General features: G+C 34.3%; 7 protein-coding genes, 1 long non-coding RNA gene and 1 pseudogene across 13 annotated transcripts; 3 read left to right on the top strand and 6 right to left on the bottom strand.

Moving 5' to 3' along the window:
• Positions 1–20,171: 20,171 nt before the first annotated feature.
• LOC133821906 (probable protein phosphatase 2C 15) lies at positions 20,172–23,782 on the bottom strand. The gene is made up of 9 exons (XM_062254080.1): positions 23,233–23,782; positions 22,505–22,898; positions 21,994–22,165; positions 21,712–21,865; positions 21,569–21,632; positions 21,354–21,461; positions 21,138–21,263; positions 20,817–21,046; positions 20,172–20,596 (listed from the first exon to the last, which is right to left on the bottom strand). Exons 2-9 carry the CDS (start codon positions 22,712–22,714, stop codon positions 20,377–20,379), a joined length of 1,284 nt encoding a protein of 427 aa, XP_062110064.1. The 5' UTR covers positions 22,715–22,898; positions 23,233–23,782; the 3' UTR covers positions 20,172–20,376.
• A 24,668-nt stretch (positions 23,783–48,450) lies between these two features.
• Positions 48,451–52,199, top strand: LOC133821907 (nicotinamide adenine dinucleotide transporter 1, chloroplastic-like; annotated as a pseudogene).
• A 1,881-nt stretch (positions 52,200–54,080) lies between these two features.
• LOC133821909 (uncharacterized) lies at positions 54,081–55,375 on the bottom strand. Its single transcript, XM_062254082.1, has one exon. It carries the CDS (start codon positions 55,132–55,134, stop codon positions 54,454–54,456), a length of 681 nt encoding a protein of 226 aa, XP_062110066.1. The 5' UTR covers positions 55,135–55,375; the 3' UTR covers positions 54,081–54,453.
• Positions 55,376–57,202: 1,827 nt separating this feature from the next.
• Positions 57,203–78,511, bottom strand: LOC133821904 (LEAF RUST 10 DISEASE-RESISTANCE LOCUS RECEPTOR-LIKE PROTEIN KINASE-like 1.1). Of its 6 annotated transcripts, XM_062254078.1 has the most exons (5): positions 60,442–60,873; positions 59,915–60,324; positions 59,592–59,627; positions 59,127–59,372; positions 57,203–58,445 (listed from the first exon to the last, which is right to left on the bottom strand). In XM_062254078.1, exons 1-5 carry the CDS (start codon positions 60,672–60,674, stop codon positions 57,472–57,474), a joined length of 1,899 nt encoding a protein of 632 aa, XP_062110062.1. In that variant the 5' UTR covers positions 60,675–60,873; the 3' UTR covers positions 57,203–57,471. The 6 variants fall into 6 exon arrangements, with proteins under 6 accessions (XP_062110062.1, XP_062110060.1, XP_062110057.1 ...); XM_062254076.1 differs by lacking the exons at positions 59,915–60,324; positions 60,442–60,873 and adding an exon at positions 77,641–78,511; XM_062254073.1 differs by lacking the exons at positions 59,915–60,324; positions 60,442–60,873 and adding an exon at positions 73,618–74,607.
• Positions 76,404–78,920, top strand: LOC133821910 (uncharacterized). The gene is made up of 2 exons (XR_009887779.1): positions 76,404–77,417; positions 77,552–78,920. It is a non-coding gene; the product is annotated as an uncharacterized LOC133821910 (long non-coding RNA).
• An 11,639-nt stretch (positions 78,921–90,559) lies between these two features.
• On the bottom strand, positions 90,560–93,711 carry LOC133821905 (LEAF RUST 10 DISEASE-RESISTANCE LOCUS RECEPTOR-LIKE PROTEIN KINASE-like 2.5). The gene is made up of 3 exons (XM_062254079.1): positions 92,814–93,711; positions 92,020–92,064; positions 90,560–91,747 (listed from the first exon to the last, which is right to left on the bottom strand). Exons 1-3 carry the CDS (start codon positions 93,589–93,591, stop codon positions 90,657–90,659), a joined length of 1,914 nt encoding a protein of 637 aa, XP_062110063.1. The 5' UTR covers positions 93,592–93,711; the 3' UTR covers positions 90,560–90,656.
• Positions 93,712–130,653: 36,942 nt separating this feature from the next.
• Positions 130,654–133,859, bottom strand: LOC133821903 (LEAF RUST 10 DISEASE-RESISTANCE LOCUS RECEPTOR-LIKE PROTEIN KINASE-like 2.8). Its single transcript, XM_062254072.1, has 3 exons — positions 132,872–133,859; positions 132,077–132,121; positions 130,654–131,804 (listed from the first exon to the last, which is right to left on the bottom strand). Exons 1-3 carry the CDS (start codon positions 133,617–133,619, stop codon positions 131,524–131,526), a joined length of 1,074 nt encoding a protein of 357 aa, XP_062110056.1. The 5' UTR covers positions 133,620–133,859; the 3' UTR covers positions 130,654–131,523.
• LOC133821745 (rust resistance kinase Lr10-like) lies at positions 130,714–131,418 on the bottom strand. The gene has a single exon (XM_062253890.1). The coding sequence runs from the start codon at positions 131,416–131,418 to the stop codon at positions 130,714–130,716; it is 705 nt and encodes a 234-aa protein (XP_062109874.1).
• Positions 133,860–139,190: 5,331 nt separating the features above from the next.
• Positions 139,191–142,133, top strand: LOC133821902 (F-box protein At1g49360-like). Its single transcript, XM_062254071.1, has 2 exons — positions 139,191–139,382; positions 140,491–142,133. Exon 2 carries the CDS (start codon positions 140,517–140,519, stop codon positions 141,789–141,791), a length of 1,275 nt encoding a protein of 424 aa, XP_062110055.1. The 5' UTR covers positions 139,191–139,382; positions 140,491–140,516; the 3' UTR covers positions 141,792–142,133.
• Positions 142,134–144,179: the final 2,046 nt, after the last annotated feature.

Raw genomic sequence — 144,179 nt, 5'->3', positions numbered from 1 at the left:
TTGCTCAAATATCTGTCTAACATGCCAACAATATACGCTATATCTGGACGCGTACATACTTGAGCATACATTAGACTCCCATCAGTTGATGCATAGGGAATCTTTTGCATTTCTTGAATTTCAGGGTTACTTTTAGGACACTGACTAAGACTGAATTTATCTCCTTTAGCAACAGGGGTATCTCCTGGTCTACAATCTTGCATGCCAAATCTTTTGAGTACTTTATCGATATAGCCCTTTTGTGATAATCCAAGAATACCTCGAGAACGGTCTCGATGTATCTGAATTCCTAATACAAAAGAAGCATCCCCAAGATCTTTCATCTCAAAATGCTTAGATAAAAATCTCTTGGTTTCGTGCAATAAGCCTATATGATTTGTGGCAAGCAATATGTCATCAACATATAGAACCAGGAATATATACTTACTCCCACTGAACTTGTGATATACACAATCATCAACAACATTCATCTCAAAACCGAACAAGATAATTACTTGATGAAACTTGTGATACCATTATGAGAAGCTTGCTTGAGTCCATATATGGATTTTGTCAATTTGCAAACCATATTCTTTGGGTCTCCTGACACAAAGTTTTCTGGTTGCACCATATAAATTGTCTCGTCAATGTCTCCAATGAGAAACGTTGTTTTAACATCCATCTGATGTAGCTCAAGATCAAGGTGAGCAACAAGTGCCATTATTGTCCTAAAAGAGTCTTTCGATGAAACTGGAGAGAACGTCTTTGTATAATCAATGCCTTCCTTATGAGTATAGCCTTTAGCTACAAGACGCGATTTATACCTCTCCACATTACCCATTGCATACCTCTTGGTTTTAAATATCCATTTACAACCAATTGGTTTTGCACATTCTGGTAATGGGACAAGTTCCCAAACTTTATTGTCTTGCATGGACTTGTACTCCTCATCTCATTCATGGCATCCATCCACTTTTGAGAGTTATAACTTTTCATGGCCTGATGAAAGTTGATTGGGTCATCTTCCATCATTCCATTGTCATCCTCATGTTCTTGGAGAAATACCATATAATCATCTGAAATAGCATTGGTTCTTGAGGTTGTTCTTTTGGAACAATTGCCTCATTTTGAATAGAGGGTTGTTCAACACTGTCTTGTTGAGGTTCTGGATTCACTTCTTGATGAATAATAGGTGTAGAAACCTGAATATTGTCAAAAATGATAGTAGAAATTGGGTTTGAATTCAATTCCTCCTCAAAAAGCAATGTCTCTTACCTTATTTCTCCCCCCAAACTCAACATCCTCAAAAAATGTTGCAGTTCCCGTCTCAAAAATATTTCTAATTGTGGATCATAAACTTATAGCCCCTAGATCGCTCAGAATAACCAATAAAGTAGATGCTCACTGTTTTGGAGTCCAATTTCTTTTCATGTGGCTTATAAGGCCTTGCCTCAGCTGGACATCCCCAAATGTGAAAGTGCTTTAGACTAGGCTTTCGACTGGTCCAAAGCTCATAAGGTGTTTTTGCAACTACTTTAGTTGGTATTCTATTCAGAATGTAAGCTGCTTTCTTTAATGCTTCTCCCCAGAGGGACTCAGATAAGGTAGAATGAGCAATCATGCTCCTTACCATATCCTTAAGAGTCCTATTTCGTCTTTCAGCAACACCATTCATGTTAGGTGAGCCTGACATGGTGTACTGTGGGACAATACCACATTCCTCTAGGAATTTAGCAAACGTTCCTGGACGTTGTTCGCCTGAGCCATCATATCTACCATAGTACTCACCACCATGATCGAATTTGACGTTTATAATCCTTTTGTTGAGTTGATTCTCAACTTCAGCTTTATAAGCTTTGAACACGTCCACAGGTTGAGATTTTTCATGAATGAGATATAGATACTCATAACGTGAGTAATCGTCTATGAGTGATATAAAATATTGTTGACCATTCCAAGATGCCGTAGGGAATGGTCCACAAATATCTGTATGAATCAATTCTAAGACATCTGAAGCTCTATTGGCACCTAATCTCGTGGTTTTGGTCTGTTTTCCCTTGATGCAATCTACACAAACATCAAAGTATGTGAAGTCAAGAGACTCTAAAATGTCATCAAACACAAGACGCTCAATTCTACCTTTTGAGATGTGACCTAAGAGTTTATGCCATAGTGACACTGAATTTTCTTTATTTAATTTGTGTTGAGTACCACGTGATTCCACATGCAAGGTTTCATTATAGGATACAATTGTTTCTAGCAAATAAAGATTGTCATAAGTATTTAAATAATCAGTTCCAACAACATTTGAACTTAAAAACAAACTAAACTAATTGTTTCCAAAAGAACAACAATATCCAAATTTTTCCAACAAAGAAACAGAAACTAAATTCTGTCTAAAAGACGGTACAACAAAAGTGTCTTTCAAATCAAAATAAAAACCAGTTCCTAACAACAATATGAAATGCCCAATTGCTTCCACTTCCACCGATTTTCCATCGCCCACGAAGATGTGTCTTTCACCATCACTTGGCTTTCGGTAGCTCAGGCAACCCTACATAGAAACACTTATGTGAGTAGTAGCACCAGAATCTATCCACCAAGAGTTTCTAGGTACATAAGCTAAATTAATCTCATAACAGACCAAAGTAAGAATCATACATTTCTTTACACGCCATGCATGATACTTGGTACAATATTTCTTCATATGTCCAGGCTTGTTGCAAAAGAAACAACCATATGAATCCTTTTGTTGTTTCTTTTGGGTTGGACCCTTAGCAGCTTCATTCTCAGATTTCCTTTTCTTGCCCTTATCTTTAGAAGCATTGGCCAAGTGAGCACTTTCAGTCTTATCTTGCTTCAACCTTTCTTCCTCTTGCACACAGTGAGAAATGAGTTCATTTAGAGTCCATTTCTCATTTTGATAGTTATAACTAATTTTGAATTGGTTAAACTGTGCAGGAAGTGATACCAAAATCATAAGAACAAGCAAATCCTCAGAAAGCTCGATCTTTAGTGCCTTAAGTTTTGAAGCAATTTGGTACATTTCCATAATGTACTCCCTAACATTTCGTCAACCCTTATACTTCATGGACATCAAGTAAGCCAGAAGTGAAGTCATTTCAGCCTTATCGTTTCTAGTGAAACGTTTCTAGATTGCATCGAGGAAATCCTTGGCCTTAGTGATCTCTTCAGATTCAGTGCCTCTAAAGGCTTCTGGAATGCATTGTTGCATGATCATTAGACTCATGCGATTAGAACGATCCCATCTCTCAAACTCCATCTTTTCATCAATAGTGCTTTCTGCAGTAAGAGGTGAAGGTTGTTCTTGCCTTAATGCATAGTCTAATTCCATGCAACCAAGGTTTACAAGTAATTTTCCTTTCCAATCCTTGAAATTTGTCTCATTAAGCATAGGAATAGAGTTAATGTTGACAGTTATTGTGGCTGGAGTAGATGAATTAACTGAATATAGAACAAAATATCAAAACAAGCTCACATAAAAGTTCATAAAAAACAATAGATTCAAATAATGGTTAATTCCATCTCAAGATACCAAACAAAACATAATATCAAATCTTTGGACAGTAATATTAACTGTAAACGGTACTCTTGTTGTAGCAATCAAATATTGACAATAAATCATGTCAAACAATATATCAATCTTTGGATAAACATATTACTCACATGGAATATCTTATAATTGTCACACATTTATCACCACAGGTATGCATGAAATTTGACCTGGAGTAATCTCAAGATGGGTGACCTCCTGGCAAGTTTTCCCAGGAAGCGTGCGAGTGAGGACAAAGCACGCTGGAAAGACTCGTGTTGGTTTGTAGGGCCAGTCGTCATTCCAGGAAGCAGCCATAGTGACGCGGGGCGTTACATTAGTGATCTCTTCAGATTCAGTGCCTCTAGAGGCTTCTGGAATGCATTGTTGCATGATCATTAGACTCATGCGATTAGAACGATCCCATCTCTCAAACTCCGTCTTTTCATCAGGAGTGCTTTCTGCAGTAAGAGGTGAAGGTTGTTCTTGCCTTAATGCATAGTCTAATTCCATGCAACCAAGGTTTACAAGTAATTTTCCTTTCCAATCCTTGAAATTTGTCTCATTAAGCATAGGAATAGAGTTAATGTTGACAGTTATTGTGGCTGGAGTAGATGAATTAACTGAATATAGAAAAAAATATCAAAACAAGCTCACATAAAAGTTCATAAAAAACAATAAATTCAAATAATGGTTAATTCCATCTCAAGATACCAAACAGAACATTAATATCAAGTCTTCGGACAGTAATATTAACGGTAAACGGTACTCTTGTTGTAGCAATCAAATATTGACAATAAATCATGTCAAACAATATATCAATCTTTGGATAAACATATTACTCACATGGAATATCTTATAATTGTCACACATTTATCACCACATGTATGCATGAAATTTGGCTAAATATTAACTTACCTTTGAGTCAATTAATAAATGCATGAATTACAAATACACAAGCATCTTGATATTTTAAATAAATTAATTTACACAAAAGAGGTCACTTTGGTGACATATTGTTTCAACTAACTTATTTAAAAAAAAAAAAGTTATATATTCTTAATAAAATCCAAAACCAAAATTTGAATTTAGTTGACCCTGTATTATGATTATTATTACTATTATTTTAACTGAAACTAATATATATTCAATAAAAAAATAAATAATAATAAAACAAAACTTAATATACTGATTATATATAATGGAATATAATCGGATATACATACATACGAAACAAAACTGATATATGCATAAAACAAAACAAAAAATTTCTAAAACCTGACTGAAGCCATAATCGCAAAACAAAACGAATTCTGTTATATATCATATGCATAGATTTAATAATATCCATACGTAAAACAAAAACAAAAAACTAAATGAATCATTTCCTTTATACGTATGATGATTTCGGCATAGAACAAAATATACTATGCGATCATAATAAAAAAATGTCATTAATGATATCACATGTTAAATTTCTTTGTGGTATATTAGTTCCTATAAGTCCCTTTTATGCATTAACAGTTAAGTTAGTTAACCATTAACTAACTTAACGGTATGTCTTTTCCTCTACTATTACCATGCATATATAAAGGGTCCTAATGTCTTATTAGAGGGATCAAGAAAAACAGAAACAAGTTGAAAGGCTTCCTAAGTCAGAGAACTTGAGAGAGTTGTTCAAAAGAGAGAGAGAGCTAAGGAAAGAGTAGGCTTAGAGGGGTTTTGGGTTGATGTAAGAGGCTGCATATGTAGATGAATATGCAGGCCTGGTTTGAGTGATTAGAAGAGAGAGTTCTTCTTTGTTGTTGCCTAAAGCTACTCGATTGTGTTGGCCTCTCATTTCCATTCAATCAATAAAGGATTGCAAGAGTGTTTCCAAGACTGGATTAGAGTCAATAAATCATCTTGATTTATTGGCTTGAACCAATATAACTATCTGTGTTCATTTTTGTTCTTGTTTCATTGTTTTGAATTTTGGTTTACTTGTTTCATATTTGTTGTTCTGTTGCAATCTGTAGTTTCTTGTTGTTTCAAGTTTTGGTGCAGGTACTGGATCAAGTTTTGGGGCGTGCAAAACTACTACATTCTTCATTATCAAAAAGCAAAAAACATACATAATGAAATATCAAAAACCCAAATTATTTTGAACAAAATCAAACAATCTTTAATAAATCTAGCAAAAGTGGCTCTAGTACTACTTGTTAAGATTATAAAAATACACTTGAGCAACACACATAAACATCAGTATTCAACATAATATCTCAGATGTTAATCATGTTACTAAAAGTGCATAAATGATAAACCCTAAAACATGTCTCTACATAACCTTTGCTAAATTAAAGAAGAATAACCTGATCTTCCAAGAAATCAATTTCTCTGTGTGTATTTCTCTATGATGGGGAAAGAGAGAATACGTAGGAATGTGTTTCTTAGGGACCATTACTTATTTATTAAAAAAAACTGATTATTAAATCAATTTTAGATATTTATAATTTGGCCCCTCATCAAATTATAAATACAACTTATGGTATCTACACATTATTTCTATGACATTTTAATACCATGTGATACTTATAACATAATTTGTCACTTTATTTTGTATCAAACTTTATAATAGCATCATACATTAATACATATGTGCCCATAATAAGATTTTAATCCAACATCAACATCTTGAAAGCCAATGTGGTAATAAGTATAGACTAGTTCAAAATTTTCAAATAAGAAATCTCAAGTTTAAGTTCCTCCTCCTCATAAAAAAATCTTGAAAATTAATTCAAATTGTAAAATGTAATCACTTTCACTTCATCATTGTAAAATAAATCTACCATATAATTAATAGTAAGTGATTGAATTATATGTATATATATTAATTACGGTCATGTTCTACTTAGTTTTTTTTTATGTTTTTTTTAGCTTTGAGAATTAAAAAAGTATTTTTTAGAAATATTTAGGTAAAAAAATAAATAAAAAGTTGTTTTCGGATTCTTTTAGCAGTTTTTTTTAGAAATAATTTTCAGAATTTTTAACTTATCCTCAAAAGATTTTTTTTATTAGTTATATATCCTAACACTTTTAAAAAAAAAATCATTAAAAAATGTAAATAAATTTTGGCTCGAGAAATACGTTGCCTAAATTAGTGCTTGAATAGTGGTACTTTCTGCATTGCACTACTTGAGTAATTTAGGGTTTGGAAATTGAAAAAGGAAAACAGCAAAGCTTTATCAAAAGACTATTCTCATCTCATTTCAAATGTCTGATGATTAAGACATTTTCAACACTACTAGAGTGACCAAAAATAGTACACCAATTCCTCCTAGTTTTTTTCCAACATTCACATGATTCAATCTCCTTAAGAGTACTTTTATTAGTTGTTCTACTCCATTTTTTAAAATATCTCTCCAAAGTACACATTTTTTTATTTTACTTTTAAATTTTACGTTTTACCATAAATCAGATTCTCTATTTTTTTTCTCTATATCATTTAAATATTATATTTTCAAACATTTTTTATTCATTTCAAATATTTTCTATAACTATTAATAATATACTTATATATTTTAATGTTACAATATTGGGTTGAATGATGAATAGTAAACATTAGATATAGCTTTTTACAGTAGCTTTATCTAAAAATATTTATAAAATACATCATCCGATGGATATTCATTTTTCTAAATTTGAGATATTTTTTACAGTTTTTGGTAATGACGAGAGTGCTCTAATACACAATATGAATTTGCACCACATTGGTATAAAATCCATTTTAATTTTAAATCAAAATGTTTCTTTGAAACCTTTTAGAGCATTTACATTAAATTGTGTAAAATAACTAATTAGCTATAATAGCTAATAAACGGTACAAAAAAGTCTAAAAAATCACATCCATCAAAATTGAGGTATTATTGTTTTTTATTTTACATGATGAATAGTGCATAGTTAACTCTAACTATAAATTTTGCTTTTTTAAATTATTTTTTAATAATTTCTTTCTCCTCTCTATTCTATCTTTTATTATGGATTTTTATTTTATTTTTGTGTTTTCATAAATAAAATATATTAAAAAATATAATATTTAAATAATTTATAAAAAATATAAAAAAGCTGAAAATATATGATATATTGTAAAAATTTGAGGTAAAATAAAAAAATATATATAATTTTTATGAAGTATTTCGAACAATAGATTAGCAAGCTAGTGTGAGTGCTCTTAGTAATGGGTGTGCGGCCATCAATGCATCAAGGGAAAGTAAATAAGAGATATATTTTAAAAGATTTCTGTCTCATGCTGTTGCTAAGAAGCTCTTCTACCTCTTCTTTTGTTTTTGTTTTTTTTTTAAATAGTGTCTATCTATGTGAATCTAACTTTGTTGGAAATTGTATTGGGTTGTCTACGTAGTTATTATGGGAAAGTCTACATTGATTAGGTTATTTAGATCTTAACTTAAGTTGGTGGCATATCGTTATTGGTACAATCTAATATCATATTTCACATATTTTAATTTAATAAGTATTATGAAGTAATGCTAACTAACCATAGATGACACCTCATGTAGTATTGAGCAGTGAGCACCTCATGTGATGGAGCGGGTCAGACCCAATCCGAAAAGATTTTTTTTTCTTTAATAAAAGAAATACTATTTTTTAAAATGTTACAATATAAAAATAAATGGCAAGAAAATCTCTCATACTAGACATAAATGAATTGCCTAAATTTTTTTATAAATGGTCTTGCATACTAAAATAAAATAAAATTTATATACTTCAAAGCAAAAGATCAATTTTCTTCTCTATCTCTTTTAAATATACTTTGTTTTATTTATATATATATTTTAATTGTGGATCACCCTGAATAGTTGTAGTAATTAGTTTTTTTTTTTTAAATTCTTTTTAACAAAAAAAAAAAACAACAATAATAATCGGATCGGGTCATGATCCGACCCGCTTCAATTGCTAGCGGGTCGAGTCGGATCTTGACCCGCTCCGATTATGCCCTGCTTATTTTCAGATCATAGGCCGCCCCATCAGGTCGGGGCTCCGACCCGCCCTGATCCACCAGGTTTTTTTGCCATCCCTACTTATTTGAAGATATTAAGAAGCAAATAACATCATATGATATCTACTTTTAATTAGGCAAAGTACTTGGTCTTTCAATGTTTCATTTTGTCCAAAGTTTTGAAGAAATGAAATGATTTTAATAACTCAAGAATATGATGTATACTTTTAATTTAGTCAAAGTACTTAGTTGTCCATTGTTTTATTTTGTTCAAAGTTTTGAAGAAATAGATTGATTTTAATCACTCAAGAAAAGGCTTGGCTAGGACAAGAATTATTTCGCCAATTCCAAAAGGGTCGAAGAAGATCACATGAACAAAAAACAATCAAATTAACGGCAGAGTTAAAGGACATTAGAAGTGATCTCTATTTTTTTTTCTATAATGTATTATTAAAAAAATTAATATGAACATATGTATAAATTTATATATATTTTTTAAAAAGTGAATCACATAAAAATTGGAAAAAAAATTATATTATATATGAATTCTTTTATCTAAATAAACTCATTCGAGAAAAATATTTTAAAATAATTATACATTAAAAGAACACAAATTTGTTCTAACATTATTCTCAAAACTAAAAATAATTAGAAATTTTTTGTAACTCTACTATTTTTATAGAGTAATGATTAGGACACACATAAATTACACACTATTTATACACAATAATGTATAATTAATCACAACTACACAGTTATAAATGAACTGATCCTCTAATCAAAATATTCGAGACTTAAATTGAATAAACATCATTTAGTAAAAATAATTGTAACTTTTTGTGTGCGTAGAGGATTGCTCATTCCTATATGTTAATCATTCTCTTCTCGAATCCAAATCCAGCGTAAGAGCACTCTCAATGGATGAGCTAAAATGTGTTATTCTTTATAATATCACTACAAGAAATAAGTTCTTTGCCGGCGCAATTCGTAATTGCGCTGGCAAAAATTACTTTCACCGGCAATTGCGCCGGCAAAAATCAACCCCTTTACCGGAGCAATTTTACGCCGGTAAAGGTGACTTTTGCCGGCGCAAACCCGAATTGCGCCGGCAAAAGTCACCAGATTTTAAAATAAACATACAAACTTTTGCCGGCGCATTTCACCTAACCCGCCGGCAAAAGTCAAACGTGTTTTTTAAATTTCCATACGTTTCAAAGAAGGTAGGTGGGTATACTTTTGCCGACGCGTTTAGTTGCGCCGGCAAAAGTTGAAATAATTAAAACGACGTCGTTTGAGTGTAGGGTTTAGTAAAATACTTTTGCCGGCGCATTTTTAGACTTTTGCCGGCGCAACGAAACGCGCCGGCAAAAGTTATAACGATATACTCAGCCGCCCGAGCCTCCTTCTTCCCCATTTCAGTTCTCTCTCTGAAACACAAAGCTTCTCTCTCTCTCTCCTCTGTGATATACTCTCCGACCACCGTGAGCCATTATCCCACCGTGGCTTCTCTCTCAAGTTCGTATTCGGGATTTTTTAACATTTTTAGATTTTTTTCTCTATATTTTGTTTTGTAATTGTATTTTTTTTGTTATTCTGTCCCTATATAAACAGGTGTGTAGCTACTCTCGGTAAAACAAGTCTAAAAAGGTTAGTTTATATATATATATATTTATATATGTTTAAAATATTTCAGTTTATATATATATATTTATTTCGTTTTATATATATATATTTATATATATTTTATAATATATATATTAATTTATATTTATTAGTTTATATATATTTATATATATCAGTATATGTTTATATTTATATATCCGAGTATATGTATATATTTATATATCCGAATATATATATATGCATTTCAGTATATGTGTATATATATGTTTATGTATATGTGTAAATGTGTGTGTATATATGTTTATGTATATGTGTAAATGTGTGTGTATATATGTTTATTTAATGTTAAATTTTTTTAGAAAATTGATTAATATAAATATATGTGTGTGATATTTGGTATTATAGTTATATTTTTCTGTTAAAAAAAATAAATAAATATGTGTAGTTTTATAAAAATGAGATTAATAATGAAAAAGAAAATATGATTTTAGTATTTATTAAAAAAAATTTGATTTGAGTATGTATATTTTTTAATTTTAATGCTTAATATGTATATTAAAAAATAGATTAGATTATGTATATTAAAAATATATATATTATATTTTTTATATTAAACATTACTTGTTTATAAATATTTATTAAATAAATTGTTTTGATGTTCTGATATAAAATGATATAAAAAGATTTGATATATGTTATTAATCTTGGTTTATGTTGTGCATGTTATGAGAATGTTCTATATATTGCTCTGGGAATATTCTGATTATATGTGTGTTTAATTTGTGGGTTTTTCAATTTTTGGGATAGTTTGAAATATAGTCGTTACGTTGCCCAAATTTTGTTGGAGTTAGTAAAATTAATAAAAGTTTAATAATTAATTAAATAAAAATTTAAGTATAATTAAAAATTCATCAAAAAAATAATTATTAACTATAATTTAAATAAAATAAAATTACCAATCATAATAATTAATAATTAATTTTAATATTAATATTAGATGTTTTGTAATTGAAAAAGTTAAAAATATAAATGATTTAATAAAATATAAATATAATAAAATTATTATTGATTAAGTAAATAATCCAATACAAATTGAAGAATTTAATAAAAAATTATAAAATGGAGATTAATGTATAATTAAATTAATTTTAAATTAAAAGTAATAAATAAGTAAATGTTAAAGTAGACTAGTCAACGGACACGTGGCAGTACATGATTGATCTACATTGTTATTATTCTTAAAATATTTTTTAATTTAACAAAAAAATAAAATTTACATTTTTTAAAAAAAAATTCAAATTTTTTTTCAACTTAAGATTAAGTATGAAAAATACATTTTTTTTAAAATTTAATTTTATATTGTTAATATCCTTAAATTTTTTAATTTATTATTATTATTATTAAAATCTTCCTATTTATCATTTTGTCTACTTGTTTGCAATTAAAGATTAAGTAATGTTATTTAAAATCTAAGCAATAATTTAATATTAAATATTTTTTTTTACTTAATCCTAAATAATTGATTAAAAGCAGCAAATTTGATTTTTTTTTTTGTAAAAAATGAAAAAAAAAATTAATTTTTGTTACCTTTAAATTGGAAAACAATAAATTGGATTTTTTTTATGAAAAATTATTTAAAATAATAATGTGTACCAATCATGTGGTGCCACGTGTCATTTGAGTGTTAGTAAGTTGTAAGTTTGAGTAATTTAGCCGGAAATATGTCTATAAATAATTATTTTTGCCAGAGATATTATTATCAGTTAGTGATAATTAGGGAGACAAACAGTCATGAAATACTTTGACTATCATTTCCCTCATTTTAAGATAATTATTAATATTTTCTTAATTATTTCGCTTAAAGATGGCGAGCGACAGGAGCCGGATGAGTGCGAGGAATCGTTGGTCTCCTGGTTTTACTGTTGACTTACCAGACCAGGATTCGGACGAGGACAATGATGCTGACGGGGGCGGGAATGATGAGGCGGGCAGAATCATTTGTAGAACTTTTTTTCTATTTATTTAAAATTTAATTTATGAGACATTTATTTTACTAAATTACTTTTATATTTTCATGTTTGATGGAGACAATAAATATTAATAGTTGTAATTTATTTATTTATAAAATTTTAATTTTAATTTTATTTCTAATTAAATAATATTACTAAAAAATTATATAATTATTAATATATTAAAATTGAAAATTATTAATTAATATTAATATATTGAAAATAATATTAGTAATTTGATCAAAATTATTATTTTAAAAATACTTTTACCGGCGCAAAATTACGTCGGCAAACAGTTTCAATCTTAACTTCACATATACACCTTTACCGGCGCAAAAATGCGCCACTAAAAAAGTAAACTATTGTCGGCGCATTATTGCGCCGCTAAAAGTGTTTTCCACAATATCGTGACAGATTTTTTTACCAGCGTATTTTTTCGTCGCCAAAAAAGGCCATTGCCGGCGCATTTTATTTGCGTCGGAAAAAGTGAAATTAGCGACGGAGATACGACGCGATTCTTTGCCGGCGCAAAATTGCGTCGGCAAAAACTCCATGGGTTTTGCCGGCGCAAATTTGCACCGGCAAAAGTCCCATTTTTTGTAGTGTATAGAAAAAAAAAATTAAGTAGTCTTATAATGAGTGATGTATATTTTTTTATCTAAATAAATAGTATTTCTCTTCATCAAGCTATAAATATTTTATTATTTTTTTTATAAACGTTTGTATATATATGAGTGTGATATTATTATATTTAATTATTTTATTTCTTAAAATGAATAAAATATTTAAAAAATATAATATATAAATGATGTAAAGAGAAAATAGAGAAGCAGATGTATGGTATAATGTAAAAGTTTGAGGTAAATTATAAAAATATATGTTTTGGTGATATATTTTGTAATACACTTTCTCTATAATATTTAGCTAAAACTCATAAAAACATATTCCATCACCTTTTTTATACATATATTTATAATAGCTATGCACAAACTCCAATTAATCCATATCTACATTTACATAATATTTTACATATCATTTATATAATATTTTAATATTATTTTTTTTTTATAAGCTTTCTCTCTCTATTTAATATATATATATATATTTTTCAATTATTTTAAGTAATAAAATATACTTAAAGATATTATATTTAAATGATATAGAGAAATATATAAAGAAGCTAATGTATGGTATAATGTAAAACTTAAAAGTAAAATAAAAAAATATACATTTTGATGAGATATTTTGAAGTAGGGATATTTGCGGCTAAAATACATAAATTTATAACTTACTAACACTTAAATACCTAAACTGATTTTTTGGTGGCAAAAGTACCAAAACGTGAAATTTAATTGCAATTAGAGATACACAGTGTTAAATGTTAAAGTTGACTAGTCAAATGGCACGTGGCACTACATGATTGGTCCACATTGTTATTATTCTTAAAATAATTTTCAATTTATTTTTTAATTTAACAAAAAATAAAATTTACATTTTTAAAAAAAAATCAAACTTTTTTTCAATTTAAGATTAAGTATCAAAAATATATTTTTTTTAAATTTAATTTTTTATTGTTAATATCCTCAAATTTTTTAATTTATTATTATTATTATTAAAATCTTCCTATTTATCATTTTTTCTACTTTTTTTCAATTAAAAATTAAGTAATTTTGTTTAAAATCCAAGCAATAATTTAAGATTAAATATTTTTTTTTCTTAATCTTAAATTGATTAAAAGCAACAATTTGAATTTTAATTATTTTTTGTTACTTTTAAATTGAAAAACAATACATTTGATTTTTTTTTAAAAATGAAAAATATAAAATGATATTTTTTTTGAAAAATTATTTAAAATAATAATAATGTGGACCAATCATGTGGTGCCACGTGTCATTTGACCGATCAACTTTAACATTTAATACTGTGTATCTCTAATTGCAAGTAAATTTCACGTTTTGGTACTTTTGCTACCAAAAAATCAGTTTGAGTATTTAAGTGTTAATAAGTTGTAAGTTTTAGTATTTTAACCGCAAATATCCATTTAAATACAGAGAAGAATAATCATACCGAGTGCTCTAAATCTTTGTTTAAAGGCTTATATTATAGCACCCTAACACGTGGGAATAGATGAGAATTGATTAGAGATGTGGGTGGGTGGGTGATCTGTTCAAATCTCTTCTATTGTTCTCTATATTTAATCCTCTGCAAAAATCAGACTAGTTGTCTTCTCTCTCTCCCATCGGGTACAAGTTCCCAAAAATTGCAACTCCTTTGTTTCATCGTTTTCAAAAGCAGTAGTAAGTTAGTAACATCTTTGTTCTACCAAATAATAGACAAAACGTCTATGCACATTAAATATGCACGTAAAGAAAAATACATTTTTACATAAAATATTAATTTTCACACCAAAAAAAAAATTATGTTTTTAAGGTTGATTTTGTCGTTTTATATTTTTATGATTTTTTATTTTTTTTGTTATGATATATATTATTTTTTTAGTTATTTTTTCTGAAAATTATATTTTCTGTAATTATAAAATTTTGAAAATTATATTTTTTAAAACTTGAGAAAGGATTTTTTTTTTTTTTTTTTTTTAAATGTGTATTTAAGAAAAGGGTTGTCTCAATTAATAGAGTATCTACACACCACACCTCACCATGTACTTAAATCTATTTTTTTATCTTTTCAATCTTTTTAGCTACGTCCAAATGTACGTGCATTATCTAAAGTACTTAAAGGCCAGATAACAGAAAGTTGATAGGTCGCTTTTTATCTATAAAAAAGCTTAAAGGAATGTCTAGACAAAAAAAACAGCACATAAAATAATGACACACAAAATCCAGCTGTTGTGGATTACTTGTTGGACATAACCTGTTATGGTTTATAAATCTAAACATAGAAAATAATAATAATAACAAGTAACCGAGCAGGATCTTAATTATGCAAAAGGTAAACATTACACATAGTAACGTGTTACAATTTTTTAAAATAGTGTATTTCAGTTCTAATAAATGTGATTGATTATGTTAAACTGTTTATGTGAATATTTTGAATATTTTGGATACAAATATCATTACTCCGGAACAAATGCATGAGTTGATATTTGAGAACAAGGGGTTCTTTCTTTAACCAAATATTTCTCCATTGCTAACACTCTTTTTACATTATTTTGTCCACATTACATATACATTTTGATGCAAAATGAAAGTAAGATTTAAACAATGCCTGGACTTAGATAAGGAAATGGATTGAGGGAAAGGGAATTAAAAAAAATGAAATTAAAGGGTTAATTAAAGAATGGTGATGTAAAAACATTAAAGGCTCTATGCTACTTTAACTCCACTAGGGCATTTTCCTTCCATGGCATCCTTCTTATTTCGGCAGTCAGAGCAGAGGAAAGGCCCTTGCCAGGGCTTCGCGCTGGTGGAGAAGATGGAGCCTGCATGAACTGAGATGCCCTCACTTGGAGCAAGATCAACTTGTCATACAGCAAAAAACTGAATGAATCATTTCCTTTATACATATGATGATTTCGGCATAGAACAAAAGATCATAATAAAAAAATGCCATTAATGATATGACATATGTTAAATTTCTTCATTATCAGAAAGCAAAAAACATACATAATGAAATATCGAAACCCCAGAAAACCCAAATTATTTTGAACAAAATCAAACAATCTTTAATTAATCTAGCAAAGGTGTCTCTGGTTCTACTTGTTAGGATTATAAAAATGCACTTAAGCAACACACATAAACATCAGTATTCAACATAATATCTCAGATGCTAATCATGTTACTAAAAGTACATAAATGATAAACCCTAAAACATGTCTCTATATAACATTTGCTAAATTAAAGAAAAATAACACAAGAGCGGAAACACTAACTTGAGGCTATTGGTGAAGATAGTACAGAAGGTTTTGATCTTCCAAGAAATCAATTTCTCTCTGTGTATTTCTCTGAGATGGGGAATGAGAGAATACAAAGGAATGTGTTTCTTGGGAACCATTACCTATTTATTAAAAAAAAACTTATTATTAAATTAATTTTTGGTATTTATAATTTAGTCCCTTATCAAATTATAAATATAACTTATGGTATCTACACATTATTTCCATGACATTTTAATACCCTGTGATACTTATAATATAATTGGTCACTCTATTTTGTATCAAACTTTATAATAGCATCATACATTAATACATATGTGCCCATAATAAGATTTTAATCCAACATCAACATCTTGAAAGTCAATGTGGTAATAAGTATAGACTAGTTCAAAATTTTCAAATAAGAAATCTCAAGTTTAAGTTCCTCCTCCTTATAAAAAAATCTTGAAAATTAATTCAAATTGCAAAATGTAATCACTTTCACTTCATTATTGTAAAATAAATCTACCATATAATTAATAGTAAGTGATTAAATTATATGTATATATATATTAATTATGGTCATGTTCTACTTAGTTTTTTTTAGCTTTTAGAATTAAAAAAGTATTTTTTTTTTAGAAATATTTAGGTAAAAATAAATAAAAAGTTGTTTGCGGATTCTTTTTACAGTTTTTTTGAGAAATAATTTTCAGAATTTTTAACTTATCCTCAAAAGATTTTTTTTATTGGTTATATATCCTAACACTTTTTAAAAAAATCATTAAAAAATGTAAATAAATTTTGGCTCGAGAAATACGTTGCCTAAATTAGTGCTTGAACAGTGGTACTTTTTGCATTGCACTACTCAAGTAATTTAGGGTTTGGAAATTGAAAAAGGAAAATAGCAAAGCTCGTCTAGCAGAAACTAATCGAGCTCTGTTTGATCTCCCAGAAGCGAAAGCTGAATCAGTAGCAGGCTATAATGTAGAATATGCGCGGCCAGAAAGGGGAATCAGAAATGCACTCGTACAAAAGAGAAGCAAGCCCGGACTACAATGGTGGCAGCTGACACAGATGAGCAGTGCCATGCCATAAACAAAGGAATAAACCTTTTTTTTTCATTGTTCCCAGGGATTTATTGGGTAATCTGCTCCTATGCTGCAAACAGTCAAATCTGAACTAAACCTTGTCGCTCTTTCCTCGCGGGCAGGAAGCACACTAGCAGTTCCTCCAAAAACGGATATTCCAACAAGACCAAGAGCAGCAGATTCTATAACACCGGATTTGCGGCATCAGCGTATTCTCTTCCGGAGACACCTTCCTCCAGGATAAGTCAACCTTGCCTTAGGTCAATCCCTTTTTGAAGAACCTCTTCTGATTAACTTCCTCCAGGTTTAGAAAGACCCCCTTCTTTGCTTCTTTTTTTTGTTTGAAATAGGACCGAGACGAGTATAATGGGCCAGGCGTCTCTCTGACCTGATACCTAGTATCGTCTCCTCGCCCAGCTCTATCAGCCATATTCTTAGAAGTTTTTTCATGATGAGTCCCATACGAAGTTTCTTCCTAAGATGAAAGTAGCTTTGCTTCAAGTTGTGAGTTTATGTCTTCCCTTCCTTTTCAGTCATTTGCTCTTCTTTGTCATATATTTTCCTATGAGGCTTCTTCGTCTAGTTTCGGGCATCTGCTCGAGTTTCATTTTCTAATCCCTCTTTTCTGGCTTTTCCATCATCCAATCCACAACAAATCGAATGAAACCTGGTGAAAAAGAAGTGAACACTTTGCTGACAAGACGTGTTTGGAAATTGGTTACACAAGCGCAAGCGTCCCACCGCAAGAAAGAAGTTTATCAAAAGACTATTCTCATCTCATTTCAAATGTCTCATGATTAAGACATTTTCAACACTACTAGAGTGACCAAAAATAGTATACCAATTCTTCCTTGTTTTTTTCCAACATTCATTCTATCTCCTTAATACACAATATGAATTTGCACCATATTATTATTGGTCAATAATCAGTTGGAGTCTCATTACCCACATTGGTATAAAATCCATTTTAATTTTAAATCAAAATGTTTCTTTGAAACCTTTTAGAGCATTTACATTAAATTGTGTAAAATAACTAATTAGCTATAATAGCTGATAAACGGTACAAAAAAGTCTAAAAAATCACATCCATCAAAATTGAGGTATTATTATTTTTTATTTTACATAATGAATAGTGTATAGTTAACTCTAACTATAAATTTTGCTTTTTTAAATTATTTTTTAATAATTTCTTTCTCCTCTCTACTCTATCTTTTATTATAGATTTTTTTTAAATATAATATTTAAATAATTTATAGAAAATATAGAGAAATTGTATATTATAAAAATTTGAGGTAAAATAAAAAATATATAATTTTTATGAGGTATTTTGAACAATAGATTAGCGAGTTGGTGTGAGTGCTCTTAATAATGAGTGTGCGGCCATCAATGCATTAAGGGAAAGTAAATAAGAGATATATTTTAAAGGATTTCTCAGTCTCATGCTGTTGCTAAGAAGCTCTTCTACCTCTTCTTTTGTTTTTTTTTTTTTTTAAATAGTGTCTATCTATGTGAATCTAACTTTGTTGGAAATTGTATTGGGTTGTCTACGTAGTTATTATAGGAAAGACTACATTGATTAGGATTTTTAGATCTTAACTTAAGCTGGTGGCATATCGTTATTGGTACAATCTAATATCATATTTTATGCATTTTAATTTAATAAATATTATAGGGTAATGTTAACTAACCATAAATGACACCTCATGTATTGAGCATCTTAAAGTATCAAATATCAGAGCGCATCTTTTTATATCACAAAAACAACTAAAGAAGTTGGAAAAAAAAAATAATAATATGAACATGCCTGTAAATAAAAAGATACACAGTTTTGTCTGGTACTTATATCAGTTGTTTTGATCCGGGTCGGGTTGGAGCTGGTTAGACCCGACCCAAAAAGGTTTTTTTTTCTTTAATAAAAGAAATACTATTTTTTTTAAATGTTACAATATAAAAATAAATGGCAAGAAAATCTCTCATACTAAACATAAATGAGTTGCCTAAATTTTTTTATAAATTGTCTTGCATGCTAAAATAAAATAAAACTTATATATATCAAAGCAAAACATCAATTTTCTTCTCTATTTCTCTTAAATATACTTTATTTTATTTATGTATATATATATATTTTTTTTATTGTGGATCACCCTAAATAGTTGTAGTAATTAGTTTTTTAAAAAAATTCTTTTTTACAAAAATAAAAAACAACAACTGGATCGAATTATGATCCGCTCTGCTTTAATTGCTAGTGAGTCGAGTCGGATCTCGATCCACCCCGATTTTGCCCCGCTTATTTTTGGATCATAGGCTGTCTGTCGGGTCGGAGCTCCAACCCGCCCCGATCCACCGGGTCACTTAAGCCTATGTTAGAGTTGCTCTCGTCCGCTATTATAGAACCTTAACACGTGGGAATAGATGAGAATTGATGAGAGATGTGGGTGGCTGATCTGTTCAAATCTCCTCTCTTCTCTTTATTTAATTCTCTGCAAAAATCAGACTAGTTGTCTTCGCTCTTCTCTCCCATCGGGTCCAAGTTCCCAAAAACTGCAACTCCTTTGTTTCATCGTTTTCAAAAGCAGTAGTAATGTCCTTCGGAAAAAAAAAAAAAAAAAAAGCAGTAGTAATGTCTTTCTTCTACCAAATAATAGACAAAACCTCTATACACATTAAATATGCCTATAAAGAAAAATTGGTTGTCTCAATTAATAGAGTACTTAAACACCACACCTCACCATGTACTTAAATCTATATTTTTTTTTTATCTTTTCTATCTTTTTTAGTTACGTCCAAATGTACGTGCATTATCTAAGTACTTAAAGACAAGTATAAAGGCCAGTTAACAGAAAGTTGATAGGTAGCTTTTTATCTATAAAAAAGCTTAAAGGAATGTCTAGACAAAAAAAAACAGCCCATAAAATAACGACACACAAAATCCAGCTGTTGTGGATTACTTGTTGGACATAACCTGTTATGGGTTATAAATCTAAACATAGAAAATAATAATAATAACAAGTAACCGAGCAAGATCTCAATTATGCACATGCATGAGTTGATCTTTCTTTAACCAAATACTTTTCCATTGCTAACACTCTTTTTACATTATTTTGTCCACATTACATATACATTTTGATGCAAAATGAAAGTAAGATTTAAACAATGCCTGGCCTAAGATAAGGAAATGGATTGAGGGAAAGGGAATTAAAAAAAATATGAAATTAAAGGGTTAATTAAAGAATGGTGATGTAAAAACATTAAAGGCTCTATGCTACTTTAACTCCACTAGGGCGCTTTCCTTCCATGGCATCCTTCTTATTTCGGCAGTCAGAGCAGAGAAAAGGCCCTTGCCAGGGCTTCGCGCTGGTGGAGAAGATGGAGCCTGCATGAACTGAGATGCCCTCACTTGGAGCAAGATCAACTTGGCACACAGCACACATGAATAGTCCGGTTGTTGATTGCCCCATTGGTTCCTCGGTTCCTAGTCTGCAAGGCGAAAATGATTTAATCTGTAAGGAACATGAGAAGTGGAAGTTCTGCTCGAAAAGCAGAACTGGCAAAACATCTATTCCTGATTGTTAACACGATAACTCGAATCAATATTAACATTAGGTGAAATACTTGTTCATGTAGCCAAATTCACATTATAAGCAAAAATTGAAACAAGATTAGGTACATAATCCATGTCACAAGAGGAGAAGCGAACCTTTCTGCAAGCATTGCTGAGCCTTCCTCGAAAAGCTCTTCAACGATTCCAACAGCTGATAGTTTCTTCGAAAGTTTACTGACAGAATCACGGGACTTCTTCCTAAACAGAGATCTAAGCTTGTTCTGTTTTTTTGGAGGAGTAGAAGGCTGTACCGGCGTATCTGGAGGAATTATGTCAACAACGACGCAGGTTGTATCATCCTTTAGGCCCCTTGTCCTTAAAGCCTCCTGAAGGATCATTCATCAAAAGCAATTAGAAGATCATGCCATCAAAGATTACTTTTTAGTTGAAATAGCATATTGGAATCATTGAAATCACCTTTACAACTTGTCTAGCAGCAAGTTCGGCTGGCAATCCACGGCAAGACTTTGCGGCCATATCTGAGGATAAAGCATCCCAGATGCCATCAGAAGCGATTATAAGCCTGCCACCTGCACGCGATAGCTATAACACCATAGAGGATGTCAGAGCTTATCTTAGACTCGTCGAGCTTCAACAATACAACAACGAGCTTAAGATGCTAAAGAAGATTACCTTCACTTGCTTGACATATGGTATTGGAACTATAAACTCTCCAACATCCATGTCTCCAATTGATCTAGAAAGGCATAAACCCCCAGGCCAACATCGAAGTGGACCAATCTGTAAATGTCAATCAACGGACAATAAAATCTCAATCCACCAACGATCAAACAATCATCTATACGTAACATGTAAAACCAAATAGTACGATATAAAAGCACCCGCACCTCTGCTCCACCAACAATACTAAGCCTCCCAACTTCACCGCCACTAGCAGTAACGCGTTCTCTCCTACAGAAACAGAACAAACAATAAGAATTTTTATCCAAAAGGCAAATATCAAGCGATTCATTATAAAATAAGCACGTACTCTTCTACGTTCTCTTCAAGTCTATGATCAACAGTTAAAGTCGAAACAGCACCTCCCTGAGTATCTAAAATACAACGGGAGTCTCCAACAGATGCCACCGTCACCGTCCACCCATCAACTATTACAAACGTGGCTGTAGTTCCAGAAGTTTCACCTGAAGATAACAACAACAATAATAATAAGACAAGAAGAATCAGTTACTTAAGTTTACAATAAAACTGGGTCAAATCAGAAAACTAAAAGAGAAGTAAAAGAAAGGGAAACTCCATAGTCCATCCATACCTCTGCTCTGGAATTCTTTGTCTGTCTTTACAAACCCGGCAACCAATGCCCGAGGTAAAGCCTGTAGCCACTCCTCCCGCCCTAGGCCGCGGGGAAGGGCACCAAGCACATGATTCAACAGGTTCTCTCTTGTATATATTGCTGCCGCATTTCCATTGTGCCCATCAAATATCTAAAATTTACCACCAGATAAGAAAAAGAAGCAAATGGCTTATAAACTATTGAGAAATAAACTCAGTGCACAGTGTATAACAATCAAACAGTGAAAGCAATAACACAACAGAAGTGTTTTGAGCTAACAAAAAATATTCATTTACACAGATGACAAGTTATCTCCAGATTTAGCATAGAAAAAAAAAAAAAGCACCAGTATTTTACATACAAAATCCAACCCAAGCAATCAAAGAAAACCTAGTGACTCAGAATATAAGAATCATAGATACACTCCCAGATTCAAGTCTTGAAAGTCATAGTATCTAAACTAGTAGAAGATAAGAGAAAGGGAAAGTACCGCAAATGCAGAGAATGTAGATGAAGGACTTCCAGGGACTCGTTGACAATCAGTCTTTATGAGAAAATAGTCTTCTCCTTTCCTGGATTGAGCAGCCTGTCCACATCTCACAGTAGGCTTCTCCATCTTCTCAGTTTTCATTTCTCTGCTGATCAGTGCAGCAAGAGGTACAAGATTATGATGGTGTAGCCTCCCTTCACCAGATGCCATCTCAGTCTTCTTTTTTTCCAGGCTTAAACCTTCAAACTACACTGCTTTGTCTCAAAAGCATACTAAACCCAACTAAACCCAGTACAAAGAATAACCAGCCAACTATTCTTCGTGTTGAAATCAGTACAAATTCCCAGCTTAAAACACAGAACTCAAACTTCTACCAGAGCAACCCAAATTTGATCTGCATTCACCATTGAAAACAACATCAAGCTTAGATCCCAAAATTCTCAGACAAAATAAGGTAGAATCAAACAATTGCATGTTCTATTCTTGCTTGGAAAATGGGAAAAAGAAATAGTCTTAAATACTAAATATTTCAAAGATTTTAAGCCCAAAACCCAAAACAAAATTAAACATAAGATCCAAATACCATAAATATTCCAACATTAGCCTCTATTCCCGAGTACCCAGAAACCAAGCATACCCTTTTATCATAGTTTTCAGAGCTTTTTTTTTTAAGGGAAAAAAGAAAGAAATAGTTCCAAAGGACAAGGAGAGTAATAATGAATGTTTACCCGGGAAGAATGTCTGAATGTACTGCAAGCAAAGCCAAATGGAGATCTGGTGTGAAAATGGAAGCAACCCAGCACAAAACGAAGAAAAATAATAATTATAATAATAAAGCCAAAAATCAACACGGAAAGTTAACGCGTGTTTATGACAAGGTATGAACTGTAAAACCCATTAATCTAAAAAAAAACCCGATCTTCAAAAACATAAATACATATATATTCTATATATGAAAAGCAAATTCATTGAATATAAGGAGTTAGTCAGCTTCAGAACATTTTCCTTTCCACCAAACACCCACAAAATGTTGATAATAATAACAATTAAAAAAGAAACGAAGCAAGAAAAGTTTGAATTTTTAAAAGAAGAACACAAAGGTCGGGAAATTCGGTGCTGAAAAGCTATAGCTTTTTCAATTCTCAACAAGAAAGCAAAGCAATCTCCCACAGAAGAAGAAATAACAATGGGTTTTGCCGACTATAAAGGAATGCCTCTACAAAACCCACATTTTGCTTCAGTTAAAAAGTCAGTTTCTCATAACAATTTCTTTTTAAAAAAACCAAAAAAAAAAAAAAAAAAAAAAACAAACCTTTGTCCTTTTCTTCCTTTTTGGCTGGGGAAAATTTGAAGGAAATAAAAGAACTAGCTGCCGTTGTTTTTTTTTTTTTTTTAATACAAAGGTTCTTTCGAGTGCGTGAATTTATTTTATTTTTATTTTTTTGTGTTTAATTTAATAGTGATTATCAAACAGATCTGGCAAAAGTGTTTCCCGGGAAATTAAAAAAATAAACAATAATAATAATAATAATAATGAAACACACACTAGATTCCCTTGTTTGGATTTGCTTTTCCTCTTTGTCGTTTCTTCTTTCAAGTGCCAGCTGGATTATGCGCTGACGTGGCAAGCTTTGAGTAGCTGAGATTGCATGCAATTGACGCTTCAAACTGTAGATATTGTAAAAGTTAAAACAACAACTATTCAAATTCAACAGACTTCTTTTAGAACACTCTCGTCCGGTGCTCTTCTTCAACTTTTAAAATACCTCTCAAAAACACACATTTTTCTATTTTACCTCTAAGTTTTACATTTTACCATACATCAGATTCTCTATTTTTTTCTTTATATCATTTAAATATTATATTTTCAAACATTTTTTATTCATTTCAAATATTTTTTATAACTATCAATAATATCCTAATATATTTTAATATTATAATATTGGGTTAAATGATGAATAGTATTCATTAAATATAGCTTGGTACTGTAGCTTTATGTAAAAATATTTGTAAAATACATCATCCAATGTATACCCATTTTTGTTAGTTTTAGCTATTTTTTACATATTTTGGTAATATAACTCACCCAATGTGAGTGCTCTTACTCTTCAAAAATGTTAATTTATAGGTAAAAATAATTGAATATTTTGTAACTGTGAATAATTTTCTCCGCAATTTTTTTATAATTGTATATATTATAGTTATTTAGAACATCTTATAAATTTTTAAAAAAATTTAATTAATTTACAATGTCGAAAATTAGGTTCAAACATATTATTTTCTATGCGTATAAAAAAATTTGTCACGCGTGCAATAACTTGTTTTTAAATTAATTTTTGGCATTGTAAATTATTTATAATTTTCTAAAAATTTTGCAGAATACTCTAAATAACTACAATATACACAATTATAAAAGAAAGACAAAATAATCTCAACCGTATAGATCTTTTTAAATACCCTACCATGTCAATTTCCAAAAATAATATTAAGATTTAATTAATTAAATTTGTTTTTATAAGGGAAAAATTGTCAAAAGAGTTTGACACATCTAATAATTATTTTTGTTTAGATTTCTCTCTCTCATCAACTACTTCGAACTCCCAACTACACTGTACTACATTGATTGTCACAAAAGTACAATATTAAGTTTTTTTTTTTTCTGAAAAAGAGAATTAGTATTTCTCACTTATAATAAATTAGTTCTTTTTGTATCAACTTTAATTTAATGTGTGAGCTTATTCCATTTATAAAAGAGTTCGTGTAGTTTTCGAAGTTTGAAATGCATATTCATAATTTTGATATAATAATTAATAGGTTGGAGTGAAAGTAAATCTTAAACAAAATAGCTAGATACATTGAGAAACAGTTCTAAATTTCAGCAAAGTAAGATTAGTTTTTTAAAAAATAAAGATAGGAAACCTTCACAATTCAAAATGTTCTTTAGTAAAATAATTATTTGAAGAAAAATATAAATATAAATCTAAAATCATTTTTGTGAAAATTTCGCCAACACTTACTTTTATTTTTATTTTATAAGGAACTAACACTTAATTTGATGGTGGAAAGGAACCCACTATTAAAGACTTTGTAATTAAAAATAATGTCCTCAATTTTAAAAATAGTTGTTTACAACTTAAAATGAAAAACCAATTGATTTTTTATGCATGCATTTTAGTAATGTTTTCAATTTATTGTCCATATATTTTTTATGACATGTTTTAGTGTGATCATTAATTTATTTTTATGACAAAATGCATAATGTTTAAAATTTGTTGGATTTATATGATCATTAGTATATTTTTTTCCCCTCTCAAAATATTTAAGATAGTTAAATTTAATGAATTTTACAAATTCTAATTTAAAATATTAAAATTAATGCTAGATCAAGTGAGTATTTTAACAAGGAATTACACATTTTCTTTAAAATAAAATATGTTGGAGTTGAAATTTAATTGTACATAACTAGGGGTGGGCATGATCCAATCTAATTACATTGAATCCATCAAATCCAATCTAATTACAAATTATTAGATATTCAATTATAATTGGATTGGATTGGATCGGTTATTTGATAACGGGATAAAAATTCAATTAAAAATTGATCTAATCTAATTACAGAAAATATATATTAAAAAATATTTATATTGCACTATTATTAGTTGTTTACTTGTTTCCTGCACCCTCCTACTTGATTAGAAAATTAAATTCTAAAAAAAAACACATAACCTAATTGAACTTTAACTTTTATATTTTTTTATGATTATAAGTTAACCATAAAAATCAGATTCTAAATCGGAATCCAATAAAAAAAAATCGATTTGGATTGGATATTGATTTTTAAAATCAAATTACTATTTAGATTGGATTTAATTAGACCACTCACAATAAATAAGCTATAATAGCTATTTAGCTAAAATATAGCTCAAAATTTTAAAATGTCTCCGATAGATGAACTATAATATATCAATATTTTACCTCATGGATAGTACATCTCCACATGCATCTAATCTTTAGAGCTCTTTCAAAAATATTTTAACATTTTTGAATCTCTTTCACCACATATATATATATATATTCTATGTTTTTTTTCCACATATACAAATATATTATCTCTTTCTTTATATATAGGGCACATTAAAAATTAATTTTTTATATATTATTTTTTTAATTTGATTTGATACTAATTATATATACTTTATATAATATATAAATAATTTATATTATAATAATATTACAATATTAATGATTTTTAATATATTATTATTTTTTAATTTGATTTAATTACCAGTTATATGTACTTTATGTAATATATAAATAACGTATATTATAATAATATTACAATATTAATTGTTTAAAAAAATATATAGGTAAATATTATAAATATTAAAAAATATAACGGTATTATTAATAGTTAAGGAAAATATTTAAAATTAATAAAACATATTAAATATATAATATTTAAATAAAGGGGGCTTCTTTAGTCCTTCACTTAGATTTGAAGGATTTAATCCTTCATGTATTTTTGAGCCATTGGATATAGGGTGGACGGTTGGATTATGGCTTTTGGGTCAAACTATGCTAAAATACATATATACCCTTTGATACCCTTTTAGTTGAGAAATAAACCAACTACCGTTTTCTAAAAAAATATATTGTTTATTTTTTACTAATTCCAAACACTCAAATATAGGCTCCAAAAATATATAACCTGATTTTAAAGTGATCTTATTAGAATAACTAGTTCAAGAAAAGTCATGGAGTTTTCAACTAAAACACCATGGTGGGACTAAGACTGGGATTGGGAACCCCAAAAATAAAAAGGTATTTTGTTCTCATTCTACTCAGAGCTACTACTTCTTTCAACAATAGCAACAATGTCAGCAAAGTGATACTGAATCATTGCACTACTCTCAAACAACTCCATCAACTTCACGCTCACTCCATCGTCACTGGCCTCCTCTCTTCCTCTCATGCCCACTTATTGCTCACCACTTTCCTCTTCTCTGCAACTTCACTTTCTCACAACAATAACAATGGCGGATTGAGCTATGCCCTCTCTCTCTTCAACCTCATTCAAAACCCATCTACATATTCCTTCAACAACATCATGAGAGCCCACTCTTTTTTCTCCTCACTGCTACAGTTTCTCCTCCTCTGCTCACGCATGCGCCGCCTCTCCCTCCCTCCTGACTTTCACACCTTCCCCTTTGTCCTCAATGTCTGCGCTCAGCTAGGCCCTGGAAATACCGACGCCATTTCCATCGCTTGAGCTCTTCACTCCCAATTCCTCAAGTTTGGCTTCAACGTAGATTATTTTGTCTCCAACACCCTCATCCGCGTTTACCCCGTCAGTTGCTGCCTCTCTGATGCGTTTCAGGTATTCAATGAGGACCCTCAACACAGGCATAAAAAAATTATAACAACTTCAGTTTTTGTTACGTTATTTTATTATACATTTGTCTAAGTCAATTATAATAGTTACTTAGTAGCAGTCAAATAGTTACGTGTCCACAATCGTAAATAAGTCTCAATTCTTACCTATATTTACTATAAAACCCTCAACTATATTATTTATTGGACCTAAAATTACCTTTCTACCCCCCACTTACTAAAACAGTGCCAACTAAAAAATCACAACCGGTTATACAACCGGTTATACCAAGTCATAATACTCAAAAGTCAACATTTTTATACCAATGTAACTTTGACACTTGACAAATTTCTGAGCCCCACATAAAGAACTTAGTCCTGTGAGGGACGCCAGAATCATCCTTAAATAAAATAGAGAAAAAATAAATAAAAAAGTTGATGTTTATTGTAATGTAAAAGTTTAAGTTAAAATAGATAAAGTGATATTTTGGTAAAGTATTTTTATTTATCAAAATAAAAATATATAGAAAAGCTAAAAACCAGGAAATAGATTGGTGATCACATCGTGAATCACCTCCCAAAAGTTTAAGGAAAAATTATACAACTCAGAGTAATCTTTCAAAAAATTTGATATATACAATTTATATGAAAAATATAATTTTTAATATTACATTTACGGATATTTATAGCTTTTATACGGTGACCCGTACTTTCCCCCTCTATTTTCCCACATTTTTTAAGATTTCCACTCTCTCTATTCTCACTACTCATTTCTATCATTGTCAATCACCATTCTCACCATTTTCACTACCATATTAAAAAGTGAAAATTACATTCTATATGGGTTTTTCAATAAATTTTTCAAAAATATGGTTTTTGTTTTACAAGTATTATTTTATGGCTTTATAAAACTTGTATTCCTTTTTATGGGATTTTTTTCTCATATTTTTGTAAAAAAATCATTTTTATGCCATATTTTTGTAAAAAATAATTATTATGCTATATTTTTTTTCCCATAATCTGATTTTTTTTAATTAAATTTGTCCATACAAACTAAGAAAAGTTTAATTACCATATTTTTGCATATTAATGGCTAAAAAGCCATATTTATGAAAAAATCTCTATAGTAAACCAATTTTCTCTACCCATTCCCGCCACCCATTCTCACTGTTCCTCTCTTTAGTTTTTGTAGTGGACTCACTATCTCTTTCTCTATTTCTCCTCCTTTATATTTGTGGCTTGAAGAGTAAACCCATTAATTTCTATTGCATTGCTTTTTGTTGGGTTTTGATGTCAACGTGTTCTAGAGTTTGCCCATAATTATTTGGGTCTGGTTCCTCTTTTGTGAATAATGTGGTCATTAGAGCTTCTTCTAACTCTGATATATATTAAGTTGAAGAGAAAACTTCTCCTCTTCAATTGAAAATGCTTAATTTTTGTTTTTTGTTTTAGTTTTTATTCATGTGAGATTTAGATATTTACACTATTTACCTTTTTTTATTAGACAAATAAAACATATGTTGTTGTACATATAAATTAAAAGAGACTCCTATTTTTATGTTTTAAAAATATAATTAGGTTTCACAATTTTGTAATAATTGTTACAAAATTAGTAATTATGAGTTACAAACATGTAACATATCTTCATAAATTTGTAAATATTTTTTTTCATAAAATAAACTTCATATATACATATATATATTTAAATATTGTTTACAAACATGTAACATATGTTCACGAGTTTGTAAATATTTTTACAAAAAATGATTTTCTGTAATTGGTTTTTATAAATATTATTTACGAACATATAACAGGTGTTTACAAATCTGTAACATATATTTACAAATGTTAGCAAAAAAGCTGTATTTTACTAATTTGTATTTACAGTTATGCCATTACAAATTTACATTGGGAAATTTGACTTTTAATGCATATAAGGGGATTGTATTAAAAAAAAAATACCCTATCACCTATATGAGTATCATTTTGGTCCTACTATTTACCTTAGTACCCAAAATACCACTGCCATTTGTTCTGACTCTCTCTTTCTCTCTCAGTCTCTCTATATTCCCTCTCACTCTCGGTCCCAAACCAAAAAAACTCTCAAAACCCACATTTGAATTTGTCGCAACCCAACGAAATCGGAGAAGAGAAGCATTGTTAGAGAAGGGCTTCAGAACCAGCACTTGAACATCGGACCGGAAGCACCCAGAGGCAACCAAACAATTTCGAAGTAGGCGAAACAACTCCCAAGTACGCGAAGATGAGGGTTTTCTTTTTAATATGCAATATCTGGTTTTTTGTTGATGTAGTTCATAAGATAGATCGAGACTGAGTAACTGAGAAATTTGAGTTTTTTTCAAAAAACTTGACCCACCTCGATAGAATATGCAATGCGGGTGCTCTTAGTAAAATAAAATGTTTGGACTTGAATAATGGCACACCCCTAACATAGTCACATCTTAAGTGCCTCATAGCCCTATTGATGTAATAGGGTGTGAAAAAGGAGAACACGTGCAGGAGAGGTGGTGCATGTGAGGGCAATGATGTGGACACGGTGCTCAGTGCGCACGTTGCGTTTTGTGGAGTATTGCGCTGCATTGCATTGCATTGCAGCTGTCCAAATGGGTGGTCCGTACGGCAGCCTTTTCCTTTTGTGGTCCCTTACCCTAGTCAATGCTCCATCTCTCACTTCTCACTTCCCATATTTAAATTATTAATTTTTATTTTATTTTATTTTATTTCTCTCATCTTGGATTATTGCCCCAAAATTAGTTCTCTCTCATTCTTAACCATTCATGAATTCTTCATCAGAAAGAAAAAAAACCAGTCATTAATCATATATTTTTCACCAAAATAACTTATAATATCCATTGAAGTGAAAAAATATAAATATATATACAAAAAAAAAAGCAAAAAATGTAAAAGATAATTTCTTTAGCAATTTTTAAAAGGGTTTATAATTTTTTAAACTTTGTGTTTTGTCTCATTATCTGTTTGGCTCCTGTATTTTAATAAATTATTTTTTGGACCCTGTATTTTCTAAAATAGTTCAAATAGATCCCTAAACCTGATTTTGATCAAAGTATTTTTTAGCTAAAATCATAAATAATTCATTAAACTAACAACTCAGAAAAAAAATACAGTCATTCTGCCTAAAAACTGTGTTGTTATACTCAATTTTTTTCATCAAAATTAGGTTTAGGGGCCTATTTGAACCATTTTACAAAACACAGGGTCAAAAAAAATTTGTCAAAATACAGGGTCCAAACAGGTAATGAGACAAAATATAGAGTTTAAAAATGTATAAACAATGCTCTAAATGATAAGATTAAAAAAAAATATATATAGAATCAGACACTTATTATATCTTTAAGTGTATAAATTATATTTTTGTTGAGACATATTTTTTGTTCATATATATTATTTGTGCAAATAATGATATGTGAATATTATTAGTCACACATAATAAGTTATACGGTTCCACTCCTTATAAATTATGTGGTTAAAAAAATTGTAAAAAAAAAGTGCCTAATATTAATATTAAAATGTGATTAATGATTTCATTCAAATTTCAAAGTTATATGATTTAGTTTTTACATTTTTTTTCCTGAAAATTGGTTAGGCTGGATTGCTTTGTGCTTAAGTGAAATTTAGAAAACATAAATAAACCTTAAAAAACTATAAATATAATATTTTTTTTATCAAATGGATTAGAAAATGTCAACAATAATAAGACAAATAGATTTAACAAACTCACCTTATCCTCCGACCTAGAACTACTATACAAAATACTTGAATAAAGTGCATATTAGCTAGCTACAAATTAAATTATAATTAAGTTACACCTTCATTGAAATTTATAAATATAATATTTTTTTAACTTATTTTAAAAATTATAAGTAAAATAACATTGTAATAATAAAAAAAAATCAGTCGAACTTATTCAATTGTGGCTTGTGAACGGTGAACCAATGAAAGATATGCTTTACTTAAGTTTTGGATTATATTATAAGGTAAATTAATTGGTCATTTTCACTAGCTTTTACATCAATTAAAAATGTTTAATACAATATACTTATCATTGCTTTTAAAGTAAAAAAAAAAAGAATATGATGATGATGATGATAATGCAATCATGCAAGTGAAGTTCTACTTTTACACATAAATCAACAAAATGTATATAAAAATAAAATATATAAATTACTTAAATTGAATAATAATTAAAAAATCAAAAACTCGTTCAATACAAGATTTTTTTATTATTATTAATATTATACTGTCCTCAAGACATAGTTGGTGGGAAACCTTAAGTTTATTGTAAGAAGATTTGTATATATGTCTCTGTCTCAAGCAATATTATTATTTATTTTTTGGAAGTATTATTATTATTATTATTTATTATTACTATTATAGGAAAAATAAGAAGTTTTACGTAGAAATATTTACGTGTCAGAAAAGGAAAATAAAGTAGCAGAATATTTAAATACGTAACAATCCAAAACATCCCTATGAAGGAAGAATCTAAAAATTTCCTTAAATATTAATTCTTTCTGAATAATTATTTTTGGACCATTTCTTTGCCGTATATATAAATTTATTTCCATCTTTATAAGCACATTAAAATATTCAATGATTTTCAGGTGTGATCTAGTAACATGTATATATATATATGCATAATTCAATGTCATATTTTTGAAGAACTTTAAATAGAATACATGATAGGTATCCAATGTTGTATGAAATTAATTAATTAATATAATCATCATGAATTAACTTCAAAACCCTGCCACCATATAATTTTCACAATATTTTTTATTTTTATCTTGTGTAGCTTGAAAAACTTTCACAAACCAATTTTTTTACTTGTAAATTTGACACAATATATAATAAATATTTTATTTTTATATCTCATTGATTAATTAGGATTATAATAATTAGAGAATTATGATTATTTTTATTTATTTAAAAGTCAAAATTAAATATTTGTTAAAAAAAGTCAAAATTATATCATTTTTTTTATGTTTTTTTATCATATATTAAATGATATGAATTATAGTTTTATCTTCTTATATGTTAGTTTATATTTATATGCATTAAAGCATAATTATAAATAATATGTCAAATATAAATTTTTTTTGTTGCCAAATTTGGTATTATATTTACATTAATATTCGTGATTGGAGATAATCCACGACTAATATTTTTATATATTTTGAGAAATGTAGCAATTATTTAATACCCTAAATAGTAGGTCTTGGCAGCTTATAATTGAATAAATTAAATTTTATTGCATGACAAAAATTTATTAGCTGCTAATATAGCTTGTTAATTTATTAAATAATTGTAACCCATGTGAGTATCGAGATCGAGCTGAAACAATATGTTTTTTAATTTATTAAACCAAAATCCATATATAATTAGATGTAAATATTTAATTATTTATTATCCTGTATATTCGATCGGTACAGAGCCATTAATGTATGAGGCACCAAATTAAAGGTCCAAAATTTCAACAATGCATATGTTTTTACATTCGAATTTTGAAAATATTTATAATATATCACATCACATCTATATAATTAGATGTAGTAGTATATACGCATATATCCATATAAACCGACACATTTAAAAAAAATGAATATCAATGGAAATAATGTCTGTCACATAAAATCAATGCATGCCCTACTTTTTTTAATATTGTCATTACTAATCAATTATATATCAACATTGCAAGAAAATATATTTTGGGACCAAATAAATAATAATAATATATATATATGCAAATATTATTATGAGGTAATTAGTGTTTTTTTTATTTCAAGCTTTAATAATACCCTTTTTTTTTTTTTTTCATTTCTATGTCCTCTTTCTTCTATTTTACTTTTAATAGTCTAGTTTTTCCTTATATATTTATTTTATGGATGATTTTCCAATGTTTTCTAATTAATTTTGTTATAACTTATTTTTGTTTATTTTGTCATAATTAATGTATCATGGAATTGCTCTTTAGTTTCACTAGTGAAGAATTCATTTATAGTATGCTCCATTCGAATAATTGTTTTGTTATAAATATTTTATTGTTTATGTAATTTGACCATGGTATTATGATGTGAATGATATTATGTTTTTCGAAATACTTACTAATATTTATTTATATATATATAAGGAATCACTACTACAGTATTGACAAAAGTTGGTTTCGGTATGTGAATAGTTATAAATTTTAATTTTTCATTATGACAATATATATTATAGTCATCTAGAATATCCCACAGAGTTTCAAGACATTTCGAATAATTTACGATGCGGAAAACAAGTTTTAAACAACTTGTTGCATAGGTGCACTAAAACCAGGCACGCGTGGAAAATTCGACTGTTTGAATCTTATTTTTGGCACATTAAATTACTCGAAATTTCTTAAATTTTGTGGGATGTTCTAAAAGACTACAATATATACTGTGATAGTAAAAAAATTAAAATTTATAACTATCAACATACTGAAATTAATTTTTGTCAGCTCACTATCATCGCCGTAGTCTTTCCCTATATAATTGTCATATTGGTGTCACTATAGCACATGTTATGAAAGCAGGTAGAGTTTTGTGGCTACATGCATATTATATATACTTATAATAATACTATAATATTATTAATCAAGTGGGAAGTGTTCATTCATTCATTTAATATATGCAAGAGTGGGTGTGTATATTGAATTAATGAAAATAGAAAAATTATAGTTGGGAAGAAAATTGGCACAGTTGGAAGATATAGACAACTTTGAAATGGACTTAAATCTATATATACACACACACAAAGTTATTATTTTCTAATTCCATTTTTATATATAATAAAATCGCATCATATATATCAAAAGCTACGATCGAGTAATTTAGTGAGTGATTTCTGTCCCTGAAAAAACTGTGGTCATGTATAAGGAGTTATTGAATAATGATATTGGGCAATTTTTTTATAGAGGTTTACTTTAAATCTACTGGTAGAGATCTCATAGTTTTTTGACCCCGAATAGTTTTTGGTGCGGTTTTTTTTATGACCATGTATATTGTAGCTATTTAGAGCATCCTGCAAATTTTTAGAAAATTCCAAATAGTTTACAGTACTGAAAATTAGGTTCAAACATGTTGCTTTCCACGCGCATAAAAAATATTAGTCACACGTGCAACAATATGTTTGAACCTAGTTTTCGGTACTGTAAACTATTTAGAATTTTCTGAAAATTTGCAGGATACCCTAAATAGCTACAATATACACAGTCATAAAAAAAAATCGCGCCAAAAACTATTTACGGGTCGAGAATAACCGGTAGAGCTAAAAGTGAAGCCCCTATATGAGAATTCTCTTCATCATATATAGGTAAAATATCCCATAATATATATCTATCTTACCAATAATAACTACCCTAGCTTATATAGTAATTAATTTTCTCTATTCTATACCTAGATAGGTATGAAAAGTAGGTACCATGTTCGATCTGAAGTATTCAACCACAAATCGGGTCGACCAATAAATTAATTAATCTACAAGTATATTAACCTAAAAGTTTGAATCTAATTATTATTTGAAATGAAAGCAAAAGTAATAGTATACTAATAATTCTTAAAGAGGCAGCAAATAACAAATGAGTGAATGAATACAAAGTGTTTGAGAAAATCGTCACCTAGTCTAGTGTGACAAAGATAGAACCATAGCCATCACATGCCAAAGTGTTATATAAATATAAATATAAAGGTAATCCTTGAAAATCTCACTGCAACTCAAATTATTGCAACCTAAAAATAAAATTAAAAAAAACACTTAACGTTTTATCTTTCAACAACCTTATTATATACACTATTAATTACTATATTTTCGAGAACTCCCATAGCTTGTAATTTGGTTGGTCTATTAATTCATAGATAGCTAGAACCACTAGACTTTCGTTTTATATACTTTTAAATATAGTATCGAGAACAATTCTCAATGACAAAGTATTATATTGTACAAGTTACTTAAATAAGACAATAATAATTTGACAAGTTTTTTCAGCTAATACATCTTTATATTTATTTTTGAAGTTTCTTAGCTCCTAATCTAATGTCACCAATTATGTAATAACGACACATAAGGGCCGGCTGTGAGTCGTGGGAGGTCCTATACAAAATATATTATTTTTAAAAATATTATATAAAAAATGATATTTTTTAAAATTTTGAAGAATTTTATGTATGCAAAAAATAATATTTTTCAAAAAAATTGGGCCCATTGTATGGGGGCCCTAGGCACACGCCTGACCCGCTTGTGCCCAGGACTAGGTCTGGATACTATTCAACTTTTTTTTATTATTAAATAAAGTGATGTTAAGAGATTTTTTTAACTCAAATTATATACATATAATATATTTCTAATTTTACTCCAAAAAAAAAATATTTCTGATTTATGCGAATTTTTTCAGTTACATATTTCTTTTAAAGTATAAGACATGAGATAATTATTTATTAGTGGTTGATAAAACTGATTCATGAAACATGAGTATGTGATTATTTATTGAGTAATTAGTGAAAGTAGAATATTTTTTAATGTCAACTGGCAAAATAATATTCTTTTGATGACCTTTGTAAAAATTATCAGAACAAAACTATTATGTAAATTTAAAAAAATTGTAAATTCCATTTATTCATTTTGGTAAGGGGAAGAGAACGTAGGAAGTACAGAGAGTTTAAGAATAATAGAAATTATGATAAATGGATATGATAATAACTATCATTTATGTTATTTGGTATTAAAAATGATGATGAGAAAGTTAATTATTAAAATTACTATATGATCATTTTTAAATATATATTTTTATTTTTTTTAAAAAAATAATTAAAACATTTAATCTACTTTAATTTGTCTTATTCTTTCATCCTTCCAAAAATATGTTTGGAAGGAATGAATTATATAAATTTGGAGAAAGAAGGACTCCCTCCAATTTTCATCTCCCTCCTTCTAGGTATACCAAATAATATATTGATACGATCTCCTTCGAATTCTTTCCTTCCAACCCTTTTAATCCATGCACCAAAAAACCCTTCTTGCCAAATATAGTATTAAAGTAAATATACATACAAACATTACACACAGTAACATATCACTATTTTTTAAAACAGAGAGTGTCAGTTTCAATAAATGTGATTGCTAGGCTCAACTGCCACATCACTATATGTAATGTTGGTGTATATATTTTAGGTGTACATATCATTACTCAGAGTTTAAATCCATCGAAGAAAAGGGTGAGTGTGATCGTATTAGAACCCTAATTAATAGAAAAGAGAAAGAGTGGGTGTGGGGCCTAGACAATGTTGTGGAAATTAGAGACAAGCAACCACTCAAGAAGAGACCTATACCAACTATAGCTCTACCATTCAAGATTGCATATCCTTGTCACTCATCAGCTTTGCCCCAATATGCCAACCAGCTGTGCCTGTGAGACCCTTCTCTTCTTCTCTGCATCTTCACATTCATGCCTTTACAGAATCTTCTATTCATTTTTCATGCCCTAACCCTACCAAAGATTCATTGTGCTCCCTTGCTTCTTCTTCTTCTTCTTTTTTTAATTTTATTTTAAGGTTATAAATTCAGGATAATGTACAAGTGTTCTTTTCTGGATCAACAATTTATAATACCAAGAAGATAAAACTGAATTTATGTAAAGATATTATGTGGCTGACATGACATGTACGTAATTGAATTAATGTGTCCAACAATTTAATATCGAGTCTCACATATTTGAATTTATTAAGTATTATAAAGGTATTGCTAACCAACCATAAAATTTCATATTATGTGCTGTTGGACACCTTAAAATATCAAATAACAACACTGGTATATTATTAGCCACTCCATTTCTCCAACATAGAAAATTGGTTCTTTATTATTATGGAGATAAAAGTAACAGGCGTGTATAGTATTTTTTCTTTTTGGAAAGAAAAATTGATGCATTTTTTATAAAATATTTGAGTTATAGTTTTATTTCTGAAAAAACAAAAAATGTTGTACTATATAAAGTAATTGGAGGAAAATAATTACAAAATCATATATATGTATTTGAACTATGCTTTATTTTAAAATATTTGAGTTAATTTTATTTCTGAAAAAACAAATAGTATGATATGCTATTACATGTATTATATAATAGGAAAATAATTACGAGATGACACTTCTTTGATTTGTTTTTAATTAAAAATAAATAAAAGAAACTTTAGTTAAGACTTTTTCCCTTTTCATGGTTCAGAGTTGTAGACATTTTGATTTTGATTTTGGTTTTGGTCATTGATTGTTTGGATATAGATTACTTGATTGCTATATCATTAAAAAGTTGCTCACCCATATAATATTTGTTTGAGAGTTTAAATTAACTCATTGTTTCATATTTTTTCATCATCATATCATCATTATTTTGGATTATCTTTTGTGAGATTTATAATAACTTTATGAGCTTTACAGGTATGGATTGTTTGTTTCTAGGTTAACAAATTAATGAAATTTTATTTGTTTCAAAAATAAAAAAAAGTTATGGTGTTGTTTGGTAACACTTAACAAAATAATTTTTTATTTAATTAAGGAAAAAATTGACAATTAAACATAAAATATGTTTGGTAATTCTATTTTTATTTCTTATATTTTTAAATTTTAACTAAAATTTATTAAATTTGAAAATAAAATTTTTTCAATTTCAAATTTTTTTTAAACCGTTTTCGATTTTTTTTCCATATTTTCTTCAAATTAACATATCATATTGCTAAACAAAAAATAAAAATAAAAGTTATCAAACACGTTTATTATTTTTTGTTTTTAAAAACAAAAAACAAAAATAGTTACTAAACATATGTTTATTTTTTAAAAATAACGAAACAAAAATAAAATAATATTTTCATTTTTTAGTTTAAAAAATTTTTAAATAAAATTTTTACCAAACACAACTTATATTATTTTGGATCTTGTGTTTTGTATCATTACCTGTTTGATAACAAATTACTTTTTGAACCTTATGTTTTGTAAAATTGTTCAAATAGACTCATAAACCAAATTTTGATGAACACAAAATTGAATATAATAACACAGTTGTCAGGCAATATGATTATATTTTTGTTATGAGTTATTAGTTTGATAAATTATTTATGATTTTAATTCAAAAATGTTTGATGAAAATTGAATTCAGGTGTTTATTTAAATTATTTTATAGGGTTTATATCTTTTTGGACCTTGTGTTTTGTCTCATTACATGTTTGGACCCTGTGTTTTGACAAATTACTTTTTGGACCCTATGTTTTGTAAAATTGTTAAAATAGAACCCTAAACCCGATTTTGGTCAATGATTTTTCAACTAAAATCACAAATAATTTACCAAACTAACAATTCAGAACAAAAATAAAATCATTCTGCTTAAAAACTGTATTGTTATATTCAATTTTTTTTCTTTATCAAAATTGAGTTTAGGGTTCTATTTTTACCATTTTACAAAATATAGGGTTCAAAAAATAATTTGTCAAAATACAGAGTCCAAACAAATAATGAGACAAAACACATAGTCTAAAAATATATAAACCTTATTTTATAAAATACACTTTTGCAAAGGTGGAGGTGAGAACAAGAAGATGGTGAGAATGGGTCGTGTACGACACGAAGGGGTTAATGGGCCACAGTGAGACCGGACTCGGTCATCAAAGCTGTGGTTCTTTTGGACTAAATTTCAGCCCACATTGAGCTTGGACTGGGTCTACTTACTTTAAAAAGCCCAATCTTTAAAAACTGGTCAAATGCCATAGTTCTTGTCGTTTTACTTTTATCAGCATATTCCAACACATCATAATTTCGATCTTCTATTAGCTTTTTCTTTTTTCTTCTTCACCAAAAGGAGGGAAAAGAAAGTTTAGTTGTCTGTGACTAATTGTTATAAGTTGTAACACGCCATTGAAGTTGCTAATCTTCCACTAACAAGTACTTTTCATCCCTAATAATAATGATTTTTCTTATTATCAGTCTGATATCAAATATTTCATACGTTAAGAACTTTTCTAAGTATTTTCTTTTCAGCCAAAAAGACTTAGAAAAAAATAATTGTTCCATATTTTGGTATGTAGACTTTGCAAGAATTTCATTTTGAGTCATTTTTCGAAAGAGAATATGATTCATATATTCTTTACTTTGTTGATATCTTTAGACACGAATTGATATAAACTCTAGAGGGCTCAAGCTATGTTGGTTATTGTTTTCTGTTTTTTATTTTTAAAATTGTGTTATCAGAAATGGGAACAGAAAAATATTTTTGTAGTTTTCAAAAAACAATATGTGTTTGGTTAAATCTTAAATCTCAAAAAACAATATTTTTTTAGTTTTATTTTTTTTAAATCTTAAATAAAAATTTAACAAATATATTTACAAAGAGAAAAATATTTTTAAAGTTTGTAATAGATAATGAGATAAAATAATTTGAAAGAAAAAATGATGAAAAATAAGAAGTGAGAAAGTAAGAAAATAAAATTTGAGAACAACATAAAATAACTTTTTGTTGTTCTCAAAATTATGCTTTTTTGTAACTTTGTTTTGAAAAATTGTTTTCTGAAAACAATGACAAACAACCTAACTTGTTTTCAAAAAATAGTTTTTAGCTTTTAAAAACAAAAAATAATTTTTTAGTTAAAGTGTCAAACACTCTCAAAGTCTCTTATTTTAAAAAAAAAATTATATTACCATTTTTATTAGAAAAAATGAATTAAATTAAAAAAAAATTACATTTCAACCTCCTTAAATTTTTTAAAAATGAAATATTTCTTTTTTTTTTGTTTTCTTTTTTAACTTAATCTCCAATTTTAGAATACTTTTTTTTTTTTCAATTGATGTATTTGACTTAAGAAAATAATCAACCATTAGTAATCTACTTTTTACCACTAATCCCAATAGTAAAAAGAGAACAAGAGGGTGTAAAGTTGAGCTCCATTTTCAATCTTTAGGCCAATTCTATTAATGTAGGTACACAATACATATTATAATTGAATATTAATATACGTATAAATATATATTTATAAATAGGGATAAGATTTTTTAACCATCCCAATTAAAGTTAATTGGCTTTATTTCTCATCACTAACTATTATTATTTATTATAGATTTTCACAATTATTTTTTTTTTAAAATTAAGAAAATATTAGCCAAACACTTTTTTTTTTTTCTTGAAATCAAAAACTGTTTTCAATTTTTATTTATGGAAATATGAAGAAATCGTGAATGGCTTCCTCTTATTGATATATTTTAGTCGTATATATATACAAAAGAATAGAAAACAGGAAACTAGAAAAAAGAAACTAAAGCTGTAATTCTAATATAATTCATAAACTCACGGTTATCCATATATACAAGACATTAAGAGAATATCTCAATAATATCTCAATACCCCCCCTCAAGTTGAAGCATGAGGATCATAAATGCCCAACTTGGAAAGCAAAAACTGAAATTGACGGGTCCCCAAGGGCTTGGTAAAGATGTCCGCAAGTTGAACAGTTGTAGGAACATAAGAAGGAAGAATAGTGCCGTCTTGGATAGCATCACGAACAAAGTGACAGTCTGCTTCAATGTGCTTTGTTCGTTCATAGAAGACTGGATTTCGAGCAATATGTAGAGCCGACTGGCTATCACAATATAGCCCAATAACATCAGTATGTTGAATCCCCAAGCTAAGGAGAAGACCCTCCAACCATTTCAATTCACAAGTAAGAGAAGCCATAGAGCGATATTCAGCCTCTGCCAAAGAACGTGCCACAGTAGGTTGTTTCTTGGTTTTCCAGGAAATCGGGGAATGACCAAGAAACACAAGCCAACCCGTGAGAGAGTGACGAGTAAGAGGACAAGCTGCCCAATTAGAATCACACCAACCAGTCAAGGAAAGAGAGCTATCAGCACGAAGTAAGATTCCTTGTCCAGGAGAGCCTTTCAAATAGCGAACAACACGCAAGGCGGCTTCCCAATGTTCCTGTCTTGGTTCTTGTAGGAACTGTGATAAAACGTGAACAGAGTATGCCAAATCAGGACGAGTGACCGTTAAGTAAATCAAACGACCAACCAAGCGACGATAAGGTTCCAGATTGGACAAAGAATCTCCTGAAGCATGAGCAAGCCGATGGTTTTGCTCAATGGGAAAAGATGCGGGCTTAGCACCCAGAACACCAGTCTCAGAAATGATGTCAAGAGAATACTTTCGTTGACAAAGAAATATACCATCAGGACTTCGAGCTACCTCAATCCCGAGGAAATATTTAAGAACCCCGAAATCCTTCATATGAAAACACGTGCTTAAATAGTTCTTAAAGATCTTCAAAGCAGCGGAATTATTCCCAGATATAATTAAATCATCAACATACACCAAAACATTGATTTGAGTATCACCCTTAGTATAAGTAAAGAGAGAATAATCAGCATAGGATTGTAGAAAGCCATACTCTCTTAAAGCAGTGACAAGTTTGGAAAACCAACACCTCGGTGCCTGTTTCAAGCCATATAAGGACTTTCGAAGACGACACACCATATCAGGTTGAGAAGACCCAAAACCAGAAGGAAGCTTCATATAGACTTCTTCATTGAGATCCCCGTGCAAAAAAGCATTATGCACATCCATCTGATGCAGCTCCCAATTTTTAGATGCTGCAATGGCTAAGAAAGCACGAACGGTGACCATTTTTGCAACAGGTGCAAAAGTCTCGTTATAATCGATCCCGACAATTTGATGATTACCAAAAACAACCAAACGAGCTTTAAGCCGTTCAACACTGCCATCAGAGTTGTACTTTATTTTATAGACCCATTGACTACCAAGAGCATGTTTACCAGGAGGTAATTTTTCCATAGTCCAAGTACCATTATCCTCTAAAGCACGAATTTCTGTGTGCATAGCATGACGCCATCCTTCATCTGTCATAGCTTCTTTAAATGATTTTGGTTCACAACCTGCAGTAACAGCAGCAAGAAATTGCCGATGGCTAGCAAAAAATTTTGCACAGTTAATATAATGTGTTATAGGAAAGGGCGTACCAGAGGGAGCTGACAGCGCGGGTGAACTTAGAGAGATAACAGATGGACTTTGTGTGATAACAGTATTAGTAACATAGTCACGAAGTCGAGTGGATTGAACCTTTTCACGGAGTCCACGTCCCATGTGAGTGTCATTGATAGAATTCGGAGCAGCCCTTGCTACCCCCCTTGTAGATGGATGTTGGAGTGGAGATGTGGACTGAACAGGACTCTGTGCAGCAGTCGGGCTAGACTGTGCTACAGGAAAAGGGAGAGTAGGCTCTAAAGTGATAGTTGTTGGAATGTGGGTGGTGACATGTAGTGGGGAGGATTCATTTGTGGGGTCATGTTCATTAGACAATGGTTCAGAATCACCAAAAAGATTAAAATCAAAGTCATCATCACCTAAACTCATGCTGCCAGAATTATATGTAGAGCTAATAGTAGAAGGATCATTTTCAGCAAAAGGAAATTGATTTTCAAAGAACTTAACATCCCTATAAACAAAAAAACTTTTATTTTCTAGATCAAAAAGTCTCCACCCTTTCTTACCAAAAGGATACCCAACAAAGATACATTTTCGACTGCGACTTGCAAATTTATCATTCTTAGCACGTTGATTATGGGCATAACACAAGGAACCAAACACTCGCAATTCATCAAAAATTGGCAAAGTATGAAATACAATTTCATAAGGTGTTTTATTCTGAAGAACACTTGAGGGTGTTCGATTGATCAAATGAGAAGCTGCTAAGACACATTCACCCCAAAAATAAAGAGGAAGATGACTTTGAAAACGTAAGGCCCTTGCCACTGTTAAAATATGACGATGCTTATGTTCAACTCTACCATTTTGTTGTGGAGTCCCCACACAAGAGGTTTGAAAGAAAATCCCATTTGAAAGAAAATAATCTTGCAAACAATTAAATTCTGTCCCATTATCACTCCGAACAATCTTAATCTTTTGACCAAATTGTCGATCAACCATAGCAAAAAATGACATAAACATTTTAAACACCTCCAATTTATCAATCAACAAATAAACCCATATAGCTCGGGAAAAATCATCTACAATAGTAAAAAAATAACGAGCCCCACATGAAGAAACAGTATTGTAAGGACCCCATAAGTCACAATGTACTAATTCAAAAATTCGGGAGGCCTTATGGTCACTAAGAGAAAAAGAATCACGGGTTTGTTTGGCACGAGGACACACATCACATACCTTATTTAATTTATCACTAGAATTACGTAGGAAAGGTAATGACTTTACTACTTTCTCTGAAGGATGTCCAAGACGTTGATGTCAAAGTTTCAACGAAGATGAAGAACCATCCACTGAGATAGCTTGCATTGTAGACGGTGGCCGGAAGTAGTAAAGTCCATCTCTCCGTTCACCCGTTCCAATCAGCTTCCTTGAATGACGGTCCTGTATAACACACATATTAGAAGCAAATTGTACAAAACAGTGCATGTCATCAATGAGTTGTGTAACCGAAATTAAGTTGCAGTGCAATTTAGGGACATAAAGAACATTTTTAAGAAATAATCCTTCCAAGAGTCTCACACTTCCCTCTTTAGTAGCAATTAATTTTTGGCCATCAGGGGAGTCCGACGGGACATGCGGCAATATCATGAACATTAAACAAACAAGATTCATCCCCCGTCACATGATTAGAAGCACCAGTATCAATAATCCAAGAAATCCTGGAAAACTCACCATGTAAACGGTCGGTAGAGGAATGAGTATTACCAAACATAGTAGCGATAGTTTGCCATTGTGTTGCACTTAGGTGAGGAAGAGAGGCAGCAGTGTTTGACGTGGTGGCTGCATCATTGGAAGAGTTTCTTTGCCCATTGACCGAAGATCCAACCATAGTGGTATTGTTACCGTCAGCCATTGCCGATCGTGTATCTTAGCTGTGTGACTTTGGTACCATGAAGAAATCGTGAATGGCTTTCTCTTATTGATATATTTTAGTCGTATATATATATACAAAAGAATAGAAAACAGGAAACTAGAAAAAAGGAAACTAGAGCTGTAATTCTAATCTAATTCTTAAACTCACGGTTATCAATATATACAAAACATTAAGAGAATATCTCAATAAAATACAATTTCAAAAACAAAAAATAATACCAAACAAACTCGTTAGAAAAGTACCATTTTAGGGGTGTTTGTTTTGAGTAGTTGAGTTGCATTAGAAAGTGTAGAGGGACTTAGAATTGAGATAATATTAAATTCTTGTGTAAAAAAAGGTTCACTTTACCCTTAAAATACACGTGAGACTCACACAAATTATTAACTTTACTCTCTTAAAACTTGAACCAAACATAGAAATAAATTTAGATTCTTATTCTCACATTTATTTTATCCCATACTAAACAACCTCTATTTTTTGCTATTCATATCTTTGTATGCTGGGATGATAAGAATGAATGATACTAAGCATAGTTTGATGCTCACATGCAATTTGAATTGATTCCTAATCAATTAGGATTCCATTTTTAGGTTTCTATTATAAATTATAACATATTTCTCTTATTTATTTATAAAGGGTATTTTGACAATTAACTTTGCTTTTATTTAAAGTTACTCCAATTGACATATTTGTCTAAACATGTAATTACACAATAATTATATAATTAGAGGTAATTGAGAAATCTCAATTACACTCTTTGATTCTCACAATCCCTATAAGAATTAGGTGTAGTTACATTGTATAATTACTTAAATACTATCAATTTTAAATAATATTTATTACATAATATTTTTTTACTACGTAATTACTAACTATTTTGTTAAACATAACATTGAAAATTCATAAATAATTAACTCTTGACATACAAACACATTTTATATTTTAAATAATAGTATAATTACTAGGACATATAATTACTACCCTGATAATTATACCTAATAACTATACGGTTATTTCCAAACAACCCCAAGGAAGAAGATGATTTTGGTATGAAATTTTGACCTGATTTTTGTTTTTTGTTTTAATTAATCACATCTTTATTTAACGTTAATTAAAAACTAACACAATAATCTAATAACGGAAAAAAAAATTAATCGTCCAAAAGCAAAGTACAAATACATGAAAATGCCTCATTATTTGATATGAATTGCACTATCGCCTATTAAATGATGAACTATATTTATTCCAGTCAAAACAAAATGATTTGTTTTTGTTTTTTCATTCAATGAACATATAATATCAATGTTCCTTTTAGGCGATTATGTATGACACATGGCTAATTATGGTGATATAAAGAGCTCTTATCCTATGTTAGTGATTATTCATAATTTAGATTAAAAAAATAATTAGTAATATCAAACGGTTTATATTTTTTTGGCCATGTATTTTATCCAATTACATGTTTAGATTTTGTATTTTGACAAATAATTTTTTGAACCCTGTATTTTCTAAAATGATTCAAATAGAATCCTAAACTCGATTTTGGGCAAAGTTTTCTGAGCTAAAATTACAAATAATTCATCATACTAACAATTTAAAACAAAAACAAAATCATTTTGCCTAACAACTGTGTTGTTATATTTAATTTTGTTTTTATCAAAAACTGAGTTTAAGAGTCTATTTGAACAATTTTATAAAATACAAGATTCAAAAATAAATTTATTAAAATATAAGATCCAAACAAATAATGAGACAATATACAAAGTACAAAAAAATATAATACCAATATCAAATGATAGGTATACTATCTATATTGAAATTCATTCTTTCTTAACTAACAAAGTAAATGTTCAATTGGTAAGTCTGAGAATTGACCTATAATGGTAACTATCAATTTTTATTTTATCTTTATTTTGTTTCATTATAAATGGGTTTAATTTAATGATACAAACCGGAGGCTAATCATACATATAAGAGAAAAGAGAGGGAATCAATGCTATATGTTTTTCATTTATAAAATAATTTTTTTTATAAGCATCGACCTTTGTAGCGATCAAGGTTGGTAAGCCCGTCAGTTCATACAGTTGTCCATGTACCAGTAGAAGATTCAGCAGCTACCGCAGCTAAATAAAAAATTGATTTGCAAAATAACATTGATGGTTGTTGAAGGGAGCATAAAATTACAATGTAATTATAAACTTTCTCATGATTGCACAACACAAGAATCAAATTAATATGGTTATATTATTAATTTTAAATTTCAATGTTGTTATTTTAGTAAATTACACATATAATTATAAAGGCTGTTGGTAAATTATTAAAAAAATAATACATTCAACCCAACTAAATCCTACAACTTAGTTAGCTATTGCGAGACTAACAATTGAAATCTGATCACATTTTATGATGAAGTTTGGGCTTGATGGTACTATTTTTGACAAATTGACAAAACAGAAGATCATATTTATAGGTTGTGTTTGGTAAAAATTTTATTTTTGAATATTTTAAACATAAAAATAAAAATATAATTTTATTTTTATTTTTTTATTTTTAAAAAATAAAAATATGTTTGGTAACTATTTTTGTTTTTTGTTTTTAAAAACAAAAAATAATAAATACGTTTGATAACTTTTATTTTTATTTTTTGTTTAACAATATGAAGTGTTAATTTGAAGAAGAGAAGAAAAAAAATAAAAGAAAAGTCGAAAACAGTTTAAAAAATTTTTGAAAGTGAAAAAATTATGGTTGTGTTTGGTAAAATTTTTGTTTTTGAATTTTTTAAATACAAAAATGAAAATATTATTTCTATTTTTAAAAAATAAAAATATGTTTGATGACTATTATTGTTTTTTGTTTTTAAAAACAAAAAATAATAAATGTTTTTGATAACTTTTATTTTTATTTTTTATTTAACAATATAAAATGAGATGCTGATTTGAAGAAAAGAAGAAAAAAAACTAAAAGTCGAAAATGATTTAAAAAAATTTTGAAGGTGAAAATTTTTTATTTTCAAAATTTAATAAATTTTGTTTAAAATTTAAAAATATAATAAATAAAAATAGAGTTACAAAACACTACATGTTTAATTTCCAAATTTTTAATTAATTAAATAAAAACCTATTTTTTTAATTGTTACCAAACAATACCTATATTTTCAAATTTTAATAAATTTTAATTAAAATTTTAAAAAATAATAAATAAAAATAGAGTTACTAAACAAATTTTATGTTTAATTATCAAATTTTTAATTAATTAAATAAAAAATTATTATTTTTAATTGTTACTAAATAACACCATAATTAGTAGTTGAGACCGAGTAAAATAATATTAATCCAAACAAATTGACTCAAACTTGTATAAATCTTAAATTTAATGTTGTTTTGTAAAATATAAATAAAGATCAAAGTTAGCACTCAACCCACACTAAAATGTTAGGAAATTTTGTTGTTGAAATTTTGTGTGATACACAACCTATAGATGTTCACTCTCATGCTATTAATATTTTTGAAAGTACATGGATAGATACAGAAGAGAAATTATATTAAATATTACAGTGAAAAATTGAATACAAATTGACCAATTCAAACAAACTAAACTGTCTAAAATGGACAAAGTAAGATTAGAAAGATAATAACTAAAAAGAAAAGAAAGTAGTGGTAAGAGGGATGAGGTGAAGAAGTAGTGGAATCCGAACACTTTTCTATATTTGGAATTCGAGACTGAGACCTACGAATTCCGAAGAACAAATTCAAACCCTGTTTCGTTTCGATTCATACTCAGATATAACTCTCAACTCCGCATGAGAGTACCAAACACGTCTTGATCTTCTTCTGACCCGACTCGTCCAAACTCACCGCCTTAAACCCCTTCTACGAAGAAACCGAACTTCCCCCCAAACAACACTCACTTTCTCTTTCTCTTACTTTTACTTTTTCAAAATCCAGTCTTTGGGTCAATGTAACAGACCCAGATGCAGTTTCTTACATATATATACACGACGACTAACGATGATATTTCACTTGGGTTTTTTGATTAAAACATTGTGAGGAGCTTCAGAGATGGGCGGACATGGCGGATCATCAGACGGGCAAACGGTCAGAGATTTCATCGTTCATGCTGGCTCCGGGGCAGCCGCTGGTTAGTCCCTCTTTTTTGTTTTTTTTGGCTTCAATTTCTCAATCCCATAACTCGAGGGCTACTGTTTATAATCTCGTTGATTCCATGCATTTCGTAGTTGTTGAAAACTGCAACGGTTGTACGGATTTTCATTTTTGTAAAGCTTCTGTTTTTAATTTTTGAAATGGAGTTTGAGATTGATCTTTGGGGATTATTTTTGTTTAGCTTTCATTCTTGTATTGAGAGATTTGTGTGTGTTTGTAGGTTCTATTGCGGCTACATTTGTGTGCCCTTTAGATGTGATTAAGACAAGGTTGCAGGTCCATGGCGTTCCCTCTGGTCACAAAGGTACACTAGTGTCCTTTACAACAAATTATGCTATATTGCTGGTAATGTAGAGCATCGTGTGCTTAATGAGTATTTCTAATTTTGAATAATCTGTTCATTCAATGGATGGTTATTCGAAAACCGAAATTGAATAGTTGTGATTTCTATCTTTTGTAAGCAAATTAGTTGTGCTAGCTACCTACAACTTCAAAAGGAATGAGCCTATCAGAACTATGTGTAGCAAATTGCTTAAGAGAATTCCTAGTCACAAGGATTATCAAGAATCAAATGGCATCTTATAAGCTCAGATTTTAGTTGCTGGTCATATGTGCTAGATACTAGCCTATCGAATTCGAAGTAGAGTTACTAATGTTTGTTGCTTATTGTTAAATCCATAGTAAATTACCAATGTTTCTGCTTTTGTTTTGGTCTGCACACAGGTAGTGTTATTGTCTCCAGTTTAGAGAACATAATAAAAACTGAAGGTTTGAGGGGGATGTATCGCGGTCTTTCACCAACCATACTAGCGTTACTTCCAAATTGGGCGGTGAGTTTTGTTTTCCTCCTTGATTTTCCTGTAAAACCTTTTATTATGTGGTGAGGAATGTGATGCTACTTTAACATATTATCTAGTTAAGAAAATATTGAAAATTCACTCTCAGTAGAATGTTTGCCTGCCACAATATTTTTTCTGGAACTTTTACTTTCTGATATCATTTCTTTTTATTGTTTCATGATTTCATCCCTCCATATTATGTATTGTATATCTCTCAGTGACAATTTTTTTTTAACTTCATATGCAGGTGTACTTCACTGTTTACGAGCGACTAAAGCACCTTCTTCATTCACATGGTTGGTTTTTAAATGGTGTTATTTACTTAACTCATTTGTCTTCTTCTGAGCTTTTGTCTTGATTATGAGCCGTTTGGGACTTTCTTTTTCTGGGTATATTGGCTTTATTTCTTTTAACACACCATTGTGTTACTGTAGTGGACGATAGTAATCACCTCACAATAGGTGCAAACATGGTAGCTGCTGCTGGTGCGGGGGCCGCCACAGCTATTTCAACAAATCCATTATGGGTTGTAAAAACCAGACTCCAAGTAAGTTTGGCAGCTTTATATTTGTTCAACTTTGAAATAGGCATATGTGATTCACTTTTATACTTTGGCTGGCTTCATGTTCATAAGAAATATCTATATTTAACCTGATTCATGGGCATACAGGATACAGAGAATGCCAAATTTTTTTTTCTTCAATTGATTGTATTATGCTTGGTGTGCCTTTACCAGATATGGGCTTGTTTTTTTCAGTATGTTCTTATAGGAAATAGCACATGATGTTAGGAGAAGCATAATCTTTATGTGTGGTGTGTGTGTTTATGAAAAAAGAGACAGGGATTACTTTTTCATACTTCTCTTGGCCCAAAATCGCCTCTTTTGGTATAATTAATGTTGGCTCGATTTCATAGCTATTAATACAGTGTATGTGGAGTCTTGATTTTGTGCTGTACTTATATTTGGAACTTTAGATGCTTCTCATTTTTGATTTTTTATACTAATGCACATGTATATAAAATTTTATGTTACTTCTGTATATTCATTTCTTTTTCATTCTCTTATAGACACAGGGAATGAGGCCAGATGTAATTCCTTACAAAAGCATATTTTCTGCTTTAACCAGAATTGCACATGAGGAGGGCTTCCGGGGATTATATAGGTTAGTTCTTGTCTGGCTTTTGATGGAAACTTTTATGTGTTTTTTTTTATAAGACTCAAATACTTTATTTTGTTTATGCTGTTTATTTGTCAAATCCTCTTTCCACTTGTATAGCTACAAAGAACTAATGATTGTAACAGTTGATGGTTCTTTCCATTTTTTCTTTTAAGAAACCATAACACTATTTCTTATTGGTTTGAAACAGTGGAGTCCTGCCCTCATTGGTTGGAGTAAGCCACGTTGCGATTCAATTTCCAGCATACGAGCAGATCAAGTATTACATAGCAAAAAAAAGTAATTATGTTTATGATTCTACTGGGTTTGTGGACGATAAACGTTTGTTTTCTAAAGCTTGCTGATTTTAAAGATTAAAATTCTCAGATAATACAACCGTCGATAAGCTAAACAGTGGCAACTTTGCCCTTGCCTCATCAATATCCAAAGTAGTTGCGTCCTTATTGACATACCCTCACGAGGTATGTTCGGTTTAGCATCTACAGCCCATTGAGGACTCTCTCTAGCTTTCTTGTGCTCTGTTTGAAATAGTGACCGAGCGAGAGATTTCTTTACAATTTGCTTTCGTTTTGTTTTTCTATTGTACCCAGGTTGTGCGCTCGAGGTTGCAAGAACAAGGGCATTCACGAAATACCGAGGTTCGATATGCAGGGGTTATAGATTGTGTTAAGAAGGTGTTTCAAAAAGAAGGTATACCTGGCTTCTACCGAGGCTGCGCTACCAATCTTTTGAGAACAACTCCATCGGCCATCATAACGTTCACGAGTTATGAGATGATACATAGATTTTTGCAGGGGCTTGTTCCTCCAGACAGAAATAATTCACAAGACTACCCCAAAAAAACATCTGATGGCCATGTCAAACCTACTCGAGAGGGGAATGGAGACACGGCGAAAGAAAATAATAAATCTGTTTTAGGGCAACAATCTCAATCCCAATTAAATACAAGAACAACACCAATTTAATGAGATGCTAACAGCAAGACACCAATTGATATGCTCATTTCATGTTTAGTGAATCTCTAGTGAGAATTGAATCAGATTATTGGAAAGGTGAATAAGTAATATTGTAAGTGCATTTTTGTGAAGAAATATCTGTGTTGGATTGAATACAGTTTGAACAATTCTTTTGTTAAAGTAATATTCAAGCAAGCAAATAATATATGTTTTTTTTTGGGTAGGTAACCATTTGGTACCCTGTGTTTTTGCAAAGTATTATTTTGGTACTCTTTGTTTTTAATAATGCTCATATGGTATCCTGTATTTTAAAATCATACATATTTGGTACTCTAAATTCAAATTTAATTAATAAAGTTTTACCAATTTAATCAAACTGCTGTCAATTATGTAAGTTCCAAATTTAAATTTAATTACTTAATTACATATAACTGATGACAGATTGATCATATTGACAAAATTTTATCTATCAAATCTGAATCTAAGGTATCAAATATGTATAATTTTAAAATACAGGATACCATATGAGTATTATTGAAAACAAATAGTACTAAAATGATACTTACAAAAACATAGGGTACCAACTGAGTAAATTCTTTTTTTTTTCTTTTTTTCTTTTTTTTTTTGTTTTCAATGTACCAATGAAACAGCTAAAACATGGGAATGAAATGACACATGAAATTGATTTATGAGTAAGTGGAAAGACAAAATATGGACCACCCTCATCTTCATCTTCTTCTTCTTTCTTTGAATAATATCATTTTCCATCTTTTTAGCAAAATAAGATTCTTATCTTGTTTCAAAACTTATCTATCTTAGCCTACAAAGAAAAGTATCCCAATATAAATATAGTTTAGATCTGTTTGTTGGTCCAAGATTACAAGTTTCACAGCCAAATTATATACTTTATATTAGTGTGTAACATCTTAATTATTCAAACCTGGATATACAAAAGTAAGTTTTTTTTTCTAAAATTTAAATATTGGAAACTGGAGGCTTGTTTGGAAGGGAATGCTTTAATCGCAATATATGCTTTTTGGGCATAAAAATGAAAGCTTTATTTGCATGTTATATGGTCTCCCACGAGCCACGGCCCAGGCCGACTGCCTGGTCCAAACAGCACTTTAACTTTTGAGTAAAAAAAAAGAATGGCATTGGTCCTTATACTACTTTCATTTTCAAAGATTCTCTTTTGTTTTTTTTTTTTTTTACAAAATTGAACTTTAATTTGATTAAAGAAGTTGCAGTAGACAACGTTTTCCACTTGTACTTCAACATCTCAATTATTGAAAATCAAAATAATTTGTACACGTTTTACTATTCGAGTAAGGCTAGATACACACTTAAATTATACACATTTTTTTACACATAATAACGTGTATTAAATTTTAACAGTGATTTTAGCAAGGATCATTGATAATTTTAAGTAGAGACCATATTATTTTTAATTACATATCATTATATATAAATAGTAAGTGTAATTTAAGTATGTCTCAATCGTTCCTCTTCTAAAAGTGTAGTTTAAGCCAACTTTTTCTTTGTTTTGGTTTTTTGGGATATGGTCATCTCAATCCATTTGTTGGTTTTTAAAATATATTTACTAACTTTGTGGAATATTACTTAGTTTTGAACATCATATTACATCACTAGTCTCAAATTGAATACCATATCTTTTTATTTTATTTTTTATTTTAATTTTTAATAGAAGTGACCGACATGAAAAATAATGGAAAGAAACAGCACCAAATAACATAGTGTTAAGGGATTATCTTTTTGCCTTATTGTTTAAACTAAACAAATTATTTTTTTTATTTTAATGAAGAAAAAACGAATATATCAATATAGTTATTAGACATAATGCTAATATTTTCATTTTAATTTGTTAACGTGATAAATTATTTGTGATTTTAATTCAAAAACTTATGACCAAAATTGAGTTAAAATTTATTTGAAGTATTTTATAAAATAAAAACATAAAGTTAAAACAAAGATTCAAAAAATACAACTCTTTTTTATTAAATTACAACAATTACCTTATTTATAATCCCTTAAAATCATTGAGTTATTTAAATTGTTTTTCTTTTCACATTAGAATTGTTGTAACAGATGAGATCAAAAGCAAATTTGTACTATATTAACATGATATTATCTAACACTTAACAAGTAGCACAGAGCATGATTGGAAATTTAATACATAGGGAATTTAATGGCCTTTTTAATTGAAATAATACAAATAAAACTTACCATTCAAATTGTTTCAAAGTAAATTAAGCCCAATTCTTTTCCCATCGAAAAATAAATATAAATAACAAAAGCAAGAGATTATGATTTATTTTTTTTTTGGGTCAAATCGATATGATTTCATTCCGTAGCTAAAATTTAGAGTAAATTCTAGTAATTAGTCCTTAAAATAGGATCAAAAATGTAAAAATTAATAACATTTTTTTCTAATATAATAATAACAGTAGTAAATAACTTGGTTTTACTCAGGGATAGAAACCAGCATAGGGCGCCAAGCTCTTCTTAATAACGACCTATAACGGAAACCCGACCAACCGGGTCGGGGCGAACCCGATCCAGATTGCAAACCGGTCAAACCGCCACCTCCGCTAACCATAACCGACAATCTATTCTCCTTATAAACTCCTTCTCCTTCCACTTCCATCGGAGACGAAGACCCGAAAAGCTCCTTCAGACTGTTCCTCTTCACCGGAGGAGATTTCTCCGGCGGAGCCGCCTTCAACAATCGGAACCGCTCGATGACGGAGGAGGAGGGGGAGGAATTGGAGTTTCCATGGCGAGGCGGCGAGCGGTAGTTGACGGTTTTCGATCGGCCGAGAAGCATGCGGAGGGTGGTTTTCCGGCGACGGAGGTGGACGACAGGCGAAGTCCTCGGGCTCCGAGTCGGACTCTGTGTGACGCCGCACTGCGTGGCGAGGAGCTTGAATCTCTGAAGCGCAGCCATGGTTTTGAGGTCAGTGGTGGTTCGGTAAGGGTTTTCTTTTATAGTGGTGAAATTGAAAGCTTTGAATTTGAATTTGAATGGTGAGTTTGATAATGATTGTGGATGAGTTTGGGGAGAGAGAGTTATGGGTTTTGTTGTTGATTGCTTCTTTTTCTTTGGGGCAGAAAAGGATTTATTGTTTTTAGGACTCGATTGCATTTTTTTTTTAAAGATTAGGGCTTGGAGGTGGAGATCTATGGAGAAAAAAGATAAAGAAAGAAAGAGAGAGAAAATAAAAGAGAAAAAAGTGAGTTCATTTTCCGAGAAAAATTCTAAGTGTGGTGATCTAAAATATATGGGAAGTTGTGAAAAAGAGCTTAGAGCAGTCTTGACTAGACTGGTTTTAGGTGTTAAAATGGATCAGAATTGTCAATGATTCTTTGATTCTTCCAGAAGAAAATCTAGAAAATGACAAAATCTTTGATTAATTTTTCTAACTAAAAAGTGTTATCAGATTAAAAAACAAGTTTAAGAATAGAAAAAATAAACAAAATTACTTTTGGTATTTGGTAAATTTTTATTGGAAATGTTTGGTTTGGTGGTCATTTGATGATGAAATAAATAGTGAAAGAAATGTCACACAAATATAAGTCCAAGGCTACTATTCTAAAAAAAGAAATGTCATAATTAATATGTTTTATTTCAAAGCTACTATTCTAGGTGAGACTATTTGGCATTTGCATTCTATTTTTTTTCCTACCTTGTACTTGTTAATTATTTTTATTTTTTTTTGAAGAAAACAAAGACTTTATAACTAAGCCAAATAGGCTAATAAAAGAGGATTACAAAGAGCAGGAACTTGCTCTTGCGAGAGAATACAATCAGCATTTAAATCAGGCACAGTAGCTAAAAAATGAGCTACTTGATTCGCAAATCGTTTTACAAAGTAGACAAAGACATTCTTTAAACCAAAGAGTAATCTACAACAATCAGAAATAACTAGGCCAAGAGGCGAAAATATCTTAATGTTAAGTTAAATAGCATGAACAACAACAAGACAGTCAGACTCAATAATAATATTTGCCTAGTTTTTGCCTTTTGTCCAACTTAGAGTTTCCTTAATACTCAACGCTTCACCCAAAATTGTAGCAACTTTACCTCTCCTCCGACCACATAGAGCTTCAATGAACTGCTCGTTACTATCTCTAGACACGCAACTGAAATCGAATCTGTTAAAAAAAAATTAACAGAAGACACACTTAAATTGGACACTTTTTTTTTTATAGGTAATAATATGTAGTTCTAATATATTCTCTCCTTAAAAAATTATATAATATATTAATTATGTGTTAATTAAAAAATAATTTAATATTATAATTTTTACAAATACAAAGTTTTGTAATGATTTTGTTTCTAACAAGACAACTTTTTTAATTTTACATTATTTTTAATTTTATTTGTTTTCACTTTGAGTTAAAAAAAATTAAAAATTGTGCTTAGTTTCCTTAAAAAAAAAAGAGAGTATCAATTTTTTTTTTTTTATAATAAGAGGTAAAATTTATCTTTAATTTACTAATATGAGTAATTTTGTACTAAAACCTTTTAAGAAGTATCTTATTTTTTTTTAAAAAAATTATGAGAGAGGATTTAAAAAAGAAATGTATACAGAAACTATCTTATTGTTGTTTTGGTATTTAATATTTCTTCATCTATATTATAAAAAGTGAGTTATTCACTACTTCTCTTCAAATAAGTAGAAGAATTAAATAAAGGTAAAGTGTCTAACACCATATGAGTTGACACCATATATTTGGTTAGCGATACTTCATAATACTTATTAAATTCAAATATGTGAGACCCGATATTGGATATCACCAATAACAATATACCACTTCTTTGTGGTGTTAGACAGTCTAAACAAAGAATGATCTCATTAATTACACTTGTCACTTACTAGTGCTTAAATGAAGCATGCTTGGATTAATTCATCATTAAACCTCCAAATTTAATTTAATCCCATTAATTAAACACATCGATCGTTAGCTCTTCTAGAATTACAAATTCAAATAGAGCTGTTATACTTGTACGAACACACATGGCGTGAGCTTGTAATTATGAATAGCAAGGAGTTTTTTTCAACAATGGCTTCTTTTTTTTTCTTTCTCTTGTTCATTAATCATCGAACCCAAACCATGCCACTTCGGCACTCCTACAACTGTGGACACAAGTAATAATACCAAAACATATATCATTATTATATGCAATAAACTACTAGACAATTTTCAGATTTCAAAACAAAAGTAACGCGACATTACTATGTATGTAATTAATAAATCCCTTAATATATGTACAAACCTCATACTTTTCTACAACTATTGAATTATTTAATCATGAATCATAAATAGACAAAAACAACAAAACAAGCAGATGGGAAACACAAAAATAAATTTGGACCCATCACTTGCTTACATGTACGTACCACAAATATGATTAATTATACTGTTGTATTCAAATTTGAGCTGAAATGTGAGTGTAGAATAGAATAGAATAGAATTTTTAGCCACTGAAATTAGGTGTAGTAGATGTACTACTGAGCCAATTTTCAGTCACAGCATTGGGTGATGGCGGCTGCTCTTGTTTTATATTCTTTAACAACCCAATTTCATCACACTCAGGCGAAGGTGGTGGTGGTAGTACAGTACTCATACTCAACTCAGAACCACCAACAACCTTAGTCTCAATTTTTCCATCTTCGATTCTCATCAGTCTCTCCAAAACTTCATCCATTGTAGGTCTCATTTCCTTATCTTGTTGCAAACACTCAAAAGCCAACTCTGCTACTGCAATTGTCATTGTTCTAACTCTTGTATCCGAGTCAAACCCAAGATCCTGATCAATCAGCTCATTGTATGCTTGTTTTTGAATCTTGCTTATTGCTAAGTTAGAGAGATTAATCTCATGCCTATGTCTTGTTATGTCAACCGCAGGCATGGATGATAGGAGCTCGACTAAAACTACTCCAAAGCTATAAACATCACTTTTACTGGTCAGTTGATAACATTGGTGATATTCTGGATCAACGTAGCCAGGGGTCCCTTGTGGAGCAGTTGAGACGTGAGTGACATCGCTGGGGAACAGCCGCGATAGGCCAAAATCTGCAACTTTAACACAAAAGTTGTTGTCGAGGAGGATGTTGTTGGTCTTGACATCGCGGTGGACTATGTCTGAAGCATGGAGGTAGGCCAGAGCACGGGCCGTTTCAATGGCAACGCTTAGACGGATTGGCCAGGTTAAGGGGCTGGTTTTGGCACGATCTCCGTGGAGATGATCTGCAACTGTGCCATTGGGGATGTACTCGTAGACTAGGAGGAGTTCTCGAGAGCGGCGTGAAGTGCAGCCATAGAGTGATACCAAATTTTTGTGGCGCAAGCCGGCGAGAATTTGGATCTCATTTATGAATTGTTCTAGTCTTTTATAGTTGTGTTCGTATAAACGCTTGACTGCTACTTCCCTCCCATCTTTGAGTTTGCCTATATTTGAAAATAAACAAATATAAGTCCATGTAATATATCTTTTAGGTTTTTTCTTTTTTGGTATATGTCCGAGTACAGATATTTAGGATTTTTTTCAGCTGCCGTCCTTATTCTTTACACCTTGTAACACTTAGGTCCCAAAAATTGATTTTGTATCAGTTAGGTCCCCAATATTTTCAAACTGTATCATTTAGGCCCTTAAATGCTATTTTTATTTATTTTTTCTTTCAAAATACATAAAAAAATATAAAAAAAAATTGTGAATCAATCTTAACAAAAAATTAGACCATTTAATTTATGATAATACCAAACATAACATTGAAAAAAATATATTTTCATGACATTTTTAAAATTATTTAATAGTTTCATAGATTAAATTAACTTTTCATTAAAATTAATACAAAATGACATTTTGGGACCTAAGTATTACAAATATAAAGAATGGAGACTGCAACTCAAAAAAAAAAAATTTATTATATATCGGATATAGATGAGTTATATTTAAAATACCTTATTTTTGTAATAAAAATTGTTATGGATTTATTTTAAAATGGAGCCAAGTAATAAATGTATAAAAAAAACCTTTAAAAATAATAAAAAAGTTGTAAAAACATAAAAGAAAAAATAGTTATTTTTTAAAATCTCTTTATTTAAAAAAAAAATGAAAATGTTTCTTACCATGGTATACAGTTCCAAAACCTCCATCTCCAAGTTCTCTGTCAGCATCGAAGTTATTAGTGGCTTCAGTGAGTTCTTTGTAGGAAAAGACAAGAACCCCCAGATAGCCACTAGCCCCCTCTGGATCCTCCATATTCATATTCATATTCGGATCATCGATGTTCCTTGAAGCAGCACGTTTTTGTTTCCTGCACCACATAATGATTGCCAAGCCCATCATAGCAAAAAGAACTACAAAACCTATCCCTGAAAAAAGAACGTTGTCAAATGTTAATGTACAGATGATTTGAGCTATTTTAAGGTGATGCATTGAGCTAAGAGATACAACATATAGGGCATTAAAGAAATTAGTTTGTAGAATTAATCACTGTAAGATGTAGTATAATATAATTTCCAAGCTTTGAGCTTAGATGATATGTTTCTAAAGCTACAAGAATCAGAAATTCTATTCAATAGGACTCTTACCTAGTCCTAGTCCCAGCTTTTGTTGCTTGCTTAGTCCTGAAACAACATTCATGAAGAAAAAAAACGTGTCAGTTAAGTTAATAAAGAAATAAATAAACAAGGGAGAGGCGTAGATGAATATTGAATTGGAATTTATAAAAAATAAAAATGGCCGGACTCATAAATGCATTGACTGACAAAAGTTTAATGAACTGCATATGACAGGTTGTTGTATGAATTGAGAAGAATAAATCAGAATGTATGTGTTGAAAGAGAACAAAAACACTTGTATCAGAGTACTGCGAGGGACGCCAACATTTGTGATTGTGTTTTAATCCGAATACCTTTCCGGGGAACAATACATTGAACTTGATTTACGTTGATATTGTCGCATTTCCCTCCTCTGGAGAGACATCCCAAACAAACAGGATTTGTTTGCACTTGAAAAGTGATATTAATTGAAGGTGGAGGTGGAGGTGGAGGTGGAATTGAATATGGAGGTCGAGGTGGAAGTGGAATTGAATATGGAGGTGGAGGTGGAAGTGGAAGTGGAAGTGGAAATGGTAGCATGATATTTTGACATTGTTGCTCGTATGGAAAACTCGTGTTTGGAGGATTGCAGTAGAAATCATAGTCTCCGCACTTGGTTTGATTATAATCTATCAGCGGAGAAGGTGTGTGATGACTGTGGCTGCAATTGTAAAGCTTTGATGATGTCTCATTTATTAATAAGAAGATCGATGAATTAGAAGAGCTGGGAAAAGAGAAATCATTGATCAATTTACAATAATCGGGGGAATTCAAGTAAGGCAGCGGTACTGTCTCATTGACGAAAATATAATCTGCCTGATTGATACTATCAATTTCATACCAGTGTCCTCCATCTTTGAATTGAATCTTCGACATATCTTCTGAACAGTCTACTGTGACCACCCCACATTCAGGGTTGCTCATATTGTTAAAAGGGAAATGAATCGGGCCAAGTTTTCCACAAGAGAATGGTTCACAACCTGAATGGTTTCTATATTCTTGAGCAGAGCTTGGAAGCACAAGACGAGTGAGAAGGAAGAAAGCAAGCAGAGGAATAGGAGCCATCTTCAACATCCCAAGGATTTAGATTTCTCATGCAAAACAGGAGAGAGGTTGGATTTGGAGGTTTGTTACTGTACTCCTTCCTCTTTGGGTAAGCCACAACATATAATTAAGGAGAAGCTTTTTTGCTTGACCTGGTATAGTTGACTTAGAAATTTGGACAAGAGAACAATTTTAAGAAAAATACGTTGAAAAAAGAAGCAAAACGGGTTACTCACTACGAACCTTCTCATACTCTGGGTTCCACAATCCTGTTGAGTATTCTACTACTCTAAGGACTTGACTGTTTGGTTTTTCAAAGTCTCTTCACTATGTTCATATGAACCCCCGCAATACGGCTAAGCAGATATTCTTTTTCCCAAAAAAAAAAAAATATCGTGAAACATGAACTCAGCATGGTTGATGGCTGTTTATGAGTAGTCTTTGACTGAGTAAACAGATGTATAGCAGAAAAAAATATATGGCTATAAGATGATTACACTATAACGCGTTTTTCACAGAGACTTACAAAATAGCACAAGTGGCCCACAAGACTTTGAATATGGCTTTTGGTGATAGATTGAAAGTAATGAATAGACAATGATGCATGAGAAAAAAAAAAAAACACTAGGACTAGTACACATGATGAGGTTTGTGGGTCATCATTAGGACAAAGAAAGATTTGTTTGTCATCAGCTAAAATTGCAGTAAAAATGGTAGACATTACATGTAAGTTTTTTTCTACAATAAAGGTTCAACACAAGAGAATCCGAACTGAGTGGTTGTTGTGATAGACCTATATATCAGTCTGACGTCATGACTGTTTCCCTGTCTTCCAAGTAATCTTTTATGACTTATAATTTGTATTCTATTCTTATATTCTTACATTTTTCTTATTTCTGGTAAAGAAATCTAAAGTTGGTGGTGACGTTTATCTCCAAAAATCAAAAGAAATACTGTGGAGATAGGGTGGTAGTAATTATTAGACTATTGTGTTCCACATGGAATAAGTGTGAGAATATTGAACCATTAATAAGAACATGTGTAACTCCACTAATCACCAATTGGTTTTTAGATGGAGCCTCGTGATTCTTGTCAGTAATAACTCCACTTGAGTTTTCCAAATTATCTTTTTGCTTTATGGCTTGTTAGGTTCAGGATTTCCTCTGTTTACTACATGGATATTGGAACAAACCAAACTGAAAAAAAAAAAAAAAAAATTCAAAAGTATAAATTAAGAGTGTGTTTGGTAGGAAGGAGAAGTGGAAGAAAATCCTATTATTGATCAATTGAAAATCCCTCCCTTCTCTCAACTACTTCCTCCTACCAAGTTAGAGAAGAAGGTTCTGGTTTTCAACTCTTCTCTCGTTCCTTTCATTTCCTCTCCCTAGTAATATATATCATTCCTTCCTATTTTATCACTTCCTACCAAACATGGCCTAATAGAAGGTGACATGATAATGTGGATAATAATGATCAAAGGGCTTATATTTATGTAATGCAAGAAGAAGTGAAGATTGGCGTGGCTTGAGCTGTATTCGAATGGAGAATCATTATCATAGCAGAAGTAGTGTTTAGGAACAACACAACTTGCATTGACAATAATCATATGAAAGATTGTTTTATTTTCTCGACAGGTAATTCTAAAGCCTTCGAGACCACAAAAGTCTGCTCATACAAAGTGACCATCTCTACAATTTTAGGCTTACATGCTTCGTCGGGTCTGCTGATGCTAATCCAAACATGGAAGAGTAACTCATGAATAATCAGCTTCTGCAGCCTCATTTGGGTGGTGTTGGTTGAAAGGAAGACACTACTAGAAACTCTAAATATATAAGTCATCGAACAATAACTAAAGGTAGTGGCTTTGAAATTTACAACAGGTGTTCTATTGTGCACTGATTTGAAATAATTGTTAATTCTGTCCAAGTATCATGAAAGAGCATTATAGAATAGTCAAATCCTTATGTCTAGTAAAGTGGAGCTATTTCCATAAACATTAATTAAATGTCGAGACTCATAATATAAAATCTATTTAGAATACTATTATTTCTCGTAATTAAATGCATGGATTAACATTAACAAATAAAGCCACGTGCATGTATGAAAGGAATGAGACACCTATATGAGTATTGAAGGACACCAACATTTGTAGTTGTGTTTCAATATAAATACCTTTTGACGGCCAAATACACTGAAAATGATTTTCGAAATTACTGTGGCATTTCCCTCCTTCATTGAAGTGACATCCAAAACAACCAGGCCTTATTTGCACTTCGATAGTGGAATGAAGATGAGGAGGATCAGAATTATAAGGTAGAGATGGAGGTGGAGATGGAGATGGAGATGGAGATGGAGGTGGAGGTGGAAGTGAAAATGGAAGAATTGGACATTGTTGTTTGATAGAAGCATTCATGTTTACAGCATTGCAAGAAAAATGATAGTCTCCGCACTTAGTTTGATTCGTCGCAGTGCAACTGCAATTGGTTGATGTCTCAGCTGTAATGTTATACTCATACCAAGTAGGGCTGGGAAGAGAGAATTTATTGATATAATCACAATGTTTGGAGGTATCCAAGGGAAACGGTGGTGCTGCACCCTTGACGACAATAGAAATTATAGAATCTGACCGAGACATGTTCTCGATTCTATACCAGTGTCCATCTTCTTTCAATCGTATCATCGGTTCATCTTCTGAACATTTGGCTGTGAGCACCCCACATTTGGGGTTCATCATATTGATAAAAGAGAACTGAGTCTTGTTATCATATCCACAAAGAAATGATGGGCATTTTGGTAGGGATTCTTCAGCGGAGCTTGGAAGCACAGAATTAGTGATGAGAAAGAAGAAAGCAAACAGAGGAATAGGAGCCATCTTCCACACCCCCAAGAATTTAGATTTCTAATGCAAAAACTGGAGAGGTTGGAGTTGGAGGTTTGTACTCCTTTTTGGCTAAGCCACAACATAATAAGGAGAGGCTTTTCTGTTTGACATTTTTTGTTGACGTGGAAATTTGGATGAGAGAATAGCTGCTTTAAGAAAATTACGTTGAAAAAAGAAGCAAAACGGGTTGCTCCCGACGAACCGTCCCGTACTCTGGGGTTCAAGTTCAACTATCCCCTGTTGGTTGAGTATTCAAAGTCTCTTCAATATGTTCATTTGAACCTCGAAAAACGTCCAAATAATTTTATATATATATTTAAAAAAAAATTAAAAATATTTCGTGGTCTTTGAACTCAGCATGGTTATTTATGAGTAGTCTTTGACTGAGTAAACAGACGTATAGCAGCAAAAAAAAAAAAAACAAACTGGTTGTATGTTGATAACGCTATTACACGTTTTCTCTCAGAGACTTAGAAAGCGGCATAAATGGCACGCAAGACTTTTGTAAGGCAAAAATTTCAAAATTTAAATATTGAAATTAATACCAAACAAAATTCACTTATGCCGAATTTAAAGCATAACAGTTTATTAATTTTAGACACATGAATAATCTCTTAATTACCATCTTTTTTGTTTAAATTTTTTTTTCATTCTAATTATGATGATATTAACTATTTGTTAAATGACTTAGCAAGTTTGTTATGCAGATTTCCATTAGTGTCTCTAATCTATATTAGTCGGATGCCCAATGTGGCTTCTCATTGATTAGTTGTGTATGCTCTTACGAGGGATAAATAGCTTGTGTGGATAGATGACATCCCATCTTTTCTTAGGGATGATTAGTTTTTCTAGGTTGTACAACATTTTGATCATTATCAATGAAGTTATCATTACACGAAAAAAAAACAATTATTTGTGTAATTTTAGGAAAATTTTGAGGAATTTGGAATCGCGAGTGCGCTCACTAAATTTGGTTGACTGAGAGCTGCCTACACACTACTACAATTTGGACATCAGTCATCGGCCATGAGAGGTTGGTTCCACTAAAACCGAGTTAACACATGTTCATAAGTCGGTTTATACATAACCGACTTATCATGTATGTTAAAGGTAAACATGGGAAGTCGGTTGCGCAGGAACCAACCTACCATGTGGACATGGTAGGCCGGTTCTGTGTGAACCGACCTCCCATACTTGAAGGATCAAATCACTTGTAGTTCTTATAGTTATTTTGGAAAATAAGTGGAAAAATTCCGATAAATGACCATTCATAGGAATTCATGGTATTTTTAGACATTTATAAAATCCCGTTACATAATCATATCATGAAATTATTTGTTGTTTTGAAAGTTAGAAAAAATTCCGAGATGAATGACCTTTTAAGGAATTTTAAGAGTTGTGTTTGATATTTGAGAACTTTGAAAATTTGTGGTATTTGTGACTGCACTTAGCTTTAGCGACTAAGTTGCCTACGTATCTTTTAAAGGAATTAAATCAAACATAATTAATTGATTTTTGTATCCTTAAGAATTTTGTGAAGAATTAACTCACTTTGAAATTCTCAGCATTTGAGGTGAGGGTTTGAGGTGAATGATCTCGTTTGGAAAGTTTGAGGTTAATGAAAACATTGAGGAACTTGTGGAGTTTGTGCCTACACCTAACTTTAGCAATTAAGTTGCCTACGTATCATTTGGAGAAATCAAGTCAAACAAAGTTTAGAGTTTTTGAGAGAGTTTCTCCTTTCTCTTTTTTTTCTTCCCCTTGTCTGATTTTCTTTTGCCCTTTTATAGACTCTATTTTACAATAAATTGATGAGAGAATGAAGGAAGTGGAGTAGAGGGGAGTGGTGAGTGATGAGAGGTTATTGGTTAGTAGATAGGAAAGTTGAGATATTATTATTATTATTATTATTATTATTATTTTTTTTTTGAACTCTTCTTTTTCAATCTTCTTTTTATTTTATTTTTCAAATAAAGAAAAAAAAAAGCGGTTCAACAACTTTGAATATAGCTTTCGGTGTTAGATTGAGAGTTATGAATGGACAATGATGCATGAGAAAAAAAAAACAAAATGTACAAAGAATAGTAAACGTAATGAAGTTTGTGGGGTCATCAGGACAAGAATTTGTCATCAACTAGAAATGGTCGACAATATGAAAGGTTTTACTAAAGCAATCAAGGAAGAATTGGCTAGCGCCAATTACGATTGTCAAGCCTTAGGTTGGTATTCACTGGATTGTTCCTAATGGCCAATGCACCACAAGTGTTTTCCTTGTAATAAAATTTAACATCGGTGGTGGTGTTTTTCCTGGAAAAAGTCGAAATCTTTTTGCTTTATGGTTTGTTAGATCCATGGAGTTTAGAACATAAGAGTGTTTGTTAGGAGGGAGAGGTGGAAGTAAGAAGAGAGATAAGGTGATTATAGTCAATATTCCCCCTCAAGTTATTCCATGTTAATATGGTTCAATATTCTTACACTTATTCCATGTGGGACACTATAGTCTAATATTCCCCCTCAAGTTGGTGGCGATTTTTCGCTCACCAATCTTGAATATCTCTTTTTCCAGCTCGCTTATCTCGAGCGGCTTGGCTCACTTTTTGGATCGGTGTGGATCGAATGCTCACTAAGGAATTGGCTCTTGATAGCATGACAAGAATCATGAGCCTCCATCTAAAAACCATTGGTTTTTAGTGGAGTTACACATGTTTTTATTAATGGTTCAATGTTCTTACACTTATTCCATGTGGGACACCATAGTCTAATACCCTCCTACAAGCAAGAATTTTCTCTCCTTCCTTTCATAACAAAGGAAAAAGTATTCATCTTCCTCTCCCTAGTAATATATATCTTATTCCTTCCTACCAAACATAGCCTAAAAGAAGGTGACAAGAAAATGATCATGGATGATGATCAAATGGCTTATATCTATATAATGCATATGTATACGTATTGAAACTATTGAGAATGAATGATTTATAAAAGGACTTACCATTAACGACACCAACACTGCAATACGAGTGACGAGGTTCATCAGGAGAACAAAAGCATAGACTTTGATTATTTTGAAATCCACATCGACCATCTATTGCTTTGCAATTAACACAAGTATCTCCATACGAGTCATGCCATACTATACTAAAACCACTCATCAATAATTCAGTGTAGTTTACAGTGCGTATGGTTCGATTGAACTGCCAATTTCCCTCCAAATCAACTGGAACAGCAACTTGAGACTTACAGGACAAATCTGAGTATGAAATGTCACGGTTTCTTTTGAAGTTATGGTCTGGGAATAAAGCAACAAATGAGTGCCGAGAAGAATTGGAGACACAAGCAACCGAGGCTGTTTCAAAAGGAGGAGAAAACGATTGGTTGCACATGTAGAAGAATTGAAGATTGGCGAGGCTCGAGCTGTAATCGAATGGAGAATTATCGTCAAAGCTGAAGTAGTGTTTAGGAACAGCACAACTTGCATTGACAACATCCAAATCAACCAGCCGAACTGTTTGGTTTTCATATGAAATATTCTTGACGATGTAGGGGCCTCTAGAGGTCATGAAGATTGTTTTATTTTCTCGACAGGTGATTCTAAAGCCTTCGAGACCACAAAAGTCTGCTCCGGCGCCTTCAACATAAAAAGGGTAGCTTATATTGAGACCATCTCCACAGTTTTTAGGCTGACATGCTTCATATCTCGGGTCTGCTAGCAAGCTGTTGAAGTGGATACTCATCCAAACATGGAAGAGTAACTCGTGAATAATCAACTTCTGCAGCCTCATTTTGGGTGATGTTGGTTGAAGGGAAGACAGTACTAGAAAATCTAAATATATAGGTCATTGAACAACAACTAAAGGTGGTGGCTTTGTCTTCTTGAATCATTCAAATTCATACATAGTTATTCTATTGTGCACTGATTTGACTTGCTATTAGTTGTTTTGCATAAAAATATAAAGCCAAATAATTGTTAATTCTCTTCAAGTAACATCAAAGAGCATTATAGAATAGTCAAATCCTCAAGTCTTATAAAGTAGAGCCATTTAAATAATGATAATAATAAATAATTTCCTGATTCCTGTCCTCTCATATGAACAAACAGTAAGGACAAAACGATTTTTTATATTATCAGACTAAAACAGTTCAAATAACATGAAATTTTAATTGGTGGTGATATTTGAAGAACCTCTGTTCGTCAAAATCTATGAGTATATTCAAGGAAGTTTATTTCACAAATCCCAATGATTAACAATAAACTTTGTACATATTATTACCATTGGCATGGAACTATGGGGAGCTAATTTGGAATTAAAATAAGAAAAGAAAGAAAACTCTGTACTATTGTTGGCCACTTGTAATAAAGTATACTAATCATGATAAGTCTCTCTGGCTTTATCTAGTCTGAGGAGTTTTAGTGGGACTCTGAAGCTTCAAGTAAAAGCATCTTAAACTCAATGTATAAAACCAAATTCTACAACCTTAATATATCTGAGAGCTTTACATGAGTAAAAAAAGAATCTTTCTTTGAGCCAAAAATGAATTGGGACTAGATGATAAATTTCTTTTGTCCTTTTTTTTCAAGGCAGAAAAAGCTTGGTTTTTTAAGTGTCAGGACATTGTCAATGTTTGTAGACATGTATGTACACCATGTCTTTCGTCCATTTTTGACCTTTAATAACATCTAAATAAAAAACTTTAATTCTTTTAAGTCCATTTCTTAAAAAGAAACAAGTTATTTTTGTTTTCTCACTAACTAACTACTAAAAAAGTTTTCACGAGTAGAAAAGATAACAGTTAATAAATCTTTTTTACACAGCCGTCTAAAGGTTTTGTAGTACCCAGATACGTTCCTACCACTTCATTGCTTTATGTAAGTTGGTCTTATATAAAACATTGGAAAAGTCAAGTCAACAGATACAAGGAATGAGATGACTTAAGAATCTAGAAGTTGATAGTTCACCAAATAATTTTGCAGGCCTTAGAAACAGTCCAAAAATAATAAGGCTGCAGATGTTGTACTTTCAAGTATAGATGACCAAAGTGTTGTTACTGACAAGTACAAATTAGCAGAAACATTGACTATCTCTTCCTTTCTCTCTATAAACTCCAAGAGTTATAATAATAATTCATGGCCTCAGTAAGAAAAAAACTATGGTGACCCAAAAATCCTACCGAGCTAGGACTAAAATATAGAGGGGCCAGAAAAAAATTTATAACAAAGATTATACTAATATATATACAAAATATATAAATGTATACTTTTTTTTTTTGAATTTTAGAGCGGGCAATATATATTTAGTATAATTCTCATATAGAGGTTTCACTTTAAGCCCTACCGGTGGGGCTCTTAGTGTTCTCGACCTGTGAACAGTTTTCGGCACGATTTTTTTATGGCCGTGTATATTATAGTTGTTTAGAGCATCATGCAAATTTTTAGAAAATTCCAAATAGTTTACAGTACCGAAAACTAGTTTAAAAAATATTATTTTCCATGCGCATAAAAAAAATTAGTCACACACATGTAACAACATATTTGAACTTAGTTTTCGGTATTATAAACTATACGAAATTTTCTGAAAATTTGCAGAATGCTCTAAATAGATACAATATAGACGGTCATAAAAAAAATCGCACCGAAAAATGTTCACGGATCGAGAGCACTGAAAGTCCTACCAGTAGGACTTAAAATTAAGACCTTATAAGAAAATTATCTTATATATTTATAGATATATAAATTAATAAATTATTTCAAAAAAATATAGTAGAAAAATATAGATTGAAAAATTGAGGGTCTTGGCCACCCAGTCTCCCTAACACTGTCATTGACTATGGTATTCGTTGAACATTTGGTACTAAACTTCTGCCCTTCTTGTGAGACTTGTTTATTTATTTACACTAACTACTAATTAATTCATGGATCTAAGAAGAGAAGCATAAGTAATGCTTCAAATAATTGCGGACTAAACATTTTATTAAGCACTATTTATTGGACCATATTACTTTCTGGTGGGCTTATCTTCAGGCCCATCAAGTACATAGGCTGTCAGGGTAATGGGATAGTCCAATATCACAAGTAAAAGTTAACAAGTGTTAAATTGATTGATAGGTGTGTGAAAGTCTTGACGTGAAATACTTGAACAGTGTATGAAAAGCTCATGGATCTATTTTTCTTTTGCCCCTAAGATAAAACATTTGTTTGGATAATTTTTTGTTCTGTGATTAAGTCATATAAATATTTTATATATATATATATACGTCATTCAAGTAATTTTTCTCCGGTCAATTGGAATATTTCAAAGCTAATGCCATCTTAAAAAAATAAACAAGAAATTCATATGTAGTAGTACTCTCCCTACTTATCTTATTCTAATATATTTTCTATTATGTAATACTATTACTAAACATTGCTTTGTTGGACGTGTCACATATAATTATATTAAAAAAAATATTAAATACTCATCTGGTACATTGTGTTTTACTAAAATACACACTTGTGACATATATTTATAATAATGATCTTTGGTATCCTCCACGAAAATCCGATTAATTCAAATTTTAAATATAACTATGTTATCCATAATTTCAATAATTTATTTGATTTTTTTTTGTTTTTATTATTTTAAAATGATTTAAAAATATTTTCTGAATTAATAAGACAAAAAAATATTTTTATAAATTAATCAATTAAAAATAAAAAAAATTAAATCTAACCCCTAAACTTAAACTCAAAAATTAAAATCAACACCTAAACTTAAAAGTCAAAATTTAAACAGAATTCAATGAAAATAGTTTAATTGAAGCTTTAAAAATTTATTAGGTTTTTAGTTTACTTTAATTTATTTAAAATATTTGGAAAAAAATATTTATGTTTATTTAACCAATTAAAATAGTTTTATCAAATATTTTTATTTTTAATTACTTTTTCATTGATTAATTTATAAAACATTTTTTAGTTGTATTAATTCAAAAAATATTTTTTAATTTTTTTTAAAAGAACAAAAACAAAAGAAGACCAAATAAATCATTAAAATGAGGGGTAATATGGTCATATTTGAAATTTGAGTTGATTAGATTCTAAGGGAAGGTACCAAACTAGTACCAATTGCAAATACAAAATACTAAATGATCATTATTATAAACATAGGTACCAAGTGAGTATTTCGATAAAACACAAAATAACAAATGAGTGCTTACCTAATTATAAATAACAATAACATCACACCCCATGTTGTAATAAGTTTATAATTTTTTAAATATTATATTAAAAAATTAATTTTAGGAAGTACATTACAAAACATATACAACATTAAAATTTAAAATAATAATTTATTATTTTGAATTCTCAATAAATTTTTAAAATAAAATCCATTCCTAAAAATAAAATTAATTTGATACTACCAATACTATGTCTATAACAAAAAATTGTGGACCTAAAGGATATACATGCACGGAACTTTAAAAAATAAATCTTTTCTTTTTTCTTTTATTTCTTTTAGGTTGCAGCCACTTTTGACCAGAGACACATCACACATACTTCATTATTATTATTATTATTGAGAAAACACATGCTTCATTAATTGAACTAAGAAAAATAATTTTTCTAATTAAATTTTTAAATAGATCATATAGTTCACGGAATAATATTACGTGAATGTAATAAACAATCATTATTGTCCACAATCAATCATGATCCACCTTTATTTTTCTATTAACCCGACACATTATTTTGGTTTAACTTATTCATGTTAATTAACTTTTCTTTTTTGAATTAAATACTTCGTGACATCCTCTAAAAAAGTCACATCCGAAACATTTAACCCTTTTAATTTAAATTCCTCTGTCCCTACTTATCTCAATCTTATATATTTTCTATTATGTAATACTAATACTATTACTAAACATTGCCCCTTTGGACGTGTCACAATCCAACTTTCAACTAATTATAAAATTATATGTATAAATTAATATTGCATTATTATAGAAAGCCCTACTGCAAGACTATTACATTTTTTTAATAATAATAATAATAATAATAATCAAATTAATCATAATATACGTTGAATAAAATCAAGCCGCATATTTGTTCCTTACAATGTCATAATTTCATCACTAATGGCAGATAAAATCTGGAATTATCTAATAATATCCATATCGTGAAGAAAACGACATCTAATTAAATGATTAATATTTTTACCGTTTCACTGTTGTTTTAGGTTTAAGTCTAATTATTATCAACCTGCCCAGCTAATAACACATCACATCGATGAATGAAACACTGTTTTCTATCAATTAATACTGAATAATTATCCTTTTTGCCAGTCATAAATTCACATGTCAACTCAAGGACTCCCAAATATTTTAACAAGGGATTTCATTAAATTTAAGTAGTGACAACTACTGCACTTGTTGAAAAAACCAATAAATATCGTTATCCTTATCATTGGTGATAAATGATATTTTTATAGGAATTCAATATGGATTCCAACACTTCTGTAAGATGAGTTGTATTTTTAACTTACAATATTATACTTGTAGACAAGTATGTAGATGTCATGTAAATAAAAACGTAACAAAATTTCATTAGTTGTTATCTTTTAGTAAAATGAGAAAAGAAATAAAAATTAATATAAATAAAAAAATTATTAATTTTTTTTAATTTTATATAAAAATAATATATTTTTTTATTTTTTAAATAAAATAATTATTCTACTAAAATAGGAGATAAACTATTTCATTAGAATAACGTTACAATATTCTAAAATATAACCTAACAAAAAATAATTTTATTTTTTATTTTTTTTCGATTACCCGGAATAAGACGTAACCTTAATTTTATTAAGAGCTACGATATAAAAAGCTCATAATACGAGTTCCTATGTATGTGATTTTGTGATGGTTCCAAGGTGTTTTCGAGCTTGTTATGTCACATCATCACAATAGTGTTGGTTTATGACTCAAAGTATTGCGTAACCCATCACTTTTAGGCAATGTTGGGTTATGGAATTGATTAATCGTACATATATACGAACCAAGTGTCACATAAACGGCGCAATCAGGCAAGAATAGAAGAAATAATCCAACTTTGAATCATAATCTTCTCGTGCTAATCATCACAAGAGTACCCACTAGCACATGTCCAAACACGAACTGCCTAATAGCTCTGAGGTGGCCCTATTTGCTTGGCCCTATAGTGGTGCTCGAGATAAAATGTATCAATATCCCCTTATAGCTGTATAGAAGTATACACATACACGTGTACTGATAAGATAGGGAATACTGAGGATTTAGTCCAGATCAAGACTTTTCACTATAAGGATCCCCCCAACAAGTGGGAGTAGCTAGTTTGTGTGGTAGTAGTGAAACCAATGTCCATTTAATTTCTAGCAAGGATATATGTATATGATATATATACGTGGGGCATATTTCATTTTAGACTTTGGAGAATTGCCAAAGGGTATTAGTATTGACCAATACTACACCGAGGTGATATATTTATATTAGAATGATATTGATACAATCTAATATCGGGTTTCAAATTTTAATTTAATAAGTATTATCTAAGGGAGTGTTTGATATGAGGATTGGGTTTAGGGGTAGAATTAGAGGGGTTTAGATTAAGGGAATGTGAAATTCTAGTATTTAAAATGGTTAAAATTACTCTTAAATTAAGCAAAAAATAGGACCCACTTGAAAATACAAATCCCCAACCATTAAAAATAAATTTAATAAACATGAATTAATTTGACATTCTCATTCCCACCAAACTAAACCCACCTACCAAACACTCCTAATATCACTTATAGTTGTGTCACATATGGTGTTGTACTACCGCCAAATAATTGTGGGATGAAATGGTACTCAGGAGACAAAATAAGAAACTTACTAGGTAACAATTTTGACACATTAATTGGTGTGTGCATGAGTTAGTAGTTTGCAATATTGAGGAAACTATTCAACGTTATCTAATAATGGGACTTAACTCAAGTCACAAATATAATTTTTCGGTCAAATATGGCAGGCATGCAAAAGAAATTGTATAACTAAAAATAGATAATGAGCAAAAAGAGGACTAGCGAACGAGTGGTTCAGAAAACTAACCCGACGGCGGAAAACACTTCAAGGCGTGAGGCCTATCAGGGCAGAAGCACCAGAAATGATAGGACGGCACCATAAATCCACACTTGCCCCCACTGCTCTCGCATAAGCCACAGTCACTGGCCAACCATGTAAGCATGAACCCTCTCCTCAACACCTCTCTCATCAACATTCCTTCGTTCTCACCGCTACCTCCCATATACACATCCACCGCCGTCGTATTGGCCACCACCACATCTCCAATCGGACCGCACATTCTCGACGCCTGATCCAATTGATCTCTGTCGCTCTCATAAATAGCCAACACCGAATTCGTCTGGTTTTCCTCATAGCAACCGATCTTGTACTTCAGAAGAGGATTGGTCCTCCCAACCGAAGAAGAAACTCGGCAATTATACAGCAAAACTACACTATTTTGACCCTCGGCGATCTTGAAATCAGAGGAGAGAGTTAAATTCGGTACAGGAGTGATGCAACCGTTTTCTTCAGGATCCAGCAACGCAGCGTTCGAGACGATAACAGATCGGTTATGGTAGAAGATTTCTCGAACGACGTAGTTTTGGCCGGAGAGGTTGAGAATGGAGCGGCCATTTGGGTCACAGGAGAGGCTGAAGCCTGGGTAGCCGCAGTAAGACTCTTGCTGGCCCTGAATGAAGAAAGGGAAGCTTATTGTTTGGTTTCCACAATTTTGGGGGACTATGCAGGCCTCGTATTGGGGGTCGTCGGCGGCATCAGCTGAGTCAAAATTATCGGAAATGAAATTGAAAGCCAGAAGAACGAACAAGAAAAAGAACTTTTTCATTGGGAAAGATTGAAACTTGTGGTGGAAGAATCAGTGAAACGAAGATGATATACGGCATTAACAAGAGTCATATAGTGGGGTGAGTGTTGAATCGGGGTTTTGACTTTGGGCAGAGATATTGCTTGGTTTGGAGTCTTCGGTTTGATTGTGGTACCTTCGACTCTGAAGTTGGGTTATGTACTGTATCTGCCTTAGACTTAGACTTAGACTATTTAACCTATATATAGTGTGTGAAACCATATGCAATTTGCACTATCTGCAAAAATGGAAAATGGGTCCATTTTCTATTTTTTTTTTATATATAACTCTAAAATAAAAGTAAAATTAATTTAATTAGTCCTCCAACTTGACCGATAACCAATATTCAACTTTTTCCTTCTGGAAAAAAAATAATAAAAAAACAATCAAATGCAACCTTCTTCCTCTCTTCCTTGTTGTACTGATCTTGAGACAATGAATCTAAACATATTGATCACCTTAAAAAAAAAAAAACCCTTTAAACGTTATTTTGTTTAGTTTTAAATTTCATTTTTGTGATTAATTATGATATTCTTAACCGTGTTGGAACAGCGGTTTAAGTAGTTCTTGTTTTGGTAAGTAATTCAAGGCTGCGGTCAATGAAAAAGCTGTATGGAGATTAGGACTTGTGCAATATAATACGACCTTTATAGATACGTATATAGAAAAGTAGTATATAAAAAGGGAAACTTTTTCAGAGAAAAGATTCTTTTCTCTAAAGCTTTTTTACTTTCAAATCTATAACCATTAACCCTCAAATCTATAAGATTAATTATTAATTATTTGAGAGTACTTTCTTTTTGGTTGGAATAGAAAGGGGAAGAGGTGCTAATAGTCTGACTCCTCTGTCTAATAGCGGTGTTCGTTGTTCGTTCGTGGTGCGGTTTTTCTCACATTTTTTGAACCGTACCATATATGCGGTTTGAACAATTTTTTAAATTATAACCCGCATCGTTAAATTACACTACAAAAATGCGGTGTGGTGCGGTGCGATTTTGACAGTTTATACCTATCGCCAAATAATTTAACAATTAAATATTATAATTAAGAAATATTTATAATAAATCTCCTAGTCATAGAGTGTTTAACAAAATAATTAAATGTACAACAAACTAATAAACTTTAAGCAAAATAATACAAATATAATAAACTAATAACAAATAAAATAAATAATGTAATATAAATGTAAATATTATTTTAATTAAGGAGGAATATCTTTAAATTGAAGTATAATATGTATTAGCATCTTATGAAACATTATATTTATTTCTAGATATTGTGTATATTATATTATACTATATAAATATTTATGCATTAACTTTAAATGTAATAAAATTGAAAAAAAAATAATATAAAAAAGTTAATATATATAATGATGCGTTGCGGTGTGGTTTGAACCGTATTTATAAAATTTAAAACGCAAACCGCACCGCATCGCGCGGTTTGGCAAAAATACAAACTGCAACCACACCGCGAAGGGTTCTAAACCACAAATTGCGGTGCGGTGTGGGTGGTTTTATGAACACCCCTAGTTTCTACCGTAAGAGCTCCAATCTCGCTCAGCAATATTCACAAAGACCCCATTCGATGAGGTGCGGAACTACGATGGAGTGCGTTATTTGACCTCCACCAGTCAATTAGTGCTAAAATGAACTTGAGGTAGAGAGCAAGGGTGATTGGACTGGATCATAGAATGCTTACATTTAAAATTCTTTGGACTGTCGTTACACACTATCAGTGGGAGTCACCCGAAATTGAATCCCTAACCTCTACGACCTCGAACATACCACTTTACTACTAGGCCACTTGGTTGGTGGTATATTAATTAGAATAATGTGAAAAGCACTACTTCATTGGGTATTTCTACATTTGAAATAACAGGTTTTTGTTGCTTTGTAGTGCTTAACATCATGTGGTATTTGACTTTAGAATAGGAAAAAACTATGGAGTTATGGGTAATCTTACGTAGTTAAATATAAGTAACATGGAATGAAATTAACACTATATTTGACAAATTCATCACTCTTATAATAGGACAAAAAAAGTAGAGTTTCTAAAATTTGACATTGGATGAATGATTATGGGAAGAGAATAATGGTTCTATGGTTATAAAAGATTTATCATTCATTTTCTAAAAATACAAAAACAAACAATGTGTGATGGGGGAAAAGAGAAAATTCCATATGAAATTGTAATCATGATAAGGTTCACTTGATAAAAAGACAAAACAATTGACTCAATGGCTGAGTCATTCCATTAATTCCTTGAAACCAAACTTATTCATCTCTTTGTAATTTTACTGTATTAAATAGTACTTTTGAATCAGGTTAAAAGTGCAATCAATTCATTACCCAACTTGTCTCAATAAAGAAAAAGGGAGAAGAACCCACTTGCAGTTGGTCCATCCATCAACTAGGTTTGATGGAAATATATATTTAATGGCTAAGAAGAAATGGTCATCACTCATGACCCTTTTTTCTATATAAATATATATACACAAAATGTGTCAAAGTTCAAGATAATCAAACCCTTTAAAGGGTAGTGATTTCAAACCGACCACTACGACATTCTGGTCACTGCAAATTTCTACATCTTCCTCCTAATTATTGCAAGTCCTAAAAGTGAGGGTTTGAAGCTCTAATCCATATTTTCAAAGCCTGCCTTTCAAATTGAGAATCTTAGCCCTTTAAAAAGGCCAGAAATGAATTACCTAAGCCACACAGAAGATTTCATATAAAGGAGAGTTTGGCAAGTCTTTGCATGTCCATTCAGAAGGAAGTTTCTTCTTTGACCATGAACATGGACCATTTTAATTGGTTCTGTTCGTTAAGGTCAAAAAGGTTGAATTTTGCTACAGCAAGTTCTACTTATTGAAAAAAGTTAATATATATAATTTGTTTTATATGTAAATCTTAATGTATAATGATGCAGAGAGCTTAAGTTTCAACCCTGCCTGTTTTTATGAAGAAATCAGCTAACCCAGGTAAAGTTATTCCCATCTTGTTAATGTTTTCTTTATAAACTGGTTAGTAATTGCAAGAGTTTCAGCTCCATGGCTAAGATTAAAAGGATAAAGATTTATGTACTTATATGAATCTTAACTTTTCAAATTTGAAGGGGATTTTCTTGCAAACTATGTAGTTTCGTGACAAATGAAAATGTGGCTAAAGTAATATGCATCAGAAAAGAGACTCATGAATACATACCTGAGTTGCTTGATTTTGAGAAGCACACAAATTCTTCAGAAGTTGTGTTGAACCCACACTGCCCAGAATATTCAAGGCACTCCCAACAAGCTCCTTGGCCATATTCAGCTCTGTACTCCAAATCAAAACCTTTGCTCAAAGCATCTTTTGCCGTCAACCGATTAATTTGCAAATCTGTGTAGTATTTTTGCAGAAGTGGAATGCTGATCGTACCATTACATAACAGCTTTTCATAACCCGAAGGATCCATTAGGTAATAACCTGGTTCAGCTTTACTGGTGCATCTGAGCTCAGGTAACGTTGTATTTGGAATCCCAGTTGAGCAATTGTACACATAAGTCAACCTGGCATTATTTGAAGCACATTTAAAAGGACTGTTCTCAAGGGCCTTAGCTGAGATGTTAACAACTCTGTCAGGACAACCATCATCCACCATATCTGCATCAACAACTGTAATAGTTTCGTCCCGTTCACCCAATATGTAAAACTTTCTGGACAGAATCTCTATTTCAGGGTAGGTGTTATGATGGCACTCTAGCTTGAATCCTGGGCGGCCACAGTCTTGATTTCGTTCACCTCCCCAGTAAGGGTATCCAAAAGATGCATAACCACACTTGAACAGGCGGCTACAAGCTTCAAACTTTGCCTCATCTTCGACAGTTTTGTAAGGGGTTGGTACTCCCACGGATACAGTTACTATGGTGAAGAAGATTAAAGAAGAAGCATGGAGTAAAGGGTACATCGGAAAAGTTTGGTGTAAGAAAAACAAAATGGTACTCTCACACAAAAATAACTAAACCAAAAATTTAGAGAACAATGAAGAAGACAGTTGGGTTTGAAAAATAAAGTGCTGGTTTAATCAAGTAAGGGTAACTAGGCCATATTTTTCCTTACAAAGTCTAATATTTCATTATTCACTGTCTCTTTCCTAGACACATTCAAACTGTTGACTATAAGGAAATTTCTTATACCAGCATATCACGTTTTGGACTAAATTTGTTTGTATTAACTACAAGCATTATCTAAAGAATTTGGTAATAGAGAAATGCTAGGAGGCACTATTAGCCAACACTACACGGAGGTGATATTGGTGAAATTCAATATTGGGTTTCACACATTGGACTTTAATAAATATTATGGAATGGCACCTTAAAGTGTCAAATTGCAACCCTCTTGATTATATGGTAAGTTAAGTTTTCCAACATTTATGATGTGGCACGTGATTGATGATGGTGTTAATACAACTTAGTAAGTTAAAATATGTCAAATTATATTTTAAATTGAGTTTATATCATTTTGTACCTTATATTTTGGTTCATTGCCCATTTTGGACTCTACATATTTAAAAATTTCATTTTGGACCTCCCCAATAAGGGTATTAAAGAGATACATTACCACACTTGAACAGGTATTAAAGAGATACATTACCACACTTGAACAGGTGCCTGTAAGCTTCAAACTTTGCCTAATCTTCGACAGTTTTGAAAGGGGTAGATACTCCCATGGATACAATTACTATGGTGATGAAGATTAAAGAAGAATGATGGAGTAAAGGGTACATAGGAAAGTTTGGCTTTGGTATAAGAAATACAAAATGGTACTCACACAAATGTAACTATACCAAAAATTTGGAGAACAATATATTAGAAATGAAGTTTTCTTTAAAAAATATGAAAAATATATACTCTTAATTTCTGAGTTACTCCCTTTAGAGTTACATTTCTATAGGCTATAGCTGTCTTAATTTGTAATAGATAGATAAGATTGTTTAGTTTGAAAAAATGAAGTAATTTTCTTTACTTGGAATAATCTTTCATAATTCACTTATCATTTTTTTTGACACATTCAATTGTTGACTATAAAGAAATTTCATATACCCGCATAGCACGCTTTCCTTCAACTAATGGATGGAAGTGGAATTTTCGGATTTTTTTTTTTTAAATCTTACTTAAAAAAAAAGAAAAAAAAAAGGAAAATAGCACTTGGGAATGCCAAGTTTTACTAGTTGTATTACTTACGTAACGCCCTACTACTTTAGAGTCGTTACAATGTGGTTTTAAAATATGTATTTGAATAATCGAGGTGTTAGACCCAAAAGTGTGATTAAATTAAAGTGTAAGTCCCAAATTTCGTAATAAGGCCGAGGCTAGGATGACAAATCTTATAATTATATGATTATGTGATATTTATGTGTATTATTATGTGATTATGTGAGTTATATTATAATATGACTAGATATGCATGTTTAGATGTATTAAATATGCATGTGGGCTCATTTCTATTCAATTGAGCAATTTTCATATTTTGGCCATTTTTGGTATATTTGGCATATATGTGGTATGTGTGTGGTGCTTCATTATTATTTGGTTGTGCTAGGGTTACACATCACGAAACAATCCTAGGAGGCAAGCTAGTGGGAAAGTCACAACGGGATTCATACTAGACTCGGAGTGAGTCAAAAGGTATTTAGTACATTACAGGGGTATTGGGTAATGAGAATAAATATTTGTTGATAAATTGGGAGATAGTGAGATCAGGGGGAAATTCTGATAGTTTTGACTATTTTACCCCATGGGCATTTTTGGGAACCCGAGCATTGGGATTTGCTTGAGATTACTTATGCTTGAAGTAACCTGTTAGAAACATAAAAAGAACGTTCTCTCTCTTTCTTTCGCTCCATTTTTTACACCGTTAGCATTATCGACGGAAACTTGAGTTTTAGGACTCGGATTCAAGCGAGGATCGAGGCATAGTGATTCTAGGGAAGATTAGAAGCTTATTAACTGGAGGATTTAGCAAGAAACGACATAATCAGAGGTAATTTGAGCTTTGAATTCCTGAGTTCTTACTCTGTTCTTGAGATTTACGAACTCAGGACTTGGATTATGAGTTCCTATGGGGATTTCTGGTATTTGTTGTTGTTTTAATGTTGCTAAGCTATTGGGTGAACTGTTTGGGGGATTAAAATGTTGATTTGAGGGGCTAGGGACCCGTTGGGGTCGGATTTGGAGCTTTGAAGCTCGAAGAACACGAAGTTAGAAACCTAGAATTCTGGTTTGAGCGATGTAGCGCTAGGTTGGTAGCGCTACGGCGCTGGGTGCTCTGTTTGGGGGACAAAGTGCTGATTATAGAGCTGTAGCACCCAATAGGTAATGTTGTAGTGTTGGGTTTTATGCCCTTATAAAACCATATCGGACATGTAGCACGATTTCATATTATCAATAAAAGTAGTAGAAATCATTTAGTTTGACAACCGTGTTGCTTGCTTGTTTGTTTTATTACATAATTATTGAAATAATACAAACATTTATAAAATCCCGAACATATGGATAGTTACAATTATAGTGACTAGGTCACAATGGATTATAGCTGTAATTATATGTTCAAAAGAACGAGTCATATGATTAGATCAGTGTATTGGATTTTCACTGAATAGGCAATCTACGATATGACCTATTTACACATTTCGGGGTGTGATGTCTTGTCCAAGGCATCGACCAAGTAGATAAGATCGGATGCATTTAGTTACATCAGACTAGGACCGATATTGATTATTGATTGATAAATAAGTATCGTTGTTATCAAATCTAATCAATGTCACAACGTTGACTATATGTTAAGTCGATCTTAATTCTGAGTGATAATATTATGCTAATTATACTATTTAAATCTTTTGACTTGTTCGTTACCAGCTTACCCTATGGTCTAGCCCATACTTACATCTTGGAGATTTAGTAGTGTAATTGAGTGAGAGTATTATTCATAGATATGAAATCTATAACTTCTGTATGATAAGTGAAAAGATGATTTCCTTAATTGCTTTGTTCAAAAGGTTAAATGATTGAGAACTCATTTATGTGATTAAGTTCATAGAAATATCATTTAAAAGGAACTTGGTGGGTGTTAAGGATAAAATACTGATGAGGGGTAAACGGTAATTTTCACTCATCTCGTTAGTAAGTCATCAATAGAGGATTGATTGACTGTAATGGTTATAATAATGGATAACGTATTTATGGTTTTGAAAATACGTTCTATGAATTTAAGAGTTCAATTTCGAATCTATAGTGGAGTTACGAGGAATTAATAAGGTAGTGAAATTATTCGTAAATAAATTCACGATAACTTATTGGAGCTTGATTTCATGGATCCATGGTCCCCGCATCACCTTTGAGTAAATCATCTAGAATGTCTCAATTAATTGATTTAATTATCAATTATGATTTTTAAAGTTGACTATGTCAATTTCGAAAAATTTACAGAGAAATGAGATTTAAATAATAAAACAAAATCTTTAGGTAAATTTATTAAAATTGATAAATTAGTGTCAATATAAATAAATAATATTAAATCAAGTTTTAAATTATAATTAGTTACTTTGAATAAGGATTTAATTAATTAATTAAAAAATAAATAAATAAAAAGTTTTGAATTTAGGCCCAATTAAGATTTAAATTAAAAACAAAGAGTTTGGGCCCAAGTCCATTTATGGCAGTCCAAGACTTTTATTTTTGTTTATTATTTTTAATTAATTTAAATTTAAATTTAAATAAAGCCCATTAAGTTGCCTATATAAGGAATATGATATCTAGGGTTTTCATAAGGAAGTGAGCTTCACTTGATTGGTAAGTGAAAACCTAGACAATCTAACATTTCTTGGCCACTCTCTCTCTTCTTCTTCTCTTCAAGATCTCTATTTCATGTGTTGAGAACCAGCCCACACTAGTTCTTGGTTGATCAAAGGCTTGGTGACTGTGTTGCTGATCTTGTTCAATCTCTTGATAATACTTTGTTACAGAAAGGAATCAAGGATTAGAGAGATTGAAGGATGGAGTTGTTCCAATTCCGCTGCGTAATGTAAGTTTTTACTTTACTCTGTATTTGTATCAATTTTATAGGAGCATGTTCTAGGAATTTGCATGTGCGTTTGATAATATGTAAATTGCATGAAAATAAATAAAGATCCTGCAATAAGTATTTCCTACATGTAGCGCTACACAGTCTTCAGAACTTGGCTTTTTGGTACTTTTTGGGGTTTTAACCCAAGGGCTTGGGGGATGATTTCACCACCCTGTTTAGTGGGATTGGAGGTCCCGAGAGCACAAGATTGGTCCCGGGATTGGGTTTTGGAACTTGAACTCATTAAAACACCGTTTATGGTTGTGACTAGGCTATCGTTAGGGGCTTGGAAACAGGATCGTGCTCGAGGGTCGTTCATTGGTAACATGTGCTTGGACCAAAGGTAAGAAAACTGCACCTAGTATGTGATGCATGAGATGCATATGATACATGTGGTTATGGCATGGCATGAATGTTGAATATGGAATTGATCAGAGCTTGAGTCTCTATAATTGTGCATGATTATGATTATGCTTGTGGTTACCGATTAAGCATGTTGAATGTATTATATCTGGATGTTTGAAGGTGCATTGTTATAATTATGCTGGTAATTGTTGACGAGGCATGTTGAGTGGTCTATATATGGACATTGATTGCGTAGTAAATGCATAGCAGCTTTGCTTATCAGATATCTATATAGAGATGGACTTATCAGTCATCTACATAAAGATAGACTTATCAATCATCTACACAAAGATAGACTTATCAGTCATCTATATTGAGATGTACTTATAAGTCATCTACACAAGGATAGACTTATCAGTCATCTACACATGGATAGACTTATTAGTCATCTATATAGAGTATGACTTATTAGTCGTCTATTTAGAGAGAGACTTATTAGTCGTCTACCTCAGAGAGACTTATTAGTCATCTACCTCAAAGCGAGAGACTTATTAGTCATCTACTCAGAGCACAGGACTCCACAAACATTTATTTGTACCTGCTTGCATGCATGAGTAGAGTTATTACTGCTAGGCATGCCTATTGTGATTTGGTGACATGTTATTACTTGTTCATAAGCACATTGAGTTTTCTTGCTGAGCTTCGGCTCACGCGTGCTATGTGGTGCAGGTAAAGGCAAAAGAAAGCTGGACCATTCTTGAGTTGGAGAGCTTAGGTGACAATGTATACATATGCGGCTGCTCGACCACCACGGCCGAGGGTTTAAAGAAGAACTAGGGTTAAACCCTATTTTTTCGCTTAGGTCGGCTGGTTGTAAATATTTTATTGTAACTAACCTTTAAATTATATTTGTGGGATCCCAATGTATACGGTAAACGTTGATTAGTGGTGAAAAATACACATTTATTGATTTTAATAGTCAAAATAAATTAAGTTTTAATTAATATTTTCATAGAATTAATATGATTTATTTTATAAATGAAAATATTTGATTATGATTTAATTTATTGTTATTTTGTAGAAATTAAAGTTGCATTTTGGCATAAAGAAAAATAAAGAATCAAAACTGAAAAAAAGAGTTAAAAAAGTGACATTTTTTTTATGGGGATTAGGCCCAAAATGAGCTCAAACAAGCCCAAGACCAAGCTTGCCACCACTTGGACACATGGTGCGCCTCTATTGGCTACACTTTGTCAACACTTTCAGCCACATTTCAACCCAATTTTTGTTGGTTTTGGGTCTTGCACCTTTCCATTTTGAGCTCTTAAGCTCATATTTTGTGGTGTTTTAGAAAAATGGCAAAATGATCATTCACTAAAATCGCTAGGTTAATGTTAATAATAAGATTTAATTTTTCAAAATAATATTTTATTATTAATATTTCAAATTTATTTTGTAGACCCCATTTGTAATTTAATTTCTTTTTAGTCATTTTCTCCTTTTATAAATAGTGACTATTCTTTCACATTTGGTATGTAACTTTTAGAGTAAAGAAACTATAGCAAAATTTCTACTCATTTTCTTCTCATATTTTCTTCTTAGAATTTTGTGAGAATCATGAGCATAACTGTTGGGGTTTTATGCCCTAATTAAAACATAAATTTTTTGTAATCTCATTTTATTATCAATAAAAGAATAGAAATTATTTTTTGAATTGGTTAATCACTTTGCTCACATGTTTTATTTTCATGATTATTTGTTTAATATAAACCTCTATTAAATCCCGAGCATATAGCTAATTTTATTTATAGTGACGTAATCACAGTGGAATATAAATATGATTATATATTCAAAATATGTTAGTCCTAAGATTAGTCAGTGCACCAGATTTACACTGACTTACCAATCTACGATATGATCTATTTACACATTACAGTGTTATGTTCTTTCCAGAACATTAGCAAAGTAGATAAGATCGGGTGTATTTGTTACATCGGACAAGACCGATATTGACAGTTGATAAGATAAGTAAACATACCGTAACAACCACTAAGCAGTGGTTGTAGTATAATCGAGCGGTCGATCTACAAGGAGGTAACCTAAACTCAAAAGATTAGTAGAAAATAACACAAAAGCATGAGCTTTAAAGCTCAAAATAGCAATTTTGCCAAGCCTAATACCCACAAAACATGGGTTGAAAGTGGTTGGTGACACAAGAGGGTTTTGACCCATTGTTTAACGCTCAAACGTGACTTCCACTTAGCGGTGGTTGTAGTATAGATCGGGCGGTCGATTCCACAAGGAGGCAAAGAAATAAAGTTAATCAATAAATAAATGTTAGAGATAAATAATATGAAGAAAATAGAACAAGTGATATTTTTGTTGTTTTTTAAATTTAAAGATTATAAATAAAGATATAATAATATAAAGATATAATAAAGTGTGATGTAACAATAGGTAACAAATAAGAAGGATCAAGAGTCACTAATATGCATACTTATTTATTTGGATCTTTTATTCACAAAAATTACACAAATGGATAGTTCACATTCCAACTATTCATTTGGAAGATTTATCATTAAAGCACAAATATATTTCACAAAATGTATTCAAGTGATTATTATTCTTTACTATGAAAAGATGAGATAAATCTTATGAGAAATCTAAAAATGACATTATACCATTGGCAATAATGCAATAAAAGATTGGACATAAAACCTAACACAAATATTACTTTTACTATTTATAAAATATATAGAAAGAGCATGACTAATTCTATATAGATTTAGTAAAAGTAAATATATATGAATGAGATGGAGAAAATGATGAAGATATTATCTATATTGTTTTCACTAATTTGATAATACATAGAAAGTGCATGACAAAATCTATATACTATTAGTAAATATAAATATAGATAACAAGATGAAGTAGAGATGAAAGAAAATAAATCACTCAAATATATAAACTTTAAACACATGGTGAATCAAAAATACCAAACAAAGTCATAATGCATATATGATCATCCTAACCTTCCTAAGAAGGTTAGCCTATTATGCTAGACATTCTCATGAAATTCTAGAGAGAAAATATGAGAAATGAGACTAAAATTTGGTAGAGTTTTGCTACCTAAAATTACATACAAAATGTGAATTGAGAGTCCCTATTTATAGAGAGAGAAAGGGACTAAAAAGAAATTGAACAACAATTTGAGGTTTACAAAATAAATCTGAAATATTAATAATAAAATATGATTTTGAAAAATCAAATCTTATTATTAATATTACCCTAGTTATTTTGGTGTATGATCAAAATGCCATTTTTCAAAAACACCAAAAAAAGATGAGCTTTAAAGCTCAAAATGACAATTTTGCAAGGCCCAATGTGCACAAACACATGGGCTGAAGGGTGGCTGTGGCAGAGGAGACTTTGACCACTCCCAGCCAATGGGAGCGCGCCACGTAGGTGCTGGCTGGGAGACTGCTTGGGCCGTTGGGCTTGTTTAGTGGGCTTTCGTTTGCTTTGTTGGGCAGCTGGGAGGAGCTTGTGAAGAGGCTGGGTCGTGGGATCTTTGGGCCTCCATTGGGGTGAACCTATGTTGGAGGAGGTCTTGGACGTTGGAGGCTGCTGAAGGGAGTTGGCACATGTAGACAAAATGGCAGAGTTGAAGGAGCTGCCTGGGACACGTGGCGCAAGGGGAGGGCACCACATGGCGATGAAGGTGGAGAAAGAGGCTGGCGGGCCGGGGCCTATTTTGGGCTTCAACTTACAAAAATACCAACTTTGCATCATTTCTTGAGTTTTATTTATTTATTTCTTCTTTCTTTTTCTCTATGCCAAAATGCACTTTAATTCCTACAAAATAACAATAAATTAAATTCTAATAAAATATTTTTATTTATAAAATAAATCATATTAATTCCATGAAAATGTTAATTAAAACTTAATTTATTTTGACAATTAAAATCAACAAATGTGCATTTTTCACCACTAATCACCCATTCCCAGCCAATGTGGAGGTGCTTAATTGATTGGGAGAGGCTAACTTTGGGTGCTTTGGGGAGCTGCTACTGAAGGAGTTGGAGGACAGGTGTCGGCAGCTGGAGGGTCACGTTGCTGCTGGGGACGGCTGGAGCTGCTGGCCAGGTGCGAACGCGTGGCGCAATGCAGGTGCGCCACCTAGCGCTGGGAGAGGGGAAGATAGGGGATTGGGCCTTCGGGACTGAGCCAAGTTCCTCAAAAATGCCATTTCTTCATTTTCCTTTTCAAACTTAGCTATTTTTTTCTCTTTTTATTAATGTCCAAGTGCAAATTATTTCCTGAAAATTAAACATAAATTACATTAAAATTAATATTTTCAATTAAAAAAATATTACAATAAATTCATGAAAATATTAATTAAAACTTAATTTATTTTACACTTTAAAACCAATAAATTTGCATTTTTGAGCACTAATCACAACCCCCAACTAGCTTATTGCTAGTCCCTAACAATTCAAGCGAAAAAGAAAATTATCAAATTGAATAATCAAGTCAAACCAAGCAAAATCATCCAAGCATTTTCGAAGTATCAGCAAGTCAGAAATTACTATCTAAGCTACTTTAGTTGCGATTTCATAGTTGTGTGTGTGTGCACCAAACTATATTCATTTTATCGCAAGTCATAACACAAATAGTATCGAAAAATCTCAAAAGTATAAAGATCTCAACTCCAAATTCCTCACGGGCATTGAAAGTATTTGTATAGGAAGGATTACACTCTTGGAGTTGGAAATGTAACAGTTTACGCTCAAATGAGAAAATATAAATTTTTTAGGACAAGCAATTTGAACAAATATTGATCACAAGACAGGCAAATCAACTTATTATAATTCAAATGACAAACAACTTTTGGGATCAACTTATTATAATTCAAATGACAAACAACTTTTGGGATTTACATGAGAAAACTCCAAGAACAAAATGACAACTAACCAAAAATGGTAAATGAGAAAATGAACTATAATGATAATAATTTTTTTTAATACAATTACACAAAATAATAGTAATAGAAATATATATATTTTCAACAATTACAAAATAATGGAAGAAAGTGTTGCTCTTGTTCTCTCTTTTTTCATTTTTTTATTTATCTATTATTTTTATTTTCTTTTGTTTTCTTTTCTTTTTTTTTTTCATCATTCTTTTCCCTTTTTTAATTAATTTTTTTTTGATAAGAGACAACACAAAAATGAAAGGAAATTACAAACAAAATCTATTGAACATAAATTTAAAAATTATTACAAAGACTCATTCTTATATGAAAAACATCTCTCTAGTAAATGTCATGTTTTAAATTCCAAATATATGACTTACCAACTCAAATGATCAATAAAAGTTCAAAAAGTTGTTTTCTCAACTCTCACAACTCACCAAGAAATGAAAAACTTTAAACTTGAAATTTCTCTCAACTATTTGTGTTAACAACCAATTTATCACATGTTTGGAAAGTATACAAAAGAACTCTGAAAATCACTTCTTAATAGCTAAACATAGTAAGAACTGACTCAAACCAACAAATTATACTCATGCTTGGATAATTTTGATAAAATTTGACTTAAAAATTCAACAAGACAATAATGTTTTCCAAATAAATGCAAATGACACAACAATAAGATTTTTCGAATGAAAGTCAATGCATGCTCACCATCATATGGAAATAAAACCGACGCTGCAACACTTAGGCGATTTCAGAAACCGCCCAAGCCATTTCACGCACACGGGCAGCGGTGCATGAAGAAAAGCACCCCGGCTAGAACCCGAAACCTAGAAATTTCCCAGCGTCTTCAACCCAAAAAAAATCCTCAAAATTTCCTACCAAAACCCTCATTTTCCCAAAATCAATCCCCTAAACAAGCTCACAGCAGCATATATAACATTTATAACCTATAAACTTGCTCAAAACTACCTCAAATCTCAAAATTCACACTTAAGCTAAAAACTTCAAAAACCTTAACTTGATCACATAAATTCACCAAGAAAACAGGTTTTAAACCTTACCTTAATAACAATTTCGACCACAAATTGCCTCTTGATCCCAATCCCAACTTCAATCCTTCAGAAATCTCAGCCCTTCCCCTTCAATTTGTCAAGACTCCAACCAAAACTATGAGAGTGTGTGTGAGAGAGAGAGCGCTAACGAGAAAGAGAGAGAGAGAGAGAGAGACCAAGTGTTTTGTTTGTGTGTGTGTGTGTGTGTGTGTGTGTTTGTATTTCTAGTGGTTTCTCCAAAAATGGCCTAAGCCTATCCTTAACACCAAAAGACCTAAGTGCCCCTAACTCCATGCCTTACTCTTTAATGCCCCCAAGGGCGAAACCGTCATTTGCCACGTTTCCCGCTAATCCTCAAATTATCCTACAAATTTCCAATTAATCCCGGCATACCCAGTTAATTACCAAATAATTACTTGTTACCCGATAAACTCTGAATACGCACTATGTTCCCAAAATACCCCTAGGCTCACCCCGAAATGGGTATTTGACTTCGTTGTGACTTTTCCGCTAATCCGCTCACTAGAATCGCCTCTAGCCAAATATCGCAAATATATCCACATAATAATGTAGTCTCAATCATATAACACGTAATTACATTTATACCCTTAATAGCCAAAATTACAAATATTCTCTTATTAACAAGAACGGGCCCACAAGCATATTCAATACACATAAACATGCATATATATTCATATTACCATATAAATCAGGTATGCCACATAATCACACATATATCCAATTAATTCCACATACAAATCCAATTCTGTCATCCTGGCACACTAATCAAAGCACAAAACTTTATTAGCGAATCTGAGACGTTACAACTGTTGACTATAAGGAAATTTCTTATACCTGCATACCACGTTTTGGACTAAATTTGTTTGTATTAATTATAAGCATTATCTAAAGACTTTGGTTATATGGTAAGTAAGTTTTCCAACATTTATGATGTGGCATGTGATTGACGATGGTGCTAACACAACTTATTAAGTTAAAATAAGTAAAATTAGATTTTAAATTGAGTTTATATCATTTTGTACCCTATGTTTTGGTTCATTGCTTATTTTGGACTCTACATATTTAAATATTTCATTTTGGATTTTGTGTATTGTAAAATGTTACAATTAAGACCCTAAATATTAATAGGGATGTACTTTATACCAACAAAAGTGTATGACATTCAATTTTCTATTATTTTTTTTTTTAATTTTAAGCTTATAAATTTTGTGAATTTCACTTATTTTTGGTATATAATAAATCAAAATAATTTTTTGAAGGACAAATCAAAATACTATTTTATATTGCTAAAAAAAATTAAAATAGAATTGTATATAAATTAGGAAATTTAATTCAATAATTAGAAAATTCAGAATTTACAAAAGAACCCCTTTAACTTCAGTCTTAAAATCCTTTTAACTTCGATTTTTTGCTAAAAGCCGAAGTTAAAGTCTCTACCCCTAATAATGTGGGTAGGGTTACATATTTCTAAGTTGAAAATATCTTTTAAGAAATATTTTATAGAGTAAATAGTGACTAAAATACCTAATATTTTCAAAATATTACATTTTTATACACTATCTTTTTTTCCTCTCTTTTATGGTAAATATACCCAATATTTTCAAATGTTGCAATTAATCAGCTCTGTATTAAGACATTTAGTATATTTATTGCAAAAAAAGGGTACAAAAGTGCTTCCATTCATGCAATTTTTATATACTCGTTAAATATGTTTTGAGATTTTATACTTTAAAAGATATAAATGTGTTCGAAGAATCAGATAGTGGTGTTCTTGGTGGGGAGGACAAGAAAGGCTTAGGTGGTACTTCCAAAGAGTCAAGGCTACCTTCCAACATTTCTATGACTCTACTCATTGTTGGTCGGCTTGAGGGATCATTTTGTACGCACCAGAGGCTCGTCATAATCATCTTCCTCGCTTTTACATTGTCTTCTTCATTCATAATTCTCTTGAGTCCTAATTCTTCAATCTCAAGGCGCTTGTAGATCCATTGTGGAAAATATATTTCACTACTATTATCAACTCTAACGTTCACATTCTTTCTCCCTCCCACCATTTCTAAAACCATCATTCCATAACTATAGACATCAGACTTGTGAAAAACCCCTCCAAAACTTCTGCAGAAAACTTCTGGAGCAATATATCCAATAGTACCTCTTGGACCCAACATTGAAACTAGACTATCTTTCTTTGTGCAGATTTTGGCTAGGCCAAAATCTGATATTTTGGGCACAAAGTCTGCATCAAGAAGGATGTTATGAGGTTTAATGTCAAAATGTAAAATCCGCAAGTTGCAACCTCGATGCAAATACTCTAGTCCTCTAGCAGTGCCAAGTGAAATTTGATAGTATGTTTCCCAATCCAACTGATAACTTTCTTCAGTTTCATTTTCATCGTATACAAATTTTTCAAGAGAACCATTAGGCATAAACTCATAAATGAGAGCCTTTTTAGCACCCTCAAAACAAAATCCTAACAAAGTGACAACATTGACATGAGAAGTTCTACTAATTGCTGCCACCTCATTGATAAATTCTTCTCCATTGTTTTCTTTCGATTCGTTTAACATCTTCACCGCAACAAGATGTTCATCATGTAATTTTCCTTTGTAGACACAACCAAAGCCTCCTTGGCCTAATTTTTCTTTGAAGGAGTTAGTCATTTTCTTAACATCAGAATAACTATATCTTCTAACTTGAAGTGGCCCATAGTTTTCCAAGAAGGCCTCAACGTTTCCATAAGTTTGATGCTTCTTCCACAGTCGGCGGACTATGAGTACTACAATTACAATAATTCCAATCCCACTTGGTGAACCTGCAATCAAAGAAAGGATAAACTCACATGTTAAGTCAATAAAGATTCATACAAATCAATTTACTTATATAAGATATTGTGAATAAACTGATTAATTGCATGATCTTTTGTAATATTTCCATTTTATAGGTATCTTTTAAAATTGATAATGAATGATAAACAAAAGTATAAAAAAAATATCAAGAAACAAATTGAGATGATGCAGTTTACGTGTTGTTCTTTGTTGATGTATCTTTACAAGAATAAGAAATTTAATGGAAGAAGAATCTTACCTAGTCCTAGTTCTAGTACTAACTTCAGCATCTTCTTCTTTGGTCCTGAAACAACACTCATTATTAAAACATGGGTTAGTTGCAGAAATTAAGACAACGGATAGGATGAAATTGAAATTTACAAACATCAAAAAGTCTCATTAATAACGTTGAATATGATCAACAAATGATGCCATGTTCATATATATATGAAAGGAATGAGATGGTGGAATAGTATTAAAATATCACCAACATTTTAGATTGTGTTTCTATACAAATATATATCTTTTGGAAGCAAAGCATTTAAACTCTGAAATTGATTTTCTTCTTCTATTATTATTGACTTAGACTTGGTGCGGATTCTAAAAGTCATACTCAAAAAAGGGTCAGAAAGCATCGTCATCTTATCTTCCATAGAAATAAAGAAAGCATTTTGTAGGAAACTTCCAAATTTTTAAATAAATAAGTCGGAATATACAAAATGAATGAGAATTCTATTGAAATCTGAGGAGAACTAGTACTTTCTTTTTTCTTTTTTTAATAGGATTGGAAGTGAAAAAAACTAATAACAATAATAAATAAATCATAGGATCATCGCTCTGTCTCTGTTTGTTTTTTCATGTAAAAAAAAAGTGTACAAATTATAATTTGCCAAGATAAAAGAGATATAATAGTACTACCGACTGCACTCAAACGTGCTCATATATAGGCATGAAACTAAGCAAGAGTAAAATAAAGGATATGAACATTGCGAGACAATGGCTTCGTGTATTTATAAGCAATATGCATCAGAAAAAAGACTCATGAATACATACCTGAGTTACTTGATTTTGAGAAGCACACAAATTCTTCAGAAGTTGTGTTGAACCCACACTGCCCAGAATATTCAAGGCACTCCCAACAAGCTTCTTGGCCATATTCATACTCCAAATCAAAACCTTTGCTCAAAGCATCTTTTGCCGTCAACCGATGAGTCAGCAAATCTGTGTAGTATTTTTGCAGAAGTGGAATGTTGATCGGACCATTACATGGCAGCTTTTCATAACCCGAAGGATCCTTTAGGTAATAACCATGATAACCTGGTTCAGCTTTACTGGTGCATCTGAGCTCAGGGGATGTTGTATTTGGAATCCCAGTTGAGCAATTGTACACATAAGTCAACCTGGCATTATTTGAAGCACATTTAAAAGGACCGTTCTCAAAGGCCTCAACTGAGATGTTAACAACTCTGTCAGGACAACCATCATCCACCATATGTGCGTCAACAACTGTAATAGTTTCGTCCCGTTCTCTGATACCCAATATGTAAAACTTTCTGGACACAATCTCTATTTCAGGATTTCTGGACACAATCTCTATTTCAGGATAGGTGTTATGATGGCACTCTAGCTTGAAATCTGGGTGGCCACAGTCTTGATTTCGCTCACCTCCCCAGTAAGGGTATCCAAAAGATGCATTACCACACTTGAACCGGTGCCTGCAAGCTTCAAACTTTGCCTCATCTTCGACAGTTTTGAAAGGGGTTGGTACTCCCACGGATACAGTTACTATGGTGAAGAAGATTAAAGAAGAAGCATGGAGTAAAGGGTACATCGGAAAGGTTTGGTGTAAGAAAAACAAAATGGTACTCTCACACAAAAATAACTAAACCAAAAATTTAGAGAACAATGAAGAAGACAGTTGGGTTTGAAAAATAAAGTGCTGGCTTAATCAAGTAAGGGTAACTAGGCCATATTTTTCTTTACAAGTCTAATATTTCATAATTCACTGTCTCTTTCCTAGACACATTCAAACTGTTGACTATAAGGAAATTTCTTATACCAGCATATTACGTTTTGGACTAAATTTGTTTGTATTAACTACAAGCATTATCTAAAGAATTTGGTAATAGAGAAATGCTAGGAGGCACTATTAGCCAACACTACACGGAGGTGATATTGGTGAAATTCAATATTGGGTTTCACACATTGGACTTTTATAAATATTATGGAATGGCACCTTAAAGTGTCAAATTGCAACCCTCTTGATTATATGGTAAGTTAAGTTTTCCAACATTTATGATGTGGCATGTGATTGATGATGGTGTTAATACAACTTAGTAAGTTAAAATATGTCAAATTATATTTTAAATTGAGTTTATATCATTTTGTACCTTATATTTTGGTTCATTACCCATTTTGGACTCTACATATTTAAAAATTTCATTTTGGACCTCCCCAATAAGGGTATCCAAGAGATACATTACCACACTTGAACAGATGCCTGCAAGCTTCAAACTTTGCCTAATCTTCGACAGTTTTGAAAGGGGTAGATACTCCCATGGATACAATTACTACGGCGATGAAGATTAAAGAAGAATGATGGAGTAAAGGGTACATAGGAAAGTTTGGCTTTGGTATAAGAAATACAAAATGGTACTCACACAAATGTAACTATACAAAAAATTTGGAGAACAATATATTAGAAATGAAGTTTTCTTTAAAAAATATGAAAAATATATACGCTTAATTTCTGAGTTACTCCCTTTAGAGTTACATTTCTATAGGCTATAGCTGTCTTAATTTGTAATAGATAGATAAGATTGTTTAGTTTGAAAAAATGAAGTAATTTTCTTTACTTGGAATAATCTTTCATAATTCACTTATCATTTTTTTTGACACATTCAATTGTTGACTATAAAGAAATTTCATATACCCGCATAGCACGCTTTCCTTCAACTAATGGATGGAAGTGGAATTTTCAGATTTTTTTTTTAAATCATACTTAAAAAAAAAGGTAAATAGCACTTGGGAATGCCAAGTTTTACTAGTTGTATTACTTACGTAATGCCCTACTATCTTAGAGTCGTTACAATGTGGTTTTAAAATAAGCATTTGACTCACTAATCGAGGTGTTAGACCCAAAAGTGTGATTAAATTAAAGTGTAAGTCCCAAATTTCGTAATAAGGCCGAGGCTAGGATGGCAAATCTTATAATTATATGATTATGTGTATTATTATGTGATTATGTGAGTTATATTATAATATGACTAGATATACATGTTTAGATGTATTAAATATGCATGTGGCCTCATTTCTATTCAATTGAGCAATTTTCATATTTTGGCAATTTTTGGTATATTTGGCATATATGTGGTATGTGTATGGTGCTTCATTATTATTTGATTGTGCTAGGGTTACTCAGCACGAGACAATCCTAGGAGGCAAGCTAGTGGGAAAGTCACAACGGGATTCATACTAGACTCGGAGTGAGTCAAAAGGTATTTAGTACATTACTGGGGTATTGGGTAATGAGAATAAATATTTGTTGATAAATTGGGAGATAGTGAGATCAGGGGGGAAATTATGATAATTTTGACTATTTTACCCTAGGGGCATTTTTGGGAACCCGAGCATTAGGATTTGCTTGAAGTTACTTATGCTTGAAGTAACCTGTCAAAAACATAAAAAGAACGTTCAGAACGTTCTCTCTCTTTCTTTCGTTCCATTTTTTACACCGTTAGCATTTTTGACGGAAACTTGAGTTTTAGGACTCGGATTCAAGCGAGGATCGATGCATAGCGATTCTAGGGAAGATTAGAAGCTTATTAGCCAAAGGATTTAGCAAGAAACGACATAATCAGAGGTAATTTGAGCTTTGAATTCCTGAGTTCTTACTCTGTTCTTGGTGTTCTTGAGTTTTACGAACTCAAGACTTGGATTATGAGTTCTGTACGCCCTGGTTTTCCCACGGGCTGATTAGCGGGTTTTCCCAAGGTTAGTCCGTAAATTTCCCCAGGTCGGAGCTCCTATTTTCGAGGTCGTACCCTCTTGGCTCGAGGTATCCTCAAGGACTCGCCAAGGCTGCCCAAGACTGGGGGAAGGAGTCCTTGAGGCCAAAGGTCGGGTCAGGGAATCAGCTCGTGGTGCGAGCTTCTCATGGATCTCTGACCCTTTGTAAAGTCAACACACGCAAGATAAACGTGCCTATATCTGACATCACGTGTCCGATATCTCTCTGACTTCTCGGACACGCAGCAGGAACGTGCGCATTCAGACACCCATGGCTGGGTTGGGCCGTGCGGCCCAATATCTCCTTATCTATCGATTTGACCATACTTATGTGTCAGGTTTAGGAATTAATCATGAATGTCACAGAGTTGATATGACAAATAAGAAGGTCACGGGATGACCTCCTTACCAACTTCCAGGTGCCTTCTCCTATAAATATGGAGACCCTGGGAGTTGAAAAGGGTTGGAAAAAATAGTCTCAGAAGAGATATACACTTTGTAACCAAATATCCAGAATATATCAATAATATTGACTAGTGGAGTAGAAGGATTTTAACATTTGAACCACTTAAAAACGTGTCTTGAGTCACCTAGTTCATTCTCTAAGATTTCATATCTGTGACGGTTCTACTTTCAGCACTAATCCCTTTCTCTTCTTTTCTTAATTACCTGTTGGCGAAGAACCGCGTCAACAAGTTTGGTGCTTTCATTGAGAGCAAGTTCAATTAGTGCTGCCACAAACACCCGACTATGGTGACCACTTGATCCAGACATGGCAACGAAACAGAGCAGCAGGAGGGGCAGGAGGCCCACCATATTGCCATCCCTGATGAACAAATTCCTGAAGTCCAACAGAGGCCAGGAAAGCAGCCGGCGGGCCAAGATGACAATGGTAGCTCAGCACCCCGGCCACCTAATTTGAACCCGTGTTATTATACTGCGGTGGAGATGGAGAATGCTCAACTGAGGAGCCAGTTAGCAACAGCCAGTCGACAAATCCAGGATATTCTGGCCCGACTACCCCCTCTCACAACCAACGTTAACGTTGGAGAGAGGCAAGGTGAGGCTCCTAAGTCTCACCGGGGTAATCGGCCTAGGCATAGCCGGTCGGGTAGGCCTCATGCAGCCAACTCCACCCCTTCATCACACCATCAAGAGGCAAACTTCAGGGAAATGCCTGGGGTCGGACAACAGCAATACAGCCGTTCGGTCAGGACGTCGACTCCTAGTTCTCAACCTTCCTCGGGAATGCTCAGGAGAGCTCGAGGAAACTCCCGAAAGAGATCCGGGGCGGGCCAGCAGCGCCAGCCCGTCCCAGAGGACCGTCCTGCGCCTCGTCCAGCTCGCCCAGGGCGGGACCAGCAAGCTGGCAGGGCCGAAAGGCCCCCACCAAATTTGATCCGTCCAGACGGAACTAGGATCGCCTCCCCAGTCAGGCATCCTCCTTCTCCAATCAGATATCCGTCTCCTCGGCCCTTCCGAGACATCCCGGCTTACGGGAGTAGTAGGAGAGACCCATCATCGGCGGGACCTTCCCGGCGTAGTAGGGCGCCTGAAGAAAGCTCAGGTCCTCACCACCAAAGGCGGACTCCAAGCCTATCCGGCAGGAGTCATTGGACCGGCAGCCGCCGGAGTGATCTCTCCGGAGGAGACCTGCGTCAGCGACTGAGTTCGGCACAGAGCCACCAGACCACCCAGGGAGGCGACCTTCGAGATCGCCTCAACTCTCACAGAGAGGACAGGGCTAGAGATGGTAGTCAGGCCCGCTCGGCGGGAGTCCGATCCGAAGTACGTAACGGAGGGAATGTCCCAAATAACCTATCTCAAGATAGGAGAGGCAACAACCCACCTAATATGTACAATGGGTCCAGAGCTGTGGAACAGCCCCGGAATAACCCAGGATCTCTGGACCAAACCCTCGAGCGCCTAACTCAGATGGAGGAACTGATGAGGAAGCTCCTAACAGAAAAAGAAAAAGACGAATATGATTCGGGTGACGAAATGGAACTCTTCGCCCCCAATATAGCAACGACGGCATACCCATCTGGTTTCCGTATGCCCCACTTGTCAAAGTTCAACGGGGACGGGGACCCGTCGGACCATTTGGGGATGTTCAACACCCTAATGATGGCCCATAACATTGGCCCGAAGCTGTGTTGCTTAATCTTCCCTTCCACATTGATCGGACCTGCCAGGCAGTGGTTCAAGCAGAGTAAAAGACAGTCAATCAACTCCTGGAAGACTTTCTCAGCTGACTTCAAAAGGGCGTTCCGCGCCTCCCAGGCCGCCCAAGTCCAAGCCGATTCCCTAGCTAACGTAAGACAGCAACCCGGTGAAACGCTGAAAGCCTACTTGAGCAGATTCGCGAATGTCGCTGCTCGAGCCCGAGACGTTGACGATAGCTCTAAGCTCATAGCCATGAGAACCGGAATCCTGGTCGGGGGAGACCTGTGGAAAGATATTCAGAGGAAGGGAGTCAGCTCGGTTAACGAATTCCTTAACAGAGCCCAAGAGTGGATAAACTTAGAAGAAGCTGAAGCTTCAGCCACGGGGACCAGCCAGGTTCCTGAGAAGCCCGCTGGAACGGGGACGGAGATCGTGGTGGCGATCCCCGACGTCGCGCAGAACAACCAGCCCGGTGGTGGCAAAAGAAAGGGAAATGGTGAAAACAGCCAGCACGGTCAAAAGAAGAATAAGTCTGTGGATAAATTCAAGCTCGTGTTCACAGCATATACCGAGCTCACCCAGTCCAGGGAAAGCATCTTCCTAGCCAACGCTGCTCGGGTCCCTTGGAAGAGACCGGAGCCATTGAAACACCACAAAGGAAAGAGAGACACTTCAAAATTCTGCCGTTTTCACAACGACGTCGCCCACAATACCGACCATTGCAGGCATCTAAAAGATGAAATCGAGACTCTCATCCGAGCAGGCCCCTTGGCGCAATATTCGAGAAACAGGGTCCCAGCGGGTCGACCCGCTCCAGAAGTCCCAGCCAGTCAGCCCGGGCCTCGGGTAGATTAGGACGTCCCTCCTCCCGTGATCGAGGGAGAGATATCCACCATCTCTGGAGGACCGCACATGGATGGCACGAGCAGAGGCGCCCAGAAGAGGTATGTGAATGAGTTAAAGGCCCACAATGGAGCGGAGTTCATCCCGGAGCAGTGTCAGTCAAAACAGCAGCGGTTAGAGAAGCAACCGATTACTTTTACGGAGGAAGACGCAGGTCACGTCCAATTCCCCCATAATGATCCCTTGGTCGTAGGAGTCCAGCTTGCCAACCGGAAAGTGAGGAGAGTGTTGGTGGACAACGGAAGCTCGGTGAACCTCTTATTCCGATCCACATTAGAAAAGATGGGTCTAACCGTCGCCAAGCTAAAGGCGACCTCCATGATGCTGTATGGTTTTTCGGGAGAAGGATCGGCAGCGATAGGGACGATCGAGCTGGTGATCACCCTAGGAGAAGAGTCTCGGACAGTCTCCAAGCTGCTTAAGTTCGTGGTCATTGACTGCTCCGCTGGCTACAACGCCATTTTGGGCCGACCTACGCTCATAGCTTTCGAGGCCATCACTTCCATTCGACACCTCGCCATGAAATTCCCTACTTCAACAGGAATTTGCACCATCAAGGGCGATCAGCTCGCTGCCAGGGAATGCTACAGCATTTCCATGAAGGGAAAGTCTAAACCCGAGCAGCTGGCTATGCCCATTTCGAGTGAAAAGGAATCCCAAGAGCCCTTGGTGGCTCCTGAGATTGAAAAACCTCAAAACGCCCAAGGGGAAAGTGTCGCCCTTAGTGAGGACATTGACCCCCGAATAGGCGAAGATAGGTCCGAGCTCCAGGCTATTGAGGAGCTTGAGGAGGTGAACATTGATCCACAAAATCCGTCACGGACGGTTAAGCTCGGGAAGAACCTCTGCGACAAGAGAAAGGCGGAGCTGATTACGTTTCTGAAGAATAACTTGGACGTATTCGCGTGGTCCCATGAGGACATGGTGGGGATCAGTCCGAGTGTCATCATGCACACGCTCCATCTGGATAAAAGTGTTCCTGCCAAGCCTCAAAAGCAAAGGCGTTTAGGAACAACCCGAGCTGAAGCCCTAGAAGAAGAAGTGACCCGGCTCAAAAAGTGTGGCTTTATCCGCGAAGCCAAATTTCTAATTTGGGTCGCCAACCCCGTGCTAGTTCCAAAGCCCAACGGGAAATGGCGGACCTGCATTGATTTCTCCGACCTGAATAAAGCCTGCCCCAAGGATTGCTTTCCATTGCCTAGGATCGATCAGCTGGTGGATGCTACGGCGGGGCACGAGCTCATGACCTTCATGGACGCGTACTCAGGCTACAATCAGATCGCGATGAATCCGGCAGACCAGGAACATACCAACTTCATGACCCCAACGAATGTCTATTGCTATAAGGTCATGCCTTTTGGCCTGAAGAATGCAGGAGCTACCTACCAGAGGCTAGTAAATAGAATGTTCGCGGACCAGATCGGAAAGAACATGGAAGTGTATGTTGATGACATGCTCGTCAAGTCAAAGACTGCCGACAACCATGTTTCCAACCTGGAAGAATGTTTTAAAATTCTACGGGAATATGGCATGAGGCTTAATCCTCAGAAGTGCACGTTCGATGTCGCATCGGCGAAATTCCTGGGGTTCATAGTCAATACCCGAGGAATCGAGGCGAACCCCGACAAAATCAGGTCACTGCTCGAGCTTCCTTCCCCCAGGTCGCGGAAAGACGTCCAAGGCCTCACAGGAAGAGTGGCAGCACTCAACCGGTTCATTTCCAAGTCGACCGACAAGTGAGTGGACTGTAGAGTGCGAAAGTGCATTCCTCGATCTGAAGGCGCATCTGGCTGAACCGCCCGTGCTGTCCAAGCCCAGGGCAGGAGAGCCTCTTTTCCTCTACCTGGCAGTCACTGGGGATGCAGCTAGCGTCGTGCTGGTACGAGAAGAGGACCAAGTTCAAAAGCCAGTTTACTACATCAGCAAGAGACTCCTCGGAGCAGAATCACGGTACCCACTGATGGAAAAACTGGCGTTTTGCCTAATCACAGCCTCGCGAAAGCTCAGACCGTATTTCCAGTCCCACTCGGTACACGTCATGACCGATCAGCCTCTAAGGCAGGTTTTGCAAAAGCCTGAAGCATCAGGACGTTTGTTAAAGTGGGCGGTCAAGCTCAGTCAGTTCGAGATTTTCTATACTCCACGGACTGCCATAAAAAGTCAGGCGTTCGCTGACTTCGTGGCGAAGTGTGCGGGATTCCAGGAGGATCCATCAGAAGGCCTACTTCAAGTCGCCTTGCCGCATTCGTTGTGGAAGATCTTCGTTGATGGTTCATCTAACGAGGGCGACTCCGGGGCCGGAATCATTCTAATATCCCCCGAGGGACATAGATTCCACTCGGCGCTAAGGTTCGGGTTCGAGGCGTCTAACAACGAGGCAGAGTACGAAGCTTTGTTAGCTGGGCTGAGGGTAGCTAAGGAGTTAAAGGCGAGCTCCGTGCAGTGCTTCAGTGACTCCCAGCTCGTGGTAAACCAGGTTCTGGGCGAATATCAGGCGCGGGGATCCAAGATGGCCGCCTATTTGGCAAAGGTAAAATCCGAGCTGTCTGCATTCGAGCGAGGACCGATCGAGCAGATACCTCGGGAACAGAACGCCAACGCTGATGCTCTCGCCAAACTCGCCACCTCGGGAGAGACAGAAACCCTGGGGTTAGTGCCAATAGAATTCTTAAAAGAACCAAGTATAGAAGGAGATCGGGCAGAGGTCGAGATGATTGATGCCAAGCCGACCTGGATGACCCCCATTCTTGAGTATCTCATCGAGGACAAGCTGCCTGAAGAGCGTAGCGATGCACGACGAGTCTTGTATCAAGCTCCGAGGTACACGCTGGTCGATGGTGTGTTGTACCAACGTGGACATTCCCTACCTCTCCTCCGGTGCGTTCATCCAGGTGAGGCGCAGGCCATCCTGCAGGACATTCACGAAGGATTCTGCGGAGACCATGCTGGGGGGCAGAGCCTTGCCTTAAAGGTTCTCAGGCAAGGTTATTACTGGCCAACTCTGTCCAAAGACTCGATTGCATATGTGAAAAAGTGCGACAAGTGCCAGCGATTCGCTGTGGTTGCCCGAGCTCCTTCAGTCGAACTGAAAATGATCTCGGCCCCTTGGCCATTCGCCGTTTGGGGGATAGATTTAGTAGGCGCCTTGCCTATCGGAAAGGGCGGGGTCCGCTACGCCGTGGTAGCCATCGACTACTTTACTAAGTGGGCCGAAGCAGAGCCGTTGGCAACAATAACATCGAAGAAGGTACTCGACTTTGTGGTTAAAAGCATCATCTGTCGGTTCGGCCTGCCGAAGAAGATTGTCTCGGACAACGGCACTCAGTTCGACAGCGACCTGTTCACTGAGTTTTGTGAAAGGCACGAGATTGTGAAAAGCTTCTCCTCTGTGGCCTATCCTCAAGAAAACGGCCAGGTCGAGGCTGTCAACAAAACTCTAAAGGCGAGCCTCAAGAAGAGGCTAGATGAGGCAAAGGGGGTCTGGCCAGAACAGCTCCCTCAGGTCCTTTGGGCATACCGGACCTCGCATCGGACTCCTACGGGTCACACTCCTTTCTCCCTAACCTTTGGGAGTGAAGTAGTCCTCCCCGTGGAAATTAAAGTTCTGTCGCATAGAGTCCAATCCTACGACCAAGATAGGAACCACGAGCTCCTATGCCATTCCCTAGACCTTATCGATGAAAGGCGAGAGGATTCGCAACTCCAGCTCGCCCATTACCAGCAAAAGATCACTCGCTACTTCAACACTAAAGTCAAAAAACGTACCTTTAGCGTTGGCGACTTGGTCCTAAGGAGAGTTTTCCTGGCCGGAAAAGATCCCAAGGATGGAGTCTTAGGACCGAACTGGGAAGGACCATACCAGGTCATTGAAGTCATCAAGGAAGGAACTTGTAAGTTAGCTCGACTTGATGGAGGGGCAGTCCCGCGGACTTGGAACGCCATCCACTTGAAGAAATATTATCAATGATCCACTTGTAAGGCCTGGAAGGCCACTTTTTATGTATTAATAAAAATCAAGTTTTCTTTTTATTTGCAAGTGTAATCTTAAAGTAACCACGAAAGACCCTTTCCCAGTTACTTGGGGGGCATATGGTACCTGGATATAACCAGGTCTCCTTAACAACTTAGGTGTTGATTCTTATCTATGTATAAGGGTTAACGCGAACTAAGTCCTATCCTGGTTTTAACCGGGTCATAAAACTTAGAAGTTAACTTAAATTTATTGATCGTGGTTCTTCTTAAAGAGCACGAGATATGGATAAAAAGTTGACACGAACTAAGTTTTCAAAATAAGCTCCTAGTTTTAACCGGATCATAAAACTTAGTAGTTAACTTAAATTTATTGATCGTGGTTCTTCTTAAAGAGCACGAGATGTGGATAAAAATTTGACACGAACTAAGTTTTCAAAATAAGCTCCTGGTTTTAACCGGGTCATAAAACTTAGAAGTTAACTTAAATTTATTGATCGTGGTTCTTCTTAAAGAGCACGAGATATGGATAAAAAGTTGACACGAACTAAGTTTTCAAAATAAGCTCCTGGTTTTAACTGGGTCATAAAACTTAGAAGTTAAACTTAAATTTATTGATAGTGGTTCTTCTTAAAGAGCACGAGATATGGATAAAAAGTTGACACGAACTAAGTTTTCAAAATAAGCTCCTGGTTTTAACCGGGTCATAAAACTTAGAAGTTAACTTAAATTTATGGATCGTGGTCCTTCTTAAAAGGGCTCGGGATATAAATAACGGTTAACACGAACTAAGTTTATCAAAAAATAAAATATGTGTATTATAGCCAAAAGCATGAAATAAAATAAAATAAGTTAAAATTGCAAGGCAAATTGTCTCGAGGAAAAAATACCTCGTGCTAAAGATTACATAAAATACTTCAAAATAAAGAGAAGAAAAAACGCCCTAAGCCCCGTCGGTCGGCCCCTTGGAGGTCGCGGTCTCATCCTGCTCCGCCGCACCAGAGGCTTCCCCAGTCTCCGAAGGCGGCACCTCTTTGTCAAAGCGGGCTTGGAACTTCACCAACAAGCGCGCCCTGAGACTCGACGGCATGAAGGAGAAGTCAGCCTCCGGGTTGTGGGCCCAGCAACGATAGAACAGTTCCTGCATGGACTGTTCCGAGGTGGCTCGTTCAGCTTCAAGGGCGGCCTGGGCCTCGGTCTTCGCTGCCTCGAGGTCAGTTCGCGAGGTGGCAAGGGATGTCTCAAGCTCTTTGACCTTCGAGCGGGTCCTCTCTAACTCGGCCTTCGAGGTCGCCAGCGCATCTTTCGCCACTTGAGCCTCCTGAAGAGCGGCCTGGTGACCAGCCCTCATCTCCTCGAGCTGAGCTCTGGTCCTAGCGATGCCTCGGTGTACGACAGCGATGCCCTGCGAGAAATGGAAGATAAATTGGCTAAGTGGAAAAATAAGGCGGTGTGTGAGGGGTAAAGCCTTAAAAGAATGGGGCAACTTACCGTTAGGGTCTTGTCCATCGATGACTCTATTACGTGGACCGGGCTCAGTGTCTCAATAGCCCGGAGCTCCTTCTCTTTGAACTTGTAGAAATGTTTGACGGCGTAGCTCGCCGACTCATAACCGTCCCCCGGAAGGCTTCTAGGATCTTCTCCAGATCCTGGGCGTCGACCGTGATGCGTACGCCGGGGGCCACTGCAGCCGGGGTCACGACCTCAATTCCCACGTCCTGGGTGGCTGATGGAGATCGCTGGGTCGGCGGGGGCATGTGTCCTGCTCCGCCAACAAGAAGAATTGCCCCCCCCGACCTGGGATGGTGGGGTTTTTTCCTTCTCCTTTGCCGGAGATTTGGTGGAGCCCCCGGCCGTGCTCTTGGACCCTCGGAGCCTTTTCAATCTTGGCCCTGCTAGGGGATCCCCCCCGAAGTCTATGCCCCGCAGACTATCCTCGGGCTGAGACATCTCTTCTGCGAAAACAAAAAACATGGTTATTACAAGTTAGCAATCAGGCAGAAATAAAAGCAAAAGGTTAAAGGCAAAAAGTATACGAATACTAAAGGAGCCCTACCCCCCGAGCTGGAAGAACCTAAGACGATTATTTCCCGAACAGGCGCAAGTTTTGGGTCCGGTTCTGACTCGGGGCTAGACTCTTCTACATACTGCCTAAGCCCCAGAGTATATATGCCCCTCTGGAGTGATGGCCACGTGCGTAAGTTGGTCCCGTACTCCTAAAAAATAATCGACCTAAAAGCTAGGGTATTATCTACTACTATGGTACCCCTAGGCCGGCTATCTTGGTGATCCAGCACGAGCCGGTCAACACAATGGAGCAGGAGTGTGTTCAGGTCCGAGTTCCTTCGGTGACGATGGACGATCTGCCTAGGATTGAACCTAACTAGCCGGGGGTCCGTAGTGGCCCTATCTACATTCTTAAGCAAATGAGGGTTACCTTGACCGGAAGGACCCGCGGCTGCTCCGGATTGGATCCTCTCCTCGTCCATCCTCTGAGCGACCTCCAAGCCCCTCTTCCTATTCCTCACGAGCGGAACTTCAGCCGCCTCGTCCTCCTCGTCCTCCTCGTACGCGACCTCCTCCACGGTGATAGGTCTGTTTGCGCGAGCTGGGGGCGGCCCCCTGGGCCTCTTCAGGTTCAGAGTCTGATTTGGAAAAATCAGTTTGCAGAACACCATCCTCTCGTCCGTCACGAGCACGCGATAGTCCTTTTCACTGGGGGGCAAGCCCGCCAGTGTTTCATATTGACCCCCGAGGGTCGCAGACTTTTCGGTCCTCGCGTAGATGGCTGCAAGATTGGGCTGGAATCAGAATGGAATATGGGAGGAGCTAATATTAAACAACACTTAAAAGGCGAGCTAAGGTCAGGGTTCACTTACGAGGACGGTTGAAGGAATGGTGCTCACAGTTCCGGAACCCCGTTGACATGAAGAACTGGTCCTTGAAGTCATTTGTATGGCTTGGCAGCTCGATGACCGCCGCCGTATTAGGAAAACGGGTTAAATAGTAAAACCCGTCACCTCGCCCCCGCTGATCCGGGCTGGCTTTGAGGCAAAAGAAGTATAAAATATCAGCAGGGGTAGGGACCTCCCACTCCTGCTTCTTGAATAAGTACCTCAACCCTGCCCGCAGACGGTAGGAGTTGGGGGGGAGCTGAAATGGGGCCAACCCCACATAATTCAGGAAATCAGCGAAATACTGGTCCAGGGGGAGGAAGGCCCCTGCCTTTAAGTGTTCACCACTCCAGGCCGCAAACGATTCGTGAGCGCCGTGCAACTCCGCTCGCCCTCCGCAGCAGGTCGGGCTATAACTGAGGCTTTCCCCAGTGGGATCTTGTGGGTAAGGAAGAGTTTGTTGATCTTCACCTGATCGGTTATCTTTGAGACGATTCTCTCCGCCTCAAAGAATGCGTCGGGGGCCACCTCGACTTGTTTCTCCACGGCCAGCCCAAAGTGGGGGATCGGCGAGCTGGGCATCACCGCCTTTCCCTTCTCCTGCCGGGAGGCCGAGCTTCCAACGTTCTTCTGAGGGAGGTTCTTTTTTGGAGCCATATGGTCGCCTAGTGAACACAAGAAAACATTTTAGAAAAGGCGACCCAAGCAGGAGGAAGAATAATTATTATTTGCACGAGCTGAGGAAAGCCCAGCTCGTGGGAGGTGGAACCACGCGGTTCAGTGAACACGCGCGTATACTCCCAACAGATCCCAGATTACTCAGAATTCGCGTGTCAGGGGGTTCAGAGTAAAATTTTCCTTGGGAGGAAAGTTTCAGTAGGCAGGAATTGCAAAACCGCCCATGAGGCGTGTTCCCTAAGCTACCCGGTTTTGCACCCAAAATTCCCAAAACTCCTACCCAGAAATTGTCCCAGAAAAAGCATCCTGAAACCCATGCTTTAAGGCGATTTCCTACAACAAGTATGTCCTAGCCTAAAAAGGGCTGTCACCCTCCATATCCGCGCAACCCAGAAAACCCTTGCATGCGGCTACAGTAAATTTTTTTACCTAAGCTACAGTAGCATGTTTTCAAAATGAACAGGGTCAGGAAACTTACAGTGTATGGCTGGAAGGTTGAAGAGAATGCTGCGTTGATAGAAGCTTCGTCGGTGAAATAGCTTCCAAGGCTTCGGAGGAACTCGTGCGCCTAAGCTTCTTGAGCAATGAAAATGGCAGCAGCGGAGGCGAGGGTTTCGTTTTTCTGAAAGTTAGAGAGGGAAGAAGGAAAGAAATTTGGGAAATTTTGAATGAAGGGGTGGCCCGTGCGTAGGGTGGCCACCCCCTTTTTATATACGTGAAGGATCACGTGTAGAAGGCTCTTGGATGACCCTAGTGAGGGATCCGAGGCCTTCCACTCGAAATACAAAACAACGGCTGGGCTTAGACTAGGCCATTAAATGCGGTTCTCGTAAAACGTACCGTCACCACCCACGGCGTTCCACGTATCAGACGCCTGCACAAAAAGTGGAATGTGAAGGATTGTGGGGAAGTCTAAAAGCCCCTATTGTGGTCTTCTATATATGACGTCATATACCACGAGCAGGAGCTTGGGGGCAGATGTACGCCCTGGTTTTCCCACAGGCTGATTAGCGGGTTTTCCCAAGGTTAGTCCGTAAATTTCCCTAGGTCGAAGCTCCTGTTTTCGAGGTCGTACCCTCTTGGCTCGAGGTATCCTCAAGGACTCGCCAAGGCTGCCCAAGACTGGGTGAAGGAGTCCTTGAGGCCAAAGGTCGGGTCAGGGAATCAGCTCGTGGTGTGAGCTTCTCATGGATCTCTGACCCTTTGTAAAGTCAACACACGCAAGATAAACGTGCCTATATCTGACATCACGTGTCCGATATCTCCCTGACTTCTCGGACACGCAGCAGGAACGTGCGCATTCAGACACCCACGGCTGGGTTGGGCCGTGCGGCCCAATATCTCCTTATCTATCGATTTGACCATACTTATGTGTCAGGTTTAGGAATTAATCATGAATGTCACAGAGTTGATATGACAAATAAGAAGGTCACGGGATGACCTCCTTACCAACTTCCAGGTGCCTTCTCCTATAAATATGGAGACCCTGGGAGTTGACAAGGGTTAGAAAAAATAGTCTCAGAAGAGATATACACTTTGTAACCAAATATCCAGAATATATCAATAATATTGACTAGTGGAGTAGAAGGATTTTAACATTTGAACCACTTAAAAACGTGTCTTGAGTCACCTATTTCATTCTCTAAGATTTCATATCTGTGACGGTTCTACTTTCAGCACTAATCCCTTTCTCTTCTTTTCTTAATTACCTGTTGGCGAAGAACCGCGTCAACAAGTTCCTATGGGGATTTCTGGTATTTGTTGTTGTTTTAATGTTGCTAAGCTATTAGGTGAACTGTTTGGGGGATTAAAATGTTGATTTGAGGGGATAGGGACCCGTTGGGGTCGGATTTGGAGCTTTGAAGCTTGAAGAACACGAAGTTAGAAACCTAGAATTCTGGTTTGAGCGATGTAGCGCTACAGCGCTGGGTGCTCTGTTTGGGGGACGAAGTGCTGATTATAGCGCTGTAGCACCCAATAGGTAATGTCGTAGTGTTGGGTTTTATGCCCTTATAAAACCATGTCGGACATGTAGCACGATTTCATATTATCAATAAAAGTAGTATAAATCATTTAGTTTGACAACCGTGTTGCTTGCTTGCTTGTTTTATTACATAATTATTGAAATAATACAAACATTTATAAAATCCCGAACATATGTATAGTTACAATTATAGTGACTAGGTCACAGTGGATTATAGCTGTAATTATATGTTCAAAAGAACGAGTCATATGATTAGATCAGTGCATTGGATTTTCACTGATTAGGCAATCTACGATATGACCTATTTACACATTTCGGGGTGTGATGTCTTGTCCAAGGCATCGGCCAAGTAGATAAGATCGGATGTATTTAGTTACATCAGACTAGGACCGATATTGATTATTGATTGATAAATAAGTATCGTTGTTATCAAATCTAATCAATGTCACAACGTTGACCATATGTTAAGTCGATCTTAATTCTGAGTGATAATATTATGCTAATTATATTATTTAAATCTTTTGACTTGTTCGTTACCAGCTTACCCTACGGTCTAGCCCATACTTACATCTTGGAGATTTAGTAGTGTAATTGAGTGAGAGTATTATTCATAGATATGAAATCTATAACTTCTGTATGAGAAGTGAAAAGATGATTTTCTTAATTTCTTTGTTCAAAAGGTTAAATGATTGAGAACTCATTTATGTGATTAAGTTCACAGAAATATCATTTAAAAGGAACTTGGTGGGTGTTAAGGATAAAATACTGATGAGGGGTAAAACGGTAATTTTCACCCATCTCGTTAGTAAGTCATCAATAGAGGATTGATTGACTATAATGGTTATAATAATGGATAACGTATTTATGGTTTTGAAAATACGTTCTATGAATTTAAGAGTTCAATTCCGAATCTATAGTGGAGTTATGAGGAATTAATAAGGTAGTGAAATTATTCGTAAATAAATTCACGATAACTTATTGGAGCTTGATTTCATGGATCCATGGTCCCCGCATCACCTTTGAGTAAATCATCTAGAATGTCTCAATTAATTGATTGAATTATCAATTATGATTTTTAAAGTTGACTATGTCAATTTCGAAAAATTTACAGAGAAATGAGATTTAAATAATAAAACAAAATCTTTAGGTAAATTTATTAAAATTGATAAATTAGTGTCAATATAAATAAATAATATTAAATCAAGTTTTAAATTATAATTAGTTACTTTGAATAAGGATTTAATTAATTAATTAAAAAATAAATAAATAAAAAGTTTTGAATTTAGGCCCAATTGTGATTTAAATTAAAAACAAAGAGTTTGGGCCCAGGTCCATTTATGGCAGTCCAAGACTTTTATTTTTGTTTATTATTTTTAATTAATTTAAATTTAAATTTAAATAAAGCCCATTAAGTTGCCTATATAAGGAATACGATATCTAGGGTTTTCATAAGAAAGTGAGCTTCAGTTGATTGGTAAGTGAAAACCTAGACAATCTAACATTTCTTGGCCACTCTCTCTCTTCTTCTTCTCTTCAAGATCTCTATCTCATGTGTTGAGAACCAGCCCACACTAGTTCTAGGTTGATTAAAGGCTTGGTGAGGAAGACTGTGTTGTTGATCTTGTTCAATCTCTTGATAATACTCTGCTACAGAAAGGAATCAAGGGTTAGAGAGATTGAAGGATGGAGTTGTTCCAATTCCGCTGCGTAATGTAAGTTTTTACTTTACTCTGTATTTGTATCAATTTTATAGGAGCATGTTCTAGGAATTTGCATGTTCGTTTGATAATATGTAAATTGCATGAAAATAAATAAAGATCCTGCAATAAGTATTTCAGAACATGGCTTTTTGGTACTTTTCGGGGTTTTAACTCGAGGGCTTGGGGGATGATTTCACCACCCTGTTTAGTGGGATTGGAGGTCCCGAGAGCGCAGGATTGGTCCCGGGATTGGGTTTTGGAACTTGAACTCATTGAAACACCGTTTATGGTTGTGACTAGGCTATCGCTAGGGTCTTGGAAACAGGAGCGTGCTCGAGGGTCGTTCATTGGTAACATGTGCTTGGACCAAAGGTAAGAAAACTGCACCTAGTATGCGATGCATGAGATGCATATGATACATGTGGTTATGGCATGGCATGAATGTTGAATATGGAATTGATCAGAACTTGAGTCTCTATAATTGTGCATGATTATGATTATGCTTGTGGTTACCGATTAAGCATGCTGAATGTATTATATCTTGATGTTTGAAGGTGTATTGTTATAATTATGCTGGTAATTGTTGACGAGACATGTTGAGTGGTCTATATATGGACATTGATTGCGTAGTAAATGCATAGCAGCTTTGCTTATCAGTCATCTATATAGAGATGGACTTATCAGTCATCTACATAAAGATAGACTTATCAGTCATCTACACAAAGATAGACTTATCAGTCATCTACACAAGGATAGACTTATCAATCATCTACACATGGATAGACTTATTAGTCATCTATATAGAGTATGACTTATTAGTCGTCTATTTAGAGAGAGACTTATTAGTCGTCTACCTCAGAGAGACTTATTAGCCATCTACCTCAAAGCGAGAGACTTATTAGTCATCTACTTAGAGCACAAGACTCCACAAACATTTATTTGTACCTGCTTGCATGCATGAGTAGGGTTATTACTGCTAGGCATGCCTATTGTGATTTGGTGACATGTTATTACTTGTTCATGAGCACATTGAGTTTTCTTGCTGAGCTTCGGCTCACGCGTGCTATGTGGTGCAGGTAAAGGCAAAAGAAAGTTGGGCCATCCTTGAGTTGGAGAGCTTAGGTGACAATGTATACATATGCGGCTGCTTGACCACCACGGCCGAGGGTTTAAAGAGGAACTAGGGTTAAACCCTATTTTTTCTCTTAGGTCGGCTGGTTGTAAATCTTTTATTGTAACTAACCTTTAAAATATATTTGTGGGATCCCAATGTATACAGTAAACGTTGATTAGTGGTGAAAAATACACATTTATTGATTTTAATAGTCAAAATAAATTAAGTTTTAATTAATATTTTCTTGGAATTAATATGATTTATTATATAAATGAAAATATTTTATTATGATTTAATTTATTGTTATTTTGTAGAAATTAAAGTTGCATTTTGGCATAAAGAAAAAGAAAGAATCAAAACTTAAAAAAAGAGTTGAAAAAGTGACATTTTTTAAGGGAATTAGGCCCAAAATGAGCCCAAACAAGCCCAAGACCAAGCTTGCCACCACTTGGACACATGGCGCGCCTCTATTGGCTGCACTTTGTCAACACTTTCAGCCACCTTTCAACCCAATTTTTGCTGGTTTTGGGTCTTGCACCTTTCTATTTTGAGCTCTTAAGCTCATATTTTGTGGTGTTTTAGAAAAATGGCAAAATGATCATTCACTAAAATAGCTAGGTTAATGTTAATAATAAGATTTGATTTTTCAAAATCATATTTTATTATTAATATTTCAAATTTATTTTGTAGACCCCATTTGTAATTTAATTTCTTTTTAGTCATTTTCTCCTTTTATAAATAGTGACTCTTCTTTCACATTTGGTATGTAACTTTTAGAGTAAAGAAACTATAGCAAAATTTCTACTCATTTTCTTCTTAGAATTTTGTGAGAATCATGAGCATAACTGTTGGGGTTTTATGCCCTAATTAAAACCTAAATTCTTTGTAATCTTATTTTATTATCAATAAAAGAATAGAAATTATTTTTTGAATTGGTTAATCACTTTGCTCACATGTTTTATTTTCATGATTATTTGTTTAATATAAACTTCTATTAAATCCCGAGCATATAGCTAATCTTTTTTATAGTGACGTAATCACAGTGGAATATAAATATGAATATATATTCAAAATAAGTTAGTCCTAAGATTAGTCAGTGCACCAGATTTACACTGACTTACCAATCTACGATATGATCTATTTACACATTACAGTGTTATGTTCTTTCCAGAACATTAGCAAAGTAGATAAGATCGGGTGTATTTGTTATATCGGACAAGACCGATATTGACAGTTGATAAGGTAAGTAAACATACCGTGACAACCACTAAGCAGTGGTTGTAGTATAATCGGGCGGTCGATCCACAAGGAGGTAACCTAAACTCAAATATTAGTAGAAAATAACACAAAAGCATGAGCTTTAAAGCTCAAAATAGCAATTTTGCCAAGCCTAATACCCACAAAACATGGATTGAAAGTGGCTGGTGACACAAGAGGGTTTTGACCCATTCCCAGCCAATGTGGAGGTGCTGAATTGATTGGGAGAGGCTAACTTTGGGTGCCTTGGGGAGCTACTTGTTTAACGCCCAAACGTGACTTCCACTTAGCGGTAGTCGTAGTATAGATGGGCGGTCGATTCCACAAGGAGGTAAAGAAACAAGTTAATCAATAAATAAATGTTAGAGATAAATAATATGAAGAAAATAGAACAAGTGATATTTTTGTTATTTTTGAAATTTAAGGATTAGAAATAAAGATAGAATAAAGTGTGATGTAACAATAGGTAACAAGTAGGAAGCATCAAGAGTCACCAATATGCATACTTATTTATTTGGATCTTTGATTCATAAAAAGTTACACAAATGAGAAGTTCACATCCCAACTATTCATTTGGAAGATTTAACATTAAAGCACAAATATGTTTTACAAAAATGTATTCAAGTGATTATTATTCTTTACCATGAAATGATGAGATAAATCTTATGAGAAATCTAAAAATGACATTACACCATTGGCAATAATGCAATAAAAGATTGGACATAAAACCTAACACAAATATTACTTTTACCATTTATAAAATACATAGAAAGAGCATGACTAATTCTATATAGATTTTAGCAAAAGTGAATATATATGAATGAGATGGAGAAAATGATAAATATATTATCTATATTATTTTCACTAATTTGATAATACATAGAAAGTGCATGACAAAATCTGTATACTATTAGTAAACATAAATATAGATAACAAGATGAAGAAGTAGAGATGAAAGAAAATAAATCACTCAAATATATAAACTTTAAGTACATGGTGAATCAAAAATACCAAACAAAGTCATAGTGCATATAGGATCATCCTAACCTTCCCAAGAAGGTTAGCCTATTATGCTAGACATTCTCATTAAATTCTAGAGAGAAAATATGAGAGATGAGACTAAAATTTGGTAGAGTTTTGCTACCTAAAAATTACATACCAAATGTGAAGAAAGTGTCCCTATTTATAGATGGAGAGAAGGACTAAAAAGAAATTAAATAACAATTTGGGGTTTACAAAATAAATCTAAAATATTAATAATAAAATATGATTTTGAAAAATCAAATCTTATTATAAATATTAACCTAGTTATTTTGGTGTATGGTGAAATGCCCTTTTTCTAAAGCACCAAAAAATATGAGCTTTAAAGCTCAAAATGGCAATTTTGCAAAGCCCAAGGTGCATAAAAGGTTGGGCTGGAATGACTATTGCAGCTGGAAATTTGACCCATTTCGCAGCCAATGGGGCGGCGCCACGTGGGCGCTGGCTGGGAGGAAGAGAAGGCTGAACCGGGTAGAAGGTTGGGCCGTGGGTTTCAGCTGGAATTGAGGTTTGGGCGTGAGTGTTGGGCCAGCTAGGATGCTTGGATTGTATTGATGTTGGGATTCATTTCTTCAAGCAGGTTGGCTGGCTGGGACACGTTGGAATGTTTAAGTTGATGGAGTGAAGTTGCTGAAGGGAAGAGAAGGAAAAGTTGGCCATGTGGACAGGTGGCAATCGTTGAGTGCACCAGGTGGCGGCTTTGGGTGCAAAGAGGCTGGTGGGCCTGGGCCGAACTTTGGGCTTCCCTCTTTCAATAATGCCACATTTCCTTTTCCTTCTTCAATTTTGTTTATTTCTTTTTCTCTTTGTTTCCAAGTGCCAAAAATATCACTTAAATCCTACAAAATAAAACAAACTAAATTAGAATTAAATATTTTCATTTATAAATTTAATCATATTAATTCGATGAAAATATTAATTAAAACTTAATTTATTTTGACTATTAAAATCAATAAATGTGTATTTCTGGGCACTAATCACTGCTACTGAAGGAGTTGGAGGACAGGTGTCGACAGCTGGAGGGTCACGTTGCTGCTGGGGACGGCTGGAGCTGCTGGCCAGGTGCGAACGCGTGGCGCAATGCAGGTGTGCCACCTGGCGCTGGGAGAGGGGAAGATAGGGGATTGTGCCTTCAATTTGAGCCTTCGGGATTGAGCCAAGTTCCTCAAAAATGTCATTTCTTCATTTTCCTTTTCAAACTTAGCTATTTTTTTTTTCTCTTTTTATTAATGTCCAAGTGCAAATTATTTCCTGAAAATTAAACATAAATTACATTAAAATTAATACAATAAATTCATGAAAATATTAATTAAAACTTAATTTATTTTATACTTTAAAACCAATAAATTTGCATTTTTGAGCACTAATCACAACCCCCAACTAGCTTATTGCTAGTCCCTAGCAATTCAAGCGAAAAATAAAATTATCAAGTTGAATAATCAAGTCAAACCAAGCAAAATCATCCAAGCATTTTCGAAGTATCAGCAAGTCAGAAATTACTATCTAAGCTACTTTAGTTGCGATTTCAGGGTTGTGTGTGTGTGCACCAAACTATATTCATTTTATCGCAAGTCATAACACAAATAGTATCGAAAAATCTCAAAAGTATAAAGATCTCAACTCCAAATTCCTCACGGGCATTGAAAGTATTTGTATAGGAAGGATTACACTCTTGGAGTTGGCAATGTAACAGTTTACGCTCAAATGAGAAAATATAAACTTTTTAGGACAAGCAATTTGAACAAATATTGATCACAAGATAGGCAAATCAACTTATTGGAATTCAAATGACAAACAACCTTTGTGATTTACATGAGAAAACTCCAAGAACAAAGTGACAACTAACCAAAAATGGTAAATAAGAAAATGAACTATAATGATAATAATTTTTTTAATACAATTACACAAAATAATAGTAATAGAAATATATATATATTTTCAACAACTACAAAATAATGGAAGGAAGTGTTGATATTGTTCTCTCTGTTGACTCAGAATTTGGCCAACTGACACGGAGTCAGAATATGCTTGATATGAATGAATATGATGAGAAGAACGTAATGACAAAAGTAAATAAGACACAGTATTTTATAGTGGTTCGGCCCCAAGATCTGGTAATGACCTACGTCCACTTAGACTGATATTGATCTAAGGGTCAAAGGAGTGATCAAAGAACTAGGGTTCAATGAGTTTCACTTACCTCTGAAGAACAATACAATATTGCTAGGAGAATTGCTATAGTCTCCAATGATTCAAAAGCCAAAAGTCCCTTCCTTGAGCTATCTTTTTCTATTTATAGGCTCAAGGGGGGTTACAAAAGATTGTTACAGATATTCTCTCCTGAATAATCGGATATCCAGGAGATTGTGTGAGATAAATTCGGGATTCACAAAGATCCTCTCATAAATGTCGTTTTGTACGCGGAACTATCGACCAGACTGGTCGCAGGTAAGACTGGTCCGTATTGTTTCTAATGGTCTTCTGGTCGATACTCTAGCAGAACGTCTCCAGGTGTCAGCCACGTGTCCAGGGATCACTTGCCACGTCATCAATGCTAATTTTTTTATAACATTATTTCCCTAAGTTTATTTATCACAAGCAGTAAAATAAACTTTTGGACGAACGACTCTTCGGTAACCCCGTCTTACGTGTCAGAACCCTTCGTGTGTTCTTGGAAAAAGTAACCCACTTCTGTCTAATCACGTCCTTTCGGTTCCCCAGAAATGATTTCGACGACCATCCCGCTTCCCCATGCTTTGAAAAAGGGAAACTAATGATTACACTTTTTAATGCCAGAGACAAACTTATATAAGATCGTCGAGGTCTTCCTTTTTCTTTTCACGCACGCCACTATCTTTGCAAGAAACCCTAAAAACCAGAGTTTTAAGCTTCTCCGGAGACCGTTCTCCTGCACTTCCAAGACTCAGACCGAGAGTTCCTTGATCTCCGAAGACCTTTCTTCCATCTCCACGATCATTTCTTGGTAAGTTTCCGAATTCTCATGCTTCAGATTTTTGTGGTGCATGCCTCTAAATGTGGACTGTTTGAGTTTATCTGTTTCTGGTTTGAGACGCCTGTAGGCAGAATAGAGTTACGAGTTAGTTTAAAATTCAGAATCATGCTTTTCAGGACGTAAAATCGAAGTAAAATTTCGATCTTTAGGCTAGTTGGAAAATAGGTTTTTCCCGCCCTAAGGGGACTTGAAAAAGCTTTCTCAGAAAAACTTTTGTTTTCACCCTTTGATCCGTTTTTCAAACTGTTTGTGTAGAAAAATTTAGCTTTTTGTTAGAATGCTGTTGTATAAAAGCTTAACTTTTATACTCGACCAGCGTTATTCTAAAAAGCTTTTGAAAATTCTCTATCCTCACCTCCCCATTCTTCTGTTTGCAGACATTGATGCCAGATTTGTGGGGAGGTGAGCGGCCCATTGACGACGATCTTCTCGCCCAGCTGCTCGAGGGAGAAGAACAACCGGCCGACCGTGTCCACGAGATTCCTTTCTCGCGATCCTCTTCCAGACCCCACTTTTCTACTCCAATGGCCCGCTCTAAATCTTGAGGCAAGAAAAGGCCTGAGTCCGAAAACAGCCCAAATTCTCCTGCCCAGCCTGATTCGCAGGCTAGGGCTCCCTCGACCAGTGGTCGAGAAAATCTTGTTCCTGACCCTAATATCCAAACTAGGGCCCGCCCTCGCCATCAGAATCTGCCTGATGTCGAGTGGTACACTTCCCCGGCCAGCTCAGTGACCATGCGAATAGTTGCTAATTACTTCAGGAAATACCCTCTCACAGGGGTTTCCATTATACGTCCTGCCGCAGACCAGAGGACTAACCTCCCCGGAGGTGTAAACAGGGCCTGGTCTCGGTATCACATTGAGGCGGGAGCTTACCTCCCTCTTCATCCTTTTTATGAGGGGGTGGCCAACTATTTCGGTGTCGCCCCCTTCCAAATAACTCCAAACGGATATAGAATGCTGGCTGCACTCTATATCCTGTATAAACTTAAGAAATGGCCAGAACCTTCGCCTTATGAGGTCAACTATCTTTTCGACCTCAAATCCAACCCGCAACAGCATGGAACGGGTTTCTTCCACTTCTGTCACCAGGAGACCAACCGGACGTTCCTGAGTGATACCACGCACATCTCGAATGTGGGGCAGTATAGTAAGGAGTACTTCCTTACCCCCAGACATAACCAGCAACAACCTGGCCTTTGCCCGAGGAGGTAAGCGCTTGTACTTGACTGGTCGATACTTTTAATCAAGTTGTTCTCTTTCATTTTTCTCAAACTGAAATCTGTTTTTCAAGCCCATGGTTACGTCCGACCCCAACACCAGACATGGTGTTGAGGTCCAACACCTTGGCCAGGATGACTGACGCAACAAAAAGTGTCAAGATTCTGGTTACTGATGAAAAGTTGAGGCTGTCTGGCCTCCTGGCTCCTCGCCATGAAACAAGAGGGTACGTGGTGGACGAATCCACTGCCAAGGGGGTTCCCGAGCAGCAACCTCCTGCGTCCCCTCCTCGGAGGAGGCCAACGGGGGTTACTATTAGGGAGCCCACGGGCAATCCTTCCGCAGAAAGGCTTTCTACTCCCCAAGGCAAGGGGAAACAAAAGGCCAAAGAGCCAGTTGTGGACTTGGGGGAGTCTTCTGATGAGAACGGTAACACCATTTTACTTTTGAACAGTTTGCCAATTCCTTGTCACTTGTTTGACGGGGAAGGAAACTTTACATATACTCCTAAATTAGGGCCAGACTTCTTCATGCCAGATAGTGAGTGTATGACTAATAGAGTTAATAGTATAACGACCAGTAGTTGTAGCTCGGGTATTCACTTTGTTACCTCTTTTCTATTGTATAAGGAATTTTTATCTGCCCCTTGTCTTATCATTTGATTGTGTTTACTTGTATGCAGACATGGCCACTCCCAACATCTTTGACATGTACCAGGCCGAGGAGGAAGAGGAAGTTCCCCAACTCCGGCAGAGGCCATCAAGGAAACACACCGGCGAGTCTAGTTAGGGGCCCACCAAAAAGAGTCGAACCGAAGATCCTCCAAGGGACGCACCTGCTGGGCAAACTTCTGCTCATCCCTCGACTCCTACAGAGAAACAGACTCCTTCTGCCACGCCAAAACCTCCGGCTGCGCCTACCGGAGAGCAAATTACTCAGGAAGAAGCTCTCGGGGCCAAAATCTTGAGCCGCACTCTGCGATCAGCTAAGGATTGCCTTGTACACATCAGCAAGAACGACCGTGTCAAGGATGCAATGGTTGAGGCTGAAAGCATGTCGGTCGACATGATCCTGAACACCGCCCTGAATGAAATTTCCAGTGTAAGTACTCCCTTGTCTCTCAAGCCTTAGTCCTTTATTCTTCGCAATAGGCTTTAACTTTTTTCTTTGTTCACAGGCCTTGCTGTCTGCTACCACTGCTCGTACCCGTGCCCAGGATTCCATCGAGCAGGCTAAGGCAAAGGCCATTGAGGGGCATCAGGTGAAGGCAGCCGAGGAGCTTTCGGCTACAGAGGCTAGGCACGCCAAGGAGTTGGAGGCAATGGCTCGAGAGAGGGACGTTGCAGTGACTAAGCTGTCAGAAGTTGAAGCCGCAAATGAAGCTGCAATAAAGTCGAGGCAACAGTATCGAGATTCCAGCGTAACCCATCTTCGCGAAATCAAAAGGTTGGAAGGGGTGCTAAAGTCTAAGGACGAGGCCACTGCCACTCTTGAAGGCAAAGTGAAGCAGCTGGAGCTTGACAACTCCAAAAATCTGGAGAGGTACAAGAGGACGACGCTCCGATGTTTCTACAACTTCTGGAAACATAATCAGGGAGCCGACTTCAGTTATCTTTCAGAGGAGATCAGGGCTGCTGAGCTGGCACGCTGCACTGCCCAACTGGCTGAAGAGGAGGCCAGGGCGAGGATTCCTGCTTCCCCAAGCCTGGCTGGTGCTGAAGAAGAAAGCGATGCTAAGGATGCTGCCACCCAGAATGCTGCCAAGGACCCTCTGGCCCCAAATGCCTCTTAAACTTTTCCATTATTTTTTCTTTCTTTCTGGCTATACGACCCACGGGTCGTGATGTAAAGACAATATTTTCCTTTTTGAAATTACTGCACGGGCAGTAAATCTTTTCTTTTACTTGAACAGTTACATCCAAGCAGTGATGCTTGCGGTGTAAAAGATTGCACGATGCTATAATATTTTTATTTATTATAACATTTGTCCGTATGACCGAACTTAGCATAGTACTTTGGCATGATTTAACAAAACATAAATTTTGAAAAATACTCTAAGTACTCTAGCATGCTTTCACTCATTTTGTTCATGTGTTTACATACCTTGTGGGTATGCTTTGCTATCGATGTGCCTTATATGCCACCCAAGTGATCGAGGAGCATTAGGTCCTTGGTCACTTGCCTTAACCATGACCTGTTCGAACATTTCTGTTCGTGTGAAAAGATGATACTTGTAATACAGCAAAACAACACACGTAATGAACAAATACTTGTAAATATAAATTCACAAAGGTTGGCAAGAATGACTGGCTGCGCACAGTCCCTTATAATCTCGTATTAAAAATGGACTAAACATGTCTTTACGAGTGATTCTGAAATAGAATCTTACATATACGAGCGATTAGCCATACAGCGTGGCTAATCCTCTTTGCTAAACTTGTAAAAAAGAGGAAATTATTACAAGCCAGCCCTTTAAAAAGGATTGTTCACTGATAATACTTGCGCAGGTGTTCTCCATTCCAATAACGTGGAACGAGATCTCCGTTTAAGCGTGCAAGTTTGTAGGTGCCTGGATGAAGGACTTCTTCAATCTGGTAAGGTCCTTCCCAATTAGGTCCGAGCACTCCAGCAGTAGGGTCGCGGGTATTTAAGAAAACTCTTCGTAGCACCAAATCTCCGACGTTGAATTTTCTTTCTTTAACTTTGGAGTTAAAGTACCGGGCGAATTTTTGTTGGTATGTAGCGACTCGGAGTTGGGCCTTCTCCCGTATCTCGTCAATCGAGTCTAGGGATTCCATCATTAGTTGGCTGTTCTGATCCTGGTCGTATGTTAGACGTCGATGTGAGGGGGGATCTAACTCGACAGGTAACATTGCCTCATATCCATAGGCTAAGGAAAATGGGGTATGTCCTGTCGCAGTTCGGTGAGACGTTCTATATGACCAGAGGACTTCAGGCAATTATTCTGGCCACGCTCCCTTAGCTTCTTCGAGCCTTTTCTTCAAGGTGTCCTTAAGAGTTTTATTCACGGCTTCGACCTGCCCATTTGCCTGGGGGTGTGCGACTGAAGAAAAGCTTTTAATGACTCCATGTCTTTCGCAGAAATCGGTGAATAAGTCGCTGTCAAACTGAGTCCCATTGTCTGAAACTATCTTTCTAGGCAAACCATATCGGCAGATGATGTTCTTGATAACAAAGTCGAGAACTTTTTTGGTCGTGATGGTAGCGAGCGGTTCAGCTTCGGCCCATTTGGTAAAGTAATCGATCGCTACAACTGCGTATTTTACTCCACCTTTCCCTGTAGGCAGGGATCCAACCAAATCTATCCCCCATACTGCAAAAGGCCACGGACTTTGCATCTGCTTCAATTTGTTTGGAGCTGCCCGTGGAATCTTGGAGAACCTTTGACATTTGTCGCATCTTCGTACAAACTCCATGGAATCCTCGTTCATCGTTGGCCAGAAGTAGCCCTGTCTTAGGATCTTTTTTGCCAAACTCTGCCCCCCAGCGTGATCTCCGCAGAAGCCTTCATGCACCTCTTTCATGAGTTCCTTAGCTTTTTCTAGTGTGACGCACCTGAGTAGTGGCATTGAATATCCTCTTTGGTACATTACACCGTCGACCAGTATGTATCTAGTAGCTCGCCTTTGTAGAGTTCTAGCTTTGTTCCTATCTGTTGGTAGCGTGCCATTCATCAGATACTCCAAGAAAGGCGCCATCCATGTATCCTCCATCCGAATCTCCATACTGGATTCCGCGGCTTGTATGCTCGGCTTACTCAGTCTTTCTACTGGCACGATGTTCAAGGTGTCAGCATCCTTTGCGCTCGTGAGTTTGGCTAAGGCATCTGCGTTTGAATTCTGATCTTGCGGGATTTGCTGGAGGGTGTACTTCGTGAACTGGGCTAGTAAGTCTTTTGTCTTATTTAAGTACGCCGCCATTTTCAAGCCTCGCGCTTGGTATTCTCCCAGGACCTGATTCACAACCAGTTGTGAATCACTGTAGATATCAAGCGTCTTTATGCTCATATCCTTTGCCATTCTCAATCCAGCGAGGAGTGCTTCGTATTCTGCTTCATTATTTGATGTAGTAAAGTCGAACCTGATGGCGCAGTGAAATCGATGCCCTTCCGGCGTTATCAATATCACTCCCGCTCCAGCGTGGGATTCATTGGATGAATCATCCGTGAATAGCTTCCATGAAGGAGTTTCATCTTGAGGCTCGGGCGCTTCAGGTTGTTCGCACTGCTCGCTGTCTGGGAGTTCGGTGAACTCTGCGATAAGGTCGGCCAAGACTTGTCCCTTGACTGCTGCTCGCGGTGAATAAGTTATATCGAACTGTCCCAGTTCGACTGCCCATTTTAATAATCGCCCAGCCGCTTCCGGTTTTTGGAGGACTTGCCGAAGGGGCTGGTCAGTTAGAACTGTAATAGGATGGGCCTGAAAGTAGGGGCGTAGCTTTCTAGAGGCAAGGATCAAGCAATATGCCAACCTCTCAATTGGTGGATATCTTAATTCTGCCTCAATCAGTCTCTTGTTGACATAGTAGACTGCTTTTTGTACGCCTTCCTCCTCTCGTACTAACACCGCGCTGGCAGCAACTTCAGTAATCGCCACATAAATAAACAAAGTTTCTCCTTTGATCGGCTTTGATAAGATGGGAGGCTGTGCCATATGAGCCTTCAAGGCTTGGAATGCTTGCTTGCAGTCTCCCGTCCATTCAAACTTCTTATTTCCTCTAAGTAGATTGAAAAAAGGAACACACTTGTCTGTTGATTTCGAAATGAATCTACTTAGAGCTGCGATCCTCCTGGTTAAACTTTGTACATCTTTGATCCTTTCTGGCGATTTCATGTCGATCAGGGCTTTTATCTTGTCGGGGTTGGCCTCAATTCCTCTTGAATTTACGATAAACCCCAAAAACTTCCCTGATCCAACTCCAAAGGAACATTTGAGGGGATTTAATTTCATTTGGTACTTGTTTAGCACACTAAAGCATTCTTGTAAATCCCTTACATGCCCTTCGGCCTTTTTAGACTTTACCAACATGTCATCCACATCTACCTCCATGTTTACACCGATTTGCTCCTTAAACATGTGGTTGACTAGCCGTTGGTAAGTCGCACCTGCGTTTTTCAGTCCGAAGGGCATTACCTTGTAACAGTATAGGCCCGTATCAGTCCGAAAGCTAGTGTGATCCTCATCAGGGGGATGCATGCTAATCTGGTTGTAGCCTGAATATGCATCCATGAACGAGAGGATCTCATGTCCTGCAGTTGCATCGACCAGCTGATCAATCCTCGGGAGTGGGAAGCAGTCTTTTGGGCAGGCTTTATTGAGGTCTGTAAAATCCACACAGGTCCGCCACTTGCCGTTAGGCTTGGGAACTAGTACCGGATTGGAGACCCACGATGGATAAAATGCCACCCGGATGAACCCATTCTCCTTTAGTCTTTCAACTTCTTCTTTTAAGGCTCTTGACCTATCCTTATCGAGCAACCTTCTCTTTTGTTTCACGGGTGGAAAGGTCTTGTCTATATTCAGGACATGGCTGATTACCGCAGGATCTATCCCAACCATGTCTTTATGCGACCAGGCGAAAACCTCCTGGTTTTTTCGCAAGAATTCTACCAGTGCGTGCTTCGTGGTAGGCTCTAAGTTTTTCCTAACCTTTACGACTCTGGTCGGGTCTTCTTCGTTGAGTTGGACCTCCTCCAGTCCTCGACAGGTCCAACAATTTCTTCAAAATCCCCAAAGCGAGGATCTAAATCTCTATCCTCACTTTGGGCAACACCTTATTTGGTGACTTCATCACCGGATTGGGCTTGCGTATCAACTGCCACCTGTAACCTATCTGGGGTAGTGCTCTTCGACGTTCCAGTCTTTGCCTTGGTGATTGAGGCGTTGTAGCACTCCCTGGCTTCCCTTTGGTTCCCCAACACGCGTCCTACCCCCGCGTCTGTTGGGAACCTTATGGCTAGGTGCCACATAGAGATGACGGCCCGTAGATCAGTCAGTATGGGCCTTCCAATAACGGCGTTGTACGCCGAAGGACAATCGACCACTACAAAAGTGGCGAGTAATGTCCTTGTTGCATGCGCTGTACCCGTCGTTACTGGGAGTTTGATCAATCCAGCTGGGGCGAGTCCTTCTCCAGAGAAGCCGTATATCGTTTGATTGCAGGGCTCCAAGTCCATAACGGACAATTTCATGCGTTCCAGTGTTGATTTATACAGGATATTCACTGAACTTCCTGTATCGACCAGTACCTTCTTCACCATCATGTTTGCCATCTGGATGTCCACGACCAGCGGATCGGAATGTGGGAACCTGACGTGTTGGGCGTCGCCATCAGAGAAGGTTATCTCCTCTTCCTCTGACCGAGCCTTTTTTGGTGCACGGTCCTCCACAGTCATCATCTCGATGTCCTGGTCGTGGCGTAGAGTCCGAGTATATCGTTCTCTGGCCTTTCCGCTATTTCCCGCGAGGTGCGGGCCTCCACAGATGGTTAAGAGTGTTCCAGTCACGGGGGCAGGCTGTAAGGGTGGCGAGCGCTGGCGCGTGGCGCTTGCTCGATGCCTCCCGGAGCTTCTCGTTGGGAATTTCCCGAGGCCCGTACGTATCTTCTCAAGTGTCCTTGTCTAATAAGGAACTCGATTTCGTCTTTCAACTGGTTGCATTCATTGGTGTCATGTCCGTAGTCGTTATGATAACGACAGAACTTGGTAGTGTCTCTCTTCGAAATATCCTTTCGAATGGGGCCAGGTTTTTTGTAAGGCACACTCGAACTTGTGGCCTGATAAACCTCTCCCCGAGACTCAACGAGGGCAGTGTAGTTTGTGAACTGAGGTTCATAACGATTACCCTTGGCTCGTTTGTTGTCGGAGGTGGAAGGCTCGTTATACGGCCGTTTTCCACCATTCCTGCCATTGCCGTTACCGTTCCCGTTGCCCTTGCCGTTGCCATTAGGTTTGGACCCATTGGCGGCTTTGGCGGGTTCGGAAGCCTTCTTATCCTTGTTCGAGGGCTTTCCATCGTCGGCAATTGCTTCTTCGAGCTTGATGTAGCGATCAGCCCGGTCCAAAAATTCTTGGGTAGTTCTCACTCCTTCCTTTCAAAGACTTTTCCAGAGGGGAGAACGACGTTTAACTCCTGCAGTTATGGCCATCATTTTGCCTTCGTCCCCGACCGTTTTTGCTCCAGCTGCTACTCGCATAAAATGCTAGATGTAGTCCTTCACTGACTCCCCATCCTGTTGGCGAATTTCAACCAACTGGTTTGCCTCGGTCGGATGCACACGACCTGCGTAGAACTGTCCGTAAAACTCCCTTACGAACATTTCCCAGGAAACTATGCTTGCAGGAGGGAACTTAAAAAACTATTCCTGCGCTGCTTCAGAAAATGTTGCAGGGAAGATCCTGCACCTAGCGTCTTCGGACACTTTCTGAATGTCCATCTGAATTTCAAACTTGTTAACATGGGACACTGGGTCCCTATATCCGTCAAAGTTTAGGAGTGTAGGCATTTTGAACTTGCTGGGAGTTTCGGCATTAGCTATCCTTTGTACGAAAGGAGTGCCTTTCCTCGTATCATGGTCGATGTAAGAAGTTCTTCCCCCGACCAGCTGCTGCATTGCCTGGTTGAGGGAGTCTATCTGGGCCTGTACTGCGGCAGGAATCGTTGTGGCCTCTATCGCTGGGGGGACGTTCTCACCATGCCGCTCACGGAGATCGTTGAGTACATCTCTTAGGTCCTCGTCTCTTCTCCGCTGCTCGCTACCCCCGAGCCGGTTGAAGACATTATTTTGTCTGGGCTGCCCCCCAGCGTACCGTCTGTTGGGTTGTTCATCTTGAGGTACCTGGCTCCTGCCTTCCTCTTTCTTCGCCTCTCTCACCGGCATTTCCCTTGCCTGAGTCGGCCTCATTATATCCGTGGCCATCTCTGAACCTCGACTGGCTATGGTGGGATCGACTGTTCCCTCTATTCCCGTCTCTGGCTGAAACGTCCCGAGCGTTAGAGGGCGGCCTGCGCTGGTCGTGGTGTCCCGGTGCACTATCATGCCGTGGGGGAACCCGGACCGCAGAGCCTAACTTTGAGTCCCTCCTGTTACCAGGAGGGTGCTGACCTCTGTTCGGTATGTTTGACCCATCATCCCTACGGCGTCTAGGACTGCGAAGCTGATGCTTGACCCTATTCTGCCTCTGTTGCTGGGGGTTACCCCGAGCAGCTTGGGATGGTGGCTGCGCCTCAGGATCCAGTGGGACATCGTCACGAGGCATCTGAGGCTGCTCGGGCCTCTGCGGACTTGAAGGCTGGATCGGTGGGCTAGGATTGGGACCCCTCTGAGGTGGCCCATTAGCAGGTTGGTCAGGCTGTGAAGCAGGTGTAGCCTGATTTCTAGCCAGTTGCAAGGCTGCCTCGAGGGCTGCCATGGCTTCGCTCTGGCGGCGGTCCACCTCCGCTTGCCTTTCACTCAATTCCGCGTGCTGCCGTTCAATCTCTTGCTGCTGCCGCGCCATAATTTCAGCGGCAGTTTCCTGACTGGCTCTCAAACTAGCCAGCTCTTCCTGCAACGCGCCCAGGGTACTTTTCAACGTTGCATCATCCATTTCCTCCTCCTCAAAGTCCAGTTGTGGCTCATCCTCTGCCATGCTTGCAGGAGGAGGAGGAGGTGGCGGGTTCGACGGTGCAGCGGCGGTCGCCTGTCCAGTTTTCTTTCCAGCTTTCGCCATTAGTTTTCTCAACAATGATAAATCAAGCTCTCAACAAGAGCACCAGAATGTTGACCCAGAATTTGGCCAACTGACACGGAGTCAGAATATGCTTGATATGAATGAATATGATGAGAAGAACGTAATGACAAAAGTAAATAAAACAGTATTTTATAGTGGTTCGGCCCCAAGATCTGGTAATGACATACGTCCACTTAGACTGATATTGATCTAAGGGTCAAAGGAGTGATCAAAGAACTAGGGTTTAATGAGTTTCACTTTCCTCTGAAGAACAATACAATATTGCTAGGAGAATTGCTATAGTCTCCAATGATTCAAAAGCCAAAAGTCCCTGTTAACCCAAGATATGTTTCCAAGAGGGGGGGTGAATTGGAAATTTAAACTAATTTCGGAAATTTGAAACTTAATATGCCAAATTATGCAATAAATCAAATTTATCAAGTAAAAGCAAATAATATGGCAATCAAATAGATATAGCAAATAATAAAACTTGTAATGTAAAGAGTTAAAGGTTAAGAAATCGCAAACTCTCGAATTTTACAAGGTTCGGTAGAACTAAGCCACCTACGTCCTTGGTCTTCAAAGCTATAGACCTAGCTTTGAGTTCAACTATCGAGCCAAGTTAGCGAGCTTGACTAACCCTTACAATCGGGAATTTTTCACCAAGGTATTTCCAAACCTCTTACATTAGTTTTCCACCACCAAGGACTATCAACCTCTTTTTCGGATTGTTGAAGTGCCAATCTCACTCTAACCGGGTTGTTTACAAAACCGGTGCCAACCTCACCTCAATCACAATATGAGAATGTGTTTGATATTACACGCAAAGATCACTCTAGAAGTATGATGATACAATGAGAAACCTAGAGTGATTAGCAAGCACACTTAGAAGAAATAAATACAAATTTTGGCTCAAGTGTGTGAAAATGTGTTTGGATGAGTTAAACTTTGAGAGCTCTTTGAAATCAATGGATTAGGTTTGGTATATGTAATAAATGCTCAGCCAACCTCCAACTTTGAGTGAAAAATGAGTTTATATAGAGTTTGGGAAAAAACTAGCCGTTTATAGTCGTTAGGGGTTAATTTTCGAAGCTGTCTGCCGCGAACCGGAAGTCCGGATGGCAAACAGAGAGCAAAAGTCCGAATTATGCCATTTTCCCGTTTTTCAATTCTTTATAACTTTTAGCTCGTTTATCCGATTTCAAAAATTTCAATTGCGTTACGACCGTATCGGGATTTATTTTCTTAAAAATGAATTTAGGATATTTATTTCTCATTTTTTAAAAATCACCATTTTTAGTACGTGAGTGAGCCAAATTTTATACTTATGACTTAAAGTAAACTTGCAATCACTTTACAAGACTAAGAAATGAAATTAAACCTTTATCTTGAGTTTCTTGAGTCTTGAAATCCATTTCGGGTCATTTCCGGAAAATTTGGTAAAATGACCATTTTGCCCTTGGTCATAAGTTTGACATTGAAATGCTAATTCACTTTGGTTTTTGCTACAAAATCAACAAATCATTAGTAACAAATAATAATCAAATATTTTTTAATCATCAAAACAAGGAAACTTAAGAGTTTGGGTCAACAGTCCCTTCCTTGAGCTATCTTTTTCTATTTATAGGCTCAAGGGGGGTTACAAAAGATTGTTACAGATATTCTCTCCTGAATAATCGGATATCCAGGAGATTGTGTGAGATAAATTTGGGATTCACAAAGATCCTCTCATAAATGTCGTTTTGTACGCGGAACTATCGACCAGACTGGTCGCAGGTAAGACTAGTCCGTATTGCTTCTAATGTGTCTTCTGGTTGATACTCTAGCAGAACGTCTCTAGGTGTCAGCCACGTGTCCAGGGATCACTTGCCACGTCATTAATGCTAATTTTTTGGATAACACTCTCTTATTGAAAGCGTTAAAGTAGAGGTGCTGCTTGGGAGACCTAAGTCCCAAATAAGTAAGGAGGGAGATGTACTTCCCTATATATAATGAATGTTTATGAGGGAGAAATTCCCTATTATCATGTTTATGTTCAGGTGGGAATGTGATTCCCTATGCAATGCCGGCAGCAGCATCCTCTAGGGCCCAAAAGAAAGGAAAGTGAAAGAAAGAAAGAAAGAAAATACATAGCATGTTGCACATTTATTTTAATGCATATGAGGTAGTTATTCTGCTTACTGAGCCTTAGCTCATCAGATAATGTTTTGTATTGTAGGTAAGAGGCCCCAAATATAAATTGTTGATGAGTATACGTGGAGCCAACATAACTGTACATATGGGGCTGACCTGAAGGGAGTGGAGTTCTACTATGCTATTTTATAAATAAACGAGAAACTTGATTTTATAATTATATTTCATTAAAAGTATTTTGTGAACTTTATAATTTACTTAAAGCTTTAAAAGTATTTCATGAACGTTGTAATTTACATAAAGCTTTTCAATTTATCGGTTGGATACATCTTCATTTCTACGTTAAGGTGTAGTAACGCCACACAAATTATTTATAAAAGTATTAAGATTTGTATGTAAGATAAAGTTTTTATTTAGTTGTGAGTATTGTATGGTTTGAGGTTATGAACATTAGTTATGTATTGTTTAATAAAGTTTTTTGTAAATTCAGAATTTCAGTATTGTTATATTCAGGTTAAACTTTGTTTTTACACTATATATATGTATGTTAAGAAAGGAGGTTGTTACAGAGAGACCAAGTGTTTTGTTTTGTTTTGTGTGTGTGAGTGTGTGTGTTTGTACTTCGGGTGATTTCTCCAAAAATGGCCTAAGTCTATCCTTAACACCAAAAGACCTAAGTGCCCCTAACTCCATGCCTTACTCTTTAATGCCCCCAAAGGCGATACCGTCATTTGCCATGTTTCCCGCTAATCCTCAAATTTTCCTACAAATTTCCAATTAATCCCGGCAAACCCAGTTAATTACCAAATAATTACTTGTTACCCGATAAACTTCGAATACGCACTACGTTCCCAAAATACCCCTAGGCTCACCCCGAGCCGAGTATTTGATTTCGTTGTGACTTTTCCGCTAATCCGCTCACTAGAATCGCCTCTAGCCAAATATCGCAAATATACCCACATAATAATGTAGTCTCAATCATATAACACATAATTACATTTATACCCTTAATAGCCAACATTACAAATATTCTCTTATTAACAAGAACGGGCCCACATGCATATTCAATACACATAAACATGCATATATATTCATATTACCATATAAATCAGGGATGTCACATAATCACACATATATCCAATTAATTCCACATACAAATCCAATTATGTCATCCTGACACACTAATCAAGGCACAAAACTTTATTAGCGAATCTGGGACGTTACAACTGTTGACTATAAGGAAATTTCTTATACCGGCATATCACGTTTTGGACTAAATTTGTTTGTATTAATTATAAGCATTATCTAAAGACTTTGGTTATATGGTAAGTAAGTTTTCCAACATTTATGATGTGGCATGTGATTGACGATGGTGCTAATACAACTTATTAAGTTAAAATAAGTAAAATTAGATTTTAAATTGAGTTTATATCATTTTGTACCCTATGTTTTGGTTCATTGCCTATTTTGGACTCTACATATTTAAATATTTCATTTTGGATCTTGTGTATTGTAAAATGTTACAATTAAGACCCTAAATATTAATAGGGATGTACTTTATACCAACAAAAGTGTATAACATTCAATTTTCTATTATTATTTTTTTTAATTTTAAGTTTATAAATTTTGTGAATTTTACTTATTTTTGGTATATATTAAATCAAAATAATTTTTTGAAGGACAAATCAAAATACTATTTTAGATTGCTAAAAAAATTAAAATAGAATTGTATATAAATTAGGAAATTTAATTCAATAATTGGAAAATTCATAATTTACAAAAGAACCCCTTTAACTTCAGTCTTAAAGTCCCTTTAACTTTGATTTTTTGCTAAAAGTCGAAGTTCAAGTCTCTGCCCCTAATAATGTGGGTAGGGTTACATATTTCTAAGTTGAAAATATCTTTTAGGAAATATTTTATAGAGTAAATAGTGACTAAAATACCTAATATTTTCAAAATGTTACATTTTTATACACTATCTTTTTTTTCCTCTCTTTTATGGTAAATATACTCAATACTTTCAAAGGTTGCAATTAATCAGCTCTCTATTAAGACATTTAGTATATTATTGCAAAAAAAAAGGGTATAAAAGTGCTTCCATTCATGCAATTTTTATATACTCGTTAAATATGTTTTGAGATTTTATACTTTAAAAGATACAAATGTGTTCGAAGAATCAGATAGTGGTGTTCTTGGAGGGGAGGACAAGAAAGGCCTAGGTGGTACTTCCAAAGAGTCAAGGCTACCTTCCAACATTTCTATGACTCTACTCATTGTTGGTCGGCTTGAGGGATCATTTTGTATGCACCATAGGCTCGTCATAATCATCTTCCTTGCTTTTACATTGTCTTCTTCATTCATAATTCTCTTGAGTCCTAATTCTTCAACCTCAAGGCGCTTGTAGATCCATTGTGGAAAATATATTTCAATACTATTATTAACTCTAACATTCACATTCTTTCTCCCTACCACCATTTCTAAAACCATCATTCCATAACTATAGACATCAGACTTGTGAGAAACCCCTCCAAAACTTCTGCAGAAAACTTCTGGAGCAATATATCCAATAGTACCTCTTGAACCCAACATTGAGACTAAACTATCTTTTCTAGTGCAAATTTTGGCTAGGCCAAAATCTGAGATTTTGGCCACAAAATCTGCATCAAGAAGGATGTTATGAGGCTTGATGTCAAAATGTAAAATTCGCGAGTTGCAACCTCGATGCAGATATTCTAGTCCCCTATGAGTCCCAAGTGAGATTTGATAGTATGTTTCCAAATCCAATTGATAACTCTCTTCAGTTTCATTTTCATCGTATACAAATTTTTCAAGAGAACCATTAGGCATAAACTCATAAATGAGAGCCTTTTTAGCACCCTCAAAACAAAATCCTAACAAAGTGACAACATTGACATGAGAAGTTCTACTAATTGCTGCCACCTCATTGATAAATTATTCTCCATTGTTATCTTTCGATTCGTTTAACATCTTCACCGCAACAAGATGTTCATCATGTAATTTTCCTTTGTAGACACAACCAAAGCCTCCTTGGCCTAATTTTTCTTTGAAGGAGTTAGTCATTTTCTTAACATCAGAATAACTATATCTTCTAACTTGAAGTGGCCCATAGTTTTCCAAGAAGGCCTCAACGTTTCCATAAGTTTGATGCTTATTCCACAGTCGGCAGACTATGAGTACTACAATTACAATAAGTCCAATCCCACTTGGTGAACCTGCAATCAATGAAAGGATAAACTCACATGTTAAGTCAATAAAGATTCATACAAATCAATTTACTTATATAAGATATTGTGAATAAACTGATTAATTGCATGATCTTTTGTAATATTTCCATTTTATAGGTATCTTTTAAAATTGATAATGAATGATAAACAAAAGTATAAAAAAAATATCAAGAAACAAATTGAGATGATGCAGTTTACGTGTTGTTCTTTGTTGATGTATCTTTACAAGAATAAGAAATTTAATGGAAGAAGAATCTTACCTAGTCCTAGTTCTAGTACTAACTTCAGCATCTTCTTCTTTGGTCCTGAAACAACACTCATTATTAAAACATGGGTTAGTTGCAGAAATTAAGACAACGGATAGGATGAAATTGAAATTTACAAACATCAAAAAGTCTCATTAATAACGTTGAATATGATCAACAAATGATGCCATGTTCATATATATATGAAAGGAATGAGATAGTGGAATAGTATTAAAATATCACCAACATTTGTGCTTGTGTTTCTATACAAATATATATCTTTTGGAAGCAAAGCATTTAAACTCTGAAATTGATTTTCTTCTTCTATTATTATTGACTTAGACTTGGTGCGGATTCTAAAAGTCATACTCAAAAAAGGGTCAGAAAGCATCGTCATCTTATCTTCCATAGAAATAAAGAAAGCATTTTGTAGGAAACTTCCAAATTTTTAAATAAATAAGTCGGAATATACAAAATGAATGAGAATTCTATTGAAATCTGAGGAGAACTAGTACTTTCTTTTTTCTTTTTTTAATAGGATTGGAAGTGAAAAAAACTAATAATAATAATAAATAAATCATAGGATCATCATTCTGTCTCTGTTTGTTTTTTCATGTAAAAAAAAAAGTGTACAAATTATAATTTGCCAAGATAAAAGAGATATAATAGTACTACCAACTGCACTCAAACGTGCTCATATATAGGCATGAAACTAAGCAAGAGTAAAATAAAGGATATGAACATTGCGGGACAATGGCTTCATGTATTTATAAGCAATATGCATCAGAAAAAAGACTCATGAATGCATACCTGAGTTACTGGATTTTGAGAAGCACACAAATTCTTCAGAAGTTGTGTTGAAACCACACTGCGCAGAAGATTTAAGGCACTCCCAACAAGCTTCTTGGCCATATTCAGCTCTGTACTCCAAATCAAAACCTTTGCTCAAAGCATCTTTTGCCGTCAACCGATTAATTTGCAAATCTGTGTAGTATTTTTGCAGAAGTGGAATGTTGATCGTACCACTACATGACTGCTTTTCATGACCCGAAGGATCAATTAGATAATAACCTGGTTCAGCTTTACTGGTGCATCTGAGCTCAGGTAACGTTGTATTTGGAATCCCAGTTGAGCAATTGTACACATAAGTCAACCTGGCATTATTTGAAGCACATTTAAAAGGACTGTTCTCAAAGGCCTCAACTGAGATGTTAACAACTCTGTCAGGACAACCATCATCCACCATATCTGCATCAACAACTGTAATAGTTTCGTCCCGTTCTCTGATATCCAATATGTAAAACTTTCTAGACACAATCTCTATTTCAGGGTAGGTGTTATGATGGCACTCTAGCTTGAATCCTGGGCGGCCACAGTCTTGATTTCGCTCACCTCCCCAGTAAGGGTTTCCAAAAGATGCATAACCACACTTGAACAGGCGGCTACAAGCTTCAAACTTTGCCTCATCTTCGACAGTTTTGAAAGGGGTTGGTACTCCCACGGATACAGTTACTATGGTGAAGAAGATTAAAGAAGAAGAATGGACTAAAGGGTACATCGGAAAAGTTTGGTGTAAGAAAAACAAAATGGTACTCTCACACAAAAATAACAATACCAAAAATTTAGAGAACAATGAAGAAGACAGTTGAGTTTGAAAAATAAAGTGCTGGCTTAATCAAGTAGGGGTAACTAGGCCATATTTTTCTTTACAAAGACTAATCTTTCATAATTCACTGACTCTGTCCTAGACACATTCAACTGTTGACTATGAGGAAATTTCTCATACAATCATATTACGTTTTGGACTAAATTTGTTTGTTTTAAGTGAAAATTATATTTTATATGGATTTTCAACAAAGTTTTCAAAAGTATTATTTTATGGTCTTTTAAAACTTGTATTTTTTTTTATGGGATTTTTTTTTTCATATTTTTGTAGAAAAATTATTATTATGCCATATTTTTGTAAAAAATCATTATTATGCTATATTTTTTTTCTATAATCTGATTTTTTTTAATTAAATTTATCAATACAAATCAAGAAAAATTTAATTACTATATTTTTGCATATTAATAACTAAAAAACCATATTTATGAAAAAATCATTGTATTAACTATAAGCATTATCTAAAGACTTTGGTTATATGCTAAGTTAAGTTTTCCAACATTTATGATGTGGCACGTGATTGATGATGGTGTTAATACTACTTATTAAGTTAAAATATGTAAAATTAGATTTTAAATTGGGTTTATATCATTCTGTATCCTATGTTTTGGTTTATTACCCATTTTGGACTCTACATATTTAAAAATTTCATTTTGGACCTCCCCAATAAGGTATACAAAAGATACATTACCACACTTGAACATGTGCCTGCAAGCTTCAAACTTTGCCTCATCTTCGACAGTTTTGAAAGGGGTAGACACTCCTATTACTACCACTATTTATAGTGATCCACGATCCAAATATATATATATATATGTGTATAAATAAGACATAGTATATTTACGAGAAATAAAAAAGAAAATTGATGTTTCGTTTTGAAGTATATTGATTTTTTATTTTATTTTAGTATGCAAGACCATTTATAAAACAAATTAGGCAGCTCATTTATGTCTAGTATGAGAGAATTTTTTTCCATTTATTTTTATATTGTAACATATTTTAAAAAACTAGTCTTTTTTTTATTAAAGAAAAAAAAAATCTTACTAGGTCGGGTCATCACATTCAGGGCGAGTCTAACCTGACCCGTATCAAATGCCTTAACAGGGCAGGTCGGGTCGGGACATAAACTTAATGGATCGGGACAGATCTTTAGCGGGGCGAGGCCAACCCGCCCCATTTACATCCTTACTCCCATGAATACAATTACTATGGTGATGAAGATTAAAGAAGAATGATGGAGTACGGGGTACATAGGAAAGTTTGGCTCTGGTATAAGAAATACAAAATGGTGCGCACACAAATGTAACCATACCAAAAATTTGGAGAACAATGGTATTAGAAATAAAGTTTTCTAAAAAAAAATATGAAATATATAGACGCTTAATTTCTGAGTTACTCCATTTAGAGCAACTCCAATGTTGTTGCCTAAATAAATGTTTGTTGACTTAAGGCGTGAGAGGTAACTTGGCTACCCCATTGGAGAGTTTGATTGCCATAACAAAATTAAGACATTATTGCCTTTGTCAGGCAATGGTGCTTTTTTTTTTATTGTACACATATAAATATATATAAATGTAATTTTTCACATATATAAAAAATATTTTAATTTATTACTGTTTTTTTTATAACCGTTTGTCAAACAACTTTTTTATTATTAACTTTTCTATAAATACTCATTTATTTCATTCAATTTTCACACTATTACGTACACTATTCTTCCAAATTATCAATATCACAAAAATTCTTTTCTTACTAATGGATTCTCAAAATTCTCAAAATTCCCCAAATACCAACTCCCAAAATCTAAACTTTCAATATTCTAAAGTTTTTCAAAATTCATCATCTTCTCCACATACCAACCCCAAAATCCAAATTTTCAACATTCTCATTTCAATCAAAAATTTTATGATTATGTTAGATTGATTAATTAAGATTATGTCATTTTATAAGCTCTTTTAAATTTCGTCTAATTTAAATTTCATGTAATATTTATTTAAATTAATATATAAATTAAAAAAAAATTAGTATGACAATATGTATAATTACAAAATAATATATTAAATAATAATATGTGGGACCATTGTTGACAATTTTTGGGGTAGCTTAATATTGGAGTATTTTTATAGAAAATGTTGCCAAAAATGATGTGGGTGAAGTTACATTTCTATAAGCTATCTTAATTTGTAATGAATAGATAAGTACTTTGAAAAAATGAAGTATTTTTCTTTACTTGGAATAATCTTTCATAATTCACTTATCATTTTTTTTGACACATTCAATTGTTGACTATAAAGAAATTTCATATACCGGCATAGCACGTTTTCCTTCAATTAATGGATGGAGGTGGAATTTTCATAAATTTAAAAAAAAAAAAAAAGAGGTAAATAGCACTTAGTATCACTTATGTAACACCCTTCTACCCTAGAGTCATTAACACATAGTTTTAAAATGTGTATTTGACTCACTAATTGAAGTGTTAGACCCAAAAGTGTGATTAAATTCAAGTAAAGACTCATTTAATAAAATTTCCATATAAAAATGTTTAAACATTCATTAAGATTGTAGAAAAATTACATTGGGATTCCAAAATATTGTTTAAGATATATTTACAACTCAAAAGTCATTGTACAGTCGACCTAGGTGACAAAATCAAACGTTTACACTGCGTTCCTCAAAAGTACCCCAGCCGTAGCGGCCAGGTAGGCCAAACATGTATGCACCGCTCCATTCCCTCCAACTCATGCTTGGTCGGCCTTTTCATTGCCATTACCTGCACCATAGAGCACCTGTGAGCCAAGATCCAACAAGAAGACTTCACCAGCATAGCATATAACAATTCATTTTAATAAGTGCATAACTAAACAAACACAACAGACAATCCACATGCATCCATAACAATTCACAACAACGGTCTAAGCCGGTCAAGGTGTGTTACTAGACACTAAGTTCACAGTCCTAACCGAGCGGGTGAGAACAACACCTTTAGATGGTCAGGCCATGGCGACCTGCATTCAGCATGCTTATTATCGATCCCGACCCTTGCTGTTCAATCACAACACATATATGACATAATAGTTACAAACATTTACACATAACACTAAGCACAATACAAGCACATATAATCGGGACATGCCCTACTCTACGTGCAGAGATAGTTTTCTTACCTAAATTCCGCAAGCTCTAGGTAAACGACCTAGATATGATCCCTGTCAAACGCCCAGATTAGCCCTAAGTCACAATAATATGGAATATCCATCAATCTCAAGTAAATAAAGACCTTTTAACCTAGTTCTAGCTCTCGGGACCTCGAATTATACTAAATCGGGTAGTAGAATACTTCCTAAGCCCTTAGGTTTGAGTTCCAACGACTCAAAACCTGTTTTTGGATATTTCTCTCAATTAGAGTCACGACTCGACTCATAGGGTCGCGACGCGCTACAAGTTAGAGAGCTCGAGGCTCTCTTCTGGGAGACACGGGTCACGGCACGCCTCACTTTTCCCAACGTCTTCAACCCAAAAAAATCCTTAAAATTTCCTACCAAAACCCTCATTTTTCCCAAAATCAATCCCCTAAACAAGCTCACAACAGCATATACAACATTTATAACCTATAAACTAGCTCAAAACTACCTAAAATCTCATACTTCACACTTAAGCTAAAAACTTCAAAAACCTTAACTTGATCACATAAATTCACCAAGAAAACAGGTTTTTAAACCTTACCTTAATAACAATTTCGACCCCAAATTGCCTCTTGATCCCAATTACAGCTTCAATCCTTCAGAAATCTCAGCCCTTCCCCTTCAATTTTCCAAGACTCCAACCAAAGCTAAGAGAGAGTGTGAGAGAGAGAGCGCTAACGAGAAAGAGAGAGAGAGAGAGACCAAGTGTTTTGTTTTGTGTGTGTGTGTTGTTGTTTTTTTTTTGTACTTCTGGTGGTTTCTTCAAAAATGGCCTAAGTCTATGCTTAACACCAAAAGACCTAAGTGCCCTTAACTCTATGCCTTACTCTTTAATGCCCCAAAGGGCGATACCGTCATTTGTCACGTTTCCTGCTAATCCTCAAATTGTCCTACAAATTCTTAATTAATCCTGACATACTAAATTAATTATCAAATAACTACTTGTTACCCGATAAACCCTGAATACGCACTACGTTCTCACCCCGAGCTGGATATTTGACTCTGTTGTGACTTTTCTGCTAATCCGCTCACTAGGATCGCCTCTAGCAAAATATCGCAAATATATCCACATAATAATGTGGTCTCAATCATATAACACATAATAACATATATAACACATAATAACATATATACCCTTAACGACTAAAATTACAAATATGCCCTTATTAACAAGAACAAGCCAACATGCATATTCAATACACATAAACATGCATATATATATTCATATTACCATATAAATCATGTATGTCACATAATCACACATATATCCAATTAATTCCACATACAAATCCAATTATGCCCTCCTACACACTAATCAAGGCATAAAGTCTTATTAGCAAATCTGAGGTGTTACAACTTTGGTCCCCAACCTTTATTTTATAGCAATAAGATCTAAATTTTTACTTTTTGGCTCACATATGTCCCAATGTTATATTTTATAAAATAACTCATAATTTATAAGGGTAAAATATGAATTTAACAATAAAAAAACATAGCACCTATTTTTTTCTTCTCTTAAAACCCTTCTTAATTAATTAATTATTACTAAATATATTATTTTGTTAATTAACCTAAATATTCTCTTGAAATATTTAGAATTAATAAAAAATATATATATTTTAAGATACCTCTAAAATATTTAATATATCACTTATATATTAATTAGTTTATTATTTTTAATAAAAACGTTTATATACTTTAAATTTTTTAAATAATGAAATTTATTAAGGGTATTTCTATATATATATAAATTTTTTTTCTCACTACTCATATTTCTATTAAACTCCTCATAAATTTTTAAAATAATTTTACACATATAAAAAATTAAGCAATAAATTACAAAGGTGGAAAAAATATTTAACAATTTACGAAGAGTTTAAGAAGAAATAACTGTAGTGAGAAAAAAATGATTATTATACACATTGCAGTGTCGCATCATGAATCTGTTAGCCATCTAGTACGAAATTTAACAAAAGTCTTATACTTCAGTAATGTGCATATTTTTGAGATAATTTTTAACATCGTAAATCATTCGGGGGATACGATCATACGGTGGTCATAGATCATATGGTGATCATAGTTCGAGCGACAAAAATACTATTTATCAATTTTTGTAACATTCCATAATTAAAAAAAAAAATTGAGCTGCAAAGATACTATTCCAGTATTTAAGGATTTTTCAAAATAAAAAATTCCTTTTGAAGTAAAATAAAATAAAAATAAAAATAAAAAAAGAAATAAAAAAAAAAGAAAAAGATTGATACATTTTGGACCAACTAGCTAAGTCCATATAGGCTAAAGGCTGTAGCCCAAAAGGCCCTTGATATGAGTGAGCTGACATCCCATCAGGCAGGCTCACCGCCATTTTGCTTTGCTTCTTTTACCACTTTTCTCACTTAAATTTCTCCGATGACCCCTGCCCTGCTGCTCTTGCGATCATCCACCTCTGCAATTCCGCTCCACATTTTCCCTCCCGGTAATCTCTACTTTAATCTCCTTTAACCATCTTCTTGCTTTTGCTTACCTCAAGTTTCGGATTTTGCTTTTTAATTTTTCAAACTGTGCTTAACGTATGCCAATGTTAGCAACGTCGCGTACCCATTCTTTGTTTTTCTACATATATATTTTTTTTGAATGACCAAAATCACTTGTGGTTTACTTGGTGCAAAGGCTACGAATCACATGCATCGACTGAAATTGAAAGAACCAACTTTAGTTTCGAAACCAAGTACATGGTATTTGTGTCAACTTCATGGGTTTTTTTTTTTATTATTATTTTCTAAAAAAAAATCCAGTTGGGCTGTGTATTCTCACCTCACTTTTAGGCTTTGCAACTCTTACCCATCTTCTGTAAACGTTTTTTCTTGTTTTAGATTCTGTTGGAAACTTAATGTTTTTATCATCCATTATTGGGTTTTTTCTTAATGCATTGCTCATATTTGCTAATTGCTTTGACCTTCATAAGAGGTCCATTTCGCATTTGCTTAATATTATTAATGAGGGTATCTTTCGGTTTGAGAAATAAAGTTTTCGTTTTGCTATTGCAGCGGACTAATTTTTCTAATCAATCTCATTTATTAACTCACATTCACCGAGTTTCAGCATATTTTTTCTATTTCAAGTCATTGCAGCTCACATGTTTGGAAGTTTTAGTTTAGAGATATGTGGCAGAGGCCTAAGATGCTTTTGAGCTTATCATAATCATGTATCTGTGCTTTAAACAACCAGAAGACAATATAATTGGTAAAATAATGTATTTCTGAATGCCATTTCTCAAGGTGTTTGGCTGTTTGTTTCTCACTGCGTTATGAGTTTAGTGATATGCTTTGCTAAATTATACTTCATTATTACCTCCACTTGATGGTATACAGTAGTATAACGAGTTTTTCTCCGCCTACTTTCTCTACTTCTATAAATGCAATCAAACCAGTTGCTTAATTATCATGCCTAATTGCTGTCACGCTTTAATGCTAGTTAAGTTGCTGATTTATATTCTATCATCCATATTGTCTTCATGTGGTTCTTCACTTTTGGTTTCTTGTTCCTTGTTAAAGGAGGTGTAGTGAAGTGGATTTATTTTGTAGGACAAGTAGAATTTTGAAGTTGGAAGATGGAACCTCGAAGAAAAAAAAATCGTAAGCAAAAGCAGCAGAAACGACATTATAATGGGAATAATAGTAAGCTAATTAGTGTGAATGTGAATTGGGCAGAACTCCCTAGGGTTGTACTTGAGATTATTTTCGAGGGATTGTCTGTCGTTGATTGCATCTCGGTTAGTAATGTGTGCAAGCCATGGAGAAATGTTTTCTCACCAGATGTTTCTTGTTGGAAAGGCAGTGGCATCCCATCCTTAATAATGTCTGGTCAACATAGAAGAGAGAAGAGAACTTGCATCAGCATGATGGAGAAACGAGCTTGGGAGATGGAGCTACCTGAGGCACATAAAAAATATTGTTGGGGTTCATTTCAGGATTGGTTGATTCTAGTGGATGATTCTGTATATCTGTCGGTTGAAATCAGTTTGTTGAATCCGTTCACCAGAAGCACAATAAACCTACCTAGAACATGGGACGACTATCACAAGATAGTCCTCTCAGGACTTCCTTATCAAAAAAACTTTGTTTGCATGCTTTTGCACAATGAACGACGGGAGATTGCCTTTTGGGTCCCAGGAGCTCAATCATGGAATAAATTTAAACTTGTTGGTGAGCCATTTGAGGATGCTATTTTCTACAATGGAAGTTTCTATCTCTTGAGCAAGGATGATGAAGTTTGCCAACTTGATGCTGCTAGCATTTTTGCTGCCATTAGTGGAGATAATGCTTTGGCTGATGCTTCGGCTGATTCTTCTGTACCTGAAATCAAAATTCAGTCCCATAAAGTAAGTATCGTGTCAGAGAACCCTACAAATGATAATGTCATGAGGTATCTTGTGGAGTCTCGTGGAGAGCTTTTGCTAGTTTGTAGGTTTTTCAGTACTAGTCCTGGTGCTATACTTGAAACACGAAAATTTGAAGTCTATGTGTTGGATATTGGGGAGATGTCTTGGAAAAAGGTTGAACATTTGAGGGATCGAGTATTATTTCTAGGTAAATGTTGCTCAAGATCCTTCTCTGTGAAGGAACTTGGGGTCCCAATGACCAATCGTATTTACTTCTCCAATGATAATGTTGCTCCTTGGTGGAATGAATGGGATTCTGGTTATCTTCAAGGAATGTCATCTCGTATGCGATTGGATAATTCTGGTAGGAAACATTGGGGCATCTTCTGGCTTGGAAATAAAGACAATCACAACTTTTGCTTCCGGGGTGATCGTGACAATTGGGGACCCATCTGGTTCACTGCACCTCTTTGGTGGTACTGTAACAATTTCCTTACTTACTGATAGTAATTCTGGCTCATGTTGATCTTGGCAGGTAATGTAGGGGCCTGTAACAGAAGTCGAAATATGCAGTCATGTGCTTTATTAGCAAAACTCAAATGGAGAAAGCTTGTTTTGGGTAAGGAGCTATGAAACTGTGGTGAAGTTTTGTGTGCATAGTTGGTGTGTTTTGGTTCTTCCTCTGCTCTTAGCTTCTGTCTTATTTTGCTTGTATAGGCTTGATCCGAAACCTTTTGTTCTGTTACTGCTTGCATACTATACTTTTATCACCTTTTGCCTTAATATTTTCAACAGTGAATATCCCATGAATGTCACACAAGAACTTCAATTTACTGTTCTTCATTATTTTGTTTCTTTGCTTTATTTTCAATTTTTTTTCCTCCTTTCCTTTTAGTGAAACAAGATTAGAGTTGGGTTGTTGAGGTAGTAAAGTAAGCAATAAGTGGCGAAAAAAAAAAGTGATCTTTTTGGTGGACCAGAAGAATTATTTGATTGTGTTTAAAAGTAGGAAATCTCAATAAATTTGAGAAAAATATAGATGATTTTAGCATTGATGCAACTTGATATTTGTTGTTGTTTATATAATAGGACTCGGAAGCTCGTGATGAAATATATTTCTTTTTGTATAAGTTTTTTCCTCCATTTAATTAGACCTCAAATTAAACAAAATTCTTAGTAAATTAAATATTAATTTAAGTAGATTAACAAAGTCCTATAATACATAAGGAGATGCTTGTATATCATATGGCTTAAAAAAAATTCTTTATTTTTTGTTTTGTTAAGAAAAATGTAAATCTAATATATGTACAGTCAAATGTTACACACGTCTCACTATTAATAAATGTAATTGATTAGGTTAAACTAACATATTACTATATGTAATGTTTGAGTGTATATTTTTGGTGCACATATCATTCCTTGCACAAACTTAAAGTTGTAAACAACAACATTATTCACATCCTATGGCCAATGAACAAGTAAAGAGAACAAAAGTATTGAGGGCCCTCCTTATGGCATAATTCCAAAATTTTCAAATCCCTTTTCCTATATATAAAATAAAATATGATTATGCCAATTTAGTTTCATTTTCTTGTGTGGTGTGCAAGTAGGCACCAAAAAATTGATGGATGATTATAAACCAACTATTTTTCACGGTCTCAACTCATCCATTGGACTTTCTTTATTGCCCATCATCACCTTGTAGAAGAAACAAAGATAAAAAAGTACCCCCTGTCTCATATAATTTTGCAAAATGGCATTATTATAATGTGAGATATTGATGAAAATAGATTATTTTAAATGGTATGAATTTTAATAATCAATATTTTTTTTGGATTTTTGTTAGAATGTCATCCGAACATTATTTTTGTAAAAAAAGTTATCAAAACCAAACTATTATAGGTAAATGTAAAAGTGCTCATCCGATCCAATCCAACATTTTTACTCATAATCAATCCAATTCAATTTGACCTCAAAATCCAATCTAATTATAATTGGATTGAATTATTTATTTTATCTTTGAATTTAAGTTTTGTTATTAAAAAAATTAACAAATAAAAAAAACCCACATAGAAATGCAAAAAAAAACTAAACACTCCACATAGAAATGCAAAAAAACTAAACACTATTTAATAATAATACTAAATTAAGTCTTATAATTATAACATTAAGTCATCGAAATATTAACTTTACAATACAACCATTCAAATTTAAAACTAATGTGTCAAAACCAATAACTAAAATACTTGGATAATAACAAAATATGAACACGACAACAATAATAACATATCCAAAGTACTAACATAGCATCAAAAAACAACAACAATCCAATTAAATATATTACTTGTAATTGAATTGAATCAATTCCTAATTAGATTTTCACACTCCCATCCGTCAACCGATCCAACTTTTGTAATTGTATTGGTTTAGATTGGTTCGGGTTAATTTGATTGGTTTAGATCCTGAACACCTATAGGTAAATGATTATAAAAAAAATTATCAAAACCAAAAATGATTATAAGAGGAATATTTTGCAAAAATCTCTTATTGTGTTAATATCAACAAACCAACTTATAACACACATTTATGAAACATCTTATCTAATAAGGGTCGGTGCTTCATTTGGAATATGAAGTCACCACCAAGCAACCCCTCATTTAATTTTTGTTTAGGATGGTTTGGACATTAAATGTACTAGGCTATTTTGTTCTTATCATTTTAAAAACTAATAATAATAAATAATTAGGTGGCTCGAAGGACAGATAGAATAGGACGGTGGTTAGAATATAAACATATATAGAAAAAAAAAATTAATAAGAAAATTATTATTATTATTATTATTAATTTTTTTTTCATATCTTGGGTTTGGTTTTGATATGGTCAAGAACAAGA

The sequence above is a fragment of the Humulus lupulus genome, chromosome 3, assembly GCF_963169125.1.
Source record: "Humulus lupulus chromosome 3, drHumLupu1.1, whole genome shotgun sequence".
Taxonomy (NCBI): Eukaryota; Viridiplantae; Streptophyta; class Magnoliopsida; order Rosales; family Cannabaceae; genus Humulus; species Humulus lupulus.
The sequence above is the reverse complement of the archived record's forward strand: the minus strand, read 5'-3'. Positions and strand labels throughout refer to the sequence as shown.

Bases quoted from the DNA above. Each gene is read 5' to 3' on its own strand.
- LOC133821906 (XM_062254080.1), bottom strand. From the start codon at position 22,714: ATGGCATCTGGTGAAGGGAGGCTACACCATCATAATCTTGTACCTCTT. The intron at 22,166-22,504 runs GTACTTTCCCTT...GGTAAATTTTAG, and splicing joins CTACATTCTCTGCATTTGCG to ATATTTGATGGGCACAATGG. The intron at 20,597-20,816 runs GTTCGCTTCTCC...TTCGCCTTGCAG, and splicing joins TCAGCAATGCTTGCAGAAAG to ACTAGGAACCGAGGAACCAA.
- LOC133821909 (XM_062254082.1), bottom strand. From the start codon at position 55,134: ATGCAATCGAGTCCTAAAAACAATAAATCCTTTTCTGCCCCAAAGAAA.
- LOC133821904 (XM_062254073.1), bottom strand. From the start codon at position 74,416: ATGAAAAAGTTCTTTTTCTTGTTCGTTCTTCTGGCTTTCAATTTCATT. The intron at 59,373-59,591 runs GTAAGAGTCCTA...TTCTTTTTTCAG, and splicing joins AAAGCTGGGACTAGGACTAG to GGATAGGTTTTGTAGTTCTT. The intron at 58,446-59,126 runs GTAAGAAACATT...TTTCAAATATAG, and splicing joins TTTTGGAACTGTATACCATG to GCAAACTCAAAGATGGGAGG.
- LOC133821905 (XM_062254079.1), bottom strand. From the start codon at position 93,591: ATGTACCCTTTACTCCATGCTTCTTCTTTAATCTTCTTCACCATAGTA. The intron at 92,065-92,813 runs GTATGTATTCAT...GTGTTGTTTCAG, and splicing joins CTCAAAATCAAGTAACTCAG to GACCAAAGAAGAAGATGCTG. The intron at 91,748-92,019 runs GTAAGATTCTTC...CTTTGATTGCAG, and splicing joins AGTACTAGAACTAGGACTAG to GTTCACCAAGTGGGATTGGA.
- LOC133821745 (XM_062253890.1), bottom strand. From the start codon at position 131,418: ATGCCTAATGGTTCTCTTGAAAAATTTGTATACGATGAAAATGAAACT.
- LOC133821903 (XM_062254072.1), bottom strand. From the start codon at position 133,619: ATGTACCCTTTAGTCCATTCTTCTTCTTTAATCTTCTTCACCATAGTA. The intron at 132,122-132,871 runs GTATGCATTCAT...GTGTTGTTTCAG, and splicing joins CTCAAAATCCAGTAACTCAG to GACCAAAGAAGAAGATGCTG. The intron at 131,805-132,076 runs GTAAGATTCTTC...CATTGATTGCAG, and splicing joins AGTACTAGAACTAGGACTAG to GTTCACCAAGTGGGATTGGA.
- LOC133821902 (XM_062254071.1), top strand. From the start codon at position 140,517: ATGGAACCTCGAAGAAAAAAAAATCGTAAGCAAAAGCAGCAGAAACGA.